Genomic DNA, 142,876 nt, shown 5'->3' on the forward strand with positions numbered 1-142,876 from the left:
TCCACTGTGCCACCACAGGTCGATTCAACTAGAATACAATTCAACTAGGATAAACGTGTCACATTTTCTCCCTGTCCCCACAGCCTGTTCTCCATGTTGAATAGAAACAAGTGGCAAAGAAATTGTTTATAAAAGCAAACATGGCGATCTAAGAATTTCCAGACTCTTAGCTCACAGTCAATCTTCAGTGAAATAGCTATTTTAGGCCAAGGAAATAAAAAATATTGTGATGGCTGGAGATTAGCAAAAAGGCAAAGTAGAAAGCTCAGCAAATTCTCTCTCCAAAAAGCAGGGTAAAAGCTTGACAGAACTGCGAAAAACAACCATTTCCGAACTCTAAAAATGAACCAAAGGCACACAACTAGTAACCCTTGCTAAACAAAAACAGACAACAAACACACACAGAGTGTCTGAGTGTCTCCGTGTGGCCAGACACTCCCAGCCTCACCCCAGACTCTAGAGCATCTCTAGAAACTGTAGGGACCCATGCGATCAAGTAGGAAAGTCACGTGACAGAACTTGCGGGCTCCTTGGAGCACCCAGAGAACACAGGGGCACACATTTGGAAAGGAAACCTGGGGAGGGAGGCAAAGCCTCTATACACTCCCTCATGGTTCTGGAACTCTGAACTCCGCCTTCACAAAATGCACTTCTCTTCCTACAGCAGGCTGGGCCCTCCCCACCCTGCATTTATCCTCCAGTCCCCACATGTGTGAGGAGCTGCGGTTGTTAAATGACTAATGGGACGCAAGGCAGCACTGAGGAAACAGCCCACACAGAGGGAAGGAGGCGTCGCTGGTGTGGCACCTGGAAAAGACGGCTGTGCAGGCAAAACCGGGATCACAGGGCATACACGTGGCTCCAGAGTGTCTTCCCAAGTGTCCCCCAATCAATTGCTGGTTACACAGGAAGAAATGGTGATCTTAAAGAGGAGACACCCAGCAGAGGGTACTTTAGCCAAATGGTCAGGTTTCATCCCAGCCACAGTGTGAGGTCGGGGTGCATCTGCAGAACACCTGCCCAGTCCTCTACAAATGTGAGCCCCTGAGAACTGAGATGTCATGAAGACATGACAGCTAGATGCAGACAGGACATCAGTTGGGTCCTGGAAGTGAGACAATTTAAAATTGTCTTGTGGAATGCTTACTGAGGACATCAGTGGAAAAACATGAAATCCAAATAAAGTCTCTGGTTTACTCAGTAGTTTGGGTAATTGTACAATGATCACATAGGAGTCACATAGGAGCAAGGGGGAACGGTGTGTGGGAAATCTATGTGTTATTTTTGCAAATTATCTATATGTTTAAAATTATTGCAGAATATAAACATACAATTGCAATTGAATTTTGTACATAAAGAGCTTTAAAAAGGTTTGCATTTTTTAAGCCTTGCTTGAATTTGTCTCTGAGAACTAGGTTTCTCCACTTGGCATTCTTAGGGGTCATGGCTAAACTGCTGTGCTTGGCAGTGTCACAGTTGTGCTTGGCTTTTCTGTATGTTTTTTATTATTTCATAATTGTTTTTATTATCATGGCAGTGAGGACAAAGCTGTCTGACTTTACCTAAACTCTTGTGGGACTGGCAAGGAAGGGAGACCAGCAAGGAAGGGGGTCAGGAAGGAGGCTTCGCTCAAGGCAAGGGGCCTCCTTGCTGCATTTAGCGGGTCACCTGAAGAGCCCATGCAGCCCGTAGGCTGCTGGCTCGTATATTTAATGATATTTCTGGGAAAACTGCAGATGTCGACATAAATTTGAAACAGAGACATTAGCCTTATGTGTTTTCTCTCTGTTCTTGGTCGGGACAAAGCAATGCTGGGAACACATGGTCCCTCAGTCGGACTGCTTTGATGTCCCCATCTCTGCACCTTACCTGCTTTTCACACGCAACAAGTTAACAAGTTGGCTTTCCTGTCCAGGTAGGGGGCACGTTCAGACACATTCTGTGGGGCAAAGTGAGCACTGATAGACCGATCTCCCCATCAGAGGCCTTGAAAATTCCTACTGGTCACAGATAAACAGATATTACTTGTGTTACACTAAGAAGAAAAAACTGATTGAAGAATTCAGTTTCAAACAACAGTAAAACACAAATTTTAAATCTCATGTATTACCTAAAAGTGGTTAATGGGTTTTTTTTGTTTGTTTTTTTATTCATTTTAGAGAGGAGAGAGAGAGACAGAGAGGAGAGAGAGACGGGGGGAGGAGCTGGAAGCATCAACTCCCATATGTGCCTTGACCAGGCAAGCCCAGGGTTTCGAACCGGTGACCTCAGCATTTCCAGGTCGATGCTTTATCCACTGCGCCACCACAGGTCAGGCTGGTTAATGTTTTTTCATTTAACATGTAAAATATTCATACTTTAAATCAAATAAAAACACTACGTGTGCGTGTCAGGCCCTGTGGCTTACCAGGGACTTTCTAACCATCCATTCGTTTAATCCTGCGATGCACGAGAGTTCTATTGTGCAGACATTGATGGTGAGAAAAGGGTGTCTGCCCAATGTCACACCGCAGAACCAGAGCCTCAACCCCACATGGTGGCTCTGGTCAGCTGTGAGATTGCGGGGCACATGGCTGTCCTCACCTACGGCGCTCTCAGTCACTGACGTCTGGGGCCTTGGTACCACATCCCTCAGCGTGCCGCACAGTCGCAAGCATTCTAGGTCCACGATGTGCTGTCGTGTGGGCTGGGCTCGGCTGTCTGGTGGGCGCTTGCTCTGCGGCTGGTGAGCTCTGATTTCTACGAGTGTTCCCCCTTCTGCATCTGCGTTTTTCATCTGTAAAAGGGGCATAAAATAACGCTGGGCGTGTATGAGTTGCTCAGTAAGCACGACTGAAGTGTTATTCTCATTACTAATGTCACATAAAATTTCCAACTTGAACTGCTGATCACCACTGATCCACACACTCAAACACACAGGTCACTCAGGTTCTGGCCACAGGTTAGGCCACACGGTACAGTAGCTTCTGTCACTTTCCAGCATGGTCAGCAATGACCATGGAGCACATGCAGGGCCATTAATTCAGGCATCGCTGCACCCAAGGACAGCATGGACGCCTTCTGGGTCTGTGACACATTTACTGAGAATTGACCATGTGCTTAATTAACCCTCTGAGGCTTGCCTCCTGTCATTGAACCTGCTTCCGATGAAAACTACCTGCAATGTAGGGCTGATGTGCAGTTTCCCACTACGAGAGAGAGGCACACATGCAGCGTTGTGATTCTTTGAAAGCAAAGCCATGACACACTGAGAACACTAACACAACACTGACTTTATGTTGACAATCGCTCACACTTATGACTATGGATGGGCAGGTAGGCTGTCCACGTCCAAACACATCTCGTACACGATAAATACATAGGTGACGATGACGACATAGAAACCTCTCACCTAGTCTTGCTGCCCAGTTGCTAGATTTCACACAAAGGCACTCATACATACACAACAGGTAAGTTTACTGACTGTGTACATGATGGCTATTTACTCTTTATTAAGTGGAGGTGGATCGTCACAAAGGTCTTCATCCTTGCCATCTTCACGCGGGGCTGGCTGAGGAGGAGGGGCTGGTCCTCCTGTCTCAGGGGGAAGGAGTGAGGAAGGAGGGAAGGTGCATTTTAAGCAGATGTTTGAAATACTTGAGCTCTCCACAGTAGCAATGTGAGGTGTCTAGGAGAGCATTATGGTAGCACAGTGATAATTTATGTTTGCATCTTCATGTTAGTTTACATAGTTCTCAACTGTGAAGGGTGCCACGTATAATCTGTATTTATGTGCATAAGTTTTAATAAATTTCAACTTTTAAAAATAGACCTGTGTATATTTCAGGGGAGTAAATACAACAGACCAGTAGTTACCTATATTTTATACATTCATGACATATATAACTTTTTCTTCACTCCCCCATACTTCTAGGCTACGCCATTTGCAAGTCTTTTTCAAACTGTCACAAATCTCCAAAAAGATTTCCAATATATTTACTAAAAAAAACCCAACAAACTATATATAAGCTGGTCACACAGTTCAAATCTGTGTTGTTCCAGGATCAACTGTATTTGGCAAAAATAATTCTGTGAAAAATATCTCTGAACAATTCTATGAGATAATACTATGAAAGAAACCTGAAAGTCATCCAGGGGTCAGCCAGCCTCCGCTGTCCATGGCCTCTTCCCAGACCACATCCTTCCTGCCCTGGACACCTGTCAGCCAGGTGGTTTCATGGCTGAGACACAGCCTGCCGGGTAGAAATCTTTCCCGTGTGTTCCCCTCACAGACCTGCGTCCCGATGGGCCAGTTCTGTGTTGGCCAACCCGTCAGTCCTCCCGGCCAGCCCAGGGCTGTCAGGGGAGCACGCCCCACAGGACTGATGCAAGTGTTGTAGCTGCATTATTGCAAAAAAGTTGACTGCCAAATTAAGGCAGAAAAACACATAGATCCACATGGGTGTGTGTTTGAAGAGCTCAGAAAATGACAGACAGACTGATGGGGTGATTTTTACTTGGTGTTTTGGATTTTTGTCCTCTGAATTATTCTAAAATAATCATATCGCTTTATTCCCACAGAATGCGCACGGAGAAGGGACACTTGCTCCTACAGACCCATCTCTCCAAAAGGCAGCCTTGATCTGAATTTATTTTCCCAATTACATGCATATTATCTAAAAGAAACAAAGAACATGATAAAAATAAAATATAAAATAAACTTTAAACTGTGGGAATGCAGGGAACCAGCAGAAGACTAGAGAATGACAGGGAGAGTGAGCTTACTAGCTCTGTTTTGATATTCTCAGCCCAGCGAGATGACCCAGGCTAGGGAGAGTTTATATCTACTGAGTAGGAATTAAGGGTTCAGAAATGAGATCAACTGATTTCATTCTAATTTATTTAATGAATTGCAAAGTACATAAAGCATAAAGACGAAAACAGCTAGTGTTGACCAGGCAGGTAAAAATGTCAATTTTCTTTCTCTTGGTTGATTTTAGATAGACAGAGGGAGGGGGAAAGAGAGAGAGAGAGAGAGAGAGAGAGAGAGAGAGAGAGAGAGAGAGAAGCACTCATTTGTTGTTCCACCTAGTCCTGCACTCGTAACATACTTCAAATGCCTAGAGTTTAGGATTGTATTTCCTCCATAATGTTACAATATTATTCTTTTTCTCAGTATTGATAGACTCTGAAATGTGACTCACCCATTACAATTATGGTGACAACCAACAATACAAAAAAGTGCTTATGAGATACGTTGTTGTTAAGAGAAAATTTAGGACACAATTTTATGGGCATTATGACAAAAGCAGAATAAAATTTGTGCACATTTAGAGACTTGGAAGGAAGAATAAAGGTGGAAATGGTTTGCATGTCAGGGTGCTGGGATTGTGTAGTGAGGGTTTTCTTTGTCCAAAATTTTATATTGTCTTATTTTCTTAATAGAAATTAGATCTAAAAAATAAATTCAGGTAGAAATTTTTTCCTGAAGGTTAAAAATAAACACAACTGAGATATTTGTTGGCTTTTACCTTCATCAAACTAGCTGGACCTTCTCTCCTAGACTCTCCAAGGAGATTATAATTACAAGGTAAAGAGCCTGAGAGAGAAAGAGTTCCTGTGAGGTGAGCCAGGTGGCCCCTGAGAAACAAGGTCAGGGCACTGCCATGTGGACAGGTTAATACGTCACTGGAGCACTAGGACAGCTGGCTGGTAAACTGCCACAGCAGTGCATACCAGAGCCTAACACTTGTCAGCATGTGTCCACAGACGGCTCCTGACTGCAATCACAGAGCAGCTGTGATTTACTGTAGAAGTAGCAATGTTCCTCAGGCCGTGTGAGGGCTGGAGGAGGCTGTGTTCTGTCCTACCCTGAGACCTGCCCGGCTCACCGCCCAGGGCTGCTCGAAACGACTGCAGGGCTGAAGCGAGGTCCAGGTTTGTAATTTTCAGCAACATTTGAAGGGTTTACTAAATATAATATCTTAAAAGTGCTACAAAATATGTAGTTTAAAACGACTGAATTCATGTTACATGCATATAGGCACAAACCACATAATTCCAGAAACAGAGTGATTAAAATCCTTCAGCTTCTGTCTCCTGGGAGATCATGGTGGACCCACGATGGCTCCCATGTTGCACAGGATGGAAGTGCTGTTTGCAGTGTAGATTCCCAAGGTGTTGTTTCCACAAAGAGAGAGGCCCTTCCCCCTGGCTGTGAGCAAGGCCTGCCCCTGCGGAGCTCACACCCACCAGCAGGTCAGACATGCTTTGGGCTGAATACTGCTGTGGTTGGTAAGGGTCTGAAACAAGAACTCAACAAAACTATTGCATAGAGTACTCCATTAAAAATTAAACTCTGGACACAGAAGCAAGTCCATGCTGGGCAAAAATACTTTAACCACTGCAGAACTGCAGAACTTTGTCCCAGTCCAGGGCTCCGGGACACAGCGGAGAATGCCATTTCCAGAGAGCTGACAGCAAAGAAGCCCTTGCTGACAGCTGAGAGGCTCATGGTGCAGGTCTACCAGTGACAAAGCCAGATGCAGAGCCTCCCAACTCCTATCTTCATCGCATGAATGATCAGCTGACGATGCTGCTTTCCCTGATCTACGGACCACAGGGCTTGCTGGCCAAGCCTGGTCAGGAGTCTCTTCTTCCCAGGACCCTGAACTTTGACTCTCCCTTGATTAAGCACTGGAATGTGGTACAGCCCCCCTAACTGCTTCTCCAGCGAATGGCTGACCTTGGGCTAAAGCAGTGTCTGACCCCTGCTCTTTCGGCTCCTCCACGGCCCTCACGCTGTCCAGCCTGTGGACTCCTCCTAGAAAGGAAGGCCTGCTTCTGCCCAGCAGGAGCTACCTGCAGGGCTCAGTGCCAGAGAGCCCTCCTGATTGCCACCTGGTCCCCTCCGCTTCCTGAAATAATCTTCTCCAGGTCAGGGCTTGTGTTTTCTTTGCCACCACACTTGTTGAGAAATACACTAAATCCTTAAATACAATCAGCAACAAGCAGTGGAGAAGACTCCCCCTGTAACACGCCAACAAGGGGGCTGGGGGATGCCTTGCAGGGGACACAAAGATGCAGGAAGTTATAAAACAGGACATTTTATAACTTACGAGTGCACATGCAGAAAAATGAGGCGAGCTTCGGAAGTCTAACCTGCAAATAAATTCCAAAGAAAATGCTAATTATGTAGCAACATAAATAACTTAAAATACTCAAAATATAATAAAAGTGAGATGAATACCACATAAGAATATGTTTTCTCGGCAGTGATTACCAAGGTAACGATGAGCGCACATGAGGAACTGGAGGCTTCCTGGGAAAATACGCACAAATGACTTGTTAAGAGTGGAGAGAATGTTAGCAAAATAATAAATAAACAAACAAACAAACAAACGAAAGAAAGAAAGAAAGAAAATTCCCGAGGGCGGTTTTTTTTTTTTAATTTTATTTATTTATTTATTTATTTATTTATTTATTTATTATTATTTTTTTTTACAGAGACAGAGAGTGAGACAGAGAGTGAGTCAGAGAGAGGGATAGACAGGGACAGACAGACAGGAACGGAGAGAGATGAGAAGCATCAATCATTAGTTTTTCATTGCGCATTGCAACACCTTAGTTGTTCACTGATTGCTTTCTCATATGTGCCTTGACTGGGGGCCTTCAGCAGACCGAGTAGCCCCTTGCTGGAGCCAGCGACCTTGGGTTCAAGCTGGTGGGCTTTTGCTCAAACCAGATGAGCCCGCGCTCAAGCTGGCAACCTCAGAGTCTCGAACCTGGGTCCTCTGCATCCCAGTCCGACGCTCTATCCACTGCGCCACCGCCTGGTCAGGGGCGTTTTTTAATTACTATTATTGTTTCAGATGAAAAATTTGTGGCAGTGGCCTCCACCACGACAGAAATTGGAGGACCTGTCAGAGTGCCCACACATGATGTTGGTTACAAGCCCAAGAGAAAGCACTCTGGAACTTTGCAGTATCACGGAACTCTGTTATCACAGAATTCCGTCATTATCACAGAACTCCATGGGTATCACAGAACTCTGCAGTCCTCACAGAACCTAGCACTGTCACAGAACTCTGCAGTCCTCACAGAACCTAGCACTGTCACAGAACTCTGCAGTCCTCACAGAACCTAGCACTGTCACAGAACTCTGCAGTGGAACAGTCCTCCAGCTGCTTCTTCCTCGAGTCCCCCCACCCCCATGAAAAAGCTGCCTCTTCTTTGCTTGACCCTCTCTCTTCTTGCATGTGGCTCACATGACTGCATGTACTGGGCTGCAATCCACTCTTTTCCCCAGATAAATGCTTTTTGCTGGAGGAACTCCTGGCCAATGCTTGTTTGTGGCCCGCGGTACGTTAGGTAGGGCTAAAGCTCTTGCAGTGGGTACAGCGAGGTGCGGTGCAGACCTGGCTTGCTGGGGACAGTTGCGTAGGCCTGCGTGTATCTGTGTCTACACCTCAGAGGTTTCTTCCTTTTGCAAACTGATAGTTGAAAGAACATTGTGAAGGTGATGAGAGGCAGCCTCCTGATCATTGAGGAGATGAGCTCCTGCTGTCATGAGGTAATGACATGTTTGGCCCTAGTCCTTGAAACCTACAGCAAGTCTAGTCTGTTGGCTTTGTCCTTCCCCGTCCCCTGCCTCTCAGAGCCAATCAAAACATACACAGAATCCCAGTTAAGAATTAATTTCTATTTATTTTGTTATCCATTAAACACAGGTTGTGAGCTAGTAAGAATTATACTTTAAGGCTTGGTCATTTTTACAAATCAGCCCTCTCCTTAGGCTTCTGGTATGCTATTAGTTATGGGAAAATATCTGCAACAGGCCCAGAAGGGCCAAGACCATGTAAAATTGCAAGGTTAAAAAAAATTCTAAAATAACTCTTTGCCTCCCTGGAAGCTAGAAATGGAAGGAGTCAGATGATTTCTGACGGGAACCGACATCCCAGGGACAACTGTTTGTGGTTTTGAGTAGCAGATGTTTGCTGTGTGGCCCTGAGCTTGGGGTTGAAGGGAGTTTGTGTCCTGAAAGGAGTCTCTGAGTCCTCAGGGTCAGCCTCTGGGCGTCAGCAGGTACAATCAAAGACTTAAATTTTTTATGGGCTTTTGTTGGTCTGGTTGGGAGGCAGAAAGTGCTGCGTGGCTCATGTTCGTAGTGCAGAGACCTCAAAATGCCAAGAGCTGAGCATAGACTGGGCCTGGCCAGGCAACTCATTCCACCTCATTGTTTGCTCATTGCTTCTCGTATGTGCCCTGACTGTTGATCGAACTTGTGACCCTGGCGCGCTAGGATGATGCTCTATCCACTGAGCCACCCAGTCAGGGCTGAGGCTACTACTTTTAAGAGGATTGTTTTAGCTGCTGTGTTGAAGCAAGGAATCCACACTGGAGGCTGTGACAATATTCTAGGGCTGGACTGATGGTGTCTTAATTTAAGCGGGTAGAAATTACTGGTGAGTTTGGTGTAGGTAGGATGTGGGATAAAAATAAGAGTCAGGGTGGCTCCTAGGTAACTGTGTGGCCTAAGCAACTGGATGAAGAGACTTCTCTTTGCTGAAGGGAAACACTGAGGAAGGGGTGGGCTACAGAGAAGGGAAAGGCCAGGGATTAGTGTTACACAAGTCAGGCTGGACGTGCTACTATGTGTCCTAACAGAGCCATCTCCAACTGTGAGCCTGAAGTTCAAGGAAGAAGGTCAATGGTGGCAAAGGGGCCCCAGAAATGACCTCTCCTCACAGAGTCCCTCCCCCAAGAGAACGCTGGGAACGAGCAGAGATGCCCCCACACCTCAGGTGACCGGAAAACACCCACATCAAAAGGTGTGGGGCAGCTATGCTCATACCAGACAAAGTAGACTTTCAGCCAAAAACTGCAAGGAGATAAAGTTCATTACATAATGACAAAGAAGTCAACTGATCCAGAAGATATAACAATTGTGAATTTTATGCACTCAACGCCAGAGCACCTAAATACATACAGCAAATATGAACAGACCTGGAGGGGAGGAGACAGAAATATGGTAATATCAGGGACTTTCACCAATGGCTACGTCATCCAGACAAAAAACCAATAAGGAAACATGAGACTTAAGCTACAAGTTACACCAGATGACCCTAACAGATACATACAGAACATTTCATCCAGTTGCAGGAGACTACATATGTTTCTCAAGTGCACATGAAACATTCCCCAAGGCAGAGCATGTGTAAGGCCACAAAACAAGTCTTAACAAAATTAAGAAGATGAAAATTATATTAAGCATTGTTTCTGACCACAGTGGTATAAAACTAGAAATCATTTAGCAGAAAAAAACCTGAAAATTTTTCAAATATGTGGAGATGAACTGCTCATATATGACCAGCCCATAGCTAACATCATCCTCAACAGTAAACATCTGAAAGTTTTTCCTCTAAGATCAGGAACAAACAAGGACTCCCACTCTTGCCACTTCTAATCAACATAGTACTGGGAGTCCTAACCAGAGAAAGTAGGCAGGAGTAAGAAATAAAATGTAAAATAAATAAATAAGTAAATAAATAAATAAAAGAAGGAAATAAAACACATTCAAACTGAAAAGGAAGAACAAGTTGTCTCTGTTTGTGGATAACATTATATACATAAAGAAAAGTCTAAGTGCTCATGGATGGGTGAATGGATAAAGAATTCATTTACATATGAATTATTTTTTAGCCTTCATAAATGAAATCCTGGACTTTGTGACAACATGGATAAATCTGAGGGCATTATGCCAAGTGAAATATACCAGTCAGGGAAAGATAAGGACTGGAAATCTAAAAAAAACTGAACTCATAGAAACAAGGTAGATTGGGAAGTACCAGGGGCTGAATGGTGTGGGAAATCATGAGATGCTGGTCAAAGGGTAAAACGTTGCAGTTATAATGGGAATATGTCCTGGTGCTCTCATGTGTAGCATGGCAACTCTGGTTGATAACATTGTATTGCATAATTGAAACTTGCTAAGAGGTTAGGATTTAAGTGTTCTCACTTAAAAAAAACAGAAACGTGTGAGATGATGGATGGGTGAATGGGTGGAGATCCTTTCACAATGTATACGTGTATCAAATTACCATGCTCTAGCCTTTAAATGTTTTATAATTTTGTCAATTGCATTTTAATAAAGCTGAAAAAAAAAAAAGTTAGGCAGCCCAGTCATGGAGGTGGGTTTAACCTGCACACCAAACACAGGACCTATGCTTATTTTACAAAAAGAAAATAAGAAAAAGAAAATCAAGACATTAACTTAGCATTTAAAAACCATTTATTTAGGGACATTTAAACCATGTCATTGTAAGTTGATTCTATTGTTAGAAATGAACAAAAATATCATTTTAAAGAGAAAAATTAATGGATACTTTTTCTCATGTATTCGTTGAATTTCTTTGTAATGGCACGTTTCTACTATAAATGTCTATACATAATTTTTAAAGGTATAAAGATAATTTTTAGGGATTCATATCCTGGTTAATACCTACAACTCTAAGTACGACTATCACTGTCCTATGTGAGCTGATTCTTTTTTCTTAGTCGCTCTGCAAATGGAAATATGTGTACTGGTGTTCCTGTCCACATCCTCCAGATTCTCAGTTTAAGCCATTATCATGAACATTCCTGAATCAAATATTTACTGATGCTTGAAAATAAACACAAAAGATATAAAAATATGCACTGAGGGTTTTAACTATTAAATAGTGTATGTGCGGCCCTGGCTGGTTGGCTCAGTGGTAGAGAGTTGGCCCAGCATATAGATGTTCTGGGTTCAATTCCCAGCCATGGCACACAGGAGAAGCGACTATCTGCTTCTCCACCCTTCCTTCTCCTCCCCTCCCATAGCCATGGCTTGGCTGGAGCAACTTGGCCCCAGGTGCTAAAAATGGCTCCATGGCCTCTGCTTCAGGCCCTAAAATAGCTCTGTTGCAGAGCAACGGAGCAATGGCCCCAGATGGGCAGAGTATCACTCCCTAGTGAGCTTTTCAGGTGGATCCTGGTTGAGGAGCATGCAGGAATCTGTCTCTCTGCCTCCTTGCTTCTCACTTAAGGAAGAAAAATAGTGTATGTGATAAAATTAGTACAAAGCATTTAAAAACATGTAAGTTAATAATTTCTTTATAGAAGGAAGAACAAATTCTTTTACACAAAGGATGGGTGTTTATCCTTTCCAACTTGTATGCTTCTTATTTCTTATTCTTGCCAAATTTTTTAACTTACACTAAACACTGTTAACTAGATAGTAAATCCTGTGGGTATAGAAATAAACATTTTTTGTAATTCTCAAAGAAGAGAATAATGTAAGTTTTAATTCAAGGTAACATAGTTGGCCGGAAAAATGCCAGTCTGACCTCGCAGCTTCCCTTCCCACCAATCAAAATGCGAGTCTGTCTTTGACGTGACTGTGATCCTGTCTCCCGTCTGGAAGCTCAAGTCCCCAGGCTGCTGTCCTTCAAAGGAATACAGTGCTGTCACTTCCATGGGTCGATGTGAATTGCCTAAAATAAGAAAAAATATTTAAATTATTTGTATTTTCACAGACATCCTGGGAGCACTGATTTAGGGAATTCTGAGGCCTGGGGGCTGCAGAGCCTGGCAGTCGATCTGCGTGGTTTCTACCACATGACTAAACTTAGGATTTTCTTCTCTGCAGAGGGCAAATGTTGGGAGATAACATTTACTAAACCCACACAAGGCAAAGAGCATATTAATATATACTTAGCAATGTATTTAGCAAATGCTTCTGGTTATAATTGTTTGTTTGAATTTTAAAAAAACCTATATGATATTATTTACGTTTTTCTTATTTTAATAGGGTAGTCATGATGGCTCCATAGATTAAGTTTTAGAGAAAAGCTGATACTACTGCTCATAATTGTATCATGAAAGATTGAATTAAAACCGTGCTCTGCAGCCACAGGTGGGGGGTGTGGCTCAGATGTGTGTGCTTGGCTGTGGTAGCCGCACCTTCTCTATCGGCTTCCTGGATGTTTCCGTTTCTGTGCTTCACTGGCCCTTTCTCTCTAAAGAGATGGTGTTCAAATAATCACATCAAGATATTCAAATCAAACATCTGCATATGTTTAACAAAAATTTCAATACAATGTGTAGAATTTAATCTCTTATAACAGAAAGAAGACTTTGAGAACTGAGTGGTTAACATCAGTAAAAGGCAGTAAATATTGTACAGTGTGTAACATCATAAAATTGTAAGCAGAGACCTTCTGTGTACTCAGCTGCATGGAGTTCAGTGTTTCTGAATTCTCGTTTAACTGTGTGAATTGTGCACTGAGATGCTTATTCACTGCATCTATGTATGGATATGCTGAAAACATATATAAATCTAAAGCCACTTACTTATTTGATCCTTAATATTATAATAAAAAATAAACTGAAGTTGGCCTGTCAGTAAGAAATAAAAATAGTCAACATTGCAGTTAAATGATACCGACTGGCACCTGAATTTGTAGCCACACCAGACAGGCTGCGGGTCTTGCTGTCAGCACGTGCAGTGCCGTTCTGCATTCTCCTAAGAAATCACCTTCCTAATGACTAGTATCAGTATATTAGAGATGTTACTGGGATAGTTTTGCTATCATACAAAAAGTTCTGCATATTTTTACATTTTATACTATGTTTACCTCTAGTCAATCAGTTTGCAGGAATAAGGTTATAAGAATGTCACAAAAAAGAATAAAGTTTTGACATAGTCTGGATATAATCAAAACCAGCCCAGTGCCCGCAACACATATTAGTAACACAGTCATGATTATGTAGTGTGAACGGAGCTGGCATACTGCACAGGGAAGGGATGTAGCAAGTCCTCGTGTCATAGCTCATTGTCATCAGATCAGAGGAATACAAGTTAATGTTAATGAAGAAACCATTCTAAAAATTATTCTTATCAATAATTGTATTGACGACCTCCATATCTAAAGATGGGTCACAACCAACCTCAAACAATGAAAACTTGAGGGTTCAAGTAACACCTCCTTTTTGCCTCCAACACATGTCAGATAACAGAAGGAAACAAGGAGAGAGGGCTCGTGACTACCAGCGGATGTTCCGGAAGCCACGGCCCCTGCAGCTGACAGACACGCACACGTTAGCAGTGTTTGCAGTGACAAGTGCGCAGGAAGGGTGTGCACCGAGGTCACAGGTACTTGTGGGGAGCAAGATCGGCTTCTGTTCCTGCCTCGGGCCATCCCAGGCAGGGACACGCACCCCCTCATCCCTTACCTCCAGTGAGGCTTGGTCAGGTACTGGGAAACCACGACGTGGACCCAGAGGGAGCATGAGTGAAGGCCACCTGGGGCCGTGGCCCAAGTGAGTTTCTTCTTCAGTAGTGACCTTAACTTCCTCTCTACTGTAAATATTAGGAAACTTTCCATCAGGAAGTATTTAATGCCCACAAAATAATTCTTTGGAAAAAAATAAAACCGGTGAGCCAAGCAGGTGCATCCAGGAAGGGAGACCACCCTGAGACCCCACTGGGCTATGAACTCTGACTGTTCACAGATGCCATCCTTCTGAGAAATGTGTCTTCAAGTTTTCCATTCCTGAGCTAAGTAAGAAAATCTGAAGGATCTTTGAAGCAACTGGCCACTTCATTATACTATTCAAATTTAATTCAAACAGGGGACATTTTTCTCTCCCAAACCAGGGTTACACTCAACAGGAAACAGATTACCATCAACTTTAGTGATGGCAGCTGCCCTGAGGCCTGTAATGAGCAAGCTGGTTTGGCTACCTTTTCAGTGGAGGCAGCGAAATGTAACCCACATGCAGCCCACAGCCGACAGGATACAGGGCGCCCAGCCTGTGCCCGACCACACCAGGCAGGGAGCACAGAGCTCTGGTTCTGTCCCCATTTACTGTAGGGATGAGTCTGGTGGTGACTCGATCCTGGCACCCATGTCTCAGGCCATGTGTGGGGTCTAGGCTTTGGTGACCACGTCCCCTGTAGGAGTGTGAGTGTTACTGGTGAGTGAGCCAGGCAAGGCCACCAGACCAGTGGTTCGGGCACATATGGTGGCCACAACTGGGGAGGGTGCTGCAGGTGTTGACTGCCCTCAGCCAGGGTGCTGGTAGGTGCCCACATAGCACAGGAAGGTGCCCAGCAGTGGAAGCTGGGCTGAGAGCCAGAGCCAGGAATCCTGACATCAGGTTGATGCTCACTTCCCTTCAGAGGACTCTGCTTAAAGGTGGGGGGGGGGGGCATTTTGTTACCTTGTAACATGAATCCTCAACAGTTAACCCAGCAGTGCATGGTTCTGGGACTCCAAGACAACAGGCGGCGTGAAACACTAACAGGCTGTTTAACAACTGTTTAACTTTGGCCTCAATCTGTGTCCCACTCACATTTCTAAATAATTGCTTGGTGCTTTGAAAGAATATTTTCTAAAGAATATTAAAGTAAGACAGATTGAAGGATTATTTTCATTGTAAGAAATCTTAGTAAGTTCTATGATGTTGTTCCCCATCACAGTAAAATATTTGAACTGGAAAAATAAAAATTTCCTTAAAAATATAAAAAATATTCATGGGGCTAACACCCAGAAAAAATGCAATAAGGATTAAGTTGTAATTCACAACTGACAAACTTAAAAGCCCGTGGCCCCTGTCAGCCGCGTCTCTTCCTGAGCTCAGGGGCTTCTTGGCAGGAACCTGTCTATTTCAGCTCCCACATCTCTCTCATCACCTCAGATCCAGGAGAGTAAAGGAACAAAAACAGAGCATTTAAAAAAATGGAATGTTCTCAAAATAATGTGGATCTCCCGTAAATCAGAGAATGGGTGCAGAACAGCTGTCCAGAGGTTTTCACAACCTCCCAGATTAATGAGGAAATGTGTCATTATAAAATGGATATAAGTCATTTTTAACAGATGGATGTTTTTATTTACCAACTCTCTCATGATAGCTGGGAAGTTCAGGATAAAGCTTGTGTTCATTTCTGCTACCTGCAGGGGGAAAAAAAGAGGGGAACATTTAGAAAATGTATTAGTTTACAGTATATAAAGTACCCAAGAACACCAAATCTGGCCCTTGCTAAGCAAATATTTTAAATCACTCCTTCCTTCCTTCCTTCCTTCCTTCCTTCCTTCCTTCCTTCCTTCCTTCCTTCCTTCCTTCCTTCCTTCCTTCCTTCTCTTTCCTTCCTTCCCTTCCTCCCTCCCTCCCTCCCTCCTTTCTCTCTCTCCCTTCCTTCCTTCCTTCCTTCCTTCCTTCCTTCCTTCCTTCCTTCCTTCCTTCCTTCCTTCCTTCCTTCCTTCCTTCCTTCCCTTCCTCCCTCCCTCCCTCCCTCCTTTCTCTCTCTCTCCCTTCCTTCCTTCCTTCCTTCCTTCCTTCCTTCCTTCCTTCCTTCCTTCCTCCCTCCCTCCCTCCCTCCCTCCCTCCCTCCCTCCCTCCCTCCCTCCCTCCCTTCCTTCCTTCCTAGAGAGGCTGAAACAGAGAGAGGGACAGACAGGAGGAAGAGAGATGAGAAGCATCAATTCTTTGTTGTGGCACCTTAGTTGTTCATTGATTGCTTTCTCATATGTGCCTCAACTGGGGGGCTCCAGCCAAGCCAGTGACTCCTTGCTCAAGTCAGTGACCTTGGGCTCAAGCCAGCAACTTTTGAGAATGGAAGTTTAACAACTACAGCAATGAGAATCTGTCTTATGCATTTAGAAGAGGCATTTGATTTTCTTTAATACCCATTAGTTCTTTGGTTTGACTATAAAGTTTAACAATGTCTCTCCATATCTTAACAATAATATTTAATACTTGCTTAATTATAATTGAATTTGAACTGCAACAAAAATACTTACTTTGAGAGCCAAAGTTCAGCTGTTCTTGTGGAGATGAGGGCTGTGGTCTGGACAGTGGTTTGGGAGGGAGTTCTTTAGCCTGGGAAGAAAAACAAACAAAAAAGCACTAATTTTAAAGCCCTGTTTTTCCTTAGAAGCATATCAGGTTTTCTTCTAAGTATATGTGGCATATTTATCCCATGTAGGGATGAATGAAACACCCTCACGCTCACATGTACTGCTCTGAGCCTCCTTGACTGAACTGGGTGACAGCACACACACGTTGATGGGTGCCTCTGTAACAGGAAGCACACCTTGTCCAGGTACCACTGATCTCTGCAGGTACAGTGCTGGGCAGCTGGGTGGCAGTGACAGTTCAGACTCTGTCTGTTTCCATCATGTAGGATGGGATCAGGCGACTGCCAGCGTGTTGTGGAATGAGGCGACCAAGGTGCACAGAACCCTGGTCCTCCCCAGCCTTGGTCTCAACAGCTACTGTTATTGTTAGTGAGTGACACCACAGAGTTCTGCCCTTGGAGAAACGCAGTCATGGAAAACATCTGTCTAGATGACACACAAGCCTGTAGGATATTTCCACTAGAACCTGACATAAATGTAACTACAGGGACACTTAGCAGGTTATTAGGAAGCAGCTATCAGGGACAGACGGCCCTCTGTAAAGAAGGAAGTGTCACATGACCCGAGAAAGGTGAACCAGCGCACCGAGGCCTTCTGCTGCTCCCTGGCTGCCTTCCGCGCATTGATTCGTTGTCCTTCATTTTCATACTTCTCAGTAAAGGAATCAAGGATTTCATAAAGGTCTTCTGCTTGAGCAGGCCGTGGTGTATCTCCAAATAAAATGTCATAAGCTCGAAGATCTTGGCAATAAAACCTAAAAAGAAATATCAAATTAAGAACATTTCTTTCATAGACATAGCTCTTTTCAGAGTTAAATCCTGTGTGAGTATTCAATCATTTACTACTTTTCAAACAGTAACTACAAGCCATAACCATGCTAAACCCCGAAATTCAGCCCTAAGCTCACCTTTACAGGTGGCCACCAGACATAGTCTGATATAGAAAAATTACAAGGAGCATATCACACACACACATAAACACTTGTACATACAAACATATATATACATGTCAACTTTTTGCAAACATGCCTATAATCACACAAGTTTTTATTTTTAAGTGTCTTAATAATCCTAACCTAAGGCTTTATGTTAACATATATGCCTTTATAATTTCTTTAAATGTGTATTTGCTTCTAATTTATATAAAGATTTGCATTAGATATTTGGAAGTCCTGCAATCAAATAACTATTTTTGTTTTAGTTTATCCAGAATTTAGGTGAACTTTAGCAGGAAAGTCTTCCAGAAGCCTAAAATCAGAAGTTTCTAAAAGCATTCTCTCTCTTTCTCTTTTTTTTTAAAGTGAGGGAGACAGAAAGAGACACACACAGAGAGGCAGGAAGGGAGAGAGATGAGAAGCATCAACTCATAGTTGCGGCACCTTAGTTGTTCATTGATTGCTTTCTCATATGTCCCTTGACGGGGGGGCTCCAGCAGAGCCAGTGACCCTTTGTTCAAGCCAGTGACCTTAGGCTCAAGCTGTTGACCTCAGGGTTTCAAATCTGGGTCCTCAATGTCCCAGGCTGATGCTATATACACTATGCCACTGTCTGGCCAAGCTAAAAGCATTCTTCATTGTACCTCTCAGATTTACAAACCAGAAGTAAAACATCTCATAGCACTTTCTTTGAATCAATTTACATTATTTTGCTTGCACTTACTTCCGATTAGTTTCTTTCCTTTCGATCAAACAGCTGCCTTCCAAACTGATGCCGGCAAAGAGCCCCCTGGACTTACAGTATGTGAAGACTGCAGCGGAGCTCCGCAGCGCGACGTTTCCTTCCAAGTTCCTGCGACAGAGAAGGTTGTGCCTCAGAGCTGAGGGGCTCTGTGCCTGAGGATGACCAGTGGAGAGCATGGGATTTCTTTCTTTCTTTTTTTCTTTTTTTTTTTTTTTTTTGTATTTTTCTGAAGCTAGAAACGGGGAGAGACAGTCAGACAGACTCCCACATGCGCCCGACTGGGATCCACCCGGCACGCCCACCAGGGGGTGATGCTCTGCCCCTCCGGGGCATCGCTCTGTTGCGACCAGAGCCACTCTAGCGCCTGGGGTAGAGGCCAAGGAGCCACCCCCAGTGCCCGGGCCATCTTTGCTCCAATGGAGCCTCGGCTGCGGGAGGGGAAGAGAGAGACAGAGAGGAAGGAGAGGGGGAGGGGTGGAGAAGCAGATGGGCGCTTCTCCTGTGTGCCCTGGCCGGGAATCGAACCCGGGACTTCTGCACGCCAGGCCGACGCTCTACCACTGAGCCAACTGGCCAGGGTGAGAGCATGGGATTTCTGACCCATGAGATGGACTTGTCCCACATGCACGTCAGCAGTCTGCACAGGTTTCACCTCCTGCTGGCCTCGCCTACACAGGGCTGAGGTGGTGAAGAGAAGGCATGTGGTGAGGAAAGACAGTGTCCACGACACCCTCCGCAAGGATGGGGCAACAAGAGGGCTGCACCTCGTCTTCTTTTCCCAAAACAGGGGAAGCATATCTCACGAGAACCAAAGACTGTGGATTTGTTTTGCACAGACTATTTTCACAGAATTAGAAACCTTTTTAGGTGATTTTACCGTGTAACTTCTATAAACAGTCTGGGTTTAAAATATTTCTAAACTGCTCAATGAACACAAGAATAGTACTTTATTAACAGAGAAGGAAAACCCACCATGTTTTAAACAACACTCAAGTAAAACACGTCCATATCAATTTTTCACAATTTAGGTTGAAAAAAAAAAAGGCTTTTCTTTCCTGATCAATGCTACCATTCACCAGTTAATTAAATTTAACTGGCTTTTGCTCCTTCAAAGCTCAATGTAAGTTCGTATTCAATTGCAGCAGATACAATGGCTTGCATTTCAGAAATATTTAGTTTCTTGTTGTGTGTGCAATTCTCTCATTTTATCACACTGGCTATTTTATAAACTTATTTGTAGGCAACCTCAAACCTGTGAGATATAAAAATCATAACTTTGTTTCATTTCAATTCAAATTTCCTCTTAACATACAACAATCCAGTTTTTGTAGCTTTTCTGTCCAATAGCTGTCCCAATGTACTTTATGAAACTCACCTCCCCAAGGGGCCAACCGCCACCGTGAAATTCCCTCCCAGTGTCAGGTTACCACCTTTCGCAAAGGCTTCCACTGCTCTGCTGTAGTTCAGAATTATAACCAAATCTGATACCTAAAATGTAGAAACCTATTTATATAAAAATGATTATGTTTAAACCTTATTTAAAATATATGCTGATTAAAACTTTAAAATATTCTATCTATACGGTAGAAAACATTGCAATGTAAACAGAGAAAGAGACCTATTTCTATTTTTTAAAGCTGAGGATGTGTGCATCTACTATTTCTGCAGATAACAGCGGCTCACACTCTGAGATTCACTGTGACGCACCATGAGGTGCTCATGCCTCACCTCCTTCAGTCTATGAACAACCTTGTGACATAGGTGATGATGGGGACTTAGTGAGGTTAAGTAACTGTCACAGTGATGACCAGCACAGACAGATCAAACAGGCAAAGTGGAAACATCAACAGTACTGCCAGCAAGTGAATGCTCTTGCAAGTCAAGTCAGAGGGCACAGAGCAGGAGCAGGTCCCAAGGTCATGGCCCAGAGGGGCTCTGGCTCCCAAGATAGCTGCACAGTGATATACCTGCCATGCCATGGCTCTGGTACTGGTCAACTATACAACTACACAGTGTCCACTTTATTTAATGTCACAGAGACTCAGAACATCAAGAAGAAATACAGTCATCATTACTTAGGGTCTACCACAACTACTTAATTCTCTAAATGAAAGAAAAAACTAGAATGCAAATGCTCAAGGCACATCGACATGGAGAAAGCATTTGTTTTCCAGACACCATGGCTGTTGGGGAACCCAAGGTGAGAACTGAAAAATGACAGGACCATCCCGCAAGAGGCTGGGAGACATTTGGGCGACAGAGACCGTGTCCCAATCCCAAATCCTCACCTCAGTAGCTTATGCAGTCCTCAGTGTTTTCATGCAAATTTCTTTATTAGGGTCCCAGAGGGAAGCCTATCTATGTCTCTGGGCTGCAGGTGAGGGACATGAGCTGGCCCAGAGCATGTGGTGGGATGGTGCCCGGCCACGGTGGGACGGGGCTGGCTCATGCAATTTCTGCTCCTACAGCTCAACCACTGGTCCAAATTGCTTTGGAAAGACAACCAAGCACATCATTTTATAAAATTGTTTTAAATATTTCTGTTGCACTCACTGACAGTAGGGCTACATTTTACTTGTACTTATTTTTCAAGTCTATTGTGTGCAGTATGCTCACACAGTTCCCAACGAATCATCATGGAGACTGTCATGTTCAGTTTTTACTACATTGCATTTACTGAAGTTAGTACTTCTTAGTCTCTCATCGTTTCTGAAATAAATGCTGTGAGAGACAGACCTCACAGCAAGCCCAGCTTCAAGTGGAGTCCAAGAGGGGAAAGTGGCTGCCCACAGGGATGAGCCACCTGTGGGCACCCTGCTGGGCCAGGAGGTGGGGGACATGGGGGCAGGAAAGCACATTTTCCACATAGGACGGCATTTTGAAGGCTTTGATTTGGTCAAATGCGTAGCAATGAGCTGGTCACAATGAGCAAAGCTGACAAATGCTCCTCTTTACAGCAGTGCCTGCAGTGGTGAACGCAGATGCTGAACAAGGGGAGGCTTCCCCCACTAAGGCTGCGGGATGCGTCAGCGACACCAAGGAAGAAGAGACGGGTCAAGAGGACAGTGGTGAGTGTGTCAGGACCCGATTCACAACCATGCAACAGCAAAACAGCAGGTGGGGACCAACACCGTGCAGAAGACCCTGCACACCACAGAGCCAGGCAAGCGAGGGCACTGAGTAGGACTCCTGGTCCACTTCATAGAGGCCTTAATTACTAGGTGCCGAGTTTTCAGTCTTTACAGAATTTGAGGTAATTTGAATGTTGGGTGTAAAGAAACTGGATTGTGCCATAAATGCCCATGCACTGTGTTGTGTGGCTTCCACTCTGCTCAGCCATGAGCCCACAGAAGACATAGGTAAGCCACAGACAGCCAATCACAGTTCAGCAGACCTGAGACATGTCTGCTTTACAGAAGTGCTAAGGATGGAAACATGATGAATGAAACAAGTTCTATTCTAAATGAAAGAAAAGGAAGGAAAATGGTAACATCAGATAGTTTCAGGCCCAGATTCATCAAGAAAATAGAAGGGAGCTGTTTCCCCAGTTGGTAAAATAAGAACAGGAGGAAGTCTCTTCTGACTGTGTGAACAGTGTCAGCCACTCACCTCAATTCCTATCTCAAATCCACCACCAAGCCCCGCTATCCCGATGGCTGAAGGTGCGGACCATTCTGACGAAAACAAACACAACATCACTTTAACATGAAACCCGTTAGGTAAGTGCCAGAGGGGTAACTGATAAAACAAGTAAGAATACTATTCTTTTAAAAATAAGAATGTCGGCCCTGGCCAGTTGGCTCAATGGTAGAGCATCAGCCCAGCGTGTTGAAGTCCCAGGTTTGAATCCTGGCCAGGGCACATAGGATAGGCACCCATCTGCTTCTCCACCTTTCCCCCTCTCCTTTCTCTGTCTCTCTCTTCCCCTCCCGCAGCCAAGGATCCATTAGAGAAAAGTTGGCCCAGGCGCTGAGGATGGCTCCATGGCCTCCACCTCAGGTGCTAGAATGGCTCCAGTTGCAACGGAGCAACGCGCCAGATAGACAGAGCATCACCCCCTGGTGGGCATGCCGGGTGGATCCCGGTCGGGCGCATGTGGGAGTCTGTTTCTCTGCCTCCCTGCTTCTCACTTCAGAAAAAAAAATATATATATATATATATATATACACAAAAAATAAGAATTTAGCATTTTCCTCTATGTATCTAGATGTTCTTTAATAATTATATATAATGTTTATGATAAAAATATTTGAAAGATTAGATATTCATAATGAGTCTCTTAGACTTGCAAATTCATGTTGTGTAATCTTTCTCAATAAACAGGCTGAATATCTAACTACTGAATTCTCACCAACTAAACATATATAGTATTTGATAACTTCAACATCAATATTTTATAATTTTACAAAACAATTGATCAGGAATTATAGTCCTTAGTTAGAATTTTATCAGAGGTATGAAAACAAAAGGCATGGAAGAGGTGATCATAATGGCTCCTAACCCAGAAATAGGTAATAAATTCAAGATTATTAAAATTCTAGTAAGATAAATTTCCTTACATTTGGACACTAAGCTCAGTAATTCCATTTGCCATGAATGGTACATTTTAGACTACTGTATGCTTATTTTTTCTGATATAGAAACAGGTTAAACAAGTCTAGAAAAAAACAAACACGTTCATTTGTTTGGGGAGGGGTGGAATTGTCCAGATAAAGTTAATTCTTGAAATGCTGATGGGCTTCCAAGCTGAACGTTCCTTGCAGCATGTATATTCCCAGAAATAGATATCGCTTGGGTCTGTCCAGAACTAACCTGGTCTCAGAGGCGCTCTGATGGAAGAATTTAGTGTCTTATAATGCCAAAGTTATTTTTCATTTTCTGTGTGAAGAATAGTCCCTGTCCCCCATCTGTCAGGGTTCTGGCAACTTTCTGTGCCTCATCTGGACAGCTTTTAAACTACTCTGAGAATCCGCTACCAGGCAAGATGAGAGAGAAATGTAGATATTTAACCCAATAGAAAGGTCCACCTGGGGCTCTGAGGGAGACCCCAGAGGCCAATGGCAACTCCACTTGTCAGACAGTCACCGTGTCAAGGACCGAGAGGCTTCCAGGACAGAAGCCTTCTTACAGACCCAGGGCCCAATGACGGTGACAGGGGGATGCCCTCTGCATGTGCCCCTTGTTTGGCTGTGCTGCTTGGAAGTCTGAGAGTTCTGTCATTCTTGTCTCACTGCCAAACACGAGCTCTGAGAGGAGCCACAGCTCCGAGAGACTGTCACCGCTGTGGGGACGCCTCGCAGGAGGCAGCGGGCCCAGGGACTGAAGCTCAAGGCTGTGTGCCCCACAAGGTACCTGATCTCTCTGTGGTCACTTAGTATCCCACAAATCACTTACACTAGAAAATAACTATTTACACAACACTGTGTTTATGTACATGACTGAACAGCAAGTGTTAAATTGGTATATACAGCATTTTTGTTGGTCATGACACACCTACATACATTTTAAATATTACCATAAATGTTGGTTCTTGGGATTCAAGGCAATTATACTTTGATTTAATCTCAGAATAATCAAGTATTAGATTTCATTGCAGAAAGTGAAACCAAATTATACTGATCTTCAAATGACTGCTCTGGGGATATTTGTTAAAATGACCCTCACAGGAGTGGAAAAAAAAGCTTCCAGATGGCTATTTTCTTTCTTTCCCTTTTTCTTTCTTTCTTCCTTCCTTCCTTCCTTCCTTCCTTCCTTCCTTCCTTCCTTTCTTTCTTTCTTTCTTTCTTTCTTTCTTTCTTTCTTTCTTTCTTCATTCCTTCTTCTTTCATAGACATAGACAGACAGGGACATACAGACAGGAAGGGAGAGAGATGAGAAGCATCAACTCATAGTAGCATCACTTTAGTTGTTCAGTGATTGCTTCTCATATGTGCTTTGTTTGGAGGCTGCAGCCGAGCCAGTGACCATGGAATCATGATGAGCCTGCACTCAAGCTGGCAACCCCGGGGTTTTGAACCTGGGTCCTCAGCGTCCCAGGCTAATGCTCTATCTACTGTGCCACTGACTAGTCAGATGGCTCTTATTTTCTTATAAAATTCCATAAAACAAAAGAAAACTGTTGTGCCGTAAAGTTGAGGAATAAGAACTCTTGAACAGCAGGATACCAATCATGTCCTGTTTAATATTTGCTCCAGGAAAGAACTGCAAATGTAGACAGGACAAAGCCAGATCTACCCGCCTCTCATCTAATATTTCAAGAAGAGGAGAGCGCTGTGCAGGGTTGCTGCCCTGGGTCACCTGACATGCAGGGCACACCCTGTGGGAGCCCTTAGGATGAGAGTTTGAGGTGTAGGAAGCTGGTCACGCTTCCATCACACGTGTTCAATGGCAACAGAACAAGAAGAATCAGGATCCTCCACCTCCTTCCCACCCCCATGAAGAAGCATCACTCACTTCCGTCGGGGAGCCGGGCCAGCACCACCCCGCTGCCCCCTCGTGCCGTCACCAGGAAGCCAGCCTTTATCACAGACAGGACCGCCAGGCCTTTCGCTTTAGCAATCACATGGGCTGCAAAGGTCAAGGACAGCAGGTAAGAGGTGTGAGCAGTCCGCACACAGGTCGGCTGCACAGCTCCTGGGCTCTCACGGTGGCTGCAATGGCACATCTGAGCCTTGGACAAACCTGTTAAGGGACAGAGGGCCCGACCCCCACCTCTGCTTTTCCACTGCTTTCGCAAACTCAACATCTTAAGTGCTCAGAAGTCCCGCACCTGTCATAACAAATGGGGTTTTTCTGGATAAAGGTTCAATGATATTTAGTAGCCAGACAAATAATTTGGAGATTTCAGTTAATTTACAACACAATTCATAATTTAAAAAAACAAGTGAGTATTTTCAAAGAAATTCAGATTTCTTTGTATTAAGGAGAAACTTTAAAATGACCCACACACAGAGTGTGGTACAGCTTTGAAAGTCACTGTCGTTCACCTTTCATTAATATGAAAATCTCAACTCAGAAACAGAAAATTAGGTGATTCTGCCATTATGAGGTGTTTTTAATCTCATAAAACAACCTGTCATAGTTTTTGAGGGACATAACCATGAATGAGTGCACTGAAAACACAAGTCAAATTACAGAATCTTGGTTTATTCACATTTCATGGAAATTTGTTACATACAATGAGGGTTATTAATATACGCCCACTAAACACAGCACCCCATATTCTATGGGTTTACTTACCCAACAGTATATCTTTAAAACAACAGTGAAAACCTGAAATAAAGTTAGGACCCAACTTTATTTAAACGCAGTTTAAATGTCTCACTTCAGTTAGACATTCTGTCAGGGAAGTCACACCAAAGACTGTATTTAAATATACAAAAAAGGTTTCGTAGGTGTCTCTAGAAAAGCACTAAGTTTCTAATATAGTTAATGTACATTACTTCAACATTTAAATTATACCTACTCTCAGAGATAACTCATCGGAGAGCATGAAGAACTTACTAAGCAGAACATCTGTGAGACTGTTTGTGATTAAGCAAGGTATAGAAAATAAGGTTGGCTTCTTAGCTGGTAGTCTGCTACGTGTACCTCAGTGTTGTATTTTAAAAGGTTATAAATGGTGACAAGGTTTTGAGCCATATTCTGTATCAGATAGGTTTATTTTTACCACCACACACTGGCAGACTCTTTCTCAACCTCTCACCTTTCCGGCTCACTGAAAGAGTTTGTAGTTAGTATACTCCACTGCCATTCAGAAACATAGATACAGCAACAGCATTGGTTTTTCCCATGAATATAATTCATGTTTTAGAATATGGCTACCGAGATTTCAGTGTTTCCTAGAGTAGTGCTCTCACACGTGTGTGTGTGTGCACAAGTCACTGGAGGGCTTGTGAAAATGCAGAATCTGGTTCCTCAGCCTGGAGTACCATGGGGTCCTGCATCTCCAAGGAGCGCCCACTGCACTTGGGAGTAGGAAGGTTTCACGAAGCCTTGTTTTCTTACGGTGGCTGGACCAAAACTATAATTAATGTTATTAAGATGATGATAATAACAAATTCAAAAGTTCTGCTAAATAATTTCAGAAAACCTGGCTTAGGAGATTGAACTGGGTTCTTTAATGCAGGACCAGAGCCCGGGCTGGGACTCACAGTGGCATTCAGCAGCACCGTTGCCCGAGCTGGTCTGCACATGCATCTTCTTTGCATGAGGTGGGTATTCCATGCCACACACTTTAGAAATAACTGGTGGTGGTTCCCAAAATCTCGCCTCAGACCAGGTCTTATGCCACAGGCCTGATTGCATAGGAATCACATGACAAAGGTGTTATATCTGCACTCTGGCCACACTTGTTTGGGGGAGGGTCTGATTCAGCAGGTTTGGGGGAGCTATTCTTATGACCCAGGAATACTGATGTGCAGCTGTGTTGAGAATTTTTGATTAATGTCCTCTTAAACCATTATGAACTGCAAATAGCTTAGAAAGAGAAAACACAAAAATAAAAATTTATTGCTGAGATTAGCTAGTGAATTTGCAAGATGAGCTTTTAAAGTCCTCTGAAATCGAGGACAAGAACAGGTGACTTTGAGGTGGAGGACAGAAGGTCCCAGGGCATGGGCATCTGGGAGGGGAGGCAGGGAAGGAAGCCCTGGCCAGGAGGCTGCTCAGACACCAGCAGGGACATCAGCCCAGAGAAACAGGGGTTCTGAGGATTTGCTGCTCTCAGGGGTCTGAGAGCTTCAAGTCAAGAAATACAAAATATAAGTTAGGAAACAAACCACATTTATAAATAAACATTACGTATTTCATTTACCTACCAGGAATGATCTTATCGGGTCCATTTCTGGAAGTTATTTCTGTGAATTCTCTTAGAATTTTAGCAGCCTTTTTTGCTTCTGATTTCAAATTGGAAGGTATAGGGTTATTCACTAAAACATTAAAAAAATTTTAATTAAAAAATCTGAATAGAAGTTAGATATTTATTGTAATTCCATTTTTCTCATACACAATCAAGCATTCACAAATCATACCCTACCAAACAAAGGAAATGAATTAGAAATCCTCAATTTGTAACTGTTTTATCAATGTAAGAAACATTCAAGCCTGTGGAGAATTTTTATGAGTTTACCTGAGCCAAACTGACAATTGCCAGGACGCAAAATCTCAACAGATTGAGAATGCTCTGAAAAATGATAGTTTTACCACTTAATTTATACATCAGAATCAAATGGGAATATGTGAGGGGTTACATAAATTCATTGGTGATCGATCAGTGAGGCGGGAGAAAGCAAAGAGGGGGTAATCTCTGGGATTGAATAAAAAGTAAAATCAATTGACACTTCTTTTACACTGTGGGTATAGGACAGTCAACATAACAACAGTAGTAGATCTGTGGTCTCTGGCTCTGGTGGGAGATTGTGTCCCCAAGGGTCTGGAAAAAAGGAAAGTACCCTGACATTCCAGAGGTACGTGTCATAGAGCTGCAAAAAGACTACAGACAAGCTCAAAGTAAAGATCGACCTTTGTCAAGGACATGACCACACTCCATGTACTGCTTTTAGTCAGGAAGTTTTCATTTCAGACCATCCTGTGTGGTCACTTGAGGTCTCTGTGAGCTCCTGAGGCCACAAGGCAGGCCTTCCTGAGCTTGTCAGGTTTACTATGTGGCCCCTGTTTCGTCCACAGTTTCATCTCTATTTTTCTAGTAAATTAAATTCACTTGGAGACTGGGAAACCCTAAACATCTCAGAAATGACAAAATCATGGGATTCTACAGGAATTCTACGAGTTTGAAACCAAACTTGGTCCAATCTCCCAGTTATGTACATTCTCCTTGTAATTCTTCACTCACCTTAATACTAATAAAAACATTAAAATATGAAGAATTTTAAAAAGATATATTTTACAACTGTCTATAATAGACAATATAAAATTTAATATATTTGGCTATTTTTTTCAAAAATGTGTGGACGGTCTGTATAGATTTTCCTTATTAGTAAAAATCCAGGAGATTCAGGAGCAGAGTGGTGATTCCCAGTAACAAAGGCTTGCACTTGTGCAGGACTTAATGTCTCAGTGTTGCTTGTGTGGGGGCTAAAAATATTCATGCTTTTCCTCTCACCTTCTACGTTCTTCCAGCTAGGCAAATAACCAAATTTAGAGACAGATTGGCAGGAGAAAATATTAGCTTAATACGTGCACATGAGGAATTCATGCTGGCATGATAATTCCTTGAAAATTCTAAAGACAGTAAGGCAACACTGGGTACATAAAACATTTTTGGACAAAAGAGAAAAGGGGTGTGTGTATTATATTTCAGAGGTGAGAATGGGCGATCTACAGGGGGTGGAGGTTGAAGAAGAGCAGAAGGAACACACAGGGCAAGAAAAGCCTTTTGAGGCCGCTGGGAACAATGGGATGTAGGAGGTTTCCAGCCAACAGGCCCCTCCCTGTCCGAGTCATCTTGTTGACCGGCTTAATTCAAAGTAGGCTAAGGCTGCATCCTCTGTCCAGAAGCAGGTTTCTCTGAATCTCTTGGGTAAGAAACAGGGGGGAGGGTCAAAGTTCTTTCTGAGTCTCTTGTTTCTTAATAAACGGCCTAAAATCCATATCCCAAAAGAGCAGCATCCAGGTGGTAGCATTTTGGTCCCTTCACTAGGGACCATAAGCCCCTCACAACGCTCACATGATCCTTTCAGCTCTGAAGCATGAGGGGTGGGCCATTCGCTATCACAGGACACAGGATCAGAAGAGCCAAAAAAACCAAGAGGTTTAATGTAAAACCTGCTGTTCAGACCATCAGTGTTTTATTTTAAAGACTGTGTTTCCTGTTCTGAAAGTTCCATTGGTTGTTGTTTTTTTGTTCCTTCCATTTCTGTGCTCATTATGTTTAAAGGTTATTCTTTAAACCCTTGAGGGTATTGTAAAAGGCACATTTATGTCTTTGTCTGATAACTGCAATCACTTCTGTTCTTCACGGGTCTGTTTCTGACAGATTTTTCTCCGAGCTATGGGGTTATATTTTCTTGTTTCTACCCACTTCTAGTAAAATTGAATGGTTGCTAGAAGTTGTGAACATGGCATGTTGTGAGCAGACGGTGAGCTGAGGCTTGCTTTGATGTGTGGCTCAGGTGTATACAGTAGTCTTTAGTTCATGGATAACCCTACAATTAGGGTGTGATTCTTTGGGCTCTCTCTGGAATGTTCTTGGGGTTTAACAAGCTCTGTCCACTCAGCTGGCTCGCACTGCTATCGCCCAGTCTTGTGCTGGCCCAGAGCTGTTCCCCTCACAGCTTACTGGCAGTTAGTTACCTTGCCCTGCCTTCCAAGTTGCCTCTCTCCCCCAATAATACTTACTGTTCAGCCAAGGAATCAAGGGGTCCCTTCTTAGCAGATGTCCTCAGCTCTTTCTCTCTTGAACTCCCTCTGCTTTCCTAATCTGCCCTGCAAACACCTTGGCCTGAACCTCTCCAAGCTCACCTTGTCTTTTTGGTTCAGCAAAGCACATGGCCACCTGCTCCCCTCTGGGGCCCACTAGCCTGTGGTCCATACAACACGTAAAGACAGATGCTACTGACATTCTGCCCAGTTTCTAGCTGTTTACAGCAAATGTTGTGAGTTCTCAGTGTGGCTCCAGTTCCCTCTTTTATAAGTATGTTGAATATCCTTCAATTCGGTCAGATATTTTTCACCTTTCTTGTCCTTTTATGGGGGCAATCCTTTGTTTCTTATTAAGGGAATTAACCTTTATTCTACAATGCGAGTTACAAATTTCAGAGTTTTTCTGTTTGCCATTTGTCTTTTGAATTTTCTTATAATGGCCTTTCTACTTTTTGTCTTAATGAAATAAAAAATTCACCTTCTCTATTAAGTTGTATAAGAGTTTAACTAAACAAAGGAATTCCAAGTTCATATGGAAAAATAAACAAGCAAGGAAAGTAAGGAAAATACGTAAAAGAAGAAGAATGAGGGGTAGCAGTGCCGGAAGCCGTATATAGCCTCAGTAGGGTAGATGCAAAATAAACAGAAAAATCTATTTTACGGACTAGGAAATTCAGAAATTGACCAAATATACTGTATGAAATGATTTAATAATGATACAGAAAGCACATCAAACCAATGTGAGCCTGACCTGTGGTGGCGCAGTGGATAAAGCGTTGACCTGGAAATGCTGAGGTCCCCGGTTCGAAACTCTGGGCTTGCCTGGTCAAGGCACATATGGGAGTTGATGCTTCCTGCTCCTCCCCACCTTCTCTCTCTCTCTCTCTCTCTCTCTCTCTGTCTCTCTCTCTCTCCCTCTCTCTCTCCTCTCTAAAATGAATTAAAAAAATAAATAAAATTAAATTTAAAAAAACCAATGTGAAAAGGCTCTATTGCAGAATAAAAAGTGGTTTTTTGGGGAAAAAACAAGGAAGATCCATCCACAGCTTCGTGTTACAAAAGTATAAACTCCAGATTCATTGATGATTTAAAATTCTAAAGAGCAAACCGTTAAAGAACCGGAAATGACTAGAGAATTGTCAAATGCATAGTACAAAAGGCCCAAGTATGACAGAATTTTAAAAATCTTTTTAAGTGATCAGAAATCTTGGCATAAGCACATTTGTAATAATGAAGGTAAAATTATATCGGCATTTTAGTGGCTTTTAGCTGATTCTTGTTCCTAAACATGTAGGTTACGCCCTTCCCAGCTTTTATAGATTCCACAGCTGGATAGTAATTATCTTGGGGTAGAATCTTCAGTGTTGGAATTAATGAATTTTTAAAAATACAATTTTTTAAGATTTCTATTACATTACCAAATAGCCTTCTTAAAAGCAAGTTTAGAACCACTGGTACAACCAGAAAAATTTCCACTGCTGCTGGGAGGCTGGCACAGCTACAGTCTGTACACCAGAAAGACAGGATGGCAAAGCTTCATCTGAATTTATCTGAATACCCAGAGAGTTTCCTTTTGTTTGTTTACTGTTCCTGTTTTGTGTGTTTTCTGTTCATGCTCTTTGCCAGTTTCTCTGCTGGCAAAGCCCTTCTGTATGCAGTCCCAATCGGGTCGGGTCATTATAATTGGATGATGTCTCCCTGGGCTTTCATGCGTTACCATCTTCCTACTTAATGTGACAAAGGCCTTAATTGAAAAATTACACAGTTACTATCCTGTATTTTCTTCCTCAGCTGTGCTTTTACGTGACATGTCTGACCCACCTAATCTTACATCTGTCTAGCATGTGAAGTAAAACACCCAAACTTTTCAAATGTACAACACAATTTATGAACTGATCCATAGCATTTAATGAAAACCACCTTCTTTATGACAAAAGTAACAAAATTCATATATACAAATACAAGGGTGAGCAAAAGTAGGGTTACAGTTGTGAGTACATGAGAGTTTACTCTTGTGTTATTATTTATTGTATCTTCCATGTGAACTGTAAACCTATTTTTGCCCACCCCTGTATATTAAGAACAATCTATGGCAAAATCCCTGCAAAAGCCTGGCCTTCTGGGTCTCTGTAGCACTGATGTGGCAAAGGGAGGGCTCTGGTGCTCCTCCCAGAGCACCTTAAAGGCATTGTGGGGCTGAGCGGGCTGTCCACCTCTGGCCAAATCCAGCCACTGCCTGCGCTAGGGCTTTGGAGGTAAGAAACACTTTTATTTGTATAATGGTTGAAAAAATTAAGTCAACAGGTAATTATATTTTTTGTGAAAACATTTTCAAAGACTAAACAGGTAAAATCACATCCTAGAGCAGCAGTAACAGCTGAACATCAGTGACATGTTTGATGATAAGGAACACTTTGAACCTCAAGCAGCAACACGTTCTCCCATAAAGAGAGACATTCTTCTCACCAGGAGACTTATATTACAAAAGAACGTTCACAATTTTGATATTTCAGCTTTCATCAATATAAAAATATGTGGACGTTTTGTGTTCTCTACTTGTATACGTGTCTGTCTATACCAGGGGTCTCAAACTCAACTCAGCATGTGGGCCGCAGAGCAAGATCACAGCCGTTCCGCGGGCTGCACTAGGTCTACAAAAGGCAACTGTTATGCAACACTTTTCTCACTGCAGTTGAAAACAACAAAAAAAATCAGTACAACAAGCACAATCGTACATGCAGTTTACTCAGTGTCACAAAACGACCAGAAACTGTAGTTCGCATCACAACTGCTGTTAACTAAGCTAATATCTAGCTAGGATGCTAGAGAAATGAAAAATACAAGTAGGCCCCTAGGCTTACTTAATTTTATCCAAAATATTTTGAACTTTGTGGATTAGTCTGCGGGCTGCACAAAATTGTTCGGGGGGCCGCAAGTTTGAGACCCCTGGTCTATATCCTCAATTTTGCCTCTGGGCTGGGAAGCCCAGTACCTGTCCTCTCTAGTTATCTCTAATGAAAAAAGTTGCTAACTTCTGACCTCTGGAAATATTCACCAAGACCTATGTTAAATGCTGCTCTGGCATGAAACCACTCAACACAGCCCCTCATAAACTGAAATCTTGGCAGGGCTGACTCCCACTTCTGGGCATTTGAGTGTGATGACAGGGTCCTCAACAATGGCCCTGGCTTGTGCTGGCTCAGGGCCACCCACCCCTTTTCCTGGAACAGCTGGGCAGAGCTTCTCCACTTTGTCCCACATAAAACAACCAGTGACCTGAGGAGCAGAGACAAACCTGTCCCATGTCTGGTTTGAGTGGCAAGGGGGGCCACAGCAGCCTCATTTTTTGAAGGAGGCAGCCAAGGTAGCTCGCCCGAACTTGAGCTGCCTCCAGGAAGAGTGAGGCAGGCGGCAGCCAGCGTCCTTCTCTGCCTCCTTTCAGGGCCCCTCACCTTCTCCAAGACTCCCCCTTCTCTACACTCAGACCTCATGTCCTCAGACCTTAAGCACCACTTATGTCTGCTCATTCTCCAAGTTTTTTCTTGTCTTTAACCTTTCCCTAAATTCCAGACTCAAAATACCAATTACCTGCTCAACCCAAGTATCAGATAAGCATCTTACATTAAACACATTCAGGTATAACCTGTGATGTCCTGCCTCCTCCCCAACCTGTTCCCCAGCTTCCTCTCAAGGTAGGTCTCATCCAGTTGGGTGGTCACGCTCCAAACCTAGGCCAACTGTGACTCCTCTGTTTCTCCTGCCCTGTGCCAGTCCGTCAACAAACCCACCCACTCAGAATACAGTGTGTCTGTAAAGTCATGGTGCACTTTTGACCGGTAACAGGAAAGCAATAAAAGACGATAGCAATGTGAAATCACCAAATAAAAAGAAAACTCTCCCAGTTTCATACCTATTCAGTGCAGTTCGATGTGGGCTCATGCACAGATTTTTTTTAGGGCTCCTTAGGTAGCTATCCTGTAGAGCCTCTACAGACTTATCACTGACTGATGGCCTACCAGAACAGGGTTTCTCCACCAAACTACCAGTTTCCTTCAACTGCTTATCCCACTGAGTAATGTTATTCCTATGTGGTGGCGTTTTGTTATAAACGCGCCGATATTCACGTTGCACTTTAGTCATGGATTCGAATTTAGCAAGCCACAGAACACACTGAACTTTCCTCTGTACCGTCCATATCTCGACTGGCACAGCCGTGGGCTGCTCCGCTGTATACACGGTGTTACGTCATCATTTGTGCATGCGCACATGCTGCCACATTATCTTACAGAAACTGGGAGGGTTTTCCTTTTATTTGGTGCAGATTTCACATTTCTATTGTCTTTTGTTGCTTTCCTGTGACTAGTCAAGAGTGCACCATGACTTTATGGACACACTGTATGAACCTTCAACATACACTCAGAATCTGAGGATATCACCTTGCTCCCTTGCCACCAGCCTGGTCCAGAGAATATCAGTGTTTGTGATATCTATTCAACAGCCTTTCCATTGGTTTCTGTACCCAGTCTTGAACCTCTATGGTCATTTCTCCAAAGAAATGTTCCATCTAAGTAATATCTCAGATAATATAAGTCTACTGCTTACATCCCTCAAAGTTTTCCTATCATTAGTCTGTGCCACGGCTTATATGTCTGACATCTGTCTGCCAATATGTAGTATATCTATCTATCTGACCACCCCATGTATCTGTCCAGCTCTAGGCATCTTGTACATACATTTCCTTCATCAGAGGATAAACACACTATTTTATTTTATTAACTGTAATATCTCCAGACTTGCCACAATGACATATAATAGCTGCCCAATAAATATTTGTTGAATGAATAAAGTATCTGTGTGGCTTTAGGGAATTAAAGGTCAAATCCCTGTGAGGACCAGAAAAGGTTCATTTACATAGGAAATCCCATGGATCTGTAAGTGAATACGCTGACTAACAGCAAAGTGTCCCTGCCTCTCAGACTCATGGCATTTCCCAGACATTGAGAGAAAGGAGGGTCAGAGCAAAACAAGGGATGGGTTGGTAGTATTTTGCCCTGCAATAGTTCTTTCTGGGTCCTCCCAGAAAAGGAAGAACAAAACAAAGCAAACACACAATGAAGGAGACCAGAGGGCAATGCGACCAGCCAGCCAAATGCTCCAAGACACTTTATGCACCCCAGTGGCAGCAACGAGTGTGGCTCATCCCACAAATTGTCTCTACCCAGGAAGGCACAGGGCGGCCACAGCTGTGCCTGCAGGAAACTGCTGCTGTTGCATCAGAACCAGACAGTCAGACCTTGCAAATGCAGCAGGGACTAGCAGAATCCTCAGGATTAATGGTGCCTGGAGACCAAAAGCAAGTCTGAGTGGCTAGTGAGCAGACCTGAACCTCTTCTCAGCCACCACCCTGACACAGGACTGCCTCCAGTAAGTGAGCAAGACCCAAGCCTGATTGAAGGTGAGGCTCATGAAAAAAATGTTTATCTTTATGGCACTCAGGTTTGTGTTTTGACACTCCCACCTGTGCATCTGTCTTTTCCTCCTACTTCCTTTGTCCTATCTCCTTTTCCACCCCTAACCTACAATCCTGACAGCCCACAAGATTTTTCTAATCTTTGTGCCCCCATAGTGCCTGTCTGTGTATCTAGAAGCTCAATATGTCCTATTGAATTGAGTTAATAACTAGTGAACTTGTTCTTTCTGCTGAACATCTGTGTCTTTTATTTTGGAATCAGCACCAGTTTGTTGGTCTCTATTGATGCTGCACCTTGAGTGAACAGGTGATCCCAATGTTTCTCCTTGGCCTTGGTTTAACTACTTCCTTTGACTTCCTCGGCCACCACGACTTCCACGATGAGCACCTACCGAAGGGCTGGTGTGGGTGCTGCCAGGACCACTTTTCCCAAGCACTTGCTGCAAGATTATGCAACCCCAAAGGGTGGAGCCTGAGGACAAAGCCATGCAATGGAGCTTTGGACAAGAGTTGGAGAGAGAAAACCTGGGCTCTGCTGGCACCGCTAAAGCCACAAGAGGCTCTTAACTGTCCCATCACACGGGCCTGTGAAATCCTTTTCTGTAACTCCAACTTGGGTCAGAGTTTCTGACACGTGCAACTAATGCATAGTAGTAAAGAATACATAAATCTTACCTCCCCAGAGACTTTCTATTTTGATCTCCACACCCAAGCAGAATTAAACCATCAACTAAGCAAATTCCACAGATGAGAGTTGCTATTGCAAACATCCTGCCGTAGGGGAAGGTCTTGCCTCTTTCGTAAACACTTGGGGGTTCAGATGCAGCCTAGGAGGTCTGCAGACCACAGAGCTCGGATCATCAAGCCAGAGTTCTGCCTAGGCACAGTCCTGTGTCGCTGTGAATGGTGTGTTCACAAGGCTGGTCACAGTGAGGATACCGTCATGTTCAGCTGAACTACAGAAGAGCCTGGCTAATTTGTTTTAATAACACAGATTCTATTAAATTTCTGATAAAATCATACTACCTGGTCATAGTTACATATAGTGACTTTCATCCAGAACCAGCAAATAATAACAACTCAGCTATGAGCCGCAACCTCTGTCCTCAGCATCAAATCAGGGCTCACCCACTGTCTGTCTCTCTACCGTTCATAAAGCACAGCGAGCATGATCTGATCAACATGTTGCTCAAGTGATGGAGACAGAAATCATTACTAAAGAAGCCCCTTAACTTTTAAATCATGGTAGGCATCTGCACAATCATAAAAGTCTTAAGTCTCTTGAATTCCAAGGCAAAGTAAATTCTCTATAAATATTTGAATTTCCTCCTAACAGTAGGATAGCTGCCAAACCGCAAGCTAAGAGACTCAGATATAAAGTTTTCTTTACAAAGTATTAAAGTATTTGAAAAATTTCATACTAAAACTTTTTTAAATTAAGAAGAGTTTATAAACTACTGGGGAGTAAATTTTTACTTTGGAACCCTCGAAAGCTCGGAATGCGTTTAGGATGTGGGAATAATTCACATATTGATCATAGACAATAAGCTCAGGTGGGGGCTCTGGGGGCAACAGCGACATTAGCATCCTACTTGAAACTGCAGTGGGTGTGAGAAAACTGACTGGTTTCTGATCCACTTTCCACCAAGGGTCTGGAGTAAAAGCAAGGGGAGTTCAGGGTTTCCCAAACTTTTCTTCTATCAATAAGCACTGTTATGTTTCTCAATGGACTCTCAGTTATGAGAGGGGTGCCTCTAGGAAAAGTTTAGAGGTTAAATGGTTTCCCAAATTTACATTAATTAGGTATTAATCAAATTATTAAATCTTATAATTTAAATGAAATAGAGACTAACTCAATAAATTGATAAAAGGCCCAACCAAAACCAATAGTAGGACAATGGTGCTAAGAAATATTTAGAATGAATTGATTAAATCCTAGATAAACTAAAAGAAACTTCACCTATCTATGTAATCTTTGAAACAAACCTTTACTAGAGCATCAACCATCAACACTGCCTGATAATGACAGCCATTGTTTCTGAAACCAATTCTTTTCTATCAGTGGCCTTGGTTTAACTACTTCCTTTGACTTAAGGAGACAAAGTTGTCAGTTCCAGAAATCAAAACTAGTCTCTCTGGTCAGATCATTAACCTTCCTAATCCAAATTCTGAATCCAAACTTTAAACAAAACTAACCATTTGAATCCAAACATTCATGTGACCCGGGCTGCTTTTCTAGTTCCCCTGATCCCACGTGCAGATGGGGACGGTGGCAGGAGTAAGGGGAAACACAACCTCCAGCCTAAGGAAGCTTTTACCCTCCCCAACACTGAAGCTCCCACAATTCTGGCTCAGAGCGGGAACACACATGCCACTCTGGTCAGACCCTTTTGTGTAAAAAATGGACTCTTCCCAAAGAAAACAAAAAACTCAGCATGCTCAGATCTTCAATTGCACAGGATTATGTCCTATTGTGATGTACCTGCAAATAAGAAAAGGTGTGCGAGGACTTCTGTGAACACACCAGCCTGGCACACAGATACACTCTTCCCCTCTGTTCTGCATCAACTTTCTTTCCTTGGAAACACCACCCCCTTATTTCTAAATAGTGAGAAATCTCCCGAGAATAAAGTTTCCTCAATGAGATAATAGCATTGAATTGCTCTTGATAAGAAAAGATTTCTTTCAAATTATTTTTTCAGTTTTACAAAAGATGAAGGGTAGTATTTACACATTTTACAGAAATGTTGTTTAACTAGAACATGAGTAAAACAAGTAACCAATTTTCCTGAAACATGATAAACAAGGTCGAAGTTATAACTTGTTTAACCTCCAACACAGAGATCTGTAACACCTCCACAGTCAATCACTGCACAGGTGTCCCCAGTAGGCCAGCATACAGGAGGCCTGACATTCATCCCAAATTCTACTAGAGACTTCCTAACAACCCAGTAAACACACTCATGAGGACAACATGTGGGTCCATCAGACTGGGACCCATAGACAGGGGCCCCAGTCTGTGGCACTCTTTCCAGACTTAGCAGTATCAGTGGTGACACTGAAATATTGGTTGAAATGGGGTGAAAATGATAAGTTTCCATCCAGCAGTGTAACTTTCATTTCCTTATCATCATATATCAATTCACTTTAATACTTGTTCAAATAAGGAAGAACCACCTGCCTCAGACCTCGAGGGATCCAAGGGCAGTCTGGGCCAGCTCTTTCCCTCTCGGAGACCTCGGACTGTTTGGATGATGGCAAGAAGGGCCAGGGGACAGCTGCAGGACCTCCTTCACTACGGGGGCCCCCACCACCTTTCTGTCTCCTTACCCACGACTCAAGCACACGCCAAACCCAAACCATCACGCAAAGCTCTAGAATGTCATCTACTCAAACCGGAACGAAAAAGATACAAATCCGTGATCTTTCAAATATTACATATTTAGAAATAACAAATTATAACCGTAAAAATGAAAAATTTAGTAAGAACTTTTCTGTAAATTGGAACGACTGGGATTAGCCAGGAATCAAAACCGCTGTGGTGCAGATAGTTCACCCCTAACTTCTGAGTTTGCGGTGGATCTCAGTGTCAATAGATGCGCAACAGTGAAAATCCCAGAGACACATCGTCCTTCTCTCAGCAACCAAGTACAGTACTTCTCCAGCAGAACTTTTACAAAGGGGAACGACGAGGTCGGCGTGGCCGACGCCTATACTCACTTGTGACCCCAAGCCCGGTATGATCGGCGTCCCTCGAACCGCGGACACCTAGCCAGGAAGAGGAAGGGCACACTCCTCCCGGCTCCACCGCCCAGCGCAAGGATTGGCCCGCGCGGTACACCTGAGACAGGTAACACAGGGCAGGAACGGCTCCACCCCTGGGTAGCAGCTAGGGAAAGTCTGTGCTCGACTTCGATCCAGGGCGGCTTCGAAAGCCTCCCACCGTTTAGAAGTGAGACAGACAGCCCTGGTGGACGGTGCCTGTCGCAGAGCGGACGGTTGTGCGCGGCCGTTCAGACAAGGGACGGGGGGGGGGGGGCGAGGCGGGGGTTGGGGTGAAGCGGGGGTCTCGGGTATGGGAGGAGCCCCTGGTCGCACGCGGACCCCCGCTCACCCCTGATCGTGGGCCTCACTTTCAGGCCGTGAGGCCCAGATAAGGGGGGGCGGTGTTCACCTGGGCCGCTCAGGACCCCGCCTCCCCGGTAAGGCTCTGTGGCCCCCCAAAGCCCCACCTGTACCCCGGCATGGGCTGGTGCCCTCCCTTACTCTCAAGTGTTCACTTCGCAGAGCCCTAAGTTCGCCTCACTGTGAGCACGCCCTGCACCCCCGGGCCGTCCAGGTAACTCGAACCCCGCCTCCTCCGCCGGGTCCCTGAGCCCCACCCTCCCTCCAGGTACTACCAGCTCCACCCCCGCCCTGCCACCTCCCCGAGGCCCCTGCCCCGCTGTCCCGGGAACTCTCGGTTCCGCCCCTCACCGCCCTCCAGGTGACTCAGGACCTCGCCTCTGCCGGGTCCCCAAAACCCTCCATCCCTCCAGGTACTGCAAGCTCCGCCCCCGCCCTACTTCCTCGAGGCCCCGCCCCCACCGCTCTCCAGGGGACTCTCGGCCCCGCCCCGCCCCCCCGCTGGTTTTCCCCAAGCCCCTCCCTCTCTCCAGGTACTGCCAGCTCTGCCTCCCCCCACTCCGCCACCTCCTCGTGGCCCCTCCCCACCGCTCTCCAGGGGACTCTCGGCCCCGCCTCACCCCCTCCCGTTCAGGTGACTAGACCCCGCCCGCTGTGTCCCCGAGCCCCTCCCTCCCTTCAGGTGCTGCCAGCCCCGCCCCTGCTCTGTCCCCTCTAGGGCGCAGTCCCTCCCCTGCCGTCCAAGCGACTCTCGGCCCCGCCTCCCGCCGAGTGGTTTGTGCCTGACTGCGCAGGTGCGTGCCCCGCCGGCTCGCCCCGGGCGGCACTGAGATTGTAGAGCGCAAGCGCGCGGAGCGGGACGCTCGTAATGCGCATGCACTGCGACAGGAAGGTTCCGACGCGGTCAGTAGGCGCCTCGGAGTTTGCGCGGGAAGATGGCTGAGCAAGTTCCCAAGTCGGTGTTGTTCGTATGTCTGGGTGAGACGCCGATCTGGGTCCACCCGCACTTTCCTGGGGGTTGGGGTGGGCCTCGTGCGTTCCTGCTGCGCCGCTGGGCGAGACGCGAATCCAGAGGGCGGCTGCGTGCCGGTTCTCTCTCCGCGATTCTCACGGCGGGTCCCTCACCGTCCCCAGCCGGGCTCCTCCCGTGCACCTGCCCGGGTCCCTGTGCGCTGTCGCCGCGTAGACCTGAGCTGCCTCCTGCCGCGCTCGGACCCGGGTCGCCGACCGCGCCTGTGACAGAGCGGACGGCTGGGGGAGCCTGAATCCCCGCCACTTTATTTGTGGACGTTGGGGTTTAAGTGCCGCATCATAACTTTCTCATGTCCCAAAATATGACCCTGCTTTTGAGGATTTTAAAAAGATCTGTTTAAAGATGTGAAAGTTATCCTCAGCTCCGTGGGCTGCACACACAGGCGCTGCACAAGCCATGCGTTTGGCCCGTCTCAAGCCGGGAGGGCGGCGGGGAGGCCGCGGGAGGCGTGTGGGCGGCTGCTGGCTGCGATTAGACTGGGGGACGCGCTGCCCCGGACCGCGAGTGGGGGGCGCGGAGCCCAAGCAGCGAAGGGCAGACAGTGAGGGGCGCGTGGGTCGGTCGCAGCGCGCTTGTGGAGCTGGGGAGAGCGCAGTTTTGAAGTGTGAAGATGTCGTTTCTTCGGAGCACTAAATGTTTTGCACTGAATTGAATTCTTTTTTTTTTTATTTTTGACAAGATTATGAAGTGTCATGTTGTTGGAAGATAACTGCCACAGCTGGCAGGGTTGGAGGTGATACCATATTCGTAGTGTTAGATGACTTTTTTTTTTTAAGAAATTAAATTTGATGGGGTGACATTGACCAATAAGAGTACATAGGTTTCAAGTGACCCCTCTCTACAACATTTGAGCTGTTGTTGTGTTGTGTGCCCTTCACCCAAAGTCAAATCATTTTCCATCACGGTGTATTTGTTCCTTTCTACCTCCCCCCTTCACTTTTATCTCTGTGCATGAGCCTGTTTTATATTCCAGCTACGAATGAAATCATGTAGTTCTTAACATTTTCTGATGTCAGATGACTTTTTCCTTCAACAAATCCCTCTTTGTTGGGTGCTTTATTTAGTTGGATCACACAGCTCGGTGCTGGGGCCTCTCTGGATGGGACAGATGCAGCCTATGCCTTTGGAGAATATAATTTCTTTCTGAACCTTTGTCCTTGAAATGAATATTATGCTAATTTGGAAAAAAAGTTGATATTTCAGAAATTGAAAGCCTTATGGTAATTAAATAGTGAATGATTCGGTTGGTTAGGAGCATTGTCCTGAGACACAAAGGTTGTGGGTTTCATCTGTCAGGGCGCGTACAGGAACAGATCAATCTTTCTCTTTCTCTTCCCCTTCCTTTCTCTCTAAAGTCAATAATTTTAAATAAGTGGGGATGATATTACCAGTTTTTAAAATTAAAAAAAAAAATTAGGATGTGAAAAGGAAAAACTTCACAGCACAAATTAGCTTCTGGAGGGATTTCAAGGTTAATCCTGTCTTCCTGAAGAAATTGAAGAGAATTGTCATTGAGTCAGTGAGCTTCATACAATAGGGAATTAGTTGTGTTTCTCAACACTCTGAAGGAACCTAATTCTCCATGTCCACTGTGATCAGAAGATTGTAATGTTAGTCAAGTGCATCATCTGATTCTGTCTATTCTCAGTTTTTCATTCCTTCCCCTAAACTCTGTCACTACATCCTTGCTTCAATTTCTGTTTGTTCCTTGCCCTCTCACCTTAGCCTCTTAGGGACTCAGTCTCCACTTTTAATCTCTAGCTCGCCTGTTGTTTCCTAATCCTGTTGTTATTTTCCTAACTCTGTAAATGGTCTGTGTCTTAAACAACTTTCTCTCTCGTGCCCTGGCTTGGTGCTTGGCTCATAAGTAGTAGCCATACACGTTATGTTTGTGGAATACATCTTGTTACTTTTCCCCAAAACCTTTGGTTTCTTCTCACCATGGCTGCATGAAGTCCAGGTCTTGGCCACGGTCTGAGATTCCTGTGTACTAGGCTCATCAGCTCATAGACCTTTCCTCTCTGTACCTGAAGCAGCCTCTCCTGCTCATTCATTCAGTTGCACTGACTCACATACCCTTTCTAAGCTTGTGCAGATTAAGGTCCTCTTTGCTCTTTATAGATCTGCCCTAATCTTCGTTCTTTTCTGATAACCAAAATTTTTATTACATTGTGTATACTTTTTAGAATGTCAGAATCTTTTCCTGTGCTCCTGTCAATTAGCATTTATTTTCTTCTTTTCATTATAGTTAACACTGTATCTCCCATAAGTACATTGTTTGGCACATGTTAGAGATAATTTGAGAGAAGATTTTAAGTCTTTTATCCCCTGTATAGTAAAGAATTTGGCCCCAACTAAAGAAAGACATGGCTTTTTTCCTGGCTTCTGAGAAGAGTGTCCGGTTCTTTGGGGAGGGCCCCTGTGTGGGACACAAAGGAGATGATCCTGCTGCGCGAGTGGGGGCTGTCTGGAGGTTGAGTCCAGCTACAGGCTAATAATTCAGCCAGTCATGCCTCCTTGTGAAAACCCAGTGCACCTTCAGTATCAGATCCCTGGTGAGCATCCTGGACTCTGAGTATTGTCACACATTGATGTTAGGAGGGTGACCTGTCCCTAAGGAACAGAAAACTTTCTCTTGGTTAACTCTTCGAGAATCTGCTATATGCTCTCTAAATTTGGTTGGTTCTGCTTTGTGTGTTTTTGTTAGAAAACTACAGTCATAAGTGTAGCATTTTCCTGAATGCTCTGAGCTAGAGGGTTCCTGAACCTGTGGGACTTCTGAGCTTGTAGCCAGCTGGGTGGGATGAGGGGCCCTGAGGGTCCTGTATGGCTGCCCAGGGGCTGAGCCTGTAGCTCCAGTGGACTCCTGGGTCCACACACTCTAGGAAGGACTTCACACAGATGTGCAGTAGAGTTTGTGCTGACAGTACTTACACCTGAATACGTTGTTGTGTATTTTATGAAATAGTAGTAATCATTATGTGTGGTGTACTTGAAAATACGTCTTTTAACTCTATTGTATTTCATTTTTAAATGGGTTGTTTGTAACCCACTTGGTTGATTTTGTGACCTACTTTGAAGTCATTGCTAGCAACATGAGAAATGGTGATTTTGGTTATTGTTGTTTTTTTGTGTCTTTGTCATTCGTACTTTGAGTGCTTGAACAGTTGCTGTCAGATGATTGAACTTAGGTTAGCCAGCTGTTCCCCTCACAGGTCCCACTGTGATGGGCTGGGCGATGGCACCTGGGGCAGTGCTGTCCTTGGGGAAGTGCTGTCCTTGGACAGGTGTGTGAAGTGGCTTGTGGACCGTCCTTTGCTGCAGTCAGCACCTGTCCTGCCCCAAACCTGACACTCACTTTCTGCCCTCCCCCCCTTTTTAAGGTAACATCTGTCGATCACCTATTGCAGAAGCAGTTTTCAGAAAACTTGTAACTGATCAAAACCTTTCAGATAAGGTAAGTACCATTCACTACTTTGAAGAGGCCCATCTGAATGTCTTTGGGGCAGGAAATTGTGAAAAGATGTGTTTTTTTCTCCTGCAGTGGAGGATAGACAGTGCTGCGACCTCCACGTACGAGATAGGAAACCCTCCCGATTACCGCGGGCAGGATTGTATGAAGAAGCATGGTATTCCCATGAATCACATTGCCCGGCAGGTACCGTACTTGAACTTGAAGGTGCACACATGTGTTTTGTATTACAGTGGGTCATTGATAGCGGTGCTGTTTCTGACTGGAACGTGGGCCGGTCACCAGATCCCAGAGCTGTGAGCTGCCTAAGAAATCATGGCATTGACACGGCCCACAGAGCGAGACAGGTAGAAGAGCTCTTGTTTACTTTCTGTTACGCGGAGTCCAGTGACTGGACAGAGTGAGAGGCTTCCCCAGACTCACCTGTTCATTAGTCTTGTTATTTGCGGCCACTTTAATTGCCACCCTGTACCCATTCCATTTAACCTCTGGTTCCACAGACTTGTGGGATCTTGGAATTTACTTAAGACACATGGAGTTACATGATTTGTAGCAGAGAGAGCCCTGGCGAGAGCTGGCGACCTGTGCCATCTCCCCTCATTTCTGTCTGTGGCTTTTGAGCACTTGAGCCACTGTGCCTGCTTTGCGAACATAACGAAGTGTTGCTGGGTCAAGTCCTACCGTAGGTACACAAACACTTTCATTTGTGAGGTGCCTTAAAAGTCTCAGGAACACCAACATTGCTGTGGGTGCTCAGCCTGCAGCCCAGCACTGCAACTGCTGGGGTTTGGTTCTGAGTGCCGCCCAGTGAGGAGGGAGCCTGTGGTCAGGACGAAGGTGCTCTTGTCTGTGCCCTCCAGGGAGGCATGTGGCTACTACTCAAGTGTCATAATGCCAGTGTGATGCAGGGACTGGGCTTTAATTAAGGTAAACTGGCCCCTGGGATTGGTGGGTACCTTACTGGACTGAAGGGTCCTAGACTCACACAACCACAGAGGAGAGTGAGGGTTCACAGCAGCTTTCCTAGTGGAGACATGGAGCCCATGGGCACCGTGTAGAGTGTGCCTGGAACCTTCCATCGTCACAAAGATCAGCTTCTAAAGACATTGGCTCTGTTTCTGCTTCAAAATGCCTCATAGCTTGTTCTGCAGGAACTGTGGTTATTTTATGGATATTCCATTGGATTAAAAAAAAATCTGGCTAAAATATTTTAACTCCCTTTTGCATCCAACCGAAGGACAGGCATAGCAGGGCTGTGGGATAACATCAGAGGATACCAGGCTGTGTCCAGAGATGGGCTTTTGAGGCCTTCAAAACGAGGAGCTGAATGCTTTGAAAATCAGTTGTCAAACGGATTGCGCATTGATAAGCATGGATGGCACTGTTAGAACTGTGATTCAGTCTTAGTGCGTGAATCAGAACTTCAGTCTTTGTCATTGCAAAGCTTGTAGAGCTTTTCAAATGGCTTTGTTACTCAGCACTGTAGTTTTTAATTTTTATCCTCTCCATTACTAGCTAGGGAAGGGAGTAGTTGGCAAACCGCTTTTGTAGATCAAGAAGTTGAGTTCTGGAAAGAAAACAAATGACATCAAAAGTTACTAAGTTTCAAACGATAGACATGGGATTTGATCATCACTTTGTTTTAATAAAAACATGGAGGTGGAGTCAGAATTCACAAAACAAAATTGTCTTAGAAACACTTCTGACACTTCATTTTTAGCTTAGTTAAGTTTACTCAGATCTGTGAACTTCCAGTTTCTGGCTGTGTCACTTGACTCTGTGCATTAACAATTTACTACTTAAGTTAATTACCTTATTGACCTGACTCTTTCTTAAAAGGAATTTTCTTTCTTTTTTTTTAAGCAAGAGGGACAGAGACAGAGACAGACAGACAGGAAGGGAGAGAGACAAAAAGCATCAACTTGTAGTTGTGGTGCCTTATGTGTTCATTTATTGCTTCTCATATGTAACTTGACCAGGTGGGGGGCTCCAGCTGAGCCAGTGACCCCTTGCTCAAGCCAGCGACCATGTGGTCTTGTCTATGATCCCACACTCAAGCTATTGAGCCCACGCTCAAGCCAGCGACCTCGGGGTTTCATACCTGGGCCCTCAGTGTCCAGGCCAATGCTTTACCCACTGCACCACCAACTACTCAGGCAAATGGAATTTTCATTGGATAGAAGAAAGAATATTTTATTGTTTCTTCATTCTAATCGCGTCAAACTTTTGCACACTTCTCCAGTTCCTCCTTTGTATTTTTTAAAGACTAGATGCACTTTAAAGAGTTCTTCAGAATTAAGAGAATTATACTTTCACATTTTCTATTTTTCACCAACAGTGGATTCTCTTCTGTACACTGTTATACGCTAGAAGTGGGTACAAAGAAAGTATTTTAAACACACATGCCATAAAAGAATCATAGCTAGTAATTTTACTTTTTAAGAACACTGATAATTACCACTTTTAGAAGTAATATTTTCACGTAATCTGTTTTTTGCCTTTTTTCTTTTTCTTTTATGAAAATTATGTTTCATTGATCAGTACGTCTGTTTTTATGCCAATAGGATACTGTTTTGATCATTATAGCCTGTAGTGTAGTGTAATATCAGGTAGCATGAGTCCTCCAACTTGGTTCTTCTTTCTCAATGTTGCTGTGGCTGGCTATTCGGGGTCTTTTGTGGATCCATATTAATTTTAGGATTATCTGTTCTAGTTCTGTGAAAAATGCCTTTGGTACTTTTTTTATATTATGAAAATTAAATTTAATGTGGTGATATTGTGAATAAGAGTATGTAGATTTTCTTGATTTGTTTTAGAAAATTAAATGTAAGCCTTTGGTATTCTGTTAGGGGTTGAATCTGTAGATTGCTTTCGGTTATAGAGCTATTTTGACAATGTTAATTATTCCTATTCATGAGCATGGTGTATGCTTCCATTTATTTGTGTCTTCTTCAGTTTCTCTCAGCAATGTCCTTGTTTTTTTTTTTTAATTTTTATTTATTTATTTTTTTAATTTTTATTTTATTTATTCATTTTAGAGAGGAGAGAGAGAGGGAGAGAGAGACAGAGAGACAGAGAGAGAGACAGGGCGGAGGAGCTGGAAGCATCAACTCCCGTATGTGCCTTGACCAGGCAAACCCAGGGTTTCGAACCAGCGACCTCAGCATTTCCAGGTCGACGCTTTATCCACTGTGCCACCACAGGTCAGGCCTGTCCTTGTTTTTTAAGTACAGGTCTTTCACCTTCTTGGTTAAATTTATTCATATATATATATATATATATATATAATGCACTATAATTTTATGCAATTATAGATAGGATTTTTTTCTTAATTTGTCTTTCTTATACTTTGTTGTTGATGTGTAAAATGCAACCAATTTCTGAATTTTTATTTTGTATCTTACTACTTTACTGAATTCATTTATCAGTTTTATTAGTTTTTTGGTTGGACTCTTTAAGATTCTCTATATACATGTCATGTCATCTGCAAATAATAGTTTTATTTCTGCTTTTCCAATTTGGATGCCTCTTCTCTCTTCTTGTCTGGGTGTTGTGACTGGGACTTCCGTTCATTACCGTGCTGAATAATCATGGAAGTGAACATCCCTGTCTTGTCGATGATCCCGAGGGAGATGCTTTTATATTGCCCATTGAGTATGATGTTGGCTGTTGGTTTGTCATATGTGTGGCCTTTGTTATGTTGAGGTATGTTCCCTTTATTCCCACTTTGAGAATTTTTATCATAAATGGGTGCTGGATTTTGTCAAATGGTTTATCTGCACCTATTGATGTGGTTGTATGATTGTTACCCTTCATTTTGTTTACGTGGTGTTTCACATTAATTGATATGCGATGTTGTACCCAACTTGTATCGGTGGAATGAATCCCACTTGATCTTGGTGTATGATTTTTAATCTGTTGCTTGATCCGGTTTGCTGATTTTTTTTTTTTTTTTTGTATTTTTCCAAAGCTGGAAGCAGGGAGGCAGTCAGACAGACTCCCGCATGTGCCCGACCGGGATCCACCCGGCATGCCCACCAGGGGGTGATGCTCTGCCCATCTGGAGCATTGCTCTGTTGCACCCAGAGCCATTCTAGCGCCTGAGGCAGAGGCCATGGAGCCATCCTCAGCGCCCGGTCCAACTTTGCTCCAATGGAGCCTTGGCTGTGGGAGGGGAAGAGAGAGACAGAGAGGAAGGAGAGGGGGAAGAGTGGAGAAGCAGATGAGTGCCTCTTCTGTGTGCCCTGGCCGGGAATCGAACCCGGGACTCCTGCACGCCAGGCCGACGCTCTACCACTGAGCCAACCGGCCAGGGCCCACAGTTTGCTGATGTTTTGTTGAGGACTTTAGCATCTTTGTTCATTGGGGATATTGGCTTGTAATTTTCTTTTCTTGTAATGTTTCTGTCTGGTTTTGGAATCAGGGTAATGCTGACATTGTAAAATGAGCTTGTGAGCTCATTAAAATTCTTGGAATAGTATGAGAAGGGTAAATGTTAATTCTTCTTTAAATGTTTGGTAAAATTTGCCTGTGAAGCCATCTGGTTGAGGACTTTTTGTTTGTTGAGTTTTTTGATTACTGTTTCAATTTCAGTGGCTGTAACTTGTCCAGATTTTCCGTTTCTTCCTGATTTAGTATTGGAAGAGTGTATGTTTCTAGGATTTATCCATTTCTTCCTAGGTTATCCAACTTGTTGGTATCTAGTTCTTCATAATATTTACTTATAATCCTTTGTATTACTGTGGTATTTGTTGTTACTTCTCTTTCATTTCTGATTTTATTTGGGTCCTCTCTTTTATTCTTGATGAGCCTATCTAAAGGTTTATAAATTTTATCTTTTCTGAGGAACTTAGTTTTATTGATCTTTTCTATTATTTTTTAGTCTCTATTTTGTTTATTTTTACTCTAATCTTAATTATTTCCTTCCTTCTACTCAGTTTGGGCTTTGTTTGTTCTCTTTCTAGTTCCTTTAGGTATAAGGTTAGATTGTTTCCTAGTGTAGGCCAGCATTGCCCTGAATTTCCCCTGAGGACTACTTGACTGTGTCCTGTGTCCAATAGGTTTTGAGTCATGTTTTCATTTTTATTTGTGTGTTTGATGTTTTAATATGTAAACTGAACTCTACATTATTGGTAAAAAACTGAAGATGAAGTATAAACTTTACTATTTTATGTTTACTCCAGGACCTTTACAATATAAGATTTCTTTGCAATCTGTTGTAGGAAATAGGTTAACGCTAGAATACCCTAAATTTAATTTTTGAATAATAGATTCTAATGTAGTAATTTTTTTTATTGCTCTGTATCCTCTAGGCTTGGTTGGTATAAATATAAACACTATGTTTTGACTTACTTAATTTTAGGTCACTAAAGAAGACTTTGCCACATATGACTACATGCTGTGTATGGACGAGAGCAATCTGAGGTAATCAGCGTTTTGAAGGGTTATTTCTGGTGGGTGTTTCAGCCCTCATTTCAGTAATAGGTGAAGTAGTTTGCTGTCCAAGTGACTTTTACTATCTTTAAGTTTTAATAGTATGTAGAATTTATTTAGAATAGTAAGAAATTCAGAGGTGTCTTATGGGTGTATCTACAGTGAGATACACCTTAGGAAAGGGAAGGCTCAGTCAGCATGCTTTCGTCTGGAGACCCGCTGGGCTGTGCACAGCTGTCGGTAAGGCAGTGTCTTGTTTCTGTTAGACACCGATGTGCCCACTCTGGGTCTACACTCGGTCAGGATCAGCTGAAATGTAGCTTAGCAAAGCCCAGTCCCTCCTGTGGCAGTGAGCTGGTGACAGAGGTGTGAGGGTGGGCTGTTCCCTGAGAGGGTCCAGGCTAACCGCCAAGGCTGAGTGCACAGTGAGGCTGACCACAGGGACGCTTACGCCTCAGGGCTGATAGCCCAGGGACTTAGTTCCCATGGCTTTTTTAGTTCCATTCTGTCATCTCTGCTTTTGATTGACCATCTCATATGTATTTCATGGGAGTTTACATAACTGTTCTTTGATGTACCGTTATGTGTTTTGTGTAAAAAGTCGCTGAGAATGTGCTGATGTTGGACTGATGAGGAGCTGGCTGAGGATCAGAAGGTCCGCTGATTGTCTGACCACACCATCAACTAGGGCCCTGTGCTGCATTCTGATTGGTTAAAACCCCAGCAAATGTCCCTCTTGAAACCGCAGGTCAGAACACTAAGTCCATGTTTTAATTTTACAGAGACTTGACTAGAAAAAGTAATCAAGTTAAAAACAGCAAAGCTAAAATCGAACTACTTGGGAGCTATGATCCTCAGAAGCAGCTCATTATTGAAGACCCTTATTATGTAAGTAGTGTACCGCCCCCACCCACGGTCATGTGTGGGGACAGTGTGAGGGCTGCCCACTTTGTGTCCAACCCCCTGGAGGTGCATATTTTTCTCCAGGGAATTTTTGATTTGCAGGTTTGGTTATTTTTCTTTCCTCCTTTCAGGGGAATGAGTCCGACTTTGAGACCGTGTACCAGCAGTGTGTGAGGTGCTGCAGGGCCTTCTTGGAGAGGGCCCGCTAGCTGTGCTGTCCACTGGGGCCACTGTACGTGGCCCATGCCCCAGCTGAAGGTCACATCCGTAGCTCAAGGCCAGTCTTGGTACTTTGTCTCCCTGCTGTTTCTTACCTTAAAAATAATTGTGGATGGAAATCAGTGGTTGTGTTGACAAAAGAATAAACATCTTTGACTCCGACAGTGTATGGGGCAAATGAACTGTTTTTAGACCAGAAGAACCTCCCAGTTTATCCCAGTTGCAGACAAGAGCGTAGAACAGCCAAATACAACATAATCACTTAGAGCAGTGGCCCCCAACCTTTTTTGGGCCACGGACTAGTTTAATGTCAGAAAATATTTTCACGGACTGGCCTTTAGGGTGGGACAGATAAATGTATCACGTGACTGAGACAAGCGTCAAGAGTGAGTCTTAGACGGATGTAACAGAGGAAATCTGGTCATTTTTTAAAATTTATTTATTTATTTTTCATTTTTCTGAAGCTGGAAACAGGGAGAGACAGTCAGACAGACTCCCGCATGCGCCCGACCGGGATCCACCCGGCACGCCCACCAGGGGCGACGCTCTGCCCACCAGGGGGCGATGCTCTGCCCATCCTGGGCATCGCCATGTTGCGACCAGAGCCACTCTAGCGCCTGAGGCAGAGGCCACAGAGCCATCCCCAGCGCCTGGGCCATCTTTGCTCCAATGGAGCCTTGGCTGCGGGAGGGGAAGAGAGACAGAGAGGAAAGCGCGGCGGAGGGGTGGAGAAGCAAATAGGCGCTTCTCCTGTGTGCCCTGGCCGGGAATCGAACCCGGGTCCTCCGCACGCTAGGCCGACGCTCTACCGCTGAGCCAACCAGCCAGGGCTAATCTGGTCATTTTTTAAAAATAAAACATCATTCAGACTTAAATATAAATAAAACGGAAATAATGTAAATTATTTATTCATTCTCTGTGGATCGGTACCAGTCTGCTGCCCGGGGGTTGGGGACCACTGACTTAGAGCACATGTGAACGTCACCTGCTCTGACTCTTCCCTGAGTGTGCGTACGATGTGAGGACAAATGGCCTGTCTTGGTTCTCCCTTCCATAGGGGAATAGGAACCCCGTGCATGGGGCTCCCAGCCCGGATGAGTTGTGTGCATTCACATACACCTGTGTGCACTTGTGTATTTATAGGGAAGAGGAAGATTTCTGGAACAGTCTTGAGCACCTTTAATACTTCCCAGTTTCCGTCCAGTTTATTGCAATGGGAAGTCAGCTTCTTTGCTCCCTTTGAGCCACAATTATGTCCACAAGGAAGAACACTTGAATGCTGCTTTGTCTTGTGGTCTGTTTGAGGAAAATGTCCACTTCTACATGCATATCTAACCCAAATAATTAAAGAGCTGGAAGAAGTGTTTATGTTGAAATGTTTAAATATTGAAATGGTGGTAAGTATCCTTTCATCACTGTTTAATTTGTAGGCAAATAGAGGTAATTTCTGTGTGCTTTCAGATAACTAATCTAAAATGCACACGGCTATACAGCAGAGAAGACTTCAAAATAAATTGGGGAAATTATAAAAACACAATTAAGATGATATGAGTCTGCTGTCTCCCTGCTTTTTTATTAACAAGTGAAGAACTAGAAAATGATGCCTTGGTTATCCCTTTCAAGTGGTCTGTGGTACTTGTCTTCATTGTTAGGAAGTGTTAGAATTACAGTTACGTATAGTTTTGATAGAAGTGTGAGATACTTACAGCCAGGGCGGCCCTGCCTGACCCCTCATGAGTGGGTGTGCTATCTCGGGTGCTGGCCCGAGTAACGGCTCCATTGGGGGCAGTTCACTTCATCTTCACCCCACTCGCAGCTCCTATCTCCATCACAGGCTGGACCCCGTTCAGTGTCAAGGGTCATCATCCAGGAGTGGGAAGTTAGGAAGGCTGCTTTTCTGGGCGCCTGCTTCTCCTGGGTGTTGGGGCCTCCTGATCCCAGTATCCCAGGTGTGCCTGAAGATAAACAGGTGGCTTTCCCACCACTACCATAGGGACACAGAGGCAGTGGGACCCTCCAGACTTCCCATGATGCTCTTCCTGGGACTCGTGGGACACTTGAGGTTAACTAGATTGAGAATGTGATAGTCACTAAGAAGTAGAGCATGGAGGAGAAAGCTCAGTAATTAACCAGTTAGACTAACAGCACTTCAAAAATTTTACCCCGCCCTAATCTTTCAGGAATTGCTGAATAAGCCACAGTAGAGAAATATCTCACTCTTCTGTCCTTTTGTGTTCATGAATGAACCCCGCTAGTTTTTCATGTTTACATCTATATCTCAGCCATGAGCCCTCAAATCCTAGGTCTCTTCTTGGTCATCATGGCTGTACCCAGACTGGGGTCATGAACTGAGTTCACCTGTTTTCATTGGATCTAGTCAGATTTGTTCAAAATATATCTTCCTGGTAAAGTCTGAAGCTGCTTAGAAGTCTTAAGATTCCTATTAGTTCAGCATGTTTGTGATTACAAAGTCACAGGAAATACCCACGGCAAACTTAACTTGAAATGGTCGCTACTAAATCAGTTGTCAAGAAATGTCACCCCAATATAGTAATCTCTCCTTTAAAAGGATGACCGATTATGTTGATTGCATGAATTCACACTCGTTCCATTTCGCTCGTTTGTGCCTTTTATGTTCTCTTACTGCTGCCAGTGTTACATCCTCAGATTCATGAACATGAAATCCCAACAGTGCACTTGTGACGAAGTAAAAAGTCATGTATTGTTTTATTATAACAAACACTTTACCACTTGTTTTATTTATAGTATATACATATTGCACAGTCTGCTGACACTATTGTACATTATCACACAGAGGACAGGTGAAATTACCCTATGTTCATGACTGACATTCCACTGTCTCCAAAATACAGCTGAAGTTTTATCTTTTTTAAAAGTTTTTCATGCTGTTCCAAATACTCTGGGAATTTAATTGTAAAAGTAATAAAAATATTAAATCATACCATATGCTATATGAAAATATAGTTTCAAATCTGCTTATATTTCTAAAGAAATATTCTGTGATTTCACCCAATCAGAATGAGATGCCTTCTGTCAGATCATAGCATTACACGGCAAACATGGGACTTTATCATCTTATAAAATAAAAAGTGGCAAGTTTGCTGTCAGGTGCACAGGTTGACTGATGACGTGTCTGCAAACAGTGTCAACATACAAAACTGAAGGAGTTATGGAAGTCTGCAAAAATAAACCTCTTGTTCACAGGGGGCGTGTTCATGAAGGTAGTAGGTTCTGTTTTCCCTGTTGGTTTCCAAGGCACTTTTCATGGTTTCCTTTATAGGTCTGCTCCCTGCTGGAAATAAACACATGATTTTACACCATTCTGCGCACGTCGTAGTCAGTTCTGGAAGATCTGTGTGTTGTTACATAACATAGTGTCTTTATAAATGCAAGGAATCTGCACGTGTAGTTCTCTATCCCCCAAAGTAGAAATAACTTAGCTGTGCACTGGTTACGTGCCTGCTGGGCCAGGAGGTGGAAACTGCCACAAACACAAGTGATTTTAGTCCTGAAACCTGTACTGTCAAACCCCTAAGAAGCCAGTCTGCACTGATTTACACCGTGTGGCTGTCCTGGGTGAGAGCTGTCAGCCTTGTCCTGCCATGTGACAGGGTCTGCAAAGCTGACAGTCACAAATAGACATTGCAGTACTCCTTGTTGTCCTGAACCACTGATCTGTTGTTCACTCTTAAGAATAACGATGGGCCCTGGCCAGTTGGTTCAGTGGTAGAGCGTCGGCCTGGCATGCGGAAGTCCCGGGTTCTATTCTAGGCCAGGGCACACAGGAAAAGCACCCATCTGCTTCTCTACCCCTCCCCCTCTCCTTCCTTTCTGTCTCTCTCCTCCCCTCCTGCAGCCGAGGCTCCATTGGAGCAAAGTTGGCCCGGGCACTGAGGATGGCTCCATGGCCTCTGCCTCAGGCGCTAGAGTGGCTCTGGTCGCAGCAGAGCAACGCCCCTTGGTAGGCGTGCCGGGTGGATCCCGATCGGGGGCATGCGGGAGTCTGTCTGACTGCCTCCCAGTTTCCAGCTTCAGAAAAATCCCAAAAAAAAAAAAAAAAAAAGGAATAATGATGAACTTCAAGTTACTGAGCTAAGGCTTGTTTCTGTGAAGACATCCCAGTGCTCAGGCTTGTAACTCCCTAGTGCTGCACTTGAGGCCAAGTGGTGTGTGTGGCTGAGGGCGGAGGCTGGGAACACGCTTCCCTGGCCAGAGGAGCTCTGTTAATGAGCTGCAGAAAGGAGCCCAGATGTCTGCTCCTAGGCCACAGATGCAGTCCCTGCGCTCGGACCCCAAGAGACCTACTCTCCTCAGGCTCGGCCTTTAGCAAGGCAGAAGAGGGATCTTCCCCTGCAGGTCTGTCCTACATCTTTGTGTTAGGACAGCAGCAGAGGGTGTGTGCACAGGCCCTCTGCCGTCCAGAGCTCTCACAGGTGACCTGACCTAGCCCGCAGGGCACTGTGGTGACCAGATTAAGAGTTTGTTCTTGTGATTTAAAACTTCTGGAATTAGAAAAAAATTAATCTTTTAAAAATGTTAAATTATTATAGTTAGCAGAAATAACTTGTTTTAGACTTTACCCATTTCTTGGCCAAAAGGAGCTGAGTTATGTGATGAACACAGTGGCTCTTCATCTTTAATATATTTTGTCTAGTTAGATTCTGATTGGTGGCTTAGGGTGGGGAAGGGATGTGAAAGCACATGGACTGTCCATGCCGTTTCCAAGGGCATATCTGCTCACAGGCTAGGGCACCTGGCCTTCTTGACTTTCCCTAAGTGTTTGTGTTGCATTGACAAAGCCCTGATGTGCCTGTACTGACGCAGAAGCAGAACCTCACTCACGAGCAACCATGCACGGAAAATCCCCCTTGGCGATAGCCCCTGCTCTCCTGAGTATGATCCCTGTCTGCCCAGCAGAGCAGCTGTGGAGGCTGGCCAGTGGGCAGCAGAAGACCGCAGGAGCTTCCCCTCTGCTGTAAGGAAGTGTAAGCCATTTTCCAAGGATCTGGAAAGTGACACTTTAAATAAATGTCACTTTCTGCTTACTGGCCCTGGTCGGTGGTAGAGCGTCGGCCTGGCGTGCGGAAGTACCGGTTCAATTCCCGGCCAGGGCACACAGGAGAGGTGCCCATCTGCTTCTCCACCCCTCCCCCTCTCCTTCCTCTCTGTCCCTCTCTTCCCCTCCCGCAGCCAAGGCTCCATTGGAGCAAAAGACGGCCTGGGCGCTGGGGATGGCTCCTTGGCCTCTGCCCCAGGCGCTAGAGTGGCTCTGGTGGCGACAGAGCAACGCCCTGGATGGGCAGAGCATCGCCCCCTGGTGGGTGCATGCGGGAGTCTGTCTGACTGCCTCCCTGTTTCCAACTTCAGGAAAAAAAAATACAAAAAAAAAAAAAAATGCTTACTAAAAATAACATTCTCATCTCTCCTAACCTATCACCGTGGGAGATGAACAAGAATCCATTCGGTGTTCGGAAAAGAAAAAGTATTTTCTGTATGCTACGTGGACAGTGGGAGGGACTACACAGGTCAGAGGACAGTATGGAAGGCTCAGCCTTTCTCAGCTTAGGCATTAAAAACCATGCTTTCGGTCGACCTGAACAGAATGTGGTGTATGCACCCTTGGACTCTGACGTGGTTCCTCTCATCTGTGGTGGGACTTCTCGTGGAGGGGGATGGACCCCAGCATTCACTCCCCCGCCTGTCCTGCCCTGACATTCTCAGCACAGGGAGCGTGGTCCTGTGCAGCGTCACTGCTCTTGAGATGAGAGGAACCAGTAGAGTATGTCCCCTTTCTGTGAATGTTTCTGGACAGCTGACTGGTTTTCTGGGTTGGCCACCTGAGGGCCAAAGCCTGTCTTACTGGGGACATACTTGGCATCTGGCCACACCCAGCACATACAGGACGCACAGTAAGTATAAAGTGATAAAATTATGGCATTTGTGTCTGGAAAATAGACTTTCAGTCCATCCACTGACTAACTGGTGCTGAGTGTTACATACCAGTTCTCAAGAGGCTAAGGTAAAAAGTAGTTCACAACTTCTCAGTGTGCTTTTATAATTTTACTCTTAGAGGCTACAGAAAATAACTTTTGACAGAAACATTTAAAGAGGATAGCCAGTCTTTATAAACTTACTGGAATAATGATAGAGTCCAACTCTAAAGTTTTCCAGATACATCTATGAAATGTTCATGGATGTGTTAGTAAATGAATGAGAGTGAACAGGCTGTTTTAGCTGTTTACCCTATTTACACACTTTATACACTAAGTCATGTGCTGAAATTCCTTAGCTGCTGTTCTGTTTCAAATAACCACGCCATCACATGAGTAATTTAGGGTGGCTGCCTGAGGTATTGTGCAGGCCAGTATGGGCACCTTTCAACCACGTTCAGTATTGGGAGATATTTTGACTGTTATGTCAATCTTACTCAAAGTAAGGCTGTATCAGCCAAAGAATGAGTGTTAAAAGTCCCATGAATGTTTTCACATCCCCACCAGGATCCCCGTCTGGTGTGTGCTGGCGTGACTGTGAGCTTACCTCATCTGTCCATGCACACAGGGCTGACTGCCAGCCGGGTGAGGAGCCTGGCACATCTCTTGTAGTCTGTAATGGGAGTACGTCACAGACCCTTGTCAGTTCCTGCAACAGCATGTCTTAACAAGAACATCAACTGCTAAAGCCATTTCATTTTAAATATTCTGAATACTCTGGAAGCAATATGGATACTGACATCAGCAACCAGGGGCTCTAAGTTATTGATTTAATTAGGGTGCTTTGGGGCCGTGGTGTCTTGTGGCAGAAGTCATCCTGTAAGGAGGCTTTGAGGGAGGGGCAGGTGCAGACTCCACAGCTGGGCTCTGCTCCCCTTTGGTGGCACTAAGGCTCATGGAAATAACTTCAGTTTGTTTCCCAGCAGACAGCTCCCCATGCCCTTGTTACTAACTTCTAGGTCGTGTGCAGTGGCTGAGTCCCCTCAACCTCATGGTAATAACAAAGCCATTCCAGAGAGGGTGAAGTGAGGTGGGGAGCACAGAAACCTGGGCTGTGAATTGAGAGAGACAGGCTCGCCCGAGTGCAGCCTGACGCCCCGTATTCCACCCACAGCTCCCCATCCCACCACACCACCCCCCTGGCTGCCTCAGCAAACCAGCGAGCTCAGTGACGCTTGCCTTAGCTGTGTCCTCTGCAAAGCTGCTGTGGATTACACAAGACTGAAGTGGACCGCTCACGTCACAAAATCCTGCTAAAAGGGAAGAGTTCGTCCTCCTGAGTGAGAACGTGAGTGAGCGTGCTCTAACTCCACCTCTAGAGGTGTACCTCAGTGTTGTGAGGACCTGACGTGGATTCAAAGGGAAGAATGGTCTCAGCTGGCCCTCGAGTTCCGGGTTCTCTTCACCTGCAGCCGTGTTGTCATGAAGTGCAGTTCTCACACCATCTGTGCACGTGCTTCTACTCGGTCCACATATCTCCAACCTGTATGTCCACCCAGGACCTAAGGTGCATACTTCGTGCTGCCGCTCTCAGTGGGACCTAAAGCCCTGCCTTCACTGGAGCTCCTCGGACCAGGACACGCTGAGGACAAAGGCCCTCAGGTTCCCCTTAGCTCAGCCTCCCAGGAACCCCGAGCAGTGTGGGTGTGGTCCAGCTTCAGCTCTGTAGTGGTGTGGGCCAAGAGGTGGATACCATGTAGTAGCCATTCCTGCAGTGCACAGGTCTATGGGCCTCCTACCTCTCCAACACCTGGACGAGCCGTGATTGGGCCTGATCTGGTGACTGCCTCGTGCTATGGGTGACCAGGACCCTTGGTGGCATGCAGCTGAGTGGGAACATAGGAAGGAGGCAGCAAATACGGGCACACTGGTGTCCAGACAAGGGTCTGCAGAGTTAGTGTGTGGTACCTGCCCAAGCAGCTTAAGTTTGTGGTCTATTTCCTCATCCACAAATGGAAGGATTAGTAATAATGACCCCAAAGGTCACTTTCAAATTTACATCTATGATCCAATTACGATAAGACAACATTTAATGTAAACATATGTACACAAACAATGAAATGAGGTTCTCTAGCCTCGGGAAGCAGGTTAATGACTCTCAAATAGAAGGTGACTATCTCAGAGGAAGGAAATGCAGGCGAAGGTCCAGGTCCATATGGCAGGGACTAGAGGGCAGGCTGAGTGCAGTGCGTAAACACATGGAGACGGCGTTGTGGGGCGTGTGCTGCTCACTTTGGGGTCACCAGGTGAGTGAGAGGGGAGGGCCTGCAGGTGCTGCCTTTGGGGCAGTGTGTGACCGTGTCTAAACACTGAGCTCCTTAAATGACACCTGTTCAGGGTAACTTTGCTGCCTAAGCTGAAAAAACTTCCACTTCATGGAAAGTGGCATTTTTTTTTTTAACGGCCGGACATGTGTCTGGTCTCTGCCCCTGGTCCACCCCGACAGCAACTAGTAAGATACTGGGTATCTGCAAACACCCCTCCCCGAGCCCTCAATGAAAGCTGTATACCCTCCAAAAGCAAATTTACTTTGGGCTCTGGCAGATGTCACTTCACCTGGTAATGACTTATCACCATTCTCCACACCCTAGAGCACATGCCATACATATCACTTTAGCATCTCACGCTTAACATTGGCTTGATAGTCATAGTTGAGTAGACAGGAAGAGGTGAACAGCCACTCTAAGTGTTGATTAACTACAGTGATTGTCACTGATTTTAGTTTGGTCCTGGCTGTGGCCAAATGTAGTGATCTTCAGTGGTTTGGTCACCCTAGCCCCGGACTCCATGGTCAACAGGGAACATGTATTAGGAGGGCGAGCCAATTTGGTTAAGTGGAGGACAGAGGAATCACCCCTCCTGTCTACTGCTTTGGAAGCAGCTCAGACACTGACACTTACATGCCGGGATGGTGCAGTCTCTGGTGTTGTGGTAAAGTCTGTGGAAGTGTTTGCTGCACTTTGGGCTGAAATATAGAGGACCTGGAACAGACAGAGAGACAGGCCATGAGGGCACCCGGGATGCAAGGAGCAAAGGACCGGTGAAGGAGTGAGGGGAAGACTTACCTGTAAGATGCTTTAAAAACTTGTCCTTCATCCTTAGATCTCGAGGAACAATTTCTGTTTGAGAAGAAAGAAATTAGTTATTGAGTTGTCTTAAAGAAGCATTTCTTCCATGTGATATTAAATGGGTGTTGAAGAAGCTTATTCAAAAGTCTGCACAACCTTACTGATTGACCAGATAAAATAGGTCCAGCCCCTTGCTTATACACATTATGTGAACATCTGTCATCAGGGACATTTAAAATTTTTCCCCACTGATTTGATGTGTGTGTGTATATATGAGAGAACGAGGAAGAAGCAACTCACTTCATTTTTGTTTTTAGTTGTGCATTCATTGATTGCTTCTCCTACACACCCTGACCAGGGATTGAACTCGTGACTTCAGTGTGCTATGATAGGCTTTATCCACTGAGCCACCTGGCCAGGGCCTCATAAGGGACATATTTTTATTTAAACAGTAATAACGACCCACAAAGCTCCAATATCATCTGTCTGGTCTCTACCATAGGATAGAGATGGTGACCATAAAGTTATAGGATGAAGAAAATTGTGTGTGTGGCTGTTTTTTGACAGCTTCCAGTGAATAAATCACTTAAACACACTTTCATCTTGAAGAGCTTAGTTATCAAATGTCACAACCTCTCAAAGTTCTAGAAAGAAAATCTCATATTTCAAACAAAAAATGGTATAGAATTTTACTTTTTCTGGGTATATATTTAGAAAAGAGATGCAATGTCTTCAACCACCTGTTAGGAGAGCTGGTGTAAGTGTGTGTGTGATCTGTCTCATAAAGCAGGAGGTTAAGGTGGTTTATGAGAGAAAAACAGGTTCCTGCGGAAAGCTACTGCAAGCAGATGCACAGCTCTTGGTGGGTACCTGGTGCCTGGCAGTGATCCCACTGACATTCCTTCTGACTTCAGTTGTACCTAATCATTTCTCACTCACCTATTCTGGACTAGAAACAGCTTCGATTGTCTGTGGGCACCTCTATGTTAGCACGAATGCTCCTCACACAGGCGGTTCAGACATCTCCCAAATGGAATGTCTGTCTTCATTTACTCCTAACTTTAGTCAGTCTATATAAAATTGACCTTATCATCTTTGACCTAATTGTGTCATGAAAGCATTAACAGCTTGCATGCTTTCCTGGGAAGCTTCCCCTGGGGCCGCCGCTGTGGGAGGGCTCTGCAGGGGGGTGGAGTGGAATTTCTGTCTCAGTTGAAACTGCTATGCTGAGAATATCTGCATATCCAAAATAATAGAAAACAGTTCTGTGCGAAATTACCAACCTAGGTAACAACACGTGCATCTTGGAAATGGGCTATGGATGGTTATCTGCGAGGCATCATTCATGGACTTCCTATTTTCGTCTTTAAATATATATATATATATATATATATATATATATATATATATATATATATTTTTTTTTTTTTTTTTTTTTTTTTTTTTTTTTTTAAAAAAACAACCTTAATGGATTTGCCGTTTGAAAATGTTTTCTCAAAGATCCTTCTCTTTACATGCTAACCCGAGCTCTGGCCCGCGGGCCGCGCGCACTCACCCGCGCGCTGCTCCTCGGAGTCCAGCCCGTAGTCCATGGCCTCCCTGCGGCCCGGACCTGCGTCCTGCGGTCCCAGGGGCGGCAGCCGCTTGAGCTCCCCCGAGTGGTACTTCTTGAGCTCCTGGATGATCTCCACGATAAGCCGCAGCAGCGTCTGTCTGTCTGCCGCCTCCCGTGGCTCCACGGCTCCCCTGCCCAGCCCCGCCGCGCCCAGCACGAGCAGCAGCACCAGGAGGAGGGGGCGCCTGGGCCCGCGCATCTTGCGCTCTGCTGGCCCAGCGGGGGGTGGGGGTCTTCGCGTCCGGAGCTCGCTGGCTGGAAGGATGGGCTGTGGGGGAGACCCGGGGGAGAGTCGGCGGGCTGGTGGGGCGGCGGGAGCGCGAGGAGAGGCCAGTGCCAGGGGCCCTCGAGGAACCCCGCTGACTCCCGCGGACGCTCGGCGGGGAGGTCGAGATCCGCGCCTCTTCTGTGCGCCCGGGCCCTGCGGCCTCGCCCTGCCCCAGCCACGTCCCGCCCTCACCCGGCCCCCCGAACTTGCACCGAACCGCACGGGAAGCGCGGACGGCCGCATAACTTTCTTGAACCTTCAGAAGCCGCGTCGGGGGTCCGCCCCGTACCCACTCCGTCCCTCCAACAAGGCAGCCCGCGTGCCCAGCCCGGCTGCTGCGTTCACGTTTCCAGCCCTTATGGTGTCGCCCCCCAAACCCGCCCCACAGGTCCCGGAATCCCGCCGAGGAGCCCTCAGTGCCAGGACCCTCACTGTGGAAACGCCTCGGCGCTCGGGGCGGGCGCTGGGCTTGCACCTGCCTGGGGGGCCACCTGCGCGCCCGAACCTCCGTGTACCTGTCCGGAGCGGCGGGCGTCCTCCGGCGTCGGTCCGCTTGTCCTGCTACTCCATGCCCCGTGGCGCCCCGGCCTGCCGAGCGCACAGAACACGTGTGGACCAGCACGCGCCGCTCGGCCGCTCCACGCGCTTCACCGCGGCTGCCTCGGACCCCGGCGCTTCTTATCCCCGCGCCGCCGACGTCAGGCCGGTCCCGAGGGCTCCGCGCCGGCTTTAATTAGAAGCCGCTGAAGTGTTCGTACCCCCGTGCGGATCTTCGTCAGACACCCCCCAACGCCCATCTCCCGCCCGCTCTCCCCACCGCAGCCTTCTCCCCTCCTTTCATCCTCTCCCCTCCCCCACTCCCCCCTACCCCGCCTCTTCCTCTCCCGTCTCCCCTCCCCCTCCTCAGTACCCTCTATCCTCCCCTATCTCACCCTGCCCCCCCATTTCACCCCGCCCCCCGTCTATTTACCTCCTTTCCTGTCACTTGTGACAGATTGAGAAGAAACGCCTTTACCAGGAACTCGGATCTGTTTTTGTCTAAATGTAGATCTCGGGCTATTAAAAACGGAGCTGCCTGATGGCCACGGCATTAATCAGTCAATTAGCGTCTATCGGATTTGGAGGGACCTGCGCGCAGTCCTGGTAGGAGGGTCAGCGGGAGGCAGGGCAGGGGCTCGGGATCGCTCTGGCCTGCCCCTCCCACCGCTGCCCCGGGCTCGATCCCGGACCCTCGGGGCGGGTCGCGCGCGTCCCTTGCCTGGGACTTGCCTGCAAGCGCCCCGGGGGCGCTCCCCTCCGGGACTGCGTCTTTCACAAAGTTTTACTTGTTTTACATGTAGCAGCCTCGCAGTGAGAGTTCGACAATTTGCCTCCTTTAATTTTTTTTCTTGTAAAACGTGTTGTCTATCAGTCGCGCACTTTCCAATTTCATTGGTGCTTTCTGGGCAGCAGCTGGCCGTCCTCCAAGCCCGCGCTCCGGCTGGAAAAGGTGTTGTAAGAGCCGCACCGCGAAGGGCGCGGGGCTCGAATTAAAAGCCTCGCCATTAACCGGCGGGAGAGCGAAGATTCTGGAAGGAAGTGTGGGGGCGGGGGCCTCCCGCGGCGGGGACGGCGGGGACCCGCTGCCTCTGCCGGGGTCTCTCTGCCTCTGTCTCTGGGTCTCTGTGTCCACGCCCCCCCTCCCCAACTGCACACACTAGGTCTGCTTCTTCAGGAAGGAGCTTTCGGCAGAGGGAGGGCGGGTAAATCGAATAGAGATGGAGGATAACAAAATGTGACCATCCCCCCCCCCCCCCCCCCCGCACACACACATGTTGGGGTGTCAGTACTCAGCTCTTGGAGAGCAAATGGCTTGATTCTCAGGGAGCATTTTTTGCAAGCAATATCACTAAAAAGTGAACGTTTGTGTTAAGATATACTAAGGAAAAAGTAAAAATTTGTATCAAACAGATCTTAGGCAGATAAAAGGAGATATTTGTGTTTTTCCCCCTTGCCTTTCTATGTATAAAAAGAAATGTAAGCGCTTCTTTTAAGAGCGCCGCCTAGTGACAAGACCCCCCTCCCCCATTCAGGACCCCTCATTCAGGTAGCCTGGCGGCTGGCGGGGCTCGGGGCTGCAGTTTCCAGCATGTGAAGCGTCCATTGTAAAACTTTTCAGTATAAAGCTGCTTTTGTAAAAAAATCTTGCTGTAGTGAAAATAGGAAAACAAGAAATTAGCCCAAGCCCATATTATTTTACATACAATTTTCCTTTTTAAATAGTATTCTACAGAATCTAAAGCTACATTTTTTCTTTCTCTAAAAAATGCCAGTAAGAACTGTCTCTCCTTTCTAAAGTCTACCAACCAAGGAAGGTTTGCTAGTAATTAATATTATCCTTTTTTTCTTTCGCAGTTTTTATGGGGAGACAATTGGATTCCTTGAGTCACTTCTGTCTGCTACTGGGTGGGGTATCCCACCCAAGTATCCAGTGCCTCAGCCCAACTAGTTTAGACACTCACCTGAGAAATGGCAACAAGACTGGTGCTTGGCTGGTTTTTAGATTCATGAGATCTAGCTAGTAGGACCAGGCAATTCATGTGTTAATTCATTAATTTTTGCAAAACTTTGTGCTGAAAACTCTAGATGTCCCGCATTTTGTATAAATCTGTATTACAGACTTTTTCAACTTAATAAAAGCATGCACTGATTAATAATCTCTGAGCTTTTCAATGTAAGGTATTGTCAGGACTACTCCTTGGAGTTCTACAGTGAGCAGAAATATGAGTGCTGTACCCAGTGTTAACACAATCTGATTGGCTAAATTAATTGTCTGTGCTGGTTAAGGCAAAGCAAAGTATATGTAATGGTTTACAAGAAAATGTGATGTGTTTGCTAAATTGCTTATTCTCTCTACTTCCTTTTGTGCTTGGATGGATGATCTGTGTAGTCCAAAGCTATGTAATTCTGTGGTTGTTACTAAAACAACAAAATGCAACGTTCCTACAAAAAACTGAAGTGAATTACTTGAAGTAATCACTGAATTTCACATCTATTTCAGGCAACAAGAGGTAATACTACGGAATTTAATTCATTCCTTTAGTAAGTAAACAGCTTTCTACTATGAAGAGTACAAAAAAGATGAGAGTAAAATTAAGCAACAACTTATATTTTAACATTGTCAGGCAAAAAAATTAATCATTTATTTTGCTAGTTTTCCCTTAGCTCTATTTCCCTTTGAGAAATCTATATGGGATCAAAGAAAGAAAACTAACAGAGGGGGGGGAGGTTTTACTTAATCTACTCTTACTATTGATCTATATTGTAAGAGGGACAAGTTATTAATTTTTAAAATTATAAACAGTATGACAAGCTAATGTTTTAACTATAATCACTTCTTTTTTCTAAACAGGTATATATTTATTTGACATGAATATTAACTACCTTCAAAGACTCCAGACATGGAGATAAATTCACTATGTTTGACTTGTTAGATTTGTTCAAACATCCTGTTATTTAACAAAGTAGCTAAACGCTTACCAGAGATAAAAAAAACAGTTAACCTTCATGAAGAACATTATGTTCTATTAAGAAATATTGTTTAATGTTCAACTTTTACCAATTGCATTATTTTTACTATTAATATGTGGTTGGTATGCTAAGAATGTACTAGAAACGGTATAAAGCATTTGCGAAGACAGGTTTCCTCACAGGACCAACCTTTCTCCATGTAAATGGCATCCCTTATAGGTAATGATGAATGGATTTCCTCCATAGTCTATTCAGGACCAAGGCAATACAGCTCTCCACCTGACTCTTTCCCTCAGACGGAGAGGAAGCACCTGCTCTGAGTTACAGTTGTTTCCCAGCCCTGGCTCTCCCTGATGCACTTGCCTCTGCAAAGCCAAGGACATGTAGAGGCCTGGCATCCTCCACAGCTGACGGTTCACGTAGGCTCAATTTTCTTGAACCGTGGCCAAGCTCACAGGGAAGGGCTTGAGGGGAACATGGACTTTAGTCTGCTCCGTGGTACTGGTTTAGTTACAGAACCAGTAACTGGAGTTACTGGTTAGTTACAGCTGGAGAAGATGTCTTCAGGTGAGGTGACCTTTCCCTCTCCTGTCGAGGCTCCTTCTGATGGCAGCAAGGACAAGAAATTTAAATGTTCATGCTTTGCATCAGTGCGCTAGAAGAAGACACTCCATCTCAAATTTATGACCAGATTACCCAAGGGGATATCTGAACAAAACTTAGTCATGTGTGCTAAGGGGCCACACCAATATATCTTTATTTCATATGTTTCCCAATTATTTTCTGCAGGAGATCAAGTATTTTGATGGAAAATGACACGTGTGATGATTGGGATCATGTAGGGCCTTCCAAAGGGCCATAAAAGTGCTATATTCTGGAGGTGCTCTCATACCAAGCAGTATTTGTTCTAGGATAAGATAACTACTCTGACAAATAGTTCATACATTTTAGTGGCTGAATGCAATAAACTGTGTATCTCTCAAGTCACGTCTAATTTCTGTTGGGGAGTGGTCTAGTCACGCTGTCACTCAGTTCTACCTTGTCTTAGGGCCTGAATGTCCCCACGGGGTCTTCTGCAGGGAGCCAGAGGGAGGGGTGATCCTGACGAAGGCTGTAGGTGCTAGCCCTAGTGGTGGCACAGGGCACCTGCCCAGGCTCTGCTGGTCAGTGTTCAGCATGAGCATGCCCGCTTGTCCTTTCATGTTGATTGAGTACTTTCACATTATCATGAATAAGAGGAATATGCTTTCTGTAGAAAACTTGTCTTTGTTATGATGTTTTCTTTTCCCTTAAGCAATTCAGGAAGAAACAATTCTTGAGCCCAGACAGAGGGGCCTGGACAAGGGCCATCTGGGCCATCTCAGGGACAGTCAGGCTGGGAGAGTGCGTGCCAGTGTGCCAGCATGCCAGCCTATGCAGGAGAGGACTGCGCTTCGCTCCCTGAAGGGTGCTGCTTCTGGGACAGAAAGGCGCTGCCCACTGGCTTGCTCCAGCCACTGGGCACTACTTATAAACTGTCTGCAGGCCTTTTGCCCAGTCTCCTTTTCCTTCCTTTTACCCCTTGCTTCATTCACTCAGTGGTGGTTTCTCCTGGGACCCCAAGCCTCCCTCTCCTGCATCTCCCACATCTTCCTCTCGCGGCTGCAGCCTCAGCTCCTTCCGTCTGCTGCCGAGCTCATCCCAGGTCTGTCCTGCCCCTTCTGCTGGACTCATCCTCGGTCACATTGTGTCACACTTTCTCATTGTGGAGGGAACAGCATACCCACAGAGTACACAGTTTTGAAAAAAATGAGTAAGCATACTATTTCTAAGTATTTCTACTGATGGAGTGTGCAAAGCAGGACTTGAATGAGTATTTACCAGGCACCTCTTCTGTGAAAACCACAGCGGTAGTATCCTAAACATAATCTGAACGTGGATCCTAGCCTTAGAGTGTGTGTAATCACATAGTAAAGATATGGCCAATGTACTGTTAATAATAAGAGATGACATCACTTGGAGCTATCTCAGGAGACTGTGGGAACACTGACATTGGAATACACTTGAAGACAGGGGACAGGAACCCAGTGTCCTGGACTGAGGGTGGAGCCTTGGCACTGCCGTGAGTCTGGGGAGGAGAAATGGTAATGACTATGGTCAGTCCTGGATCCTGGTCAAGGCTTCAGGGCGTCCGGAGATGGCTGAACTCTGTGACGCCACTCTCGCTCACTGACGCAGTGCTGTGGTTGGGCTTGATGTCCCTTCATTGACTGTCCTTGACTGTTGGGCATCCCTGAAAAGCTGAATATTGCAATCATGAGTCTTGCTAATGAATTATATTATTTTTATTGCATATGTTATTCTTGCTACATATTCCCAAAAACACCCAGTAAAAATGATCAGAATAGGGTAGGAACGTCAAGAGCCCGTCGTGACAATGTTACAGCAAAACTCGGGACCGTGTCTTGTAGAGTGGGTTTGGAGGACGGCAAGGGTGATCTCAGTCTGCGGTCAGATTCCATCTTCAAAAGGGACAGTTTATTTTTGTCTTTACATTTACTAAGATCAAAATATATTTTAACTGCCTTGCACATTTTAATATTGACAATACATTGCACTGACTGTATATACAGTCGCTGAATACACAGTGCAGGAAGCAAGCAGACTTGGCATCATTCGGAATCATTGAGCTCCGATTTTCTTCAATTAGGATTCTCACCAATGTCATCGGTCACCATGATAGTAATGAGGATACAGCCAATCAAATGAAGGTCTGGGCTGAAACAACCACACCTAGAACTGAGTGGTGTAATCTTAAAGGCATTTCCAGTTGAACTGTTAGCAATAAACATATTTTTGCTAAAATCAATTGACAGGTGCTACCTAATGTGATTGGCAGTTCTTCTCATTTCCTGTCACTGTGTGCTGTTCACTAGTGAATATCCCTAATGAGGAACTCTTGTACGTTTTATAGTGTGAAGAAAGTCCATTCTTACAGTCACCAGGTCGAAGTCACAGAGTGATGGAGAATAGTGGAAACAAGTTGTATCGATCCTAAAGTGGCAGTGTCCATTGGGTCCAGCTTTCTCTGAGATAATTTATGTGTACAAGAAGTAAGAGCTCTTTAAAATCTGACTTTCATTTGAACCCTTATGATATACAGTTTTGTGAAACAATGGTCCTATATGTGGGAGCTTGGTAACTATAATTTTCTTTATTTTAGAAGAGAAACTGATATATACCGTGGCAATATATACTCTACAAAAGGCAGGAACATTCAGATAGAAAATGAAGAACGGAGTCAATCGTTTAGATACTTTCAAATGTTTGGCATCAGTAGAAATTCCATGTGAGTGACTGGCTCGAGCTTGTGCAAGCGTGTTTGAAGAGCGGCCCTGAGAGCACGCGTGCAGCCACTCATGGACATGCCTGAGAATACAGCTGGAATGTAAGTAGAATTGAATCTTAAATGTGTGAAGGATATTTGTTATTTAAAGAAGCTTGGTTAATTTATTTTTAAAGCAAATAAGCACTTCATAGGGAAAACTGCTATTCATTGTATTTTTGGTAAATTGAAATTAATGTCACCATAAAAATGAATTTTTAAAAATAATTGCAGATGTTTTATAATTTTTTGGCTATTTCTTTACATTTTCACAAGTTATGTTAATATTAATATTTCAATTATAATGAGCTACATGAGAACACTGTTGTGTTTGCAGATAGACACATTCACTGCTGTGAACTCTGGCATTTCCACCTGCTAGACGGCTGCTTAGGCAGGATCGTGCCAAACTCAAGCTGGGGCTTTAGGGAGGGTGGTCGAGGGGTTTCAGAAAAATGTGTAAAAGTCAGTTTTAGAAGACTGTGTAAAAGTCCACTGCAATTCCGTTTTGTCACTTGGGAAAGGCACATTATTCTTACCACCATCATCACTGTCCACACAATCTCCTCGGAAGGTCGGGAGGGAGAGCACGCTCACGTGAACACATGCTCTCTGTGCCTTCATGGTCCTTTACATTGGTCCAGTCAAATACACCCACACACCTGGTCCTTTCACTTCCACATGTGATTTGGGGACTGTTCAGCTCCCCCCCCCCCTTATATTTTGACAGAGACTGAGTCAGAGAGAGGGACAGATAGGGACAGATAGAAAGGGAGAGAGATGAGAAGTATCAATTCTTTGTTGTAGCACCTTAGTTGTTCATTGATTGCTTCTCATATGTGCCTTGTCTAGGGGCCTACAGCAGAGTGAGGGACCCCTTGCTCAAGCCAGTGACCTTTGGGCTCAAACCAGTGACCGTGGGGTCATGTCTATGATCCCACATGCAAGCCAACGACCCCGCGCTCAAGCTGGCGACTTCAGTGTTTCAAGGCTGGGTTCTCTGCATCCCAGTCCAATGCTCTAGCCACTGTACCACTGCCTGGTCAGGCCTGGTCAGCTCTTGAGACTCGGCTTCTACAGCTAATTCTGGGGGGAGCCGTGGAGACCTTGGTCCTCAAAGTCCTGTCCCAGCGTGACACCTCTGGGGACTGCTGCAATCACAGTGTGCAGCCCCTCCCTTAAACACACAGCTGGACAATCTCCAGGTGATTCTCATGCACACTAATGGTTAGAAGCACTAATTTACATTATTTAAAATATTTTAGATGATTTTGAATAACGCACATTGATTTCTGGACATGGGAATGATTGAGCTCCTCCTACATCCTCCCTTCTGTCCGATACAAATATAATTGTTCCTGTTGTTTGCTTTCCAGTGGCTCCACTGCCAATTCTGTACACCAGACACCTTTCCCTTCCTTTCATCACAGACAAGGTCACCTGACCTCTCACTTGAGCATTTGTTCCTTTCACTCTCTTTGCCTCCCGCGTCTGCACCTGGGTCTCCACTCTTTATTTTCAAGGTTGATGAGTCAAGTGTTCTGTGCAAACCATCACCACATTTATTGCATTCTGATGATCGCCACCCTAAAAGTTGAGAATGAGAGATTTAGTAAGGAGTTTATGATAAATAACAGAAAAATTGAAAATGGCTGAAGAGTATATGTGTGAAATATGTGCACACGCAGGGAGTCAGGTCAGTGGCTCAAGGATGTTAGGTCCAGCACCTGCATCATTCTGTGGACATTTTGTCATGGTCACGAGTCGGCTACCTCAGACGGAGGGCTTTGTTTTCCCACGTTCTCCGGTGGAATCTGGGCCTTGCCTGCAGGGGTCACATCTGCCCTTCATGACTGGTGCCCATTGCTTGACCTGCAGATCCAGTTTTCTCTCCACCGACTAGAGAAGTTCACATTGCCTAACACCTGGAGTTGGATCTGGAAGCCATGTGTAGGGGAGGATTTTGCGAGGTAGGGAGAAGGGCTGTTACAACAAAGGACACTATGTGAGGCAGTCATGTCCGCCCTGTTTCTCACTGGAATGAGCAGGGGACAGATAATGATGTGATTCGCTCACAGGGAAACCATGGGCCATGGGGGCTCCCAGGGCTCCCCCCAACACCCAGGCCCCAAAGGATCTGATCTCAGGGGAGGTCCGATCAGCCTGGGACGAATTCTGGGGGAGACAGCCAAGGCTTATCCTCCCCCACGCCCGCTGGGCCTCACTGCAAGCTGGAAGGAAGTCCACGGTGGGCTATATTTAGCCCACTGGAGCAGACACATCTGGAAAGCCTGTCCAAGGTCAGACAGGAGAGACACAGCACAGCTGCTGGTGCCTGCTCTTGCTGCTTCCTTGCCGATTGAAACCCAGCTGTGGGGTTGAAGCCATGAAGAACCAGGATGTGTGCAGCAGACAACCAGTGGGACCTTGGTTTTTTGTGAACTTGCTGTTTGAGTGCAAGATGGCCTAACTACGGCTGCTTGTTTTATGCAAAAACGAAGCCTCCAGCTGGTCCAGCCACTGAGGGTTGCTTTCCTTCCTGGTCCACGGAAGTAGCAAACTCAGCCCTTGGTACCAGCAAAATGACCCACCACCCGGACCATCGCTGTGACTTCGGGCTGCTCTGTAAAGGTTAATCTAGGTTATTCTTTTTTTTTTTTTTTTTTTTTTTTTTTTACAGAGGCAGAGATAGACAGGGACAGACAGACAGGAACAGAGAGAGATGAGAAGCATCAATCATCAGTTTCTCGTTGCGCGTTGCAACTTCTTAGTTGTTCATTGATTGCTTTCTCACATGTGCCTTGACCGTGGGCCTTCAGCAGACCGAGTAACCCCTTGCTGGAGCCAGCGACCTTGGGTCCAAGCTGGCGAGCTCTTTGCTCAAGCCAGATGAGCCCGCGCGCGACCTCGGAGTCTCGAACCTGGGTACTTCCGCATCCCAGTCCGACGCTCTATCCACTGCGCCACCGCCTGGTCAGGCTCTAGGTTATTCTTTATAAAAGTTACAGTTTGGCCCTGGCCGGTTGGCTCAGTGGTAGAGCATCGGCCTGGCGTGTGGAAGTCCCGGGTTCGATTCCCGGCCAGGGCACACAGGAGAAGCGCCCAACTGCTTCTCCACCTCCTCTCCTCCCCCTCTCCTTCCTCTCTGTCTCTCTCTTCCCCTCCCGCAGCCGAGGCTCCACTGGAGCAAAGTTTACCCGGGCGCTGGGGATGGCTCTATGGCCTCTGCCTCAGGCACTAGAATGGCTCTGATTGCGGCAGAGCGATGCCCCAAGATGGGCAGAGCATCGTCCCCTGGTGGGCATACCGGGTGGATCCCGGTCGGGTGCATGCGGGCGTCTGTTTGACTGCCTCCCCGTTTCCAGCTTCGGAAAAATACAAAAAAAAAAAAAAAAAAGTTACAGTTTGCTTATCTTTCGTCTTTCAGCAAGAACATCTTCTTTTATATTATAGATAGCAGGCTTTTTGTGCTTGGCATGTCTTTGTGTGAGAATCTTCATCTTCTTTTGTTGAGCGGATGGGTGGAATCGTGGGAGGTGACGTTGAAACAGACACCAGGGAGCATCCCTGAGTCAGGGGAGCCTGAGCGCGGCTGTTAGGTCCCCAGACCTAACGTCACCCAGAACAACTGTGCTTTCATTTCTCTCTTGGGCTTCTGCTTAATTAATATTACACTCTGAAAAAATTTGTAACGTTTTGGTGCCTAATTCATATTGAAAATCACTGTCAATTCTGAAGGTCTCACCATCGGAGGGTCTGTTTCTCAGAGGAGTAACTTCCTGAGGTTACACAGCTCACCAAGCAGTAACACCGAGGCCTGTACAGACAGGGGCTTCATCGCTCCTAGTGTTACCTTTTTAAAAGTAACTTGTGGCCTAGAAGGAAATACAAGTTTTGTAAAAGAACAGGATGACGGTGTTCTTGGGGTGAAAGGTGCGTACGGGCGACGTGTGCCCCAGGAGTAGCTTTGGGGAAAAGTGGCAGCAGGAAACCTGGAGGGGTCGTCTCTAGCCACATGGGGCCCTGCAGACTGAGCCCCTGTGTCAGGAACCCCTTCACCTGGGTCCAGGGCTCACGAGGGCCAGTCGTCAGTGACGTAGGTAGAGCGACTGCATCTTCAAGCTGAGCTCGTCTGTGGAAACTCAGTGCCCATTGGAGGTCAACAACATTATCTTTTCTTGTATGCAGTTAGTATTTTTTGTTAGTTTATTTCTGAAAGTAACTCATGAGAAATGCTTTGGTCCTGTGTGTCCCTGTCTCTCCAAGACAGGTAACATGCTCTCAGGTGAGACCTGTACAGCAAATCATCAGGATGAATTGATTCAACCAGCACCTCAACTGTGATGCCCCCTGCCCTGCTGTGGGGCTCAGACACTCGGGGGTCCCTGTGTGGCAGTGGTGCCCCCTGTTACGTGCACTTTAATGACCATTTGGCTTGTCTTTCTGCGATCATGCGCCTTCCGTAGGGGCTCTGTAGCCGGCCAGTCCTCTGCATGGTAGCATTATTTTCCTCCTGAATCTTTTTTTAACAGTGTAAGCAATTATTTGTCCGTGGGTAACCTCTGCTAATATATATCTAAAAGCACAATATAACATAGCACTACTTCTTATATTTTGTTAAATAATACTAATAACATGAAGACACATTGTTTTACAATACTAAAAGAAACACGATTTCTGTTTATATAGGATAAATCAGGACTCATTCCTTGTTTGATGTGTTTTTACTTATTTCTCATAAATGGAGAGACAGGCATAGTTCTTTCTCTTGCATCAACTCCTGAACCTTTTATACACGACTTGTTTATTTTGCCTGAGGGTTCCCACTGAACATGTCTTATTTATCCAGAGATCAGTCATTTTTCTTGGAGATGGTGACTTAGAACTCGATTGGAAATCCATATTGAACGACACCGGCCATTTAATTGAAGAACACATCTTTGATGTACAAGATTTCCCCTCCAGTAGAGGCTATTCTTCTCCTTAAATGATTCCATAAAAATTTTTAAATAAGACAATTATAAGTGCACTGATGACTCTCATCCAGAGTTGACGACGGGACTGTGGGTTTGACAGAGGGAATGGATTCTCTTGGAAATGTGACAGAGCTCAATGATCCAGGGATGGGCTTTGCTTTCCGATGGCCATTCAGATAGTGGCTACCAGACGCTGGTTCTTAGCAGGAATGCTGCTCTATGCACAGAACGGTGAAGTCTCCCACAGGTGAGGGAGAAACGGCAGGTTGGTGTTAAGAATGATCAGTGCCAGGTTCCCACCAGTTCCAACATGGAATCTTGAGCCATGATTTAAAATCCCAATCCAAACAACAACTGCGTGACTAATGTCAGGAGTACGTATTTTACGCCATGGCGCCCATGTTCCGAAGAGACTTGCCTTGCTGAATCCCAGGCTTGTCACCACACTGACGTGCTCATCTCTGTGTCACAACTTTGTGTGTTTATGACCCTCCTATTTGTTAACCTACAGCTATTACAACCATGAAAGAACATCTGCCTCTAGAAAAATATTTTTAAAATCCTTTATACAGTGGTACCTTGAGATACGAATTTAATTTGTTCTGTAACCGAGCTCGTAAGTCAGTCAACTCACATATCAAACTGCCAATACTGGATCCATGCGCCAACTAGCGGCAGCTTCCCAAATCATGACTCGTATCTCGGAATTTCGCTCAGATCTCGAACAAGAATACGGACCGAGTCACAGCTCGTATCTTAAAAATTCATATGTTGGTCTGTTCGTATCTCAAGGTGCCACTGTATTCCTATTAAAGTTCTAACCACCCCAAATTTTCCAACTTCATTTCCTTCGGTCCCGGGAAGGGATGGCCAATTGTGCCCCAAACAGATGCCTGTTGCTGTAACTTAGCAACGAACAGTCACCATGATGGGTTGGGCTGATTTTTCTTAGATCGACACTGTGGTTGGTGGCCGCCTCCTGCTGGGAGCCCTGCTGACCTAGGACAGGTGAGCTGTTGGAGAGCACCATCCGTTTCAGAAAGCAGCCACCGCAGTGACCATGTGGACGCGTCTCCGTCCTATTAGGTGGTGGGAAGCATCTATGCACACCCACCCTCTGTGTCCTGCGTCACAGATGCAGACTGTAGGCACGTGACCTCGATGCCTCAGGCCTGGGTGACAGCTGGGGAGATACCCAGCCTGGTTTCTCCAAAAGCTGAGTAGCTGGTGGCAGTGTCACTTCTGAGAGCAGCCCCCAAGGAGCTGTACAAGGAGCTGGGAGGGTCTGACTTGGGCACTCCTGGAGATATCCCTGCTACCTCACATTTCCCATGTGTAACTTTCTGCTTAGACTAACTAGAGACTACTCTCTTGTTTGTGAGTAAGAACAAACAACAGTGGGCGTATGGCAGCCAGGGCGGAGCTCTACCCCGCTTAGTGTTCAGGTTACTGGCTTCATCTTACAACCCCCACTAGGTAAGACTTGGGGGGGGGGCTCCTGAAAAGCAGCCAGTGGCCAGGGATCTCGACGTTTCACTAACCTGCTTGGCTTTGTGATGCTGGGGTAGTAGTTAGATTCTTTGGAGAGTAAGTTCAAATGGCCCAGCAGACGGTGGTTGTCAAGTCTACGTATGACAGGTTCAGAGTGAAGGACACAGAGGAGGCAGCGGCCCCGGGAGCAGAGCTTTTCCCTCGCCTGTGACAAGTGACCCTGTGCAGGTGACCTAGCCACGGCCAGTTAACGTGCATGTAACAGAAGCTAGAAACATCAGTCACTCATTCAGCATGAGTCCAGTGCCCACCCTGCATCAAGCACTGTTGTGGGTTCTGGAAATTAAGCAATGAACAAACCGTGTTCCTGTGGAAATAGCGTCTCGGTGAGAATGATGACGGCAGACAATACACGGTGTGTCAGGTGATGAAATACTGTGGAGAGAAGCAGCTGGTGGGGGGCAGGGGGGATGTCAGTGTTTGTATTTGCAGTGGGGCCCACAGGGCCTCTTTTAGCTGCACAGCAGGGTCCTTCATCGCCCCCTACAGACGCATATTGGGAGTGCAGGCAAAATGGAAACAATCCTGTGAGTCCAAGAAAACCCATAAAGACATGAGGTAAGTTCGTCAAGGAAGAAGTCACAGGGAACAGAGGTGACAGTATGAATGCTTGCTCAGCACTCGGTGGCTCTGAGGGCAGTCCAGTTTTTATCAGGGTGATGGCTCCACAGGGTCGCAGCTGCGTCTGTCCATCTCCTGTGTGGCTGTACTGCCTGGACGGGCCACCTCCCTGGCAGAGGACAACATAGAACTTCTGTGCTTGCAAACATCTGGAATTTAATTCAGATGTAAAGAAATCAACAGTGAGGATGGAAGCACACGCTGAGCCTCGATTGAGGGGTATCAGCGTTTGGTCATCTGAGGGGAGCGGTCATGGACAGTGTCTTCTAGTTTCTTCCAAATGGTAGCACCCCTCCACCTAAGTGGGTCCAATCAACACAGACAGGCAGCGACGTACTGGTGGAAACCCAGGTTCAGGGAGGGGCCTCCTCCCTCCTCCATCACCAGGTCGGTGGCCCTGCCTGCAGACTGTTATTTCGCTGATCTGGAGTCAAGTTCAAACCTGTTTACCCCCTGAAACCTGTTGAAATAACCAGTGTTTACAAGAAGGGTGCCCAGAGACACCGTACGTGTTACTAGAGGTCAGGGCCATGTGTATTTATAGTCCTTTTGGTGCATTTCTGTTCCCCAAATTGAAAACACATTGAGGGCCCGGTCTGCGGCCCACCCACTCTGCGCCTCTCCCCCCGCTCACGGCCGCCCCTGGGTCCCTCCAGCCCCTGCTGCCACCCTGAGGTTGCCTGTGAGTGGCGTCCTTCCTGTGTGCCAGTTTACCAGTGACTTCATCTTTCCGCTCAGGCTTTATGAAAAGAATATTTTTGAATTGAGGAAAGGATAAGGAAAAATGATTATTTTTTTTGCACATAAAACTGAGGTCAGTCAATGCCTTCACTAGTGAGCTGAGTAGCTGAAGGGCACCAGCTGCTCGGGAAGGAACAGGCTCCACATCCGGAGGTCATGTGTCTGTGGTGGACGTGACCATGTGCACCTACAACGATTGGAATCCCGCTGCCTGTGACGCCCACGTGTGTCACCAATGAAGCTCTGCTCGGCTGGCTAGTGGGGATGTGCTTCTGGCATAAGCGTGTTAAGAGCAATAATATAGTTTTGTTTTCCATAGATGACCCCACGTTCAGCTGAGCATTTGAGAGGTGCCGGACACCCATGACTGAATCTGAATCAGCGAATCAATGCCTTTGCTCAATATAATGACCAGGATGGGAAATTTTTAGGCTCTTAGTTCTTTCTTGAATCAATACCACTCACAGAGGTGATACTGAAAGTGCCATCATCATATTAAAAGCTACTTAAATAGAGTTGTCATGGTTATTCAGAACAGTTATTTAACAGGGCCTAATTAATCAACATAGCAGCCAGGATTCCAGAGGAAGCTTCTCTGACCAGGACAAGAGTAGAGAGTACAATATGCCCCAATTTGTATGTTTCTCCTAGGACTGAACAACGGGCAGGGTCAGTGCTGAGTGGACGCTTCACGTCTGATTGGGCACATGCTCCCGATGTCACCTGACAGCGCTCAGACGGGTCTCTGACTCACTGCAGAGTGACGCGGGTTGCGTGGGGGTGGCTGGTGTCAGGAGTGGTGTTGACTCCCTCTCACCTGGTCTGAGGGCATTGTGGGAAGCTGCTGAGAAAACCCTGCATGTTCCCGACCACCCTCATGGGTCAGTCTGGCTGGAATGGGAAGAAAATTTAATTCCTGAGCAGTGAGGAATGAGCTTGTCAGCTGAGCTGCGTCAAGTAGGGATGCACCCGGGGAGGCAAAGGGAACAAGTGATGCGGATGTTTCCCAGGTCTCTGTCCCAGCTGCCACCGATCAGCTTATGATGCAGATGAGTGACTTACCCTCTTTGGCCTCTGTGCCCTCAAATGTGAAACAAGAAAGAAGCCAGTGGTCTCTGAGGGCTCGCTCATTCATATTCTATGCAAATTCAGCAGCATAGTTTGATGACTCACCATTCACCCAAGTTAAATGGTATTTTTCACTTTTCAACCAAATGACTTTCTGTTGTATAGTCAGAGCTGTCAACCCACATAGAGGGGCAAGTCTGAGGCTTCAGTTTAATTAACACATTCACTGCAATAGAAGAAAACTCAGAGCCTGCCGTCAGCCCTGCAGGTAGCTGGAGTTGGGGGGCTGTCCTTGTGAGTGTCAACTTCCTGGTCCTGGTCCTAGCCCTGGTCCTGGGGTCCTTGCACCTGTGAGGGAGGGTGACGGTGGAAGGAGGGAAGAGGGAGGCCTACAGCTGCTATGGTGGCTTCAGCTTTGCCAAACAGAACCTTTGCTTATTTGTTCTGTGGGGTTGTCCTGCTCGGATGCCCAGCCACCCCTGGGCGGCACCTCGCAGGTGGCCACAGTGCTCTTATCCTGCGAAAGCTGAGTGGGGGACATGTGAGTCAGACGACAGTGGTGGTGGGAGCAGGCGCTCTGCCTTTGGGCTTCTTGCCCTCCAGGACTCAGGTTTGCTGTGGTCACTTATCAGCTTTTAAAAAAATTTACTTATGAAAGGCAAACCTTCATGTTTATTGATGCATACTCTGGAAATATCTAAGTCATGCCGCAGGGGTAGTAATATGAGGGGAAAACCCTAATTTTTATACTATTTTCAGAATAGACCAAGAACCAGATACCTATAAATCTGCTACCAGACAAAAAAGGGGCCCTGTTTCAAGGAGCAGAAATAAAATACTGATTCTCGATGGAAGTCCATCTCTTTTACAAAAGAGCCCCCAGGGATGGTGTGATACGGGGACACATTCACTTCTTCATGCGGCGGCTGCGCAGACCAGTCAGGCGTGCACCGGATGGAGGGGAGGGCTGGTCGTGTCTGGCACCTTATATGTCCATGTTGATGAGCACTGATCAGACAAACCTGTGCCATGCAAGCCTCCTGTTCCTAACGTAAGACATTTGTACTCGGCCCAGGATGCTGTGGGGCTAACAGAGGCTTTCTTCCATTAGCACCATGGTGGAGAAAAAAGCCCTTAGCCACTCAGATTCAAAATTTAAAAAGAAACTTGAATTCCTCATCAAGAAGGATATTCTTAGCTTCCATTTGCCTTATGGGCTCACTTTCTTCCTCCTCCTGGTACCCAAATAAAGGCAGAATTCCATGACCAGTTCTGTGTGGCAGACCACGGGCCACTCTCTTGGCATCGGGCCATATTACTTATGCACACCAGGACCAGCATTTTTCATCTTCCCCATGGCGGCTTAGTGAGTGACGGAAAGAGCACCAGATGTAAACAGCGGCCTGTGTTTGCAGCCGAGCTGGAGAAAGGCCAGCCTGCCCCTGCCCTGACCGGCACTCGGTTTGACCTCCCATAATTCAGTCTCTTCACACTTACTCTGCTTTTAGACACATGCAATCAATGCAGCATGTGCTAATTATGAACGGGTGATTAAATTTGGGGTTTTGTTTTAGATTGGACTTGGTGTTCCAAACATCCTGCAGAAGTTGCTTTCTGAGGGCCCTGAGGGCCCGGGACTGAGCTTTGCTCAAAGTGGGCCAGGTCACCGGCTCTGTCTTGTTCAGAGGTTCCCAACCGCGAACGGAGCAGACCAGCCGGGAAGAAGGGTGAAGGACACAACAGCAGTCGCTGTGTGTGTGTGTGGACGGGGCTCGTGGATAGGTGGATGTGGCGGGGCCCGAGGACAGCGGGGTGAGATGAGCACTTCTATTCATACTGTTTTGTGACTTTTGAATTCCATCCCATGAGCATTTTAAAACCATTTGATTAATTCCTTTTAAAAGAAAGAAAAAAGAATTTATGGGCCCTTGGACAATAGGAATTCTAAATTTTTTTCTATGAACTTGGGTAGCTCACTCTCTTTTCCCCTTTGCCATCATGTAAGCTAAGGAAAAAGAGAAGCAGAAAATGATTGTTTTAATTTCCTGTTTCTCTGCTCAGCTGTGGGTGTCCCATGGCCATGTACCTGCCCCTGTGGCTCCCTAAGGGAGATGACCTGCCTCCCTTCAACTCCTCTCTGCTTCTTGACCCCCTGCCCCCCGGGACTTGCTGCGCAGTCGAGAGGTCTGGTCTGGCTGCAGCCCGCATTCGTGCTCACCAATGGGGACTATTTTTGGATGCACCTTTCTCAAAAGTGAATCTGGTGTGGAAATTGTTTGAAATGTCAAAATCTGCCAGCTTTTTTGCCTTCTTTCCCACGTGGTCCAACAGCAGGATGCAACAAACAAAAGAGTTCCATGTTAGGAAGAAGCAGATGAGGTGAGACCGATCCCGAGGGGCGGTGCACCTGCGGCATCCTCAGAGCCGAGTCCTCTTTCTGCTGGTGGTCAGTGAGGAGGCCGCAGGCAGGGCTGAGGGCTGGGTCAGCAGTGGGGAGAATCTGGAAGAGCAGCCCCGAACTCCTCTTCCACCACAGAGGTGTCCTCAGGCCTTCCACTGAGGACTCGGGTCTCCCCACCCCCCCACCCCCTGAGAACACGGAGGGGACTCTGTCCTGAGGGCAGACATGCCATTGGACCTCGCCCACCGCTGTTCTCATGCTGGGCACCCATCCAGGTGCATGAGACCCCCGGGCACAGCTTCTAGAGCCCCGGGCCCACGTACCTGGGACTACCCGCAGCCAAGGCAGTAGGCGTGGTTGTGGGTTGTATACAATGTCTACTTCCCGTAGGATACTTTCTTACAATGAGGTACAACACAATCTAAACAGATAAGGTAAAAGAAGTTTTAGAAAAGTTTCATTCAAAGTGATCCATGCAGAGACACTCACGCCATGTACAGCGGGCAGTATGAACCCTTCTCATGCAGGCGTCTGACCTCCATCGTGCGGCTTGCTGTAGGGCTGGCTCAGGGGCGGCCAGATGCGGGTGCGAAGGTCCGAGTTTGCTGACAAGTCACGTGTTCTCTACAATTCTTGATTTCCACGTGTGTGAACTGGAGGCGTCTCCACCTGCTGAACGTGTAGATTTGTGGTAGCTCCCACGTCTCGCCAGCCAGCAGTGTGGTCTGCCCTCCATCTGGCATAGCCCAGTGAGGCCACGATCTGTCACACAAGACATTAAAAAAATATGTTAAGCATCTAAATTATTATTAATTTATAGATAGTAAAATAGATTCATTTTGGATCTAGAAGGACAAAATTGGTGTAAAAACTGAGCCTTTCAGAGAGGAGGAGCTTTCATGACAGGGGCATTCTCACACAGGAAGTGGCCACGGGAGGTGTGACTCGTAACCAGCACATTTGTGGGGAGTCAGCCGTGTGCAAGCTGTTCGTTATCCACACCGGCGGGAGGCTGCGCAGTCCTCCCCAGGGTGGTCGGTCCCACAAAGGAGAGGCATCAGCACTGATGTTCCAGTGTGAGACCCCACAAGCAAGGAGGAGACCAGGCTGCGGAGGGCCTGTGAGCAACCCAAGGAGGGAGTGCGTGACTGCTTGTTGGAGGCCATGAGTCCGGGAGACTGTCTGTGGCTGTGACTCATGAAGCGCCAGCCCCTCGCGCCATCTGAGGGACACTGCTTGTCCTGGCTGGGCCCACACGCTGTCATCACACTCCCCCAGACCCAGAGACCCGCAGAAGCCCTTACGGTGGAGCCTCCTGGAGTTCCTGGTGTTTTGTTGCTGGACATGGTGGCCTTTCCCAGCTCCTAGCGAGGGAGCTTCGGAAGGGGACTCTGATGAAGGGGATTCTGATTCTTTTCAGTAGGCTGTCCTCAGTGTGTGTGTGGGGGGGGGACACACAAGGCAGTTCCTGGGTTGACTGGCAGCGACCATGTGGCACTCACAGCTGCTTCAGTTCTGCAGCTGCATGAGTTATTTGGGTGGAGGTGGCACTTGGACCTGTACCTGATGCAGCTCTGCTTCCCCAGGGGTGGGACCCCATCACCCTGGCTGCTTACCTCGAAGGAGGCCTTCTGAGCTCCAGCCAGGCAAGGCTGCAACATTTGGGAATGGAAAGCTCAGAGCTGTAAGGAAACCTTAAAAAGCCTCTATCCTCATGTTGAAGCAGGGTTCTGGGGTCCGAGAGTGTGTGGAGTTTGGGTTGGGTAGGAGCAGACAGTGCCCTACATCCAAAGTTCTTGCCTCTCAGTTCAGTCCTTGTACAGTCTGATCTTGAAGGTACTGGTGGTTCGGGCCCAGATGACTGCGGTGAGGCGAGTCTCACAATGAATCAAGTCCTAATCTTTCCACTGCGGCGGATCTTGCCTCCGCCTTGTAAAAAGCAGAGCATCTGCGAAGTGCAGCACAGCCAAGCCGAACAGAACAACGTGTGCCCGCACGACGACTGTGTGTGGCAGCTGGCCCTGCCTTGGGAACATGGTGCTCTTAAGGAAAAGCCAGTACGCTCCAGAGATTTGTGGGGGTTTGTGTGAAGGGGCCAGTGTTTCTGCATTTCCCCCAGTCCATGTTTGTCCTTCATGTGAACTGTTGCTCCCTATACCTTACACGGAGGTGGTGGAGGAGAAGGATGCTGGGAAGAGAGTTGGCTCCCGATTAGAGGGGCAGAGAGTGTTCAGGAATTGTGACTGCTCAGCTTGAATGGGAGAATGCCGCTGGGAAACACTTGCTTCCTATTAAGGTTTGTTTCCTTTGTGTAATTTGTTGCTGGTTGTCCGTGGTTCTCATGGTGTCCAGGACATTTGCCGCATGGCGCTTTTTTCCTGCAAGACTCTAGACATGGTGGAGTGGGCTCCACACCGCTGAGGGTGGTCGTAACTTACCTTGGACATTGTGTGCTGGTCTCCACACTTCTCAGGGTCTCATAAACAATTAGAACCCTGAGAATGTAGTCCATAGAGGTAAATGCTAACTCTGGCTGAAGTCCTAGAGTTCCGTGGTTTGCCCAACGGCTCTCACGAGCAGAAGATCGATGGAGATATAGTCCTTCCAAAAGCCAAACTGCCTGGCAGAGATTTCTCCCAGAGCTCTGCCAACTTCTCCACCTCTGGCTCGCAACACAATGCAATGTTTCCAGATGTTCCACATTTCATGGTTTATAGACTCAGGACCTAGAGGCCAGAAATCTTATTTTCTGCCCCCTGGGACAACTCCCGCTAAACCCAAAACTTTCTAACTCTGGTAGGTACAGGAGAAAGACTCCGTGGCTCAGCAGGGACCTGGTAGTGGCATGTGTCTACCTGCCTTTGCCGTGACTACCCGGATTTTGTTTTAGAAGTGTCTGCGAACGCATTGTTGAACTGGTAAGTTTTGAACTCTCATGACTCCAAAGGCAAACCATATCTGTTTGTTTTTGTTCAGTTTTCCAAGTTTTATATAGAGTTCCCATAAATAAAACATTGTGCTCGGAGAATGTGAGGCATGAGAACAAATATAGTTTAGCCAACAGCAAGCAGCAGGTTGTCACTTAGGAACCTTCAATTTTATATCAAATGATTCTGGGGCTCCAAAATATTATCAAATTGAAATTATAATTTCTCTTTTTATTTATTCATGAAGGGCGAATATATTTATTATATATGCACAAAATCTTCTCCTTCCATACCTTACTTACTCAGCGAGGACATGGGCATGCCTACAACTGCTGACAACATATGCCCACAACTTAGTGCCCTCTCCTCTGGTCTGGTAACGTTAGGGCTCACATACTGGTTCAGCTACGGATGAAAGTGAGCTTGAGGGCTATTTTTTTCCTCAGTTGATGATGGCGTATGCATGCGATATCTACACAAACTCATTGAGTATTTGTGGGTCAGTGACCAACAATGTTTTCCAGGGGGCCAGTTCTATCCCTGAGATATCTCATTCTCTGCTAGAGTGACCTCAGGGCAGCCACATATGAAGGCAGAGATTTCTGTGTACTTTGATTTTTCAGAGGGACATTATAGCTCCTTCTTATGTACTGATTCAACAAGACATTCAATAATAGACACAGGTGAGACTTTCGGCTGCCTAGAGAAGGCATTTTAATTGCTGGGCTATAGGAAATACTTGCTTTTGAAAGAAAAAGGGAAAGTCAAGAGTGTAAACATATTTCAGAAATGTGCAGGGCTCCTCCTGATGGAAACGAAGGTGTAGGTGAAGGTGGGGGGTCCTCCATAAACGTGTCGTCTCCTGAACGTGAGGAGAGATCTTAGAAGTTACACACACTCAAATGAAGTCACCACTTGTACAGAAGTTCCACTAAAGAAGACGTACCAAATGTCCGAAAAGAGTCTGGGAGGGTGCTCACAGGTAGTATTAGTAAGTTAATGTCACAGTGTGATACCACTTGCGAAAATGAAAAATTCAACTACACCACATGTTAACGTGATTGGGGAACAACTTCAACTTCTACTTGTTGCTGAATGGAGTCTGAAATAGCTCAGCCACTTTGCAAAACGGTTTCTTAAAAGATAAAAATACACTCGCCATAGGACTTGGTGATAACCACTGTGGTGTTAACCCGAACTGTATGAAAAGAATCTGTCCACAAAAAGACTGATCTAGAATTCTGTGGTAGCTCTGCTCATGATCACCAAAGGCTGTAAACAATCCAAATACCCACCAACTGAAGAAAAGATTTAATGCTACTAGTCAGTCATACAATGGCTAAAACTCAGCGATGGATAGGAATGAGCTACGTTACACACACCTGCACACGTCGTCTGCAAACATGCTGTAGACTAGGACACAGGCATGGAGAGCCAGCACTGTGTGATGCCGTCCCAGTTACAGACACGTCATGTCAACAGACCTGAGCGGGGCTGTCCGTGGGCCAGTACCCGTTCCTGTTGGAGGCTCGCGGGAGCCCCTGCAATGACAGAGTGTTCTCCCCTCGACCGGTGTGGTCACTGAACAGTGGCACCAAAAGCTTAAAAAATGTCCCTCAAGTTTGTAAATTTGCATGGAAACTTTACCTCAATTAAAAATACATACACACACAAAATGGAAGTCTGTAATATTTGATGTGCTTTTCTGAAAAGAATTCTAATATGATATTTTTTACGTGTGGTTCTCATTCTTTAAAGTAAAAACATTTCCAATGAAACCTGTCTAATCTCAATTTCTGTAAATCATAGCAACAGAGTCTGGCTGACTGCATCAGCATTCACGCTTGTTTTCCCAAACTCCACACCACCAGCTTCCACGAGTCCGTCAACCGCCCCCCATGGGGTGTCCCAGTTAACCAGGGACCCACCTCACCTCTCTCCACACACCCAGCAAGTATACAAGGTCTTTCTTCAGATGCTGAGAACAGGTAGATGGAGTAAACACGTCCTTCATGGGGGTGACCTGCAAGCCCAGGACCGAGACACATAAAAGGAAAGAGGACAGTCGTGGATTTAGAAGGTGACCCACTGACATTTCCTGTGCCCACCTGGCACCTTCCCCGTTAGTACAATATTACCCACTGCATTCCCTGTGCAGCAACTTACGTCCCTGTGACTATTCTGTAACAACCCATCTGTCCTTCTCAGTCCTTCACCTTTTCCATCCAGCCAATTAAAGAAAAAGAAGAAAAAAAAGAATAAAGCACATGTACATGAAAAAAAAGGAAGAGAAGGTGCACCTGGGACTGAAGATTCTTTAAGAATGTCTGAGAGAAAGTATCTATTCGTTGTTGTTAAATCAGAGTGAGCAGTGAGTGGACACGTGTAGGGAGGTCGCAGAGAGCCGAGTGGACACGCCCACAGGCGTGTGGGCTCAGAGCCACAGAGAGGCCCAGACAGGATGTGTGGGGCCAGGGGCAGGGGCTGGCCCTGTGCAGGGCAGGAAACGCAGGGAAACCCTCACATGCAGTTCTGCCAGGTATGCATCACACTGGTCTCCACTGCAGGTAGAGATAAGGGTGTTGCCTGTGCCTGAGGCCATGTGGGCACAGGACACTAGGTGGGACAGCAGGGCCAGGAGGTGGGTGCTGACCTGGCAGGTGGTGGTGGGCGGGGCTGGCACCTGCCTGACCAGGTGTGCCCCTCCTGCTGTCTGTCACCCACTGGCTTCTCACCTGGAGCGGTACCCCTTTCTCTTTATTCACAATTTGCAGGAAAGTGTCCTTATCGGCATTTCTGAATTTAACAGAGGAAGGAAAGGTTTAAGGTAGTCCCTGAACAGTGAAAACCAGAGAGGACTATAAAAGGTTAAAAATAACTTTGAGCATGTTTAGAAATATAATTGCTTTGGATACACAGTCTGTAGCGCTCAGCCGGTTCTGTGAGCACCGGCATTCCTGCACCAACCAAGGCTGAGCTCCTCACGTAGGGACTGCGAACAAAGGGCGGGCAGACTCGCTGCCCTCACAGTCAGAACAGTGGGCAGATGGCATTCAGTGCTCACAGGGCCAGTTCCTAGGGTGCTCACCAGCTGTGACCCCACAACCACTCATGTCTGTGTGGTAGTGAGCTTCATAGAAAATCAGGCAGTTTCTTGTTTTGTTTTACTGGAAGCAGATGGGGCATCTCAATCTCCCCTGCAGGTGAACCTGGCCTCTCTGGGCCGGCGGGTGAGTGCCCTGGGAAGTGGGCAAAGTCGAGCTCCCCCTTTGGAAGGCCTGAGCCTTCTTGAGCCACCCAGCACCCTCACACTCCCTGCAGCCCACAACACCCCTTCCTTTTAGAGCTTAAAATTGCATTTATTTTTTTGAGAGAGAGAGAGAGAGAGAGAGAGAGAGAGAGAGAGGAAGGACAGACAGGGAAAGACAGGCAGGAAGGGAGAGAGATGAGAAGCATCAATTCTTTATTGCAGCATCTTAGCTGTTCATTGATCGCTTTCTCATATGTGTCTTGACTGGGGGGCTCCAGTAGAGTGACCCCTTGCTCAAGCCAGCAACCTTGGGCTTAAGCCAACGACCTTGGGCTTCAAGCCAGCGACCTATGGGCTCGAGCCAGTGACCTTTGAGCTCTAGCCAGTGACCATGGGGTCATGTCTATGAGCACGTGCTCAAGCCAGTGACCTCGGAGTTTCAAACCTGGGTCCTCAGTATCCCAGTCTGAGGCTCTATCTACTGCACCACTGCTTGGTCAGGCTAAAGTTGTATTTTTCTTCTTTGGCAAGAGAAGCTGCAAGCTACATCACACTACACTGCAACATAAGAACGCTGGACTCACTGATGGTGGCGTTAGTGGGGAGGGCAGCCCCCCTTCAGAGGAATAGAACTGTCATTGGAGTGGGTTCAGATAAGCTGTCTCCCCTGGGGCATGGGCACTCCCGAGGAGGATGAGGTGGGCAGGTGTAACCCTGAGGATGCCCAGAGAGGAGCAATGTTTCTAGAGCTCAGAGTCCTCCTTAGCAACCGGAACAGAGCCTGTGACCTACCTTTGAAGTCGGCCTGGGGTCGGGTCCCTGCAAGGATGTGAGCACCATGGACTAGGTGTTCCAACATGTGATTACCAGGCTTATTAAGAAACTTTCTAGTCAGAGCAACAGAGACAACCCAGCAAGCAAAAAGACAATTTTGCAGACTTTGCAAGCAGAAGATAGATAGTAATAACATCTTGAAGGGGGTTGAAGATGGTGTCAGAACCATTGGGTGAGAACAAGGTACTACTAGAGACACTCAGGGGACAGCAGTGACCCTTAGAAACAGGTTGTCAGGGTCTATAACAAAAAGTTAAAACTCAATAAAAGACTTGGAAAATACTGCTGAGGAAATCATACGTGAAATCTAGACGAGCCATTCTGGACATTCATCTGCGACTGAATCAATTCCTCAATGAGAGGGAATTGGAGGGAGAAATTCACGGAAAGAAAGGCGTTGGCTGAAAGAGGGAAAAACAGTTGCCTTTTGCATGAATAACTTTGATAAAAATAGAGTAGAATTAAAACAAGCAAGGCAAAATATAGATTTTTATGACAAAGTTGTTAGAATTTGTATCTAAGGATTATTTCTTCCTGAGTTCTCCCTTCTGGGCTGAGGAACACGAGACAGCCCTTCAGCAGTGTGCTTGGGGACCATTTTAAAACAAAAAACCAGCAACAAAAAGTGTAAAGATGCAAAGGCAGGTGGTATCAGGAGCTGCAGACAGCACACCTGTGCAGGTGAGGCCAACACAGGAGGGCAGAGCATAGCCTTGTTTGACTTCAGGTGGCCTCGCATGGCTCAGACCGTCCCCCACTTGGACCAGGGCCACAAGTAACGTGGCACACAAGTTCTGCACAGGTGGACTTTGGGGTGAATGCACACAAGGTTTTGGATTAGGGAAGTGTGAGTCCTTCTACGTTCTGTACTTTTTCAAGACTGACTATTTCCAGGCTCCCTTGGGTCCAGTGGTTTTGTGGACCCACTTTTCCATTTCTGCACAAAAAGGCCACAGATGGTGGGAAGGAATTGCAGACTGGGCCTCACCTTGGGGATCGTCAACATATTGACAGTTAACGTGGGGTGTCTTTCCCTTTATTTAGGTTTTTTACTTCTTTCAGAAGTAGATACAGGTATTCTATCTTTTGGATGTTATTGTAAATGAAATTATTTTATTAGTTTGCTTTTAGTTGACTATTTGCTGGTATGTAGAGGGAGCCAGGCTGGTATCAGCAATCAGCCTCAGCACTGGGCGCTGAGAGTGTACTGCTTCTCCTCGTTCACGGCTTCGTGAGAAGCGAGAGACACGGAGTGGCGGCATGGCTGCGTTTAGACCCCTTAACCTTTTAGTCCTGCTTGTCCTCCTTGCGTCCATCCACACCGTTCACATGTTCACAGCAACCACGCTGTTCACAGCGACCACACCATCCTCTGTGACCACACTGTCCACAGTGACCACATGTCCACAGCATCCACACCATCCTCAGCGTCCACACCATCCTCAGCGTCCACACCATCCTCAGCGTCCACACCGCCCACAGTGACCACACCCTCCTCAGTGTCCACACTGTCACTGACTTGCTTTGGATGGGGGAAGGAAAAGACAGTTGGATTTTGTGAAAATTCTGTTTCTATTTAAGAAGACACGTTGGTCTGTGACTATTTGCCAAATGCCAATTTACATGACTGGACTTAAACCCTTTAAATACTTTAGTGTGTAGATGCTTAAGTGTGTAGGGATAGTGACAGTTTTAATTCCTAAAGAATAAAGAAAAGATTTGCACTAAATTTTACTAAAATTGTAGAAGCCTAAAATTTTAGTTTTTTTTTTTATAATACTGAAAGATCATGTGACTCTCCAGATTATGTGAATAATTTTAACTAACTGTGCGACTTTTAGCAAATATATTAACCTCTCTGGAGGTCTAATCAGGTCTTAGACATAGGCTGCTGCAACTGGTTTACTGACAAGTGTGTGGTTCAGTTTCCTGGGTGTCAGATGCTGGGTTCATTTCATGGACAATCTTCAAGTTCCTCTGGGAACAGATTGTGCTCACCCTTGTGGATCCCTGACAGGGTGACCCACACCCTGGAGATCATGCCAGGTAACTCAGGGTTCTCACTGTGAGTCATTAGCTTCCCCCAGGACTATCTGTCACTGACCGAAGACATTCTGATTGTCATATCTGGCTGTTGGGTGCTGTCATCTGATGGGTACAGTGGGAATGTTGTTAACCAACCGCAAGAAAGAACAACTCCGTCCCAAATGCCAATGGGCTGAGGTTCAGACAACAGGATGTGCGCAGATGAACAGCAACACAGTTCTCTTGCCTTTGAGTATTCTAGAGACTTCCATTCGCTGATAGACTGAAGACTGGGTATCCTTGCTGTGACTGCAAAGCTTCAATAAGTCTGAAGAGCATTTCCGTTTTTTATGTACAAATATTCTTGCCTACAAATGCTTAAGTACATATAATGAAGTGCTTCGATTGTTCCAAAAATAACGCTGTATTTGTTCCAAAATCCAAATACTGCATTTGAAAGAGTCGAAACCCATATGGTCCACATGGGAAGGCTCCTTTATGAGTATTTGTCAGCTTGGGGCGTGACCAATAGCATATTGCAATGACAATATTCCCAAGAATTTGAAAGAATAGTAAAATCATAAAAATTTGAGCTGTGATGAGTTTCAGGGACCATCCAGAACTTGACAGGCTCAGTGACACTGTCCCTAGCATTTGCGATGTGACATCTGAGGTTCAGAGCTGAGCTCTGACCATCCCCAGGGCAGCGCTGGCCCGGCTCTCAGAGGTTGGCTGGCGGGTCACCCACCTCCCCATGGAACTACTGCATCTCCTCAGTGGTGAGAAAAATGTCTAATGAAGCACCTTCATGTCTACTTCAGTCTAAAATCCATGCACATCAACCTTGTATATCATATAGAAAGTATAAACATCAGAGACTCGATTGTTGACAAGACAGAATTTTACATCCACGTTTTGAAAACTCCTTTTTAAACATGAACAGATTAGAGCATTTGGGATTCAACAGAGCAGCCTGAGATGCTGTTTACTCAATTTTAGGTCGAGATTGTCAGTGAGGACTTTCAACTTTGAACAGTGAGAACTTGGCAACGGCATCTGAGAACCTTAAGTCTGAGCTCACTCACTTCTAAACAATGGAAATAAACAGAGACACCCCAGGGTGGCCACACCCATCACGGGTCAACCACTATGGGTCCCCGGACCCCAAGCTCTCAGCTCCCTTCAGCTCAGACATGAAAAGCAGCAGCAGCACACATGCCGATAACGTAAAAATGCCATTGATTACAGATTCATTAATTTTGATTTTATTGATTCTTTTCATATTTTGGAGCTATTTTTTTTTTTTTTTTTTTACTTTGAAGAGCTCAAAGCTGCGTGACTGTGCCTGTAGACCCACGGGAGAAAGCAACCTTGACCTGAAGAAGAGGCTGCCCTGTCTGCAGGTTGCACAATTAACCCATGGCACAGGGCCTGAACACCACCACGCTGTTATCAACGGGGGAGGCCAAGCGCCGAAACTGCTTGTGATCGAAATGGCTATTTGACATTTATTAGCTTCACTGATGCATTAGACATAGTAGCAAACATCATTCTGAGCCCTGATCAATGAGATTACTATCTTGATTAGTCATGAGACAGGCCACAAATAGAAGTGGGGACCCTCAGTTCACAGAGAGGGAGGACATGACCGGCAGCAGGGCTTCAGTCAGGTCTTGTTCTCTGTCGGACGCCAAAGAACCCACAGTACGTCTGCAGATTAGGAAGGCGTATAAATCCCATGGGGCTGGCCCTAGAAAGGAGGTCAGAGATGTCCAAGACTGGCCCCGCCTCTCACACGGCAGGGGAGGGGCTCAGGAGTGACTCACTTGAGGAGGGGCTAACCTGGTGGCTGTCAGGACCTCATGAAGGTCCTTGTTTGTTTACATTTATTCTGTCAGGAGAGAGGGTGTGTTCAAACTCTGTGCAATGTCTTTCTGTACAGAAGTGTCAGAACCCCGGCCACGCTCTTATTTGAGGAGTGAAGGATTCCAGGGGGAACTTACCCTAATATCCTTGAGTAAGAGTGAGTGAGATTCTTGTAAGATGTGACAAGCAGTCTAGCAATTTCAGTTCCTGCAGCTTTACTATTTACCTCGAGGTCCAGAGCGGACCGAACCCAGACCTGTAGGTGCTGTGAGCACTTGCTCTCACCCACAAGAGGGCCACACTCACCTTCCGTCTCCTTTCTTCTCTCCTCTGTTACTGTCCACTTCAGCAGAATGTGCTCGTGAACCAGGCTGGCCCTCAAAGGCACTGCCAGGCCTGCCCACAGGCCTCAGCTACAGACAGGGCCCAACTGGACTCGGGACCTGCGACCTGGCCAACACGCTGGGCGCTCACGAGGAAGGATGTGGTGGTGCTGGGTAAGTGCCTGCGTCCTTCTCTGAACTGTTTCAGTTTCTAAAATTCTCCATGCACTCAGCACCCCGCCCTCCACAACCTCCCTGGATCCAACTGGGTAAGACTTCTTCCCACATGAGGGGAAACAGAGGCAAGCAACCGCCGCCATCTCTGTGCAGATTTAAGATAAATAACAGGTTAGTGCAACTGGAAAGTGGAGGGAATCGTTTAACAATCTGGCATCCAGTCCCAACAAGGAGAAGAGGGGACTTTGCTGGTTCCCCCATCTGTGCACTTCCCCACAAAACCTGCAAATGTTCATTCTATTTACTTCCCTTTTTCCTTCCTTCCATTTTCCCCTGTTAATAACTGTGGTTGCTGCTGCATTTTGCTACAAACGAGGAGTCACCTCACAAATCCTGACTAGAAGACGAGTCAGAGGCCACAGCAGGAGCTGTCCACAGACGCCCTGTGACCCACCACTGAGAGCTGGGCCCCCACAGACAGACGAGAGCTTCCAAAGAGGTAGGGTTCTAGTTTCTCGTTAGGCCTGGCAGTGCCTTTGGGGGCCAGCCTGGCTTACGAACACATTCCGCCGAAGTGGATGGAGACAAGTCCACAAAAAGCAGTTTTATGGAAGCTGCTGGCTTTGTCTCGGGACACCTGGCCCTGCCCGCCCTCCAGCAGCAGTGGAACCTGAGCGTTCACCTCTCTGAGCCGCCAGCTGCCGACCCGTAGGATCTGGGTCTGCGACCCGAGGGAGACAACACAGGTCCTGGAGCTCTGACCCAGAGCCCAGCCTGCTCTCATCGCGGAGGGAATACACACATGGAGCGATTGTGCATTTATGATTCCCATGTTAGCTCTCCTCTCAAGTTCCTCACCGGCTGCGGTGGCGGAGGAGGGGGGTGAACACAGTGGAGGAGAGGCCCGTCCACACCTGTGACCTCTGCTTCTGCCTCAAGACGATCCTAAACAAAGAAACAAAATGGAACAACTGACTAAAGGGTGAGTTAAAGTGAGAAATTTGAGGGTTTCTAAAAGTATGAAATTCATAAAAAGATTAAGTATACAAGGACACAAGTTATGTTTTAAACAAATATATTAACATAAATTTCAAAAATAAAAATGGGAACTGATAGCAATTTGAAAAGAGATGTTTAGTAATTAACATAAACAACATGAAAATAGGAACAACAATACAAATTTCATGTAATAATGGAAATGCTAAAATAATGCCAAAAACAAAGCTGATTTATGAAATTTGTATCTTTGGCATCAAGAATGGTCAAGTATCAGCAGTTTTATTTGGTTCAGCGCACGCAATGCACGTCCATATGGAAAACCCGTTTACTTCCTCATTCATTCACCTTTCACCTCCCGAGGAGGACGTTTTGGGTGGGCACCTCTCCCCCATCTCATTTCTTACTTCCCTCTCCACCACCTGCCCCGCCTCCTGCCCACTCACTGCGCAGCGCTGGCCCCGCCTAGGGCCGCAGTCCACACAGGGCTCCCGGCTCCATCTCTCACACAGTCAAGAGTCTGGAATGGGTACACTGAGAGTCTGCAGGACCCACGCCTCCCTCTGCGGTACTTGCGTCTTCTCAGGGCAGACCTGGATGCATGTTACTAAACACCTGCTTCCCACTAGGTATCAATTAGGTCAGTGTTCAGCACAAATGACGGAACCCAACCCAAGAGTGATTTAAGATTATTCCCTCAGGAAAAAGAGCCAGAGAGGGCCGTCCAGGGCTGCTGCGCTCCTGGAAGGGCCAGGGGCCCAGACTATTAGGTTTTCTCTTCCACCCATACTTTGGATTCCATCCTCAAGGTCACAAGACGGCTGTTGGAACTTCCCACTCAGGAAGTTGGAACTTCCCACTCAGGAGAGGTTGCACGTGGGCTTTATTTAACTTTCTGTTCCTTTTGTAAGAAACCTTCCTGCCTTTTCCTCCCAATAAGTTCCATTTGGGATCTTACTGACCTGAGATTAGTTAAGTAGCAGAAGCTGCTTGAGTTACAGATTTCCAGGGAGCCGCTTGTTTACGATACTTGTCAAGTTTATTGTCATCCTGGTGCCACATTGGTTTCTAGAGGGCCCGGGCTGGTCAACAGCTGGTCAGTGAAGATTTTTTTTTTTTTCTGAAGGTGGGAAACGGGGAGAGACAGTCAGACAGACTCCCGCATGCACCCGACCGGGATCCACCCGGCACGCCCACCAGGGGCAACGCTCTGCCCACCAGGGGGCGATGCTCTGCCCCTCCGGGGCGTCGCTGTGCTGCAACCAGAGCCACTCTAGCGCCTGGGGCAGAGGCCAAGGAGCCATCCCCAGCGCCCGGGCCGTCTTTGCTCCAATGGAGCCTTGGCTGCAGGAGGGGAAGAGAGAGACAGAGAGGAAGGAGGGGAGGGGGGTGGAGAAGCAAATGGGCGCTTCTCCTATGTGCCCTGGCCGGAAATTGAACCTGGGTCCCCCGCACGCCAGGCCGACACTCTACCACTGAGCCAACCGGCCAGGGCCGGTCAGTGAAGATTTTAACGTGCATGTTACCAAACTGGATGGTTTCACCTTCGTATTTAATTAAGTGAACCCCAGATAATCAATTCCAGCTTCTTAAAAATCAAGATAAAATTTATGAACAAAAAAAGATTATTTTCAAATATTAATAATTTAATGAACATTGTTTTATAGATACAGAATGCAAAATTAACAACAATAGCAAAAACTGTTAAAATTGTTTTTCCTAAAAATCTGAGCTTTGCAACATTCTAATGATGTCTCTTTGACGTTGTTCAGTGATTGAACTCACTCAGCTGTGTATGAGCTCAGTAACTGTCATGTTAGGTGTGACATCTTAGGACAAGCAGTGCAAGCCATCAGCCATGAAAATTGAGTACATCCAGTAGATGGCTGGAGGGAAAAAAAAAAAAGATAAACAACCGTTAGAAATGTAGACCCAACATCCTACATTCTATAAGTCAGAGACCCTTATCAGAAGTTTATGTTTGAAATTCTCCACTGAGCTATACCCCCCCCCCGTTGCTATGCTGCGTGCGACCTCCCTAGCGAATAGCTAACTGCCACATCTGCTTCTGTATAATGCTTGCTCAGCCTAGATAGCCACCCTATAAAAAGGAGCCATTTTAGAAGCTCGGGGCTGCAGTGCTCCCTTGCGTAGGTTGCCTGCAGTCCCTGCGCAGGTTTGCAATAAAACTTATGAAATTCACTTTGAGTCTGCTGTAGTCTGTCTCCTGGGATGTAACACATGGAGGCCTCCAGTGAGATAGGCCATGTAAGACCCCTCCTCATGGAGTGGGCTGCAGCAGACGTTGGTAGCTGGCCAGCCTCCGGCAGTTGCCATTTGGAAACTGAATTTGGCTGATTCGAAACATTTGGAGTCTCGAGACTGTTTGGTAAGGAAGCTTCCTCTTTGAATATTTGGAAACAGAGCTCTGGTTAGAAAAGGGTGTAGTGGAGCAGGCGGGACGCCACCTGATTTCTCCCCGCCCGGTCGGTCGGGGAATGCAGGACGCTGCCTTCTCCCTTTGGTTTTGGTTTAGACGTTTTGTTTGTTTTGTGTGCATATTTGGTTTGTTTGTCTGCTTCGCCCATTGCTTCCTCACAGGAAGTCAAGGGCCATAGGTCAGGGGCAATCTGCTGCCCTAATGCCTCTTCAGTACTTGCTTGATAACTTTCCTGATTTCTCTCGCGGGGCACGAGACTATGGGACTCCTGTTGATTCCGCCATGTTGCGGACTCTTTGTGAACTAGAATGGCCAACTTAAGAGCAGACTGGCCAAACCAAGGATTGCTAGACCCATAGAAAACATAGAGAGTTTAGCGTACTATCACCAGCACCCACCTGCAGGCAGGTGGCACGGTTAGTATGCAGCCCAGTACGGCAGCAGAGGTAGAGAAAGAAAAGGCAGCCAGGCTAGAGCTGGCTGCAGGAGAAGTGGCAGAGAAAAGGAAAAAAAAAAGAAGAAGAAGCGGCAGGCTCCCCTCACAGTTTCAGGCACTTGCCTCTTCCCCTTGGGCACTGGGAATCCCAGGCACCCTGATTCCCTTTTTTGTATAACAAAGAAACTTCTTTCTTAGCTAAGGGGCTGCGCCACTGCTTAGTCAGGCAAAAGATAACAGTGCAGTAAGCTAGAGGTTTTCATCACCTTGCTACAGCCCCTGCCCTCCTCTGCTTTGGCTCCGGGAAATCTCCGCCTCCATGTGGAGACAGACCAGAGGAGAAGATTTAGGGAACTATAGGGTTACTATGTCCCTGAGAAAATTGAGGACCTTATGTAAACTAGAATACCCCACTGTTAAAAAAATAAGTTTATAAAATTGTGTGTTTTTTTAGTTTACTACCCCGACCCTTATAATGACTTAATGTTGTAAAGCTCTATAGGTCAAAAAGAAGGTTAGCGTCTCTTTGCCAGCTGAAAAGCCACAAAATAGTAACTACATTTTGACCATTCCTTATTTTTCTCTGAAAATCAGTAGTTCATTAGGAATAGTAGTTTATAATCTCTTATTGTAAATCGTACTAAATTTGTACTAATAGTAAAGCATATGGAATTGTATAGTCTTTTGTTAATTCTTCTTTTCATTTGTTATTTCATAGCCTGTGATGTTAAAATTTTAGTTTAAATATTAGGGGATATATAATAATTACTATTGATTGGCTTAATAGAAGAATTCTTAACATAATAGGTAGAAAGGAGAACTCTAGAGACATAATCCTGAACCTCCACCTGATTTACCACCACAGATCAAATCTTTTCTTTCCTCGGTCTAATAGGCTTCTTTAAATACAGGATTCCCAATTTTGTTCTCTTAGTCAAGTCCCTCAGTGAGATCTTCTGAGCATGGCTTTTAAGGTCTATAATGTCCAAGGAAGTAACAGGAAAGGCAAATAAGGCCCAAAAGAAGTCAGGAAATACCAACTTTTGGCTCTAGCACCCTAAGAGGCTTCATAGCATTTCATCAATGCCCTGCTCCAGAGTGGAAAGAAAGGTCATTGAACTGAAGCCTGCCAGGCTTCCCGGCCCCACCGGTTGACACACCTGTGCTGTGGAAAGAGGGACATGAGAAGGTAAGCTGTCCCCTTGCTCCATGGAGGGAGGGTTCAGTCTCTTCTAGCCCTGCTCCAGCTACCTGTGACCTGATCTTGCCCAGCGTGCTGGGAATTGCCACTGAAGGCCTAAGGTTCACGAGCCTAAGGTATTTCTTCCAAGTAGCAGATAAGCTAATCTCATTTCTTGTAAACACAAAGGCCATCTACTATGCCTTTCTTGAATATTTAAGTTTTATTTATCCCTCAAAGATCTCTACTGTGGATATTGACAGTCTGATTTTATTGCTTTATTTAATGTTTAGTATTTCCTTTATTTCTCTTATCTCAATGCCCCATGCCTATTATAGGCTGGGACCTGCTGCTAATTCCAGCTGGAAGCAGTGGTCACTAGGACTTAAACTCTAACTGCAAAGTGTATAAATGTAACACCCTTTCCCTAAGTACTTACAGGTTTTATAGGTTACTCAGCAAACTATTCAAAGACTGTCCAAGAGGCACTTCTAGCAGTACACCACCCAAGGACTGACTCCCACGTGGACGGGTCCACACACCATGATCCTGACCACTCCCACTACTGCCAAGGTATAAGGCATACCCGCCTGGGTCCACTGCAGCCGACTGAAGCTTGCAGTCCCAGCAGAGACACCTTTGTGGACAGCGAAGACTGACCCCACCAACCCTTATAAGCTGACCCTGAGAAGGACAGCATGCCCTGCTTCAGCCACAAACCAGAAGTTAACTGGTCCACGCATGGCTAATGCCTAGAGAAACTCACTAAGGACCTCCTTTTAATTAGACTTTAAGGAGGGAGGGAAACTAAGGTAAAGGAAAGCCAAGTAAGTCATCTTAAGGTTTGATGCATGTACTGCTATGAGTCATACAGAAAGGGGGTGTAAGTCCTTTGGCTGAGAGAGAAGCTACAAGGTAAATGAACATTGTATATGTGCTCATAGCTACCACTATAGAATAACCTATGAATATTGGTCATGTGTCCAATAGGCTACTATGGAAAAGGACACCTCCAAAAAGCGATCTTTAAAAGAGGATTACTTATTACTAACTTAGTCCTCGCTGAAGGTTAAGGTTTTTAAGAATTAATCATTTTGATTAGTTGGAAAGAAACTGTATAGTTTTAATGATAAAAGGTATGAGGTGTAGAGGTACTTATGTAAGTTGCAGAAGGTTCGTGCAAGTTGTAAGAAGTTAGTACAGAGAAGAAAAATACAAGGCAGGACACGTTCCTTGTGTATCAGCCCTGCAGATATTGCAGGAAAGTAGTTTATTATCTTAAAATAGTGTGTGCTTGTGTACTTTTGCAAAAAATATTGTACAAACGTGTTGAAACATTGTAACCTTGTAGGTTTCACCTATAAATACCCCTCTCCCCCTGAGCTCACCGCTGACCATTGTGAGAGGCGTAGTAGGCTAATCACTGGCCAGTGTATAAAACCCAAATTGATTACATCAGTTTAGGGTCCAGTTCCAGTTTGTTGCGGTTGCACCACACCATTTGTTATTATACCCAGTTCGGATGAGCAATACCAAAGTTCAATGATTTGAACTAGTAAGAAGAAAATGGGGGAATGTGACATCTTAGGACAAGTGGTGCAGGCCACCAGCCATGAAAACTGAGTACATCCAGTACATGGCTGGAGGAAAAAAAAAAGATAAACAACTGTTAGAAATGTAGACCCAACATCCTGCATTCTATGAGTCAGAGACCCTTATCAGAAGTTTATGTTTGAAATTCTCCACTGAGCTATACCCCCCCCCCCCGTTGCTATGCTGTGCACGACCTCCCTAGCGAATAGTTAACTGCCACATCTGCTTCTGTATAATGCTTGCTCAGCCTAGATAGCCACCCTATAAAAAGGAGCCATTTTAGAAGCTCGGGGCTGCAGTGCTCCCTTGCGTGGGTTGCCTTTGCAATAAAACTTATAAAATTCACTTTGGGTCTGCTGTAGTCTATCTCCTGGGATGTAACATTAGGGTCCTTATCAAGGGTCCGGAGATGCTTGCGTTTCCTGTGGTTTCAGACTTAACACCGTTTGTGGTAAAATAATTACCTTTGAAAAAGTTGTCGGCTGGGTTGATTATCTCGGTTCAGTTTAACTCCTCAAGAATTAACAGAACAATGGAAAGAGCATAGGTGTTGGCATTATGCAGACTGGGGGTCAAACCCTGCTTTGCTGCGTCCTGGATCTATGCTGTGGCTTCTTTGTGCTGTGCTCGTCACTGACAGCTGGGTGGGTCACTGAGGTGGGAGGTGGTCACCAGTAAGGGAAGGAGCCTCTAGGACAGTGATTATAGACCTTTGACATCGCACGGCCCACACGAACTAATTACTAACATTCTGTGGCACACAATAAATATATTAGTTGTGCTGATCTGACAAAAAGTACGTATTATCTTGATTCATTCACACTGGATGGCTATTGTTGTGTTGCCGTTGTCATATTTTTATTTGCTAATCTCAAGGATAAGAGGTCAGTGCTCCTGACTGACCAGTCAGGTGCCACATGTTTTAAAAATTCTTGCAGCACACGGGTTGAAAATTGCTGTTCTGAAGCTTGAAGAGGTGAGAACGGAGGTCTGGGTGCCTGGGAATTTCTGGTAGAAGAAATGCTTGGTGAGATTTCTCTTTCCATGAAAGTCCTGAAGCAGCAGCAGGGAATGCTGTTCTGTAGCTGTCTCTCCCCAGAAGAGGTCTGGAACAATCAGAGATTACATTATTTTATTTTATTTTATTTTATTTCATTTAATTTCATTTTTGTGAGAGGAGTGGAGGTGGAGACAGACTTCTATATGTGCCCTGACCAGGATCCACATGGCAAGCCCACTAGGGGGCAATGCTCTGCCCATATGGGGCCCCTGCTCTGTTGCTTGGCAACTGAGATACTTTAGTGCCTGAGGCTGAGACCATGGAGCCATCTTCAGCGCCCGGAGCCAACTTGCTCTAATAGAACAATGGCTGCAGGAGGGGAGGAGAGAAAGAGAAAGAGAAGTGAGAAGGGGAGGGGTGGAGAAGCAGACAGGTGCTTCTGCTGTGTGCCCTGACAGGGAATTGAACCCCGGGACTTCCACACGCCTGGCCGATGCTTTACCACTAAACCAACCAGCCAGGACCAGAGATTGCTTTTCAAAGAAACTGTGGCATTCACCACTCTCTGGGACTGTCTCACTGAGCGGTTACCCAGCCACAGGCAGTGTTCAGACTGAGCTAGTCGGTGGCTTGTGTGTGTGTGTGACCAAGTTTGATTACTTTTGACAAATAGCTTATTTGTTTCATTACTCATTTCCTATAATGACTAAAGGAGCATTGGCTGAACATCTGGTGAAGCCATCAAGACCTCACCCCTCCTGGGGCCTCCTCCCACACGACCTCTCACCTTTGTTCATTAGTCTTACTTTCCCACTGCGCCAGGGACACTACCACCCACATCAGGCAGCTGCACGTACAGACGGGCCCCAAGCTCCATGCACGGTGGAGGGGCAACATTTCCCTCCCACAGGAACGCGAGGCAGTCAAGGCGGGCACATTTACACACACAGGGTAGAGATGGGGTCAGACCAGAGGGAGGCCCCATGGGGGGGGCACAATGAGTGACGCCCGGTCAGCTGTTGCTCCCGCCTTGGTGTCACCTCTGTGAAGTGTTGACCAGGAAACACCATACTTGCAGAAGAAGAAACACATGTGGACGTGCTTCATCTCTGATGCCTTCCAAACCCAATACAAGCCGAGTTCAGAAAAACACATAAACCCGCAAGGCAAAAGGCGGTGACAATGGGTACGAGATGGCAGCCAGAGTGGGAGGTTGAGGGACGAGTGGTCTCTGAAAAGGGCTGGTGCTCGGCGCCCCCAGGGTGGGAATCTGGCAGCAGTCACGCACTGGGCTCTGGGCCACTCAGGGATCCCAAGCACGACATCCCTTAAAGTGGGGAAGCCACATAGAGATGAGTGGTTCTCTGAGCCCTGGACAAGAGGCAGATGGACTTTGAGAACCTCCGTCCCCAGCTCCGCAGAAGACCACCTCCCACATCCCAGCAGGAGCCTGGGGCACCCTCTGGGGAAGCTGAACAGTCTCTGGGTGGGGAGACATGAGGGCGGATGAGACCAGGGAAAAGCAAAACCTGTGGGCCCGCCTCCTTTCTTTCAAGAATGCTGTTGCCTGGATCCTGGCAGCTCATCAGGAGGTCGGGGACCCTGAGAAAACACCCCGTGCTTGCCGGAGGCCTCCCCTCGGTTTGTGTGAACATCTCCATGGGTTTGGGCTTTGCTGTCTGGTCAGCCTGTATACCTGTATGTTGGGTTTGGAAAGACTCAAGGGCTACAAAAACCTCAGTCCAGATGAAACTTAAAAACAAAATAAAAGTATAATATTATTAGCACAGAGATAAGCGCTGGACAAGACCTGGGGACCAAGGCAGAGAATGTAAGCATTCTTACATTCCAAATGAAAACTGTGATGCTATATAAAAGAAATATTCAGAAAAGAGCTGTAGGGAGTGGGGCTTTGGAGGTGAAGCTGTCACAAGGCAGAGCCCTGTGATGGGCTTGGTGCCATGTGAGGCACGGTGGCAAGCCGCCATCTGCAGACCGGGAAGACACTGGTCAGATCTGCCGCCACCGTGACCATGAGCGTCGAGCCTCCGGACGGCGAGACACAGATGCCTGTACTGCTCCGTGTACTGCAGCCTCACAGGCCCCTTCGGATGCTGCCGCACATGACTAACAGAGTCAAAGGTCAAAAACAGAAACCAAAGCACTATGTGGGGAGAATTTCCAAACTGCAGGGAAATGAATGTGTGTTGGTTTATGGAAAAAAAAGTATATATTACTAAAAAAAGAAGAAACACCAAGAAAATGTCTAGCATTTAAGGACAGGAATTTCCAGGTTGTTTTGAGCAAAAGGAGAGGGACAGAGCTGCATGTCAGCGTGGCCACAGCTGGGATGTTGGCCTCTGTGAAGGGAGCCCGAAGGACCATCCAGGAGGTCCAGCAGAGGAATGACAATCATTCTGGTGAAGCCTGGGGATGGGCTGGAGCGAAGCTTCTACATAAGGTGATGTCAGGAGGTGCTCACAGGATGTGACACCGGTGATGGGACCAAGGCAGAGCGAGGTGGTGCCTTTCATGGGGAGAGACATTCGCAGAAACAGGGAAAGTTGGGGATCATCGAGGAGCTGGGAGCATGGCTCCCCTGACCCATAAATGCCCGAGTGTGAAGTGGACAGGAGGTGCCAGGCTCTTGCTCCACTTTCTTTGGTCAGTTTCTGTGCAGGAAAAGGAATGCTGTCCACAAAGGTACCTGATGTCTTCTGACATTCCTGGCAGCTCAAGTGAGCCTCCTGTAAGCACTGACCTGCTGTTTTCATCCCTGTAATACCAGCAAGGAGCAAGCCTGCTCTTTTTGAACGCCCAGACATCATGCATGTGGCTCAACAGATGTTCAGTCTGGTGTTTATGACAAACAAGCAGCAAGTGGTCTTCTCTCCTAAAGACTCACAGAGCCGATCAGGACCTGAATAGCTGCTCCATGGTCACACACGAGTTCGATGGCACCATCACCACTGACACCTAGGAGCTGTGACACCCGGGCCGTGCCGAGCTGTCAGGTGACTGAATTCCCACTGGACTGGGCTGGACGAGGTCGGCATGGTGGCCAGAGCTGCTGTGTTCGGTGGGCGGAGCAGTTGGGTCTAGTTAGCAGCACACAGAGGGATCCAGGCACAGACCAGGCCAAGAGTGTTAGACAGAACACGTCGTCTAAAACACTGGGCTGAGTTTCCGTCCCTTCTAAAATGGTAACAGTTGGGGAAGGGGGTGTTAGAAAGCCACCCCTGGCTGGTTGTGACTGGGACTAAACAAGTCAAAAGCAGGACAGAAGGAAATCACGTTGAAGGGACACAAAGAAATCAGTGCATTGGAAATGGCTTCCCCGTGACAACTCTGACCCCACAGCATCTGTCACGCCTAGGGCACCACAGGTGTGCACCAGCTCAGTCCTGTCTGCTCACAGGCCCTCCGGGGGCCTCTCCGGTCTATGTCACCCTCACCTGGCTGTCCATATCCCTCCAGCATTTGTGATGTGGCCCTCAAACTGGCCAACTGGAAACAAGGCCTCCCTTCACCTCGGAAGCGTCCGGGTCTCAAGTCTTCCTGAGGTGGTCAGTGTGTCTGCATGTCTGCATGCCCCTGGACCCCGAGCTGTGCCACCAGAGTCCTGAGCACCATGTCGCATGGCCCTGAAAACGAGTTACTCCCTGGGGATATGCCGCATCCCCTGGTGCAGCTGCCTCGGGAGAAGGAGCACTTCCTCCTCAAGTGGGGATGCTGGCTGGGCATCAGCTTCCATGGGAAGCTTTGGAGTGATGAGAACACAGGTGTTTCTTTAAGAGGCTGAGGTGCTTCTTGGCCGGTCACGTCTCCAGTCTCATCGGTGGCCTCTATGGGTCCCTTACAGACGGACGTCCTGCGTGGCTCACAGGGGCAGCCGCATCTGGGGGACAATTGCTATAGAATATGAGACTTCGTGTTTGTGTTAGACAAGTTAATGTAAGCCGAGTCTGAGATTTGCAAAATAACAGCCTACTGACCTTTATTGTCTCTGAGCATTAATTAATATTTTCACACAGATATCTATTCTGCTTCCATGTATTTTGAGATTTAATTTAATTACAAAATCCTAACAAAGCACACAACTGTGTGTTTTTCACACGGTCCAGGACCACACACTTTATAAAGCCTTAAGAAGAATCCGTTTAACATGGATTCTGTCCAATAGTTTGAGGTTCTGTTGTCCAAAAGTACAGTTTTGGAAGATGAGGTTAGTGTTCTTGGAGCTGGTTTGGCCGAGATTTCATTAAGTGAGAGGCCTTCTTGGACCAATCAAATTTTATTAGGCCAAATGATTTTTAGGTAAATCTATGGAATCTCTTTAATTTGCTATTTGTTCCAAAATCTCGGAGCTCTGAAATTTGTTTTGTTTTTCTTTTTAAAAATTCTCTCTGTCTTTGTCTCTGTTTCTCTGATACTATTCAAAGTAAAAATGCGTTTTTGTTCCGTGTGTCTGAGGACAGAGGAACTCTGGGACACACTGAGGGTTAAACGCTGGTTACAGAGAAGCTGCGGGGAGGGAAGCCGCTCTGGGCAGACCCGTGGCCCGGCTGTGCAGACCCGCGGGCCCAGTGAGCAAGCATCTTGTCGTGTCCTGCAGCATGAGCAACGTGACACTTCACGTGGAGGACAAGGGGCGAGATTTCCAGTCTTGTGTTCAGTGGTTCCTCCCTTTATTCCCCAACACACCTTCCTTAGTGTGGACTCTGAGAGCCATGGAGCCGAGTGTTGTGACTCAGGCCACGAGCCACGCTTCCACGTTCAGTCACCGTGCCTTTTCCGTGAGTTCCAAACTAGGATAAGCTCGGAGCTGCGGTCTCGTATCCTGTTACCAGTCCCCTGAGCCATAAACTCCCAAGAAAAAAAAATTCTTTTTCTAATGAGACTGGCTTGCTTTCAAGCTTGTGAAAATCAGCCAGAGGGCTCAGGCTAAGTTTAGACAACTAAAAATAAAGTAAAAACTTGGTTTTTAAAATTATTATTTTTATTTTAAAAGACATTTTGAGATGTACTTTTATAGGGGTGGAAAAACAGATTAATCCGATTTCATTGTGATCATGAAAATAAGATTGTCATTGGCTTGGATAAAAATGAAGAACTTCTGTGATGAAGGTTTCTTGTTTCCTCTTAAAGACCAAACCTGCAAACCCTGTATGCTTGAACTAACTGGAAGTACTTGGTCAACATAGTGAAGGCGGATGGTGCCGTGGTGGGGACAGGGCTTGGGGTGGGGGGGGGGTGCCAGTGTCTCAGGGGACAGAGTTTCAGTTTGGGGAGGTGAAGGTGGTGGGGCGAGTAAGGACTCCACAACAGTGTGAAGGTGCTTAACCCCACTGCCCTGTGACCTCACAACCAGTTAGGGTGGTGAGTTTTATGTTATGTGTATTTTACCACAATTAAAAAAGAAATCCCAAATCATGAATGTGTATGAGTCTGTCAGAGAAAAATAAAGATTATAGCTGTGAACTTCACCCTCATCTCTAACGTGTTTGTCTTTTTCCTTAAGAAACGTGATCTGTGTTGGTCCTCAGTACACACATACTCCTAGGAATGTACATGTGGACTTACCTAGTGATATTTGGCTTTCTTTAAATGTTATATTTTTTAATATAGACTAAAAATATTTAAAAATGAAGAAAGAATCTGAAAAATGGCAACTGTGGTCCCACTCTTCTTTGCTACTTTCATGGAGAAAGTATCGTATTCTACAGCTGCGGACAAAAGTGCAGTGACGTCCCCAACTGTTGCTAAAACACACATTTTCTGAACCTGTCTGAGCAGGAAGACTCTTAAGAACTTCATCAAGGATGATTTGGTAGTTTCATGAAGTGGGTTTACAGAGGTGGGTTATAAACACATTTCAGTGAATTCTAATACACAGTTTCAGCACAGCCCTGTGGACATGAGCACAGCAGGAGCGGCTCATTGGTCAGCGCCACTTCTAGTGCGGTGCTGGAGGGGACACAGGTCTGGGGGCAGCGAGGGAGGCCCCCTAAGTCCCAGGGTACCCCAAGTTCAGGTCGGGTAGACCTGCAGGACTCCACAGGTTTAGAGGTTTCTGTTCACCAAGTCTGTACTCCCCAAGCATTTGATGATTTCTGTGGAAAAGAGGATGATGATAAAAGTCAATTGCTGACCTCATACTTCTGCGTTCACAGTTGATGTGCCTGTAAACTGTTCTGCATGAGCTGGGGCTGCATTCCAAACACCGATGGGAAAGCAGGTTGTCTAATGTCTTCCCGAACAGATGGGCACAGAGCTGGGAGTTAGCCCCCGAGGGAAACAACCTGTCACTGGGACACTGCGTGTCCACGCGGCTGCCAGTATGTGACACTCAGGGACTGTGCACACACCAGCGTGTGCCAGAGCTCTGAGATGCAGCTACACGCTGCAGACCCACGGACATGCCTCAGGCACTTACAGACGTGTGCTCCTGGTCAAGAAAGCCTTTCTGACACCAGCTTTAACCAGTGTTCCGTAGGTAATGAAAATGAATTCAGACTTTAAGACAAGATCACGCAAGATCACGGGTAGAGTTAGTGTCTGCAGCCCTCAGCTTAGGCAGGTTCATGGGACACAGCCACTCCCAGGGCAGTTTATAGTTAGAAGCTTCTAGAAGCACCTCTGTCCTGTGTGCGTGCGTCGCTGGCCTGAGCCTCAGAGACTCTGAGGCTCAGAGACTTTCTCACAGTTCCCTGCGAGTAGAAGGTGAAGGTGTAGGAAGGACAAGTATGTCCTGTGACCCAGACGCTGTGTGCTCCCGGGCTACACTGAGGACCCCCAAACGACACACACAACCAGGGACGATTTGCACTGCTAGAGCTATGAGCCTGTCTCTTTACGAAGTCGCTTCTGAAGCCACAGCCCCTTCCATGAAACCCAGAGCCCGAGACTTAATCCCCGACTCTTTAGATGACACTTGTTGTGTAAGAAAGGCTGCTAGAACTTCAGACACCGGGAACTGTTCCTGCACCTCCTGTGAGACCGTCTTGCCTCCACAGGGTCTTGTCGGGGGACTTTAAATGCCAACCTTCAGTAAATAGGACAGCCTGGCTTGGCTACAGTCCAGAGCACCATCCTGAGGGCCATGGTCAGCAGGGTGTCTGTGAAGGCCTAGAATTTCTTCTTGGGACCCCTGTGAAGAGCCTGTCTGAAGTGTATGGCTTATGATTATGAGTGAGAACATTTAAAAATATATATATTTTCCCTGGTTTATAGAAATCCTTAGAAGTCCAATTTTCTATCATGTTGTCTTCAGAGTTCCTGGAAAAAAATGTAAAATAAGAAGTGAAATAAGTAAGTCAGAAAAAAACAAGAACTGCAGGATTCCATACATTGGTGGGACATAAAAACGAGACTAAGAGACATGGACAAGAGTGTGGTGGTTACAGGGAGGCGGGGGGAGGAAAGGAGGGAGAGGGGCAGAGGCAGGGGCACAAAGAAAACTAGATAGAAGGTGACGGAGGACAATCTGACTTTGGGTGATGGGTATGCAACAGAATTGAATGACAAGATAAACTGGACATGTTTTGTTTGAATATATGTACCCTGATTTATTGATATCACCCCATTAAAATTAATAAAAATTTATTTATTAAAAAAAAAAAGAATTGAGTACAGAGATGAAATGAGAATTGTTGATAAGATGACCAGAAATATTTAGAATGCATTGCAAGAATTTACCAGGCATGTGGACGTGGACATGGGCTGTGGCACAGTGGGTGCAGGGCTCTCGCCTCCAGCAGAGAAAACAGACCTGGGTGCTCCTGCTGAGACCCCCACCCCCCGCACGGGGAGATGCATCAGCCACCAAATCACAGCTGCAGGGGAACCAGCAGCTCCCTCCACTGAGTTCCTGGACATTAGATGCCTGGAAAGTGCTCTTTCTGAACGGAAAGCTAATCAGTGTCTAATAGCAACTCCAGGAAGTGCATTTCTTCACCTTGGTTTTCTTCTCTTTGCTAATAGAAACACGCAAAGCCAACAGCTCCTCCACGGATCAGGGCTGTATTTGGGCCAATTCCCAAAGTTCAGTCCCCGGAGAGAGCTTTTATGTGATGAGGATACAAAAAAAGAGAGAAGGCTGAGAGAGCAGGAGAGGCAGAAGGAGCAAGGAGGGGACAGGGGTGAGAGACAGAACCATCTCTTCATTCCTGGTCCAGATCCAGTTTCTGAGGGACAGCTGTGACCCCAGGGCCCTGCAGATAGCTGGACCCCTTCCCTAGGGCTACTATATATATATACACTATATAGTATAATTATACTTTTAAATGATATATTTTCACCAATATTTGCCTTACTTTTTTATGTTTCTTAGAAATCTGTTGGGATCGGAGTAAACCGAAGCATGCAGAAGTCACATTCCAAGGTGGTTTGTGTGGCCTCAGACACAGAAGACTGCCACCTCTGGACCGCTCTGTGGGCGTGACTAGAACTTCCCTGGAGCCTGGCGGGACTGTGTGGGCAGAGGGCCAAGATGCCTTCCCTGAGACCAGCATTCTCCTCATCAGCGTGGGACCGAGGCCTGTCGGTGGCAGAAGGCAGAGGGTATCCTGGCGGCTGGGATGCACACTGCACGCCAAGCGCAGGGCCAGGACTCAGAGCGGAGGCAAGGCCTGTGCACCCTGGGTTCTCCTCCTGAGAGGTGGCAGAGAGAGCAGTGTGACAGCCACATGAGGATCCTGTGATGCAAATCATGGTTATAGAAGGCCCCTGAGGTTCTTCTGGACATTTCTTTTTAACATAATGTGAACAGCTTTTGAGCCCAGGAAGTCCTGAATGGGGTAAGAGTAGAGTTATTTCCCTTCATCCAAACACAGTTCTGAATGCAGAGGGGTGCCAGCGTGTGGCTGCTTCTCTGTGCCCCATGCATGCTCTTAGACGCAAAGGCGGTTTGCCAGGCTGCAAGCTGAGCAAAGGGAACCAGTGTGGCCATCCCCAGAAATGGCCAAGAGAAGCAGGATCCAGGATGCTAGGTCCCACTCAGGGCCTCCCAGAGGGTGCACGGCGCACGAGACGGGTGGGCTGAACTGGTGGAATATTTTGTGTCGTGAGCCAGGATCAGAGGTTGACATGCAGGTCTGAGTAGTGCACACAGGCCACACGTGAGCTATATGTAGCAATAGTGGCCTCTACTGAACGTGCATTGCTGCATTTTACATGTGCAACGTCACAGCTGTGGGAATGAAGTCGGTCAGTCACGGCGATGGTGTTCTGTCTCTGTGGCCTCCCAACTGAGCAGCATGCAACATCTAAAAACAATGACAGAGCCCAACGCAGATGCTGAGGCTGGGCTGCCATGGAGACGGGATATTCTCTGATCTCCTGTTAAGACTGCCTTCAGGGCTGCTGGTTATAGAAGTGGATGGTTTCCGTCAACAGAGCATCCTGACCCTGCAGCGGAAGAGAGTTCTATTTCAGTCCCATGGACGTCTGAAGGCTCAATTATTTTCGGTTCCAATCTCCGTGGTGTTGCCACCACATTAAATCTGCTGTGAAATACCGGCATCTGCTAACACGTGGGCATTCAGTTAATTATTGCCTTTTTAGAAAACGACTGTGCTTGAATTGACATTTTTTTTTTATTTTTATTTTTTTTATTAAATTTAATGCAGTGACATTGATAAATCAGGGTACATATGTTGAGAGAAAATATCTCTAGATTATTTTGCCATTTGATTGTGCTGTATACCCCTCCCGCAAAGTTAAATTGTCTTCTGTCACCTTCTATCTGGTTTTCTTTGTGCCCCTCCCCTCCCCTAACCCCTCTCTCCTTCTTCACCCCCTCCCCCCTCCCCCAACCCCCCCCCGCCCCTGTTGCCATCACATTCTTGTTCATGTCTCTGAGTCTCATTTTTATGTCTCTTCTATGTATGGATTCATCTCAGTTTTTTTTCTGATTTACTTATTTCACTCCGTATAATGTTATCAAGGTCCATCCATGCTATTGTAAATGATCCGATGTCATCATTTCTTATGGCTGAGTAGTATTCCATAGTATATATGTACCAAAGTTTTTTAATCCACTCGTCCTCTGACGGACACTTGGGCTGTTTCCAGATCTTCGCTATTGTGAACAATGCTGCCACAAACACGCGGGTGCATTTCTCCTTTTCGAGCCGTTCTATGGTGTCCTTGGGGTATATTCCTAAAAGTGGGATAGCTGGGTCAAAAGGCGGTTCGATTTTCAGTTTTTTGAGGAATCTCCATACTGTTTTCCACAGTGGCTGCACCAGTCTGCATTCCCACCAGCAGTGCAGGAGGGTCCCCTTTTCTCCACATCCTCGCCAGCACTTATTCTGTGTTGTTTTGTTGATAAGCGCCATTCTGACTGGTGTAAGGTGATATCTCATTGTGGTTTTAATTTGCATTTCTCTAATGATTAGTGATGTTGAGCATTTTTTCATATGCCTATTGGCCATCTGTATGTCCTCTTTGGAGAAGTGTCTATTCATCTCTTTTGCCCATTTTTGGATTGGGTTGTTAGTCTTCCTGGTGTTGAGTTTTACAAGTTCTTTATAAATTTTGGTTATTAACCCCTTATCAGACGTATTGTCAAATATGTTCTCCCATTGTGTAGTTTGTCTTTTTATTCTGTTCTTGTTGTCTTTAGCTGTGCAAAAGCTTTTTAGTTTGATATAGTCCCATTTGTTTATCCTGTCTTTTATTTCACTTCCCCGTGGAGATAAATCAGCAAATATATTGCTCCGAGAGATGTCGGAGAGCTTACTGCCTATGTTTTCTTCTAAGATGCTTATGGTTTCACGGCCTACATTCAAGTCTTTTATCCATTTTGAGTTTATTTTTGTGAGTGGTGTAAGCTGGTGATCTAGTTTCATTTTTTTGCAGGTAGCTGTCCAATTTTCCCAACACCATTTGTTAAAGAGGCTGTCTTTACTCCATTGTATTTCCTTACCTCCTTTGTCAAATATCAGTTGTCCATAAAACTGTGGGTTTATTTCTGGGTTCTCTGTTCTGTTCCATTGATCTATATGCCTGTTCTTATGCCAGTACCAGGCTGTTTTGAGCACAATGGCCTTGTAGTATAACTTGATATCAGGAAGTGTGATACCTCCCACTTTCTTCTTCTTTTTTAAGATTGCTGAGGCTATTCGTGTCCTTTTTTGGTTCCATATAAATTTTTGGAATATGTGATCTATATCTTTGAAGTATGTCATTGGTATTTTAATTGGTATTGCATTGAATTTATAAATTGCTTTGGGTAATATAGACATTTTAATGATGTTTATTCTTCCTAACCATGAGCACGGTATATGCTTCCACTTGTTAGTATCTTCCTTGATTTCTTTTATCAATGTTTTGTAATTTTCCGAGTACAAGTCTTTAGTCTCCTTGGTTAAGTTTACTCCTAGGTACTTTATTTTTTTGGTTGTAATTGTGAAGGGGATTGTTTCCTTAATTTCTCTTTCTGACTGTTCATTGTTGGTGTATAAAAATGCTTCTGATTTCTGAGTATTGATTTTATATCCTGCCACTTTGCTGAATTTATTTATCAGGTCCAGTAGTTTTTTGACTGAGACTTTAGGGTTTTCTATATACAATATCATATCATCTGCAAATAATGATAGTTTTACTTCTTCTTTTCCAACTTGAATGCCTTTTATTTCTTCTTCTTGTCTGATTGCTGTGGCTAGGACTTCCAGGACTATGTTAAATAAGAGTGGTGAAAGGGGGCACCCCTGCCTTGTTCCTGATCTTAAGGGTATTGCTTTTAATTTTTGCCCATTGAGTATGATGTTGGCTGTGGGTTTCTCATAGATGGCTTTTATCATGTTGAGGTATGTTCCCTGTATTCCCACTTTGCTGAGAGTTTTGATCATGAATGGGTGTTGGATTTTATCAAATGCTTTTTCTGCATCTATTGAAATTATCATATGGTTTTTCTCCTTCTTTTTGTTTATGTGATGAATCACATTGATTGATTTACGAATATTGTACCAGCCTTGCCTCCCCAGAATAAATCCCACTTGATCATGGTGTATGATTTTTTCCATATATTGTTGGATCCGGTTTGCTAATATTTTGTTGAGGATTTTAGCATCTATATTCATCAGAGATATTGGCCTATAATTTTCTTTCTTTGTGTGATCTTTGCCTGGTTTTGGAATCAGAATTATGCTCGCCTCATAAAAGGAGTTTGGAAGTCTTCCTTCCTCTTGAATTTTTTGAAATAGTTTGAGAAGGATAGGAGTTAGTTCTTCTTTGAATATTTGGTAGAATTCCGTTGTGAAGCCATCGGGCCCCGGACTTTTCTTTGTTGGGAGTTTTTTGATAACTGTTTCGATCTCCTTTGGTGTAATTGGTCTGTTTAAGTTTTCTGATTCTTCCAGATTGATTTTTGGAAGATTGTACGTTTCAAGGAATTTGTCCATTTCATCTAGGTTGTCTAGTTTTTTGGCATACAGTTCTTCATAGTATTTTCTTACAATATTTTGTATTTCTGTTGTGTCAGTTGTTATTTCTCCTCTCTCATTTCTAATTTTATTTATTTGAGTCCTCTCTCTCTTTTTCTTGGTGAGTCTACTTAAAGGTGCATCAATCTTGTTTACCTTTTCAAAGAACCAGCTCCTAGTTTCATTGATCTTCTGTATTGTTTCTTTAGCCTCTATGTCATTTATTTCTGCTCTGATCTTTATTATTTCCTTCCTTCTACTACATTTGGGCTTTACTTGCTGTTCTTTTTCTAATTCTTTTAGATGCAGGGTTAAGTTGTTTATTTGAGCTTTTTCTAGCTTCTGAAAGTGTGCCTGTAGTGCTATGAACTTCCCTCTCAGCACTGCTTTCGCTGTGTCCCATAAATTTTGAGTTGTTGTATGCTCATTGTCATTCGTTTCTAGGAATTTCTTTATTTCTTCTTTGATCTCATTCTTAATCCATTCATTATTTAACACCCTGCTATTTAGTTTCCATGTGTTTGAGAATTTTTGAGCTTTTCTGCTGTGATTCATTTCTAGTTTCATGCCGTTGTGATCGGAGAAAGTGCTTGATATGATTTCAGTCTTCTTAAATTTGTTGAGAGCACTTTTGTGCCCTAACATGTGGTCTATCCTAGAGAATGTACCATGAGCACTTGAAAAGAATGTATATTCTGCTGCTTTAGGGTGAAAGGTTCTGAAGATATCTATTAAATCGAGTTGATCTAGTGTTTCCAATAAGTCTGCTGTTTCTTTGTTAATTTTCTTTCTTGAGGATCTATCTAGTGATGTTAGTGGGGTATTGAAATCCCCTACTATTATAGTATTGCTGTTGATCTCGCCCTTTAAATCCATCAAAGTCTGTTTTATATATTTGGGTGCTCCTATATTAGGTGCATAGATATTTATAATAGTTATATCTTCCTGTTGGATTACTCCCTTTATCATTATGTAGTGGCCTTCTTTATCTCTTACTATATCCTTTGTTTTAAAGTCCAATTTGTCTGATATAAGTATTGCTACCCCAGCTTTTTTTTCATTTCCGTTTGCATGAAACATTTTTTTCCATCCTTTTACCTTCAATCTGTGTGTGTCTTTTGTTCTAAGGTGTGTCTCTTGTAGACAACATATGTATGGGTCCTGTTTTCTTATCCACGCAGCTACCCTATGTCTTTTGATTGGATCATTTAATCCATTTACATTTAAGGTTATTATTGATATGTAGTTGTTTATTGCCATTTTCTTCTTTAAAGGTGTATTCCTTTTTCTTTTTTTCTTTTTTCTGTATTCTTTTCCCACTTTATCTGTTTACACCAGGCCCCTTAATATTTCCTGCAGCATTGGTTTGGTTGTAATGAATTCCTTGAGTTGTTTTTTGTCTGGGAAGCTTTTTATTTCTCCTTCAATTTTAAACGATAGCCTTGCTGGATAAAGTAGTCTTGGTTGTAGGTTCTTGTTCTGCATTACTTTGAATATTTCTTGCCATTCCCTTCTGGCCTCAAGTGTTTCTGTTGAGAAGTCAGATGTCATCCTTATGGGGGCTCCTTTGTAGGTGATAACTTTTTTTTTCTCTTGCAGCTTTTAATATTTTCTCTTTATCGCTTAGCTTTGGTATTTTAATTATGATGTGCCTTGGTGTAGGTTTCTTTGGGTTTCTCTTTAATGGAGTCCTCTGTGCTTCTTGGATTTGTGAGAGTTTCTCTTGCATTAATTTAGGGAAGTTTTCAGCTATGATATGATTGAACAAAGTCTCTATCCCTTGTTCTTTTTCTTCTTCTTCAGGAACCCCTATGATGCGGATGTTATTTCTCTTCATGTTGTCACAGAGCTCTCTAAGAGTTTCCTCTGACTTTTTGAGTCTTTTTTCTCTTTTCTTCTCTGCTTTCATGCCTTCATTCCAGTTGTCTTCTAACTCGCTGATTCGATCCTCTGCTCTATCTATCCTGTTTTTAATTCCTTCCATTGTGGTCTTTATTTCTGATATTGTATTTGTCGTCTCCAACTGATTCTTTTTTATACTTGCTATTTCTTTATTTAGGTTTTCAAACTCCCCCTCCATTGTTGTTCTAAGATCCCTAAGCATCCTTACAATCATTATTTTGAACTCCGCATCTGGAAGTTTGATTATTTCCATATCACTCAGTTCATCTCTCGAAAGTGTCTCTTGTGGTTTCATTTGGATTGCACTCCTTTGTTTTCTCATCTTCTTTTTTTTTTTTATTTGTAGAGTTGATTGAGTCTAGGCTTGGTGTTGTCTGCCTCCAGTTTTCAGTTGTGTTATTTTTAGGTCTTCCTGGGTTGGTATCAGCTATTATTTGTAATCCACTTTGGGATTTGGGCAGCTTTGAAGTCTTGATTTGTTTGTTTTCTTAACAGGTGATAGTCTTGTTAACTGATCTCAGCAGGGGGCTTCCTTGAAACTGTATCCAGGAATGCTGTGGGTGTAACCTGAGACGCTGAAGGTCTCTTCCTCCAACTAATCTCACTGGGGGCAGGGTTTTTTCTCTCAGCTTCAGTAGGGGGAGGTGTATCTCAGATCTCCATGGAGACCTGAGTTACTGCCCCTCCTCCCCACTTCTTGTTTTCAGTTGTGTCTTGTTGTGCTGATTGGAGCTGGATAGATGTCCGGAGATCTCTGATCCGGAAGCACTTCAGCTCTGTTTTGTGAAAGGTTCAGTCCCTCCCCCAGCTATGGCCGCCTCCAGCACGAATGAGTCAGCTTTTTTATTTTGTTTCTTGCATACCTTAGCCCCTCACAGTCTGTCCCTCTCCCTGTCTTTTCCACTTGGGAGATAAGCTGGTCTTTTCAACCCACCTTGCTCCCTGGTCGCCAGGTAAGTGGCTGTGAGCAGTAGTTTCTGCTCTTTTTCCTCTGTGAAATCCTCTCTGGGCTCTCAGCCTCACCCCCCTCCTTCCCTTCCTGTAAGCAGAGGAGATTCAGGCACTCCTTACCAGGATTATTGTGGCTTCCTCTTTGCTCCTTGGTTTTTGAGAGCTGTTCTTGCAGTTCAGTGTTGGTTTTTCATGCTGATTTTTTCTAAATTGATTTGTATTCCAGTTTGGTATTGAGAGCTGGGTGTCTGTGCATCCGCCTACTCCGCTGCCATCTTCTCTCTTTTAACTGAAGCCATGAATGATGTGTGATTCTGGCCTCATCACAGGGAAGCTCTGTGACAAAGTCCTTTGGAAGGCAAAAAGCCAAGTCTCAATTGTTCTGAGTGAGACAAACCTAATGAAAAATGGGAAGGAATACCCTCAGAATCACATGAATTAAAGGATGAATTTGTGTAAGAAGCTATGAAAAGTCAAAACTGAGGTTTTAATTTTCGCTTTCAGAAACTGTTCTTTTAAGGACCTTGGGTCAATTGCATGATGGAGACTTTTTATCCTCTTACTCTTGAGAAAAATGTCTTCTCTCTCCAGGGAGGAACCAGGAAAAAAATCTGTCCTGAAGTGGACTTGCATGTCAGGACTGAGTGTCTGTCCTCCTCCATGTCTGGAAGCCCCACTCCCAGGGCAGAGATAGTGGAGGTGAGTCTTTGGGCCTGATGAGGGTTAGGTGAAGTCACAAGTGGCCCATGAGGGACTCTGCCCTTGTAAGGAGAGGACCCAGAGCCCTTGCCTCTTCATACACGGAAACTCAGTGATGAATTTGAAGCTTTGAATATGTTTCAAATTAAGCTTTGAATATGTTCAATGCGGATTTTGGAACAAATACTAGATCTCTGAGCTTTGGAGTACCCTGTTTTAAGGTCATGAAGCCCTTGATGGGGGGCAGCTACGTTCTGCACACTCACCGTGCACATCACCGCGTGTATGATGGACGGCAATGAAATTACATGTTGGACGCAATTGCTTCCAAAGGAAATTGTTTCTAATTATTGAAGTCATCTTTTGATTGGACTGGAAATTAAATCTTTTCAATTTCTTGTAAATGAGAGGATTTTTAGAAAAGCGGAATTATTGCTGAGTTTAAGGAATCTTGCATTTTTTTCCCCTCTGATTTAAAAAGAAAATTGCCTGACCTGTGGTGGCGCAGTGGATAAAGCATCGACCTGGAAATGCTGAGGTTGCCAGTTCGAAACCCTGGGCTTACCTGGTCAAGGTACATATGGGAGTTGATGCTTCCAGCCCCTCCCCCCTTCTCTCTCTCTGTCTCTCTCTCCTCTCTCCCCCTCTCTTTCTCCTCTCTAAAAATGAATAAATAAAATAAAAAATAAATTAAAAAAAATTTTCTATTTAAATCCCTCAAGCTTTAGAGACAAAAATGTGGGGAGGGCATCTATTATCAAGTGACCCAGCTGGGTGGGCGGGAGGTTCTGTCTAGGTGAGGGGAACTGACGAAGTCCAAGTCAAGGCTGCTACTGCAGAAATACCACAACAGCCTGGACGCGGGGGCCACAGCCTGTGGTTTCCCACAGTTTCTGGGGCTGGAAGTGCAAGATCAAGGGGTCAGGAGGTTGGTGTCCAGTGAGGTCCCGTATCCTAGTTCACAGATGGCACCTCCTCCTGTGTCCTCAGTGGTGAGAGGGACAGGAGCTGTTCAGGGCCTGTTGTCAGGGCACGAAGGCCATTCACGAGAACTCCATCCCTGACTGACCACCTCCTAAAGGCCCTGTGTTCAAATAACTTAGTTCATATCACCAAGCGTATGCATTTTAACAGCACACCTAGAAGGCAAAGGAGGAGATCAAAAGTGAATCAGGGAGATGGATTTCCTCAGAGAGTCGCGGCCAAGCTAAACACAAACCGAGGCCAGAATGAACGTCATCTGAAAGTTCTCTGCAGAAAATGTGCCAAATATAGGAGACAGTGTACCAGCAGCATCTGTGTATATACAGTTATGGTAAAACTGGATATATGTGGGCATATGTTCATTCAGCATTTACTCAACACTCGCTGGTTTTATGCAGGAAACTGAGATGCATGCACATAGAAATGGAAGCATGTAGCCCCTTCCTGCGAAACCCCGTCTGAGCAGCGGTGAGATCGACAGCTCATCCTGTGGGCTATGGGATGCAGGCTCCAGGCCATGTCCATGTTCACGCTGTCCTCCACATCTACCCCACAGGCCCATCCTCAGGTCTGCCTTTTCTTCCGGTCTGCTATCTCAGGAAAAAGCTGCTCCTTGGTTACTGGTCCCCACGGGTTTGAGAGTATGCCTGTAACTTCGTGTCATATATTTGGATGTTAAATTTTATTAAAATATGACTGTTCACTGTTAATCAAACAATCCATTAACAGTTCTCCCAGGGTCCATGCGAACCTTTAATATCTCCTTTTGAGACTGCGGCAAATGTGAGAACTGACTTGCAAGCACTTGATTTTGAATCTGAAAGTGCAAAAGACCCCTGACTGCCCAGGTACGTTATAAAACTATATTCCACATGTGTTCCATCCACAAGTATATTAGAGAATTAGTCCCTTGAAACTGAATTACTCCGTTCAACATACACAGAAGTCATGGAGTTAGAGCGCTACATCTGCTCAATTGAGGAGCAAAGCCCTCACTGAGATCTACTTCCCAGCTTGGTGGAAAGAGCCCACAGAGACGAGATAAAAGGGCGCCTGCCCAGTGTATCTCAGCTGGCCAGGCCTGCCTCCCCACCCCAACCTAGGCCCAATGTCTGCAGACATCCTGATGCTCTTTGGGGGGCCGTGGCCCACTGCCAGTTTCCAGAGCTGAGAGGGTTTTCCTATGGCCTCCGCTGGTCATTTCAGTGAAGCTCTGCAGTGGACAGAGCCAAGGGCTGGGCAATATTCACATCTTCCTTGTGGCAGTCAGTGTCTCCTGGTTGCCCTCTAAGTTTTCACTTGACTTTTAGTTCCTGTTCAGTGAAGACTGTGGAAAGCAATGTGCCAACTGCTGGTATGGACGGACACCACTATGTACCCAGGGCACTCATGGGCAACTGTGCAGTGACCCAGGACCTGCCTGCCTGCCTTGCCTGTTCTGCCTGCACCAGGTGCGAACTGGTAAGGGGACTGCATCCAGTGAAGTGGAAATGGAAGCCTGGGCATGGGCGGCTTAATGTGAACCCAGTTGACTCAGGGCAAAGAGAATGTCTAGGAGTGAAAGAACAGGACGCACAGCAGAGTAAATTGTTTCAATCAGACTTTGATAGGGGCCCTAAATAGCAGAAGTAAACAGACACCGGTGCGATGACGGGGTCGCAGCATGCTCCCGAGACACAATGGCCATGGTGGAGGCTCGAGTAAACAGGAAGCCCGGATGTGACAGTCACCAGAGAGGCACCGTTTCCCCAGGTTTTATTTTTAACATTGAAGGTGGAGCCGCTGTAACAGCCACATCATGCGGGAGAGGGGGGCATTTTGTTTCCCAGCGGGTTGCGCTCCAAGGGGCTGTCCCCCGGCGAAGGTGCACATCACCGGGTCAAGTCAAGGGTAATGGATTCTAGGAAACAGCGAGACCCAGTATTCTGGCTGCAGGTTTGTGCTCTGGTCTGCGTGCCTCTGCCTTTTTCTCCAGCCACACCTGCTTGTTGTCCTTCCTCCAGCCATGCGCTGTGGATACACAGTCACTCCTCTACTTATTGTTCTCCCCAAGGTCCCCAGTCAGAGCCATCCTCTGGGCTGCGGTGGGGAGGTAGGGCCTGGGTGGGGGACACAGGTTTATGGGCACGCGCAAGGCAGAGGTGGCGGCTCACAGATCACCAAGAACTGGAGGAAGCTCATGGCTCAGGTTAGAGAAGCACATTTTTCACCTGGCAGAAGCCCTGGAATTATGAGGGAGAACAAGTCAATTCAACGATGTCCAAGTTAACAACTACTGATCCTCATAACTCCTGTGCAGAAAATGGAAACACAAGCTGCAAACCACACAGAGATGTAGTAGTGTGTGTGTGCGCACGCATGTGTGTTTGTGCAAGTGCATGTGCATGTATGTGCACATGTGCACGTGTACATGTGGTTGCGTGCATATGTGTGTGTGCATGTGTGTGAGCACATGTGTGTGTGTGTGTGTGTGGCTCTCCACTGTGTGCTTAGCTCCTCCTGAACTACGCCTTCATTTCTTTCTAAAGTTCCAAAGCTTCGTTCCTAGTCCAGGTTTGTGTCTTCTCCTCCATCCTCAACCTTTCCACACGAGCCCCACCCCCATCTCTGTCTTGTGTGGGACCACCACCTCAGTGCTGGTAGGGCTGCCGCAGGGCTTGGTCAGGGGTCCTCAGCTAGCAGCCCCGCCTCTCCTTCACATGCCATCCCTCAGTCCATACTCGTAGACACTCACTGACGATGATTGTTCTTAAAATTGTTTTCTTGCTTCAAAGCAGCAAATAAGCTGGAAAAGAATAAATGTCAATTTCAAAGAACCCATTTCATTTCAGTCAAGGATTTTGCTGTGTGACAAAATCTGCTGTTTCCAAACAAAAAGATGATGCCATTAAGTTCATGCTGTTTTGTCATTTTAAATTTGGTTTTATTTTTCATCATTTAAAAGTTTAACCACAAAACCTACAAAGGAGGATTTGCACAGACACGGGTCTCATTAGTTTTGGGTTTGTGGTCACTGTCATCGTGTTTACACTTACTCCGCTTTCTGAAAGCAGGGACATGTCACATCCAGAAGAGCTCGAACAAGTGAGTCTACAAAATATTACCAAGAGAAGAGCACATCTAATTGAGTTCGCGTGTGGTAGCGGCCACGTCTGTGTGCTCTCAGACTTAGCATTCACGTGGACTATCATTTCGTGAACAAATGCATAATAAATACCCTAATTTGCAGTTTACATGTATTATTAAAACTCAATAGTAAACTCAGCAATCAATCGAGTAGAACTCAGTCCAACAGAAGCATTTTAGTCTTTTTTTTTTAAGCAAGAGACAGAGAGAGAGATAGAGAGGGGAGACAGACAGGAAGGGAGAGAGATGAAAAGCATTAACTCATAGTTGTAGCACCTTAGTTGTTTATTGATTGCTTCTTATATGTGCCTTCACTAGGGGGCTCCAGTTGAGCCAGTGACCCCTTGCTCAAAGCAAAGGCCTTGGACTCAAGCCAGTGATCTTGGGCTAAAGTCAGCGACCTTGGTCCCACGCTCAAGCCAGTGACCTTGGAGTTTTGAAACTGGGTCTTCACCATCCTAGCTCAGGGCTTTCTCCACTGTGCCACCTCCCAGTCAGGCAGAAGCATTTTACTCCTGATACTGTCTGAGACTCCAGCACACAGTGAGACAAAGCAGCCTGTGCTCTTCACTGGTTTGAGTGTCATTTCAGAGCCGTGTACAGAGGGGTGCCCCAGCTGCTCATGCCCTGCCGAGGCACCCGCCGCCCGTCTCTGGCCTGCTGGTTGCAGGAGGAACAGAGTGAATGAGGTGTCTGTCCTTTGGAGGCAGCCCAGCCGACAGATCGTAACTTATGTCCTCGCAGCCTATTCCAGGGACGGAAGAGTGGACCAAAGTGCACAGACATTTTTACATAAGTTGGCAGACCAACTCAGATGCTTTGCAGAAGCATGTGACCTTCACCGGCACAGCTGTACATTCTGATTATTGATCTCATGCACCTGATCGGTTTCTGATTTCTGGTTCTCACCTTACCACCTGGTAGAAGAGGAACTGAGTTTCCTCTCTGTGCCCGAGAGTGTGGGCCAGATACCACTTTCCCAGAGAGAAAGCCAGGGCAGGGGGCTGTCTTGTGATAACTCGGTCACACAGTGTTTCCGTGACGACCTCCACAAGCGCTGCTTTGCTTGCAGCATGGCCTGCTTCCACGACTTGCAGCCTGGTTTCAGCCAGGGACTCGCCGTGACGGGAAGAGCGAGTGGTTCTGTCCTGCGTCTGCTCTGGGCTCGACGGGGACGTCTGCTCTGTAATTGCCTCCCTGCTGTCCTTTCCGGCCGCTTAATAGTTCATGTGGGCAATTAGCAGATTCTTGTTATTGAGTGCTAATTTTAAGCATTTCATCTATTTTTGTAAGACTCCTTTTCGGTAAATAAAATAACCACAATTTCTTCTAAATGTTCACACTCTTTTATTCCATTTATAGTAGCAAGACTGCTGTGTCACTCCATGGTCATGCCGCTGCTCTACTCCCTGAGACGCATGTGCTAGTTATATCTCTGCACTGTGTGTCCCCTGACCGGCCAGGCACCTCCCTGAGCGTCTATGATGTGCCTGGCAAGAGGGTGGGGCTGCACCCACGGTCAGGGAGGGAGAAGGTACTGGCATCTGTGAAGAGCTCAGAGGGCTTCTCACAACCTGAGTCAGTTTGTGGATGTGGCTGGCACGTGTAGTCAGGGGCTTTCCGGATAGGTGATTGTCCTCATTGTGGTGGCCTCGCCCAGTCAGGTGGAGGCTGAGAAGCAGCACTGAGGTTCCCCTGGGGGAGGGATTTGGCCATGAAACAGATCATTGCTGCCTGCATTCCCCGTATGCCTGCTCTGTCACCGTTGCTGCCTGTGTGGGTGTTCTCGAGCCCTGTGCTTCGCACCACAGCTGTGTCACACTCTGCCTTCCAGATGCTCACAGTGCTCTCTAGTTTGGTCACAGAAAGCATGTCCCCTATGTCAGCCAGGAGAGCAGCACCCAAGTGTAATCAGGTGTTCAGAACCTTAGAACCACTGAGTTGAATCTGCAGTTGTTGTTTTTTAAAAGAGAGAGAGAAAAACAAGAAGGTAGAGAGAGATGAGAAGCATCAACTTGTAGTTACATCACTTTAGTTCTTTATTGATTGTTTCTCAAATGTGCCTTAACTGAGTTTGGGGGTGGAGGGCTCCAGCAGAGCCAGTGACCCCTTGCTCAAGCCAGTGACCTTGGGATTATGTTGATGGATCCCACACTTAAACCGGTGACCTCAGGGTTTTGATCCTGGGTCCTCAGCGTCCCAGGTCAATGCTCTAGCCACTGCGCCAACCACTTGTAGGGCTGAATCTGTATTTTCACAAGACCAACCAGTCCCTAACACAGATTAAAGTTGATAAACGTTACTTCTTCACACTTGGTAGGAGCATGCCTTACACAGCTGTGTGTGCAGAAGCCTCTTACACACCCAGATACATTTCGGGTCCTGGCAGGAAGCAGCCCCACCCATCAGTTTTGCACCCCCTCTGGCATCTTTTTCAGTCTCTTCTTTCCCAAGCTGTCCTCAGCACCCTTAGTTCAACTCAGTACAAGTGGCTGAGTTTCAAGAAACTCCGCCTCTGAACTTCGTACAAGAGGCAGAGCTGCTCTCAAAACGCACGTACGAGGCAGGAATGACTGAGGCAATGTAGAAGGTAATTAGGAGATTCTACATTATTTAAATTTTTTCAAGTAAATTGTTTTGTCTTTAGTTGGTTAGCCCTTTGAAATCAGATTTCACCTTCCTAGTGAACTGAGTAGCAATCACTCTATGGCACTATGATAAAACTGGACAGATCATTTCCTATGGCTCTGGCCGAGGCAGGTGCCTTCTGTTAGCCTCTGACCCCATATTTCAGCTCCGGCTCCAAGAAACAGTCAGGGGCATGTCGTGCTGGGGTAAGGGTGAGAGTGGCTGTGGTCACAAATCATTACCCACAAAATAGATTCACAGAATCCAAACTGAAGGCGTCTCTTCCTCCATCTGTGAGGGACGGCAGCCCCATGGAGCTGGCCCTGGATGCGGCACTCACGACATGACCCCTAGTGTCCTCCATCAGGCTCCCTTCTGCTCAGAAGAGAGAGACCAGGACAGTGTGGAGATAGTCCCAGTGCATCAGTCACGTGGCGGTGAGTTCTGGCTTTTAGATGTGTTTTCACTGACTCCAGGCAAATTGTGTTGAAAGTCTTATTTCCTGGGTGGGGGGAGGGGGCAGTGAGATACTGGACAAGAGCAGGTGAGACATTAGAAAGATAAAAGGGTGAGCAGGGAAGAACTGCCCCTGCTGCGTTATGAGGGGCATGGCGGCTTCACTGCCATTTTTATTTTATTTCTGTGAACATTGTCACTCTGGTTGATGTCTGTTATTCCCCAAGTAAGAAGTTTGGTTTGCTGGATATTAAATATAATATCCATAAATATTTAAATCTAAGTTTGCCTGATTACCCAAGGGGGAAAATAGTTTCTGAAGGAAAATGCAGAGGAACAGGTGCCTTTTCGAGGCGTGAGTGGTGACCCAGTTGTGACACCACAGGGGCATGGCTAGTGTCTTGGCGCTCCACACCAATGCCACACAGGCTCACCTGCACCCACTCTGGGGCTGCAGGCACCCGTGCCACCCCTGGGCACAGCAAGGCACATCAGAGCAGGTGGAAGTGACAAAGGGTCGTCTGCCTCTCACGTCACCTCGTGGCAGAGCCATCTCCTCTCCGTGAGCCTTGGGTGGCTGCACGGTGGGCTTGTTGAACTGAATAGCCATTCTTTAGCATTTGCAAAACCAGTAACAATGCACTTTTGCATTAAACCGAGTTAATAAAAGGTTTACGCCACGTCCACAGTGCGAGTTACACATGAAAGCTGTGTCTTCCTGGGAGGACAAGAGTTTCCAATTACTGCATTTCAGGTTTCAGCTGTGAGAAGTGCATTAGCCACCGGGCAGCTCTATCTTCACCAAATGGCTGCTTCCCGGTGGCAGGCCCAGCGCTGTGAGCCCGTGGCCACATCCAGGCCCGGAGCACACAGTGGGGCAGCAAGGGCACATGGCTGTCCCTGGGCTCATCCGCATGTAATCTACTTGGTCTAGTATCTCAGGGCCCAAAAGTATAGAAAGCATGCTGTTTGCATCCTGCTCACAGTAAACTCATAAGCATGTCTAGATTCCGTCTCATGAAAAGTGAGAACAGGGTGGTGTGTGTGTGTGTGTGTTTGTGTGTGACTGTGACAACTAATTAGGCATCATCAGAGCCGGCACACTGTCTCCGACAGTGGCTGGAACACAAGACGCTTCTCTGGGGATAAGATGAAATAAACAATGATATGCAGGAAAATGCAAATTTTTGTCTCATTCTGCACACACTGTTAAGTGACACCACTCCTGTGGTTATCAGGAGACACGTGAACAAAGCTCTGACTTGCAGCAAAGGGAAATGTCCTGTCTTCCAGTTTCCTCATTGGCAATACTTTTCATTTCTTATTGGTTAATTTTATGACCCAAGCCTGAAACATGGCTTTGGAATGGAAAGATAGGAGATGTAAACAGCAGTGGGTGAATTTTCTGTGAGCCCATAGCCCTTGGGTCTCTTGGTGAAATGGTCAGACGTGTGTCTGTGGTGAGTGAGCAGAACGCGGTGACATGAGGAACGTGCCAGGTGGAGACCGAACAGGAGCCCCGGGGGTATGGGCAGACTGGGCTGTGCCCGCGAGCTGACCCTCCCTCCTATCCTCCACCCTTCTTTCTTGTGAGGAGACAAGTGACCACACAGACCTCATGAGGGCTTCGGTGGTCTCCCACCCGCCAAATGTGGGCAAATCAGGGGACTGGCAAGATCGCGGCTAAATTAACAAAAGACCTTCTCGGAAATAAAACACACAGCAGTTAACTAATATATACTTATTATTTAAGTTAAAAATTAGTTAATTGCAATGAACCAATAATGCTGTCCATTTCAGTGCCTATGCCTAGACTGTTCTCTGCAAAGTTGGAGACTGAGCTGACCAGAGGAGCTGGTACTATAGCTTCTCGGCCTTTTGGCTAAGATCAAGTGTGGAAGCTGGCCCGATCACTCTGTCCTGCTAGACACCTTGGCCATGGACACTCCTGCAAGGACTCAGATTCGTGGCCTTTTACTTCTCTGGTTCTGCTGTTCCTGTTCCCCTGGTCCCCTTCTCTGCAGTCTCTGGCTCCCTCTGTTTTGGGATACTCTCCACGACTCCCACAGAGACAGGCTGCCGAGAGCCTCAGGGGACGCAATAGCGTGGCCCAGCCCTCAGTCTCCAGGCCTCAGCCGTCTGATGAGACAAAGATGCCATCCCATCACTGTCACCCCAGCCTCTGCACGTCACAGTCCCTGCCCTCACCAGACGGGGGGGGGGGGGGGAGGTTGAGCATGATGGACAGGGAGCCCACCACATCTTGCTCCGAGCTGGGATTTTGTAGCAGGTGTTTGATGTCTGAGCGTCTCGCTGAAGCTATGACAAGTTTCCACATAAAGTCGGATGTCCTCCACTTGGGGACTTCACCACACCTGTGATATTGCATAAATTCTTCATCTCCACCACAAGTGCAAAATGGCGATAAGTCACAAAGAGACTCACTTGTTGCAGGATGTCACTCGACTTCACCCACGTGGGAATAGATGACCGGAGGTCCCAGGATAAGAATGCTAGAAGGAACACGCTGGAACAAACCATCCACATGGCAGCTTCGACTTCCAACATGTCCACTGATCAGAGCTCCTCAGTGTCGACAGAAAGACAAGCTCTCAGGCTTGGAGACCCCACTCTGGAGTCCCAGGTCCCTCTCGCACCCCGGAGGAGGAGACCTGCTCTGAGTGGACCCCATGGCCCGTACTGGCATTCCCCCTGCTCAGATGTCCGAGGAAGTCCCAGGGGCTGATGGGAACTCGGCTGCCTGGCCACTCAGCACCATTCATTCTCAGGGAAAAACAAACAGAACAGTGTTGGAGGGTGAAACGGTGTCATTTCTTTGCAAAAAGGACTGATGGTTTCTTAACAGTTAGCGTGTACCTGCCTTATAACCAACTGTTCCAGCTCTAGACGTTGAATGGGGAGAAAGCACGGCATGTGTCCTCGAGAAGAGTTGTACAAGAATATCCACAGTACATTTGCTTGTAACAGCCCAGACTTCCAACACATGCAAAGTATGTCCACCAAAGAGTGAAAAAACTGCTGAAATATTTACATAATGGAATACCCCCCAGTCATAAAAGGGAGTAAATAGCTGATACAAGCAGCATCAGGGGCAATGCTACTGACATGTTGAATGACAGACACTACATAGAAGAGGTTTTATAAGGTGTAATTTTGTTTATTTGAAATTCATGGACAGTCACATATAATCTAAGATGCTAGAGAGCAAAGCAGGGTTTGCCCCCAGGTGGGGCTGACGAAAGCAGCCACAGGAACCCCTGGGGTAGCAGGAGAGGGGAGATAGCCCACAGCTCATCTGGGAGGAAATTACTGCACTTGACTGAGTGCAAGTCTCAGGCGCTCTTCAGTTTGTCACTGTTCCCAGCTCTCTCTATTCTTAACCACAGCCCACTTTTCTGTCCTATTTTTGTTTTCTACCTCTGGTCGGATAGAACCACTCAGGGGGACTGAGCTGTGTGGTGATCATTCAAAAGGACATCCATCTCAGGCTTGGGGTTCAGACACAGAGGGGAAGAGACTCAAGCTGGGACCGGCCCAATGAGGAGGTTAGTCAGGTAAGGGGAGCATGCACAGTGATGCACGTCACGCAGAGGGAACAGTGCTGCCTTCATGGGATCGGTGACATAGGAGGGGAGGGTGGAGGTTTCAGGGCACATGAAAGAAGCAGGAGCTGATGGGTCATCAAGGGCTTCTGAGCTCTGGCCAGGCTGGACTGCGTCCTGAGGGCAGGGGACGCGGAGCACCAGGAGAAGCGCCCGTGTTCAGATGTGACTTGGCAGGGTGGGGACGGAAGGGGCCACTTCCCCATGACAGTGGTCCAGACCCGGAGATGGTGGCAAAGGACAGAGGATGCCGGTCTGCAGGCACCTGCTGGGTTTCTGGCTTGGGCAAATGGGTGACGATGGGTCTCGTCTGCAATACGGGACGTGGGCAGCAGAAAGGAGGGGGAGAGCTGAGCTGCATGAAATTTGCACAGCCTATAGGATAGCCAAGACCAGAAGCTCTGGATATGTGGGTCTCAGACTGAGGGAGAGACTTTGGGCTCTATCTTCTGTTTGTTGGAGATCAGATTCTGTCCTTAGTCTCTGATGTATCCTGCCATTGGAAGCAGGTGTTCATTTCTTTGCAGCAGAGTATGTATTAGCTCATGTGGTTGAAAAACGAGTGGTAGGAGGGTCTGGGCAGTTGTCACCAGGGCCCAGCATCAGACCCCAGAGGCACTGACAGGGTCTGAACCCATCCCTGTGGTGGCGAGAATGCAGAGACCCAGCAGGGGGCTGGGGACAGGTCGCCCCCTGGGAAAGGCCACTGGATTCTGAGTGGGGAAGCCAGAGCTGCCCCTGCAGATGCCTCTGGTGGAGAACAGAGAGGTTCTTTCCTGTTGGGAGATTTTAAGATGTTAGGAAAAGTCCTAAAAATAGGTCTCCATAGAGATTCAGAAGCGACAGTGGTCCTTGTGTTGTCCATGACATGTGAGCTCCTATGCTTTGCATCTTTAGTTAGCTCTCCAATCCCAAACCAGTCCTTTCTGGCACCTTCCTGAGGCACCAGGACAAATGGAACGCCCACACTTGATGTTTCTGCGCACTGAGAAGGGTCGATCAGTCGTCACAGCGTCACCTCAGCCCATGAACAGCACACGCACGGACCCGTGTTCCTTCCTGGTGAAAACCAGGTCAATTCCTGACCGTTCTAGTTCTGGGTTGGGTGTTGGTGACGTTAGGGCCAATGCAGGAGCACCTGCCCCTCAGTGTGACGTTCTGACTGGTGTGCCTCGAGGAGCAGCAGCAAGGAGGAGGCACGTAGCATGAACCCTGAGTCCGAGCCGCTCGTGATCGTGTCCAGGGTGCTGTGAGGTCTTCCCGTGTCATCTGAACTCAAACCCATCTCACCAGGGCTGACTACAGAGAGGGGTTCTCAAGATGAAGAGAAGGGCGGAGCCTGAGAGATGAAGGTGGGGAAGGAGGTAGAGAAAGATACTCTAACTTCCTCCCCTGTGGGGCCATACCCTTGGTTGGCTCACCAACGTGGGTGGCGGAGAAGATAGAGAGAGAGACCCAAGCAGGGGCTTGTCCCAGAGGCAGACCTGGACAGCCGGCTGACACACAGCCCCGCAGTCTCCTCCACGAGGGAGCAAGAAGGGGCACAGGGTGAGGGGGAGCATTCTTCTCCCCAGAGGAGGTGTGGCTAAGAGGTGTGTTCTGGCTGCTTAGAATGTGGTACTGCTGCCTGTAAGGCCTCGCAGCGTGCGCGCCCCTGGGTTCCTGTAAGCTCTCCAATGCTACCCACACCTGGACCTCAGCGATGGTAAGCCAAACCACAGGAACGGGGTGTGTGGGAAATAGCGCATCATTTCAGGGTGTAATTACCATTACAAACTCTCTGGAAAAACCATCAGAGAGAGCAAAGATCTTCGGAGTAAATGGGTGTGCGAAGCGCAGAGGCAGTGCCCATGGGCTTGTGGCATGCTGATGGTCGGGTGGCGGAGGTGGACACACGCCTGCAATTCTGATGGGCCCCAACTTCTCCTTCCCTCTGACCCTGCCCCCTGATGGTCCCCTTTAATGTGTTCCTGCCTTCCTTGAACTTTGAATAAAGGTTGCATTTGCGCTTGATATATTATTGATACGCATATCTTAGATGTGAAACGCAGTGTTGTTTAGGTCACATGACTTTAGGTTAATAAAGAAACATTTTTCCTTGGGTTTTAAGCCCCAGCGAGTGGCCCTGGGACAGAATTTAGCACAACCCCTGTCACGAGTTTCCTGCGTTTTCTGGGTGTGAGCACACGATTTGTGCCTCAGCTGCTGAATGTTGGTATGAATTTTGTAGTCTCATCTCTTCATTTCTCTGCTGGGTCTTAACTGCTAGTCAAACCCTGCCATTGTGTTTGGAAGGAAATACATCTTTGTGGGCGCATGTCCCACTTTGGGATAAATTTTGCACACTGTAATTGTATATGTGATTTTAGATTCATACATCCAGTTATTCACGTAACTAGAGTTTATTACAACATCTCTATATGTAATGATCATGCTAGATACTGGCCCTGCAGAAATAAGTGGGTTTTGCTCTGAAGTATTTCAGCTTGTAGTTGGGTGTCTTACTTCATGACCTACAGATTCCATGGTTTGTTACATAACAAGAGACTTGCTCTTCTGAAGGGTAGGGAGGACAGAGGGCTGAGACTAGTGTGGGTGGGTCAGCTTGTCAAATGCCCCCTGCAGCCCACATGGTCCCGCCACCTCCTGAGGTTGTGGATGGTAAGGAAATGTGGTTTATTGTTCTTCCCACAGATAGCACCAACACTCTCTTCTGGTCGGATTGATGTAGTATTTACCGAGCTGGAGTATAACTTAGAACTTCCCCATAAGCTCATCTACGACTTGTCCCTCTGTCTTTGGCCACAACATGAGGGCACGAGAGGACAGGGTGTTGGCTGACCACGCTGCCCGTTGCATGGTAACCACAGTCACACCTGTATGTATTATTAATTCCCACCCAATAGATCAACGGTTGTCAAATGTTTTTTGACTGTACACTCCAATTATTTTTAAGTGCATTTATTTGGAGTGGTTTCCTATATTATCTTCATTATAAAGCACCCCAGAAGGAAAATCTTTAAAGGACAAAGTTAAGTGGCATGTCTGAACACCGTTCCTCACATTTTCTGCTTCCAGTTCTTTCTGGAAGCACAGGGATGGTGTTGGCTGAGATGCCTGTGCCGGGGAGGACAGGAGGGGCCCGAGTGCTGTGTCAGTCACCACAAGCTGCTGCTCTGGACACAGGACCGTGGTCAGTTTGCAGATTTGTCTTAACTTCCCCTTTTTTTTTTTTTTTTTAGCAAGAGAGATAGAGACAGAAAGGGACAGACAGGCAGGAAGGGAGAGAGATGAGAAGTATCAGTTCTTCGTTCCAGCACCTTAGTTGTTCATTGATTGCTTTCTCATATGTGCCTTGACTGGGGAGCTACAGCAGAGCCAGTGACCCCTTGCTCAAGCCAGTGACCTTGGGGTCAAGTCAATGACCTTTGGGCTCAAGCCTGAGACCATGGGGTCATGTCGCTGATCCCACACTTAGGCCAGAGACCCATTGCTCAAGCCGGCGACCTTGGGGCTCAAACCTGGGACCTCTGCGTCCCAGTCTGACACTCTATCTACTGTGCCACCACCTGGTCAGGCTCCCAACTTCCCATTTTAATGCAGGCACATGAAGGTGAGGTCAGCCAGGATTATGGTGCCTCCTGTGTCTTATGGGCTAAACCAGGGTAGTCAACCCTTTTATACCTACCGCCCACTTTTGTATCTCTGTTAGTAGTAAAAGTTCCTAACCACCCACCGGTTCCACAGTAATGGTGATTTATAAAGTAGGGAAGTAACTTTACTTTATAAAATTTATAAAGCAGAGTTACAGCAAGTTAAAGCATATAATAATAATTACTTACCAAATACTTTATGTCGGATTTTTGCTAAGTTTGGCAGAATAAATCTTTATAAAACAACTTACTATAGTTAAATCTATCTTTTTATTTATACTTTGGTTGCTCCACTACCACCCACCATGAAAGCTGGAATGCCCACTAGGGGGCGGTAGGGACCAGGTTGACTACCACTGGGCTAAACCAACGTTTGCCAAATCAGAACTCCTAGCTGTAGAGTGTTAAAGAGAAAGACTGGTCTCTATTTGCGTTTCTTGACCTGAGGTCACTAAAGCCCCAGAAAATAGGACTCAGGCTGGGAGGAAGCCCCATCATTAAAGAGTAAGGGTTTAAAAATGTAGCCTGTGAATCTGTGATCATTGAGTGGCTCTTGACTATCACAGAATTTGCCTACTTCTGCAATCCTTTAAAACAAATTAAAAGTCGTGCATTTTAGATGGCTGTTGATCAGAAGTGCTTGCTGGTGTACTAGCTTTCAGTTACGCAGTTTAGTAAATATTTCAACAAGCTCACAGATGCCTTAGACCTCGTAACACCTCGTGCAGTATAAGGTCACCTTGGCCGATTACTTGGCTGAGGTGGTGATTATAGCCCTGGAAGGACCCGCACGCCCTCCCATGGGTCCTCTGAGTGTTGGGGACATGGAAGGACCAGAAACAGGCAGAGAGGTGTCAGAGACAGCCCTGCTATAGAAGTGAGATTGGATGAGCACCCTACTATGGCTGAGAAGGACCTGAGATTCCTCATGGCGGCACTGTGTGTCCTGGACCAACCTCACGCCTTCCCTCCTGGGAGTCCTTCCCACCCTCCTTTCCATAGTCTTCAAACTCCGAACTCGAGCAGATTTGATATGGCTTCTTTTCAACATTTCCTCTTATTTTAAAATTATTATCACTAAAGGTAAATTGTGAAAGGTTTTGTAAGTCTTCAGAACAACAAATAAGAGTACTCTAGAGCATGTAGTTCTGATGAGTCTGATAGATACCCAGGGCACTTGTCAGGTGGACATTCCAGGGCCGTACCGTGAGTTTGTGGCTCTGGGCATCTTAGTGGGTCCTGGGCACCCGTGTTTCTAACCACCACCCAGTTACAAGGCAGGGGTGCTCCCGGGCCATGCATGTGCAGAATTGTTGCTGTAAGTGGTATGATCTAAATGTTGTTGTCTCTATTTAAAAGAAAGTTTCTCTGATTTCCAATTACAGCTATAAAAGCTGCACCTCTAAATACTAATATTTTGGTTTTGGCTTTTTTTTTTTTTTTTTTTTTTTTTAGTTTTGTGTAAATTGAGTCATACCTCCACCCCTTCTCTATCTGGGTTCTTCCACTCGAGTCTTTGTTGAGGGTGCTGCCTACCCCACTGCCCCTTCCTCCCAAAAGTCCCAGCCAAGGTCCTTCACAGACTCAGGGGGACAAGATTCTGCACGTTTAATAACAGCAATTTCTTGAATTACTTGCGGTTTTTACACAAAGATGGATTTGGGTTACATATGTTCGTAGGTGTTTCCGATTGAGATAAATAAATTTGACAAGCCTGGTCCTCTGGCCTGGTCATAAGGATCTGATGTGGTATTTTTAATTCTGCTATTTTTCAATAGAGGATGGTGCTGACCCCATTTATTGGTGCTACTTGTTTATTTAGTTGTTGGTTTATTAAAATGTTCTGGTAAGAATGACTTCAGAAGGAATTTTAACAGTGTTTTAATAATAACTAAACAATGAATGATGCACTCTGAATAGATGTTAATATCTACATGCATGAGAATTTACTAACGCTGAGTGACGTGATATGCTCACTCATGAATTTCACAGCTATCCGGCAGTCTGTGTACCCTTTCTCCTCTGTCTGCTGAGCAGCACTCAGCCCGGACAGCATGGCCCGGCCTTTGTTGTTCAGGAACACAACTCCCTCGGCGCCAGAGCAGCAGAAGCTGCCTGGCAAACACCACGCGGCATTAGCCAGAGTCCTGCAGGTGCTCAGACACGCTCCTCGGGGGACAGGCAGTGAACTGGAAAAGCACAGATTTCTTTTCAATGGTTTTGTGCATTTCCTTTAATGTTTAATAGAACACACTCGTTTTTTTGTTTTTGTTTTTTTTGGTGTTTGTTTTATGGGAGAAAAGGTGATTTGATGCTAACATTTTAATGAATAATGAATAATGAGTGATTTAAAATAAAAACACAAACCTAACCTTGACACCCAAAATTGTTCCCCAAAATGTGTTCAGACCACTTTTAAAGGCTGTAAAATTCATAATGAAAAATTCCCAAGTTTATGGTCTCAAGGAAAAGGTCGTGGCAGTTTGTTAACAAGCGATCCAATTAAAACAAGGAAGCTCTGTGGGGTTATTTCCTCCTGAAAATGGCGTGGGATCCTCACGACACAGCTGCTCGCCGATGGGGGTGCAGGAATTTGCAGGGTCGGAAAGGCTGCTGGTGTCTCAGCTGTCCCGCAGCTCATCTCCCATCAGCCTCATGAACACGTCTTTGTGGAAATGTAGACAGAGTTTCAATAAAATGAAAACATGCGTCAACCTGGACTTGTCAACTTCACCAGATGTCGTTCATATACTTCTTGCATTTTTTAACTCACTCCAGATAAATTACTATTTTTTTTTTCAGTGAGATAGACAATCAGGGACAGACAGACAGAAAGGGAGAGAGATGAGAAGCATCAATTCTTCATTGTGGCTCCTTAGTTGTTCATTGATTGCTTTCTAATCTATGCTTTGACTGGGGGAGCGAGGGGGAGGGCTACAGCTGAGCCAGTGACCCCTTGCTCAAGCCAGAGACCTTTGGGCTCAAGCCAGGGACTATGGGGTTATTTCTATGATCCCATGCTCAAGCCAGTGACTTCTCGAGGTTTCAAACCTTAGTCCTCAGTGTCCCAGGCTGATGCTCTCTCCACTGCACCACCACCTGGTCAGGCCAGGTAAATTACTATTCATTCATTGTCAGGGAACGTAGTTGTTTCTCTTAGGCAAGAAAAATAAAAACATTTCTTGTCACACACATGGAATAAGACCATGCAAGACCATGATGAGGTGCTGGGCTTCCACACCGCAGGAGCAGTCGCTGTTGTCTGGCTCCCAGAGCTGAGTTTCTCACTGACTGGAAGCTGCTTCCCTCTGCTGGGTGTCTGGTCAGCCACTTGCTGCTTTGACCACATCACATCCCAGCTCTTCTCTAAGAATCTGTGGTTATAAATTAATGTGCATGTGAGCCAACCCTATCCATTTTTCCTATCTGCACATATTTGTGTAACTCTGCATGAAAAACATTTCCGTCACAAAAGTGCCCTTTCAGAGGCAAGACATGCCTGGTCCTCCATGGTGACTGAGTCACCATCTCGGTGCCACATCCTCCCCGAGAGGGGTGTCTCTCCCTTCAGACCCCACGTGGTGCCGCATGGTTCTGCTGGTTTTCACAGTCTGTGTGGTGCTGGGACGCTTACCTTGTGCAGGTATTGGGAAGAGGACCGCAGCCTTTGAGGTCCTCTGTCGCAGCTACAGTCTGGCTTTCCAGAACTGAAAGGCCCCTGGGAGCTGCCTGCTGGTCAGATCCAGACCACTGTCCTTCTGGAACCCCAACGAGGGACACTACACCCCAGCTGCGAGCCATCCCCGCCGCACATGCAGTTACCCTGCTACAGAATACACGGCACATCTCACCTTGACGGGCAGCAACTATAGAAGAGGTTAAATCCATTTCTACCTGAGAACCAGCAGTGCCCAATGCATGATCCCTCTACTATCCCCTTTAACTGAATATTCAGCCAAAGTGAATTAGTTGTGTGTGTGAACAGTGGACAGATGTGTTTTCTTCATAATCGAAAGAGGCTGTTTTAAAAGAGTTCGTACCTGGGTTTTCATTACAGTTCTGCTGTTTCTGAGGTGTGCAAGTTACAGGTCCTGCCCGAAGCCACCGATGCATGCAGCCAGGACAGGAGGTGTGCATGCGTGGCCAGTTTTGGTTCTGAATGCAAAGGTGTAGCAACAGAACCAAACCCATCAGCACCTCACACACTCTTAGTTACTGAACTGTGATGAACTCTAGTTACTACACAGCCATGCCCTAAGTCCTATGTTTGTCACCCGACCTCTATTGTCCCCTAAGTAACATGAGTTCTTTGTTAGTGCCATTTTTTACATCAAAGCACTGACAAACAGTGTCCGGCTTGTCCACAGCATGCTTGGCACCTCTCTGCGAACCTCCATCAAACACAGGTGTTGAAAGAATGAATGAAAAGTACCTGGTTTGCTGGTGCGGGTTCCTATTTCTGTTTGCAAGATCTGGGCTGTGCTTATTTTTCTAGCCATCTGTGTGTTCACAGAAGAATTGGATCTCTCCCATCACAATTTTAACACTTAGCGCAGAAAAGCCACATCATTAGGAAGCAAGACTTTCTTGGATACACATGTCCCTACACAATCCAGGTCCATTTAACCACCTGCTCAGTGTCAGGTGTGTGGTTTTCAGAGAGCTAATTTGGGGAAAGAGTAGCTTTGAAATTCATCTGAAGTAGGGAAAGTGACACATGTTCTGTACAATAAAAAGTGGTTCTGGTTCCAGTACTTTCCTACAAATACACGTTTTATTTTTAAATCGATGCCCTGCCATCTGCACGTACTTCCATGTGCTCTTCCGCGAGGACCGGCGAGCACGTAGCCCTGCCCCAGGCTGGCGAGAAACACCTTAATAAATCCTGACCACTTCGTGGTTTTAAAACAAGTGCTTTAATCGGTCTGTGACAGGAGGGGCTGGGCACACCTGTGTTCCCGTTCGAGGAGAGGCGCCTGTGTGTCACAGAGCCTCACCCTCCGCAAGCCATGAGTCCCTCCAGAAGCCATAATATCCCTGTCATGTCCCTTGTGATGGAGAAGTTCCGGTGAGTCAGGTGGAGACTTGCCTGTTTCCATCCAGTGTGGAGCCCGTCTTGGGGTCCTGGAACCTCCAGCACCAAATCTGCCGTTTTCTCCCCCTGTCGGCCCCTGAGCGTGTGGTCATCTCTGGGACCCCGCAGGCTGTTGTCAGCACTCGCTCTGGACCAGCTCAGACCCCAGGCGGTTCTCTGACATTCCACAGCACTCACTTCCTCCACCTTGACGGTCGGACCATCCCTGTGTGGCCATTCATGATCAGTCTCTTCTCTGGGCAACAGAATTTAACTTTCTTCACGGATTACTGGATCCCTAGCTCATACCATGAAGGAGTGTTTTAGATGGAGAATTGTGTTTTAAGGTTTTAGAAGGAAGTGCAGCTCGGGACGGGGAGGGTGCCAGGCGCCCTCCCAGCCCATCACATCCACAAACTTTTTCAGCCCCAGGCTGCTGCCTCGGTTCACTGGGGTCAGAGCCAAACCCTGAGAGGCCACGTGGTGCATCCAGCTCATGTGGCCGCTGTGGACGAGCTTGTACTTAGATCAGACCCGTCAATGCCAGCACAGTGCCGACCTTAACTCTGCCCAATGTGACGGAATGAAGCTTTCTTAGACAAGTCAGGATCTGTTTCCAGAAGACCCGTCTGTCCCTTGTTTTTCTCCCAGACAGTGTGACCTTTTAACCTGGCTTCCCCTCCGTCCTTGTGCTGTGGGCTCTCTCCCTGCTCATGACTCAGGTGGGAGAGGGGTGCCCAGCCCCACACCCGAGCCTGGCTGTGTGTCTGTCCCTCCCTGGGGAGCAAAGGTGGGCCTGGCTGTCCCAACTCAGCCAAGTGACCCCTCCGAGCCTGTCTTCTGTGGCCAGCGGGCACTCAGCCATGGGGCGCAGGGTCTGCAAAAGCGCGCTGTCTGCTGCATGTGTACAAATAACAGCTTTTCTCTAAGAGGTTTAAAAGTATCACTTGTGTGAAGAATCCAGTCACCAGAATATTCACCTGTATGTTCACCTGCAGCCCTTCCGGAAGCCACTCCCTGCTGGTAAAGGACAGGAGCAGACAGGACATCTGAGTCTAAACACGCACTCTACACAGTCAGCTCCGGTCCTCACAACACGTCTTGGGGCCTTTCTTGTCACAGAGGAGGAAACTGAGTCACAGAAGTCCCTGAGTTTGACCAGGTCCCCATGACTGATGTGGGCGGATTTGAACCCCCTACACTGACCTTGCTCCTGACCGTGGGACACAAGAGGCCCTGTGTCTGACACCTGGAGGCCCCACCTGAAGACCTGGTGATGGGCAGCCAGGAAAGACTGCGTGAACATGACATGTAACCTGCGTGAGGACAGGGAGGAAAGGGTTCAGCAGCCACGCTGGGCGAGGTGGACGGTGGGCAGGCCAGGTGGCAGGAAGCAACAGGGCAGGGAGCTCAGAGCTTCAGTGCAGATGGGGATGTGTGGAGGCTGCTGCTCCATGGGAGGCTTGCTGGAGCTCGGTGCATGTGGGAGCTGAGGGGCACCCCCCCCCCCCGCCCCTGTGAGCAGGTGCATGGATTTATGTGTCATACGTGCACACTGCCAATGCTATCCATGATGTCCACACGGCATGACACAGAGTGAGAACTGGTAAATATATGGAACAGTTCCCACACCTTGTACCAGCCCAGCAGCAGTTCTCTTGTGCCCATGAGGGCGCACACACGCGTTCCCTGAGGTGGACACCACAGTGCAGGCGGCGAGAGGGTCAAGGCCGCGGGGGCTGTGTGGTCGACCACCCGGCTCCTGGTTAAAGTCTCACTCACAGGATTTTGACCTACGACATAAAATGGCCTCGTCCGGAGCCACCACGTCAGCCTCAGTCACCATGGGCTCCAGTTTCACGGGTGCCGTCTCCGACACACAGGCCAGGAAACGCTCCGTAATAGGTAATTTATACAAGTGACAAAAATTCTTCCACCAGTGCCAGGAACAAGGAAAGGTTTCAGAAAGAAAAACAGGACTATTTCCCGGTGTAAATAATAGATAAAGAATGAAAGAGAATGTGCCAACATCCGGCAGCAGGAACCCCCTGAGGGGACAATAAAACCCGAAATGCCCAACTATTGCAGCAGGACCCATTAGGCAGGAAGTTAGTAAGTCAGACACTGTCCTCAGGCTGCGGAGGGAGGGAGTGGCCTCCTGGGGGGTTGGTGCCTCAGCTGCTTCTGTGGGCAGAGTACGTGTCAGCGCTTTCCCTGCCCTGCGTCAGGTCACAGGAGCACACCTCTTCTTAGCTGACCTCCTGCCCCCTTTGACCAGCAGCCTGTGTGGGTCACTGAGCTGCAGCCGTCCAGGAAGTGCCCACGCTGGGGCTGAGCTGGGCCCTGGGGGCCCGGCATGCAGGCATACCCCTACCCCTGGCTGTGCTGTAAGTTTGCTTGCCCTCCCAATTCTCAAACCTTGGGGCTTGAACTATGCTTCTTATTCTCATTCTGTAGAGGAGAATATCTTGTTGAGAGAAGTAATTTTTTTAAAAAAGAATATGATGGTTTAGAAAAACAGACAACTTTAAAGCATATTGGTATTGTAAACCTCATACGTTTCTATTTTGTACAAGAAAACAAATTCAAGACTCGACATTTTCAGCCACACTCCACTGGGCCATCTCAGTAGCAGCTTTGCCCACACCAGTACTTGTAAGTGTTAATTTCGGGATTGTGACTATTTGGGTCCAGCTCTACGTCATTCTGTGAGTGTGACTTCAACACATTGTTGTCTACGGTGAGGATGAAGCTCATATAAGAAAGACTTTGTATTTTGTTTTCTACAATGACTATAAATTTTCACTGATATTTTGTTTCCAACGCCTGTTGTCATGGAAGGGGTGGGGTGCAGGTTTGCTCAGGGCAACGCTGAGCTGGCCCAACAGGCCTCCCGGGGTTACGCAGATGATCTACCACCTGGTTAGGACCTGATGTTTGTTCTCACTAGGTCTTTGGGCTGGATGTCTGGGGAGATGGACCAGAGTAGACATGATCTTTGTGCTTTCTGTCTTATTCATCTCAGTACCCATGCACCCATGTGGTGATGTTTATTAATATCTGCCCAGAGTTTTAAAATGAGTCAAGTAAATAAGGCTTGAGCTCATTTGCATGTGGCAGGTGTTAAAAATGTACCTCTTTCCCTCACCCGTTTCCTCCTCAAGCCCAGTGCAGAGCGTGGCTATCTGATTAGTGTGGGAGACTGCAAGTGGCAAAGCCTTTGTAAGTTTGAGGCTTAGCAAAAGGCTAAGTTCTTCCCCCCGGTTCTCCATATTGGCTATGATGCTGAGTATTTGCACTCACTCCAATGCCCCATCTCACTTGCTTGGTTAAGTTGCTTAAGGCTAAATTTTTCTCCACACCTCTATGTTAGCTGTGATGCTGGAGTGTTTGCTCTGTCCTATCTTCCATGTCCCTCTGAGACACTAGAGGCAGTTTTCTTTTTATCCTTTGTTTTGCAAAGTTAAGATGTTATATGTGTGGTGGGGTTTTCTGCACTTGGGAGAATTCTTGGGTTGCCTTGGAAATGTGACTTTGTTTTAATGATCTCTTTGATTTGCTAATAACCTCACTTTGCCCTATAAATAAAGCGGTAGGGGGATGGAGACTAGTCTTTTGCAAGCTATCTTCTTTGATGCAAAGAGAGCCTAGCCGTCCTATTTCTCTTTAAGCCTATCCTTAATTCCATGCTGTTCCCACTCAGGACCTGGAATTACTAGCCGTGCTGGCCCATGGCAGATTAGGTAATTTATTTCCTACTCATGCTTTACTTCAAAAAATGTCCTTGGTAGGAAACATACATAAAATTACATTATACATCTTTGAATAACGTATTTCAATCACTAAAATAACTCCACATTCGAGTTTGTTGGGATATAGGTCTGTTTTAGAAACAGTTTTATTTCATTATGTTCCTGTAGCTTCAAGAAATTTCTGAGGGACCCTAATAATGGACAAAAAAACCATAGTTGTGTTTTAGCATATCTGTTGTATTATGAATAATGAATATGCAATGCAGAGGGTAGGATTTGAGATTATAGTAAGCCTTTTTACAACATCAAATTTATAACTCTCTCTAAAGAGTTTGTGGGAAAATATGACTTATGGAACACACACATCTGCCTTCCCTTTGCCTATGACCCTAAACAGAAGTCAGACAACAATTAAAGCTGAAATAAATAAGTTCCAGGAAAATGCTGGAAGATCAGAAACAGAGGCACCAACACAGGGAAATCTTGGAGCAAACTCTACATTTGAGAGAGTGGATGGAGTCAGCCCGTTAGAGAAAAACATCTCTAGGCAACTCCAGTCTTTGCAGCAAATGCACGTCAGACACTGCCCAGAGTCGCGGGCCCTAGGGAGGTTCTGGCACGACATGGGCAGGTGGAATAAGAGGGCAGGATGACTCCCCGTGCTCAGCCAGGTCAGGTGCTCCGTCCCTCGCCTAGATGGTGCTGAGGAGGAGAGCACCAGCAGGCTTCTCCCAGAGGCTAACTAGAAAATGTGGGCGATGAGGCCACCAGCCAGGACAGACAGGGTTCACACGTCCACAGAAGTCCAGCTGTTTTCTTAGCCAACTCAGTGGGCACCATGTCCAGTTCGTTCTCCACGACCAAGGAAGATGAGTCCCTGCGGTCAGAGCAGGCAGAGAGAGAGGGAAGCGGTCAGGTGAGAGAAGTCGAACGAGACCCAGACTGTGACGTGTCCCCTCAGGAGAGACGTGCCCGTGACAAAGGGTAACCGATGGGATGCTGTCCCAAGAGCTCAGGTCAGAACCGGCCCATGTTTCACTTGGATTAGTGACTAAGACCCCTCTGTTTATCTGCGTGACAAACCCTTTCTTTACTTGGGCTAAATCTGCAACAACTGGACATCACTAAACCATCTACATGGCAAAGTTATTGTCCTTTCTGACAGCCAGGAAAGCATCTGGTGTGTGTTCCCTTCACCTGGCAAGTGTTTGACATGTAGGTCTTTAATTTACAAGGTTGTTGTTGTTGTTTTTTTTAATAAATAAAATTTCAAACAGGCAAGGCTCCTTGTTGGTGACTGGCCTTAAGATTGCTTTCTGTGCCCAAGTGTCACCAGTGCTGGTAGATATTTTCTCTGGAATGTGAAGTTGGTAAAATTTTGTGTTTCTTGAGTCAAGAAGTGGCTTTGAAAAAATAAATATATACAGCAGTAACATGTAATGATAATTGATCCCTGACAGCAGCATGTTTTCAATTAGCGGGTGCACGCTGCGTTGTTTATGTGAAAGTTGGTACCCAGCGTTCCGGCCTTTCCCCCCCACTCCATCCTTTCCAAGTTCTTCTTCCTCTTCCTTCTCCCCCTTCTCCTCCACTGCCCTCTCCTTCTCTCAGGGAGGGGAGTTTTCTCTTGGTTTGTGGAATTTAAATGCTGGTATTTCACTTCTGGGCCTCCAGGTGCCCTGGAGCAATGACGGTGTCTCAGATAAATGAAATATAGCGAATGTTGAAATTGGTTAAACATGCCGTCCACCTCATGAGTCCTCATGTAGCAAAAGCAAAGGGCAAGAGTGTTTGTCACCTAAGAAAAAATGTTGACAGTGAAATCTGATAACATCCAATCCAGATGCGGAACCAACCCTCCTGAAAAGTGACCACGAGGAGCTGACCTGAGGCTGATCTCAAAGGGGACAGAAAGGCAGGGACCTCTTGTTCCATTCCAGGTTGGAAGCAAACCAGGAAACAAAATCCAGGAGTAGTTCTGATAATGCGCCCCTAACTAACGCAGACCCTCCGCTTGTCCACCCACCCTCCTCACAGCACCTCAGCCACCATCATCTGCTCTCAGACTAAACCTCCATCTCCTGTCTCCTTCTTTGCAGCCTCACCCACGTCCACTCTCACATCTGGGTGTTTGCTAAAGAAACCTCCCTCTGGTGAAACAACGCTCTGCATTTCATAGCACGGATGCGGAGAAGCCACCGCAGTCACCAATCCTGGGAAATGTCTCGGAAGACGGATGGGTGGGCTGTTTGCAATCAGACACTGTCCCCTAACGTGCGCTTTCCCCGACCCTTCACACTGCCTTCTCTCTTCAACCCCCCAACAGCTCTTCCGCACCTGCGCTCTTAGCCGATGGTCCTCGCCTCCTTCACTGAGCGTCTACTCTCCCTCACTTCCCATCCCCGCCCACCTGCGCCGGTCCTCCTGGCTCCTGGTGTCCTGACCAGCCGTCTTCCGGGTACAGGGCAGAATCCCCCGGCCCCCCCCCCGGCAGGGAGTCCAGCCCCACCCACGCAGGAACAGCCAACGAGAAGCCTCTTCCATCAATATTTTTTCTCTTTATTGGGTAATTCCCATCAACCATCACAACAAAATCATTTTCTTGTCTTTAAAAAAATAAAATAAAATTTTTGATTACACTCGCAACACCTCCAAGTCTTTCTGCTCTTCTCTGTGGCAAGACTAGCCTGAAGGACGCCATGTTCCCTGCCTGACCCAGGATGCCCACGCGGCTCTGCCCGTCTCTGCAAAGGACCTCATGACACAGAACCCACTGGAGGATTTTTAGTCCTTACCTCACTGCACACACCAGCCACGTCAGATACAGTCCAGCAGCCTGTCTCTTGGATACGAGTCTGTCAGCTGCCCGCCTGGGCCTGCTGCCCAGTGAGTCTCTAGACACCTTTCTTTGCTCATTTGCTCGGGTCCCACCTGCCCCCTGCATGCTGATGACTTCAAATTTAGGTCCGCAGTCTGACCCCTCCTGCAGCCAAATTCACACGTCCAGTCCTGCAGACGGGCAGCAAACAGCCAGTTCGCTGACCCCCCACTTCACCTTCCTGACTGTCCCTCATCTTCCTCCCAAGTGTGTCGTCCACAAGGCCCTCCTTTTCCTTTTCTCAGGTTTTTTTCATCGCCACCACTCATGGCTTATTTGTTATTTCCACGTTTTCCCCACTGGATTGCTAGTGAGGCGAGGGCAGGAGATCGCTCTCTGGTCACTGAGGTATTTCTGGTTCTTACCACAGCGCTTGGCACAGAATGTTTACTCAGTAAGTTTCCTTAAGTTAATGAATGATTAGGAATGGCCAGATAAGCCTGCGTTCCTTCCCTGAGAGCAGGAGGGACGTCCCCAAGTTAGACTCGAAAAAGGAGCAGAGGGGAGGCAGGACAAAGGGCTGCGGGATGGAAACTCCGCATCTGCCGACTGTCACACCGTCCCGAGGAGTGCAGGCACACAGCCTGCTTGCGCACAACAGCGGTGATGTCACAGGGACTCTCACGAGGACACTGGCCTTGGGTGCAGCTAACCTGAGGAGTGTGAGGAACGCAAGACCTGCTTCAGTTCTGTTCCCAGGGCTTTGCCACTTTTTTAAATCATTAACTCTGCCGTGTAGAATCTGATACTTTCATAAACTCATCGCATCTTCCATTGTATCCTCGTCCTCTTTGGTCAGAGGTTTGTCCTGTCCTCAGTGGGATCTCCATTTCCCCGTGCACCCAGGCTGGTGTTTCCTAAGTGAGCAGCTCCAACTCAAAGGCACACAGTGTCCATGACCTAGGACATAAGACGTGACACCTGGGCCCCAGTCGACGAGGACTCTCCTGGTGGACAAACCACCACGTGGTCCCCATGGGTGGACTCACGAGGGATACCGCACTTGGCTCAGCTGCACCCAAGGGCACACAGCAACGTGAAAGATGCTCTTACATGATGAACTTGCTGAGAAACAGCTCCTTTTTTGCATTAACAAAGCTGGACATTCCTTGGAGAGGTTTTCTTTTTTTTTTCCCCTCAAAAATGGAAAAAGAGCCAAACATCTGGGCACCAAATGCCCAGGGTCTCTGGGAAGGTCCAGGACAGCTGCTCTGGGAAACAAGGTTGCCAGCTTGTTCACGTGGCCATGGCTGGGCTGCCATCCCCTCTCCACAGTGACCTCTGTCCCCTGACCTGCTGGCCCAGAGCCTTCCTGGCCGTGGGAGCTGTGCTGGACTGGTGTGTGCGATGCGCCGCCCACGTGGAGGCTCGGAGCCCAGCCTGTGAGTGGTTCCATGCGGTCAACCCTGGGATCAATGAGGACTGCCATCTGAGGACGGGGTCCTGAAATCGCTCAACTTGACAACAGCGGCACGGAAAAGGTTCCCACATCTGAGTACCGAGCACATCTATCTATCACTTGATAACAGTTTTAGCATGTGGCAGCTCTGCTGGCGTCACGCCCACGAGAAGGAATATCTGAAGCCTGTGAGGGCTGTGGGAGAGGGGCATTGGGCAGAGGTCTGCCCTCTCAGCGCATGCTCCCTGAGAGCCAGGCGTGCCTGCCTGTACAGCTTTAGGAGAAACTCTAATAGGACCATGGGCAGCAAATCAAATCACGGACCTGAGAAGATTAGCAGGTAATCTCATAGGGCTGCTAGGTCTTCATTTTTTAATAATTAACTAAGCATTGTGTTATTATTAACTAGTATGTGTTCAAAAGGAGGTATGTGTATGCATGGGC

At 46.4% G+C, this 142,876-nt stretch overlaps 3 protein-coding genes across 8 annotated transcripts; 1 reads left to right on the plus strand and 2 right to left on the minus strand.

The window, feature by feature from the left end:
* Positions 1–11,251: 11,251 nt before the first annotated feature.
* SH3YL1 (SH3 and SYLF domain containing 1) lies at positions 11,252–39,829 on the minus strand. 2 transcript variants are annotated; one of them, XM_066236507.1, is made up of 10 exons: positions 39,720–39,829; positions 27,421–27,531; positions 25,055–25,168; positions 22,211–22,275; positions 19,977–20,089; positions 18,581–18,709; positions 17,508–17,676; positions 16,806–16,884; positions 15,900–15,956; positions 11,252–12,494 (listed from the first exon to the last, which is right to left on the minus strand). In XM_066236507.1, coding segments are annotated over exons 1-10 (1,029 nt in total). In that variant the 5' UTR covers positions 39,721–39,829; the 3' UTR covers positions 11,252–12,303. The 2 variants fall into 2 exon arrangements, with proteins under 2 accessions (XP_066092604.1, XP_066092603.1); XM_066236506.1 differs by lacking the exon at positions 39,720–39,829 and adding an exon at positions 39,174–39,304.
* A 585-nt stretch (positions 39,830–40,414) lies between these two features.
* Positions 40,415–50,800, plus strand: ACP1 (acid phosphatase 1). Of its 3 annotated transcripts, none has more exons than XM_066234780.1 (6): positions 40,416–40,556; positions 43,995–44,068; positions 44,156–44,269; positions 49,446–49,507; positions 50,299–50,404; positions 50,551–50,800. In XM_066234780.1, the coding sequence occupies exons 1-6, from the start codon at positions 40,514–40,516 to the stop codon at positions 50,626–50,628; spliced, it is 477 nt and encodes a 158-aa protein (XP_066090877.1). In that variant the 5' UTR covers positions 40,416–40,513; the 3' UTR covers positions 50,629–50,800. The 3 variants fall into 3 exon arrangements, 2 of the variants coding, with proteins under 2 accessions (XP_066090877.1, XP_066090878.1); XM_066234781.1 differs by lacking the exon at positions 44,156–44,269 and adding an exon at positions 44,317–44,430; XR_010726011.1 differs by lacking the exon at positions 50,551–50,800 and having other exon boundaries at positions 40,415–40,556; positions 44,156–44,430; positions 50,299–50,375.
* Positions 50,801–51,348: 548 nt separating this feature from the next.
* On the minus strand, positions 51,349–63,085 carry ALKAL2 (ALK and LTK ligand 2). 3 transcript variants are annotated; one of them, XM_066237248.1, is made up of 7 exons: positions 62,571–63,085; positions 62,116–62,327; positions 61,273–61,600; positions 59,715–59,768; positions 59,550–59,630; positions 57,197–57,262; positions 51,349–53,951 (listed from the first exon to the last, which is right to left on the minus strand). In XM_066237248.1, exons 3-6 carry the CDS (start codon positions 61,529–61,531, stop codon positions 57,198–57,200), a joined length of 459 nt encoding a protein of 152 aa, XP_066093345.1. In that variant the 5' UTR covers positions 61,532–61,600; positions 62,116–62,327; positions 62,571–63,085; the 3' UTR covers positions 51,349–53,951; position 57,197. The 3 variants fall into 3 exon arrangements, with proteins under 3 accessions (XP_066093345.1, XP_066093346.1, XP_066093347.1); XM_066237249.1 differs by having other exon boundaries at positions 62,116–62,343; XM_066237250.1 differs by lacking the exon at positions 62,571–63,085 and having other exon boundaries at positions 51,349–53,948; positions 62,116–62,418.
* Between the last annotated feature and the right edge of the window lie 79,791 nt (positions 63,086–142,876).

This window comes from Saccopteryx bilineata, chromosome 6 (genome assembly GCF_036850765.1).
Source record: "Saccopteryx bilineata isolate mSacBil1 chromosome 6, mSacBil1_pri_phased_curated, whole genome shotgun sequence".
Lineage (NCBI taxonomy): Eukaryota > Metazoa > Chordata > Mammalia > Chiroptera > Emballonuridae > Saccopteryx > Saccopteryx bilineata.

What these genes read in the sequence shown, in the direction of transcription:
- ACP1 (XM_066234780.1), top strand. Translation starts at nt 40,514, where the DNA reads ATGGCTGAGCAAGTTCCCAAGTCGGTGTTGTTCGTATGTCTGG. An exon ending in ATCAAAACCTTTCAGATAAG is followed by an intron (nt 44,069 to 44,155) that starts GTAAGTACCATT and finishes TTTCTCCTGCAG; the next exon opens with TGGAGGATAGACAGTGCTGC. An exon ending in TGAATCACATTGCCCGGCAG is followed by an intron (nt 44,270 to 49,445) that starts GTACCGTACTTG and finishes ACTTAATTTTAG; the next exon opens with GTCACTAAAGAAGACTTTGC.
- SH3YL1 (XM_066236507.1), bottom strand. An exon ending in AGGAAAGAAACTAATCGGAA is followed by an intron (nt 17,677 to 18,580) that starts GTAAGTGCAAGC and finishes ATTTCTTTTTAG; the next exon opens with GTTTTATTGCCAAGATCTTC. An exon ending in GGGAGCAGCAGAAGGCCTCG is followed by an intron (nt 16,885 to 17,507) that starts GTGCGCTGGTTC and finishes TTTTCTTCCCAG; the next exon opens with GCTAAAGAACTCCCTCCCAA.
- ALKAL2 (XM_066237248.1), bottom strand. Translation starts at nt 61,531, where the DNA reads ATGCGCGGGCCCAGGCGCCCCCTCCTCCTGGTGCTGCTGCTCGTGCTG. An exon ending in GTTTTTAAAGCATCTTACAG is followed by an intron (nt 59,631 to 59,714) that starts GTAAGTCTTCCC and finishes TGTCTGTTCCAG; the next exon opens with GTCCTCTATATTTCAGCCCA. An exon ending in AGACTGCACCATCCCGGCAT is followed by an intron (nt 57,263 to 59,549) that starts GTAAGTGTCAGT and finishes CTCCCATTACAG; the next exon opens with ACTACAAGAGATGTGCCAGG.